Source organism: Salvia miltiorrhiza, chromosome 7, assembly GCF_028751815.1.
Source record: "Salvia miltiorrhiza cultivar Shanhuang (shh) chromosome 7, IMPLAD_Smil_shh, whole genome shotgun sequence".
NCBI classification, from domain to species: domain Eukaryota; kingdom Viridiplantae; phylum Streptophyta; class Magnoliopsida; order Lamiales; family Lamiaceae; genus Salvia; species Salvia miltiorrhiza.
In genome coordinates this window covers 8990179-9133426 of record NC_080393.1, presented here as the reverse complement: position 1 = coordinate 9133426, position 143248 = coordinate 8990179, and the positions used below count along the sequence as shown (strand labels likewise).

The following is a 143248-nucleotide window of genomic DNA, read 5'->3' as shown; positions in this document are numbered from 1 at the left end:
TCCAGTTTGATGTCTCACGTCTTGAGCGTAGCTTGTTCTCTTTTTGGCTTTGGCGATGTTTTGCCACTTTGCGTTGTTGGCTGGCCATTCAGGAATTCGGGGTGGCTTGGGGGCGATGGTGAGGCCGGAGCTCCCGAAGCCCTCCCATTTCTGGATGGTCGTTTTGGTGTTCTGTTCTTTTCTTTGTGTTGTTTTTTCTTAGACGAGTACTATTTTTCCCCTTTACGGTTTTTCTCTTTGGATTTTCTGTAAAGGGGTTTTAATGAGGCTCGGCCCTTAGTCCGCGTCTTTGTGCTGTCAAGGATTTTCTAGGTTTTCTTTTTCTTTTTTTTGGTTCTAATATAATCTGCATTTTAATAATGTTTGAGAAACGTTGCAAAAGTGCTCATATTATTTAGGATAAACTGTACCACTAAAATTTGGTAGCACATATGAGATTTGTAATATAGGATTGGGAACTTGGGATCAGTAATAGAGGGTTGATCTGCGTTGGGATCAGGTGAAAATATTTATTTTTTGTGAGAAATGAAAATAACGATTAAATTAATATAAATTTATGAATAAGTTTTATGTAATGTACAAATAGCCGTATCAAATTAATGTGGTGAAATTTTCAATTCCTCCAAAATTTGAACCAATTTTCTCCCTTTAGGTAAATATGAGATATAAGATTTGAATATTTCACGTTCTAAATTCATTCTCTTTTCACAGTGAGAATGCTATATATCTTTCATGACAATACGAATTAACAACTAATAGCTCAATAAAATTTATGAATAAATCAATATAACACACGAATAGTCATTCTCATGTAGGTTCGAATTCTAGAAGGGGCGAGATTTTCACTACATTAACTGGATATGACTATTCGTGCGTTACATTGATTTATTTGTAGATTATATTGATTTATTCGTTGTTCTCATTTTTCACGAAATATAACATTCTCATGAATGTGTGTATGTGTATGTGTGTGTGTGTATAGAGAGAGAGAAAATGGATACTTATTTTCAACCCTTCTATCATCAAAATTTACGTGCATCATCTCGCTGGATGAATACATCATTTGGGTTCAAATCTTAGAGAGGGCGAAAATTCTAATTTTTATTAGTGCATTAATTGTAACAGTGTCACTACAACAAAAATGCTAATAGACACTGATTTTTAACTAGAGTAGTAGCCTAAAAATAAGTGATTTCATAGTTTGTTGTATTATAGGGGTCCCAAAAAATATTCTAATAGATACCGGTTCGTAGTCTACGAAACTAATTTTTAGTTGGTGTCTATTAGCGTATTTTTCAAGCGGTGTTGTAGATACCTATTTTTGTTTTTTTAATTTTTTTTAAATTTAACTATATCATCGGTTTTAAATTTACCTATATATAGGAGGGGGCGAAAATAAAAACACATTTTAAAATATAAAATAAAAATTACTTTAAGTCCTTAGATCATCAAGATTTACGGTTGATTAATCACCTTGTTGGATGGATTCATGGTCATGAGTTCGTCTCATAGGTGAGTTCGTCTCATAGGTAGCAAAAAGTTTAATTTTCAAAATTCGTACATTTATACAATGAATTTATATGTGTTCTACATAAAATTTAAAGTATAATTCATAGGTAAATATAGGAGAAAAATGTATTATATCATGGTCAAAAAGTTAAATAGGATTTTTTTTTATGAAAAAAAAGGTAAATGAGATTTTTTTTTTGTTATGAACGGATGAAATGTATAATAGGGCTGTGATATGTTTTGCATATTGCATATGCCGTCTGTGTCTTGTATATTTGGTTAACAATCTGTTTTGCATATTGCATATGCCTTCTGTGACTTGTATATTTGGTTAACAATCTTAATCTCTGATTAACAAATGATAATTTTTACTAAAAAACAAAAGATTATTACAAAACACATCCGCAACACTATTGAAATTAAATTGTAACTAACTTTGAAGCTCCAAATAATTACATGTATTAAGCATGCCCGGGCGGACACATGATCTAGCCACTCACCGGTCATATATATGCTTGACTGATAGCTATCAAATCGTTGACTTTTATGACTGATAGCTGTCAAGTCGGTCAAATGTGTAAGACTTTCACAGAAAACCAAGCAATACCCATCAAATCAAAGTGTATTTAAAGAACAGGGCATAGAATACTTATGTTTATAAAATAGGGCATTTTTACTGTAGAACTTAAGGAATAGGGCATTTTAAATTTTCACTCTATAATTTTTATGTCTATTATGTTATTAATTTTACTTTATTATGTTGCTAATTTTACTTTAATGTGTTTTTGAAGGCTCGAGAGAGCAATATCCCTCTTGACGCGGCGACTTGGGCTACTTTTCCTCGTATCCATTATAAGAATGAAGCATATACCGCTAGACGACCTGCGCATCACGGGGTATGATGTTAATTTACTATATTTAATTTGTTTTGTTTGAATAATATATTTTACAATTATTCTAACTTTTTTGGTATTGTAGTTGGAGGTCGAGAGGCGATTGGCAGAGCTGCGTGAGATACAGGGGGAGGTCACGCCCGAGGATGTGGATCGTGTCTTTCGAGAGGTCGTCACTCCTAATTCGAGGGGGCGCGTCATGGGATTAAGTATGAGGATGTCGAAGGTCATTACTTCGTCCCATGACACCGGCTCGAGCACGCAGTCCACTAGCACCTCCCAGTTTCCCCTCGGTGTTGCTTCTCAGGCTGAACTCTCTACATTGAGGGATGAGTTAGAGCAGAGCAGACGAAATGATGAGGCTCAGAATGAGGTTATCGCGCAGATGCAGGCACAGATCGCGATGCTCATGGGATCATATCGACGATCGGATAGCTCTGATGCCTCGGATGCGACTCACTCGGACCTTTGATTATCTAGACTCTCTTTTGATGTAGACTTTATTTCATGACTTGTCACTATGAATACTGAATTTCTAAACTTACGGACTTAGTTTGATGACTTTCTAGTTAATACTATTTGATGGCTATTTTTGATTAGTTTGATTTATATTGTTATATAATTGGAAAACAGAAAATATAAAAACTAAAGGAAAAAAAAAGAAATTAATTAATTAATTAATTAAAAAAACAACGACCGAAAAAACGGTTGTTAGAGGTATAACGGTGTCTAAAGACCATTTTTTCGGTCGTTAACTCTAGTGGTCGTCAACCGTTAAAACTGATATCAACGACCGTTTTTTCGGTCGTTAACTAATGACCAAATAAAAACGGTCGTTACACCTCCGACGAAGTCAACGACCATTGTTCGCTAATTATTTTCACCACGCCGCAAGTATACGGTGTAGTTGCAATATAAGGGAAGCAAGGTCGTATTCCACAAGGATTGGTGAATTTAAACTTCTAAATATTATTAATAAGTTGTTTTCAATCTATTTAGACAACCAAAGTTCAAGAGGTGTTGATAACTAAAACAAAGCTAAATAAAGCAAGTAAAGTAAATAACAATAACATAAACTTAGTGAATAAATTGGGGAATGACTTGAATGAAAGTTATCCTAGGGACTAGATTTCGATGGATCGTAATGAACTTCAATCTAAATCAATATAAATCTTGATATGGCCTATTTATCTAGGGCGATCTCCCCACTAGTTTTAGCCCCCTCCCGGACGACTAAAACAGTAGATTACGGATCATAATTGCTGTCCCCGGTCAATTTCTAACCTATAACTCCCAATAGCACAAAAGATCAATAAGCCCTCACCCAACTCTCAACCTCCCGGTTTATTGAGATGATATGTATCAAACTCCTAATCTATTGTAATTATCCTCTCCCGATTCAAATCACAAATTAGAAATGCACAAAAGGTGGCCAACCAATCATACAAGAGATAAATCTAGGACTTGAAAAGATAACAATAAGCACAATCAAGATATATATTGAACAAAGAAATCAATCCATTACAAATTCATCTAATCTAATCCCTAAGATAAGAGATTTTAGCCAAGCATATTCATAATAAAAGCAAATCTCAAGTCATAAGAAAACATAAATAAAGATATAGAGAGATAGAGATTCATAGACAAATCCTATAATCTTGATCTTCAATCATGTAGTCTTGATGAGCTCCTTTCCAAGTCTTCCCCTTCTTTCTTTGATTTTGGTGTTGTTCTAATGTGTGGAAGAGAGAAAAAATGGTAGAGAATGGAGGCTAGGGTTTGGAATTGGAGAGTTGGGGAAGATGGAGTGGGTGTGTGTGATGTTTGATATGAGAAAAGAGGGGAAAAATGGAGTTTTTGGGCTAAAAATCACGTCTGGGCCCACCAAAAGGCGGATCCCCGCCTTTTCCCCGTGGTCACGGCATGAACCGTGGTTGAAAACGCGGCTGGAAGCAGGGGAGGCCGCGGTCATGGGCCGCGGCCGCGGCTCGGACCGCGGGTGACTGTAAAAAACGTTCTGGACTGCTCTGGAGCAGAGGCCCGCAGTCGGGCCCTTGGACGCGGCCCGGACCGCGGGTTACTGGGCAATTTTGGAGCAGAGGACCGCGGTCGGGCCCGTGGCCGCGGCCCGGACCGCGGGTTCCTGGGCTTTATGCGCAGTCCGCTTGTTCGGCTCCGTTCTCCCTCGTCCGGACTCGGATTTGGTCGCCGTTTGCGCTCACGAATTCCTATCGAGATGTACTTCGATCTCATGTCTTCAAAATCCTCCAATTAATTCTTGATTTTCCCTGAAATCACTCCAAAACTACACCAAGGAATCAAAACTCAACAAAACTCAAAATTGGGATACAAACACATATTAGCAATCAATTCATGAGGGGGAAAAATGACAACAATTCATGCGATATTGAGGTACGAAAACCATGTTTGTTAACCATCACCATTCGGTCGTGAGTTAATGACCGAAAAAACGATCATTAACCTTCCCGCGGTGTCGCCGTTTGACGATGGTCCGGAGCTATTAAAGACTGAAAAAACGGTCGTTAATTTTAACGACCAAAATAAACGGTCGTTATAGAGCCGGAGGACGATTGAAACAGCGACCACCAATAACGATCGTTAACCAATTTAACGACCGTTTTTTTGGTCGTTACGACCGCTTTTTCTTGTAGTGATTTCTATTTTCGCACAATACCTCACCGCAATAATTCATTTACTTTTTATCTCTATTTTTAATAAAGTGAGACCCTTTTCACTCACAATACACTTTTATCTAATATTTCTTAAAACTCATGCCACTTACAAATGTTCATGTTTTTGTGAGACGGAGGGAGTATGAATCAGACGTGATCAGAATGATAGTTGACCTTTTTATTTAGATTGTAAATGATTGAAGTTTACTATAAATTCGACGTGGGAATAAGAATTTGACATAGATAAAAATGAAGGATATAAAAAAATGCATATGGAATTATGGTTTTTCAATACACATGATTTCCACATAAAATTTATACTAAATTTCAATCATTTACAAATCTAAATAAAATAATCATGTTTCATTCTCATATCTAATTTATATTAAATTTCAACAATTTATAACTTAAATAAATAGTTCAACATTATTTTCATTTTATATAACACTTCAGAATATAGTTAAAAAAAATGGACGATTCTGTTATGTGAACCGTCGGTTCGGAAAAATTGGAATGAGAACCTAATCGTCCGAAAACAATTACGATTTCAGTTTGAAATTGTTGACCACAATTTTGGTTTCAAAACTATTGACCATCCGTGATTCAGATTCCAGTTCGGATCCACGATTCCGATTCAAATGGAGCCTCTATCCATATCTATACACATAGTACGTGTGGATGTGTTCTATTTTCGAAAATTATTGCATTAAATTTTGGGCACCAAACTGTAATTAACGTAGTACTTATTAGTTCTCAAGAAAGTTTGATTTTTTTGAAAAAATAAATTAATTAAAGAGGTGGTTTTGGGTACACCCGAGTGTACCGTATAATCGGGTTATATCTTCACTTAGTTTTTGACCTACACCCTAATTTGAACCCATATTTTGATTCAACCCATATAAATAATACTATTCTGAATACAAGTCAATCCAATTATACGATACACTCATATGTACCCAAGATTTTGTGTTGATTAAATAGCCCATTTAGAGAAAGACTGATTTGGATATCCCTTCAAAATACGTCATAACTTTTCATTAAACATGGCCACCGAACTTAATAAATTTCGTAATTGAGTTTTCTTTGATTAATTCGACAAGATAAGAATAAATAAAAAACAAGAAAATATCGAAATGCACAGACAGATGGATCAGAAAAGTAAAAAAATATCCAGCAGTCGGCAATTCAAGAACTTTCCCACACATGAAATAAAAACGAAGCAACCTTCTTTAATCATTTCGTAACAAACGAGTTTCAAAAGTTGAGCGCATTATTATAAATTTAATTTTTTTAAAAAATATAATATACTTGTATTTTCTCATTCCATAAAAATATATATTTTTTTTGTCATTTTAATACGTTCCACAATAGTGTGCATTTTCCTTTTCTGAACCCCTTTTTACACTAATAAAAGTGAGTCCCTTCTTCCACTAGTAACACACTCACGTAATGTTTAGTATTAAAACTCATGTCATGCCACCAATAATCACGCACACATTTTCATGGGACGGGGGAGGGGGGGGGGTTATTATAACTTTTTTGCTTCTTTTCTGATCAAATTATCAAGCACCATGTTATTTTAGTTTTTTTTTTTTTGATAAATTACACAAGTAAATAAAGAAATTTAAAAATCGCACGACAGTGAATTCAAACTCAAAATCTCAAGCTGTGAGCATTAATCACTTATCACTAAATCAACACATGCATCCAAGGATAGATTTTAATTAACTCAATGTGGTTGTACTTGTACCATATTTTTTGGGTATGCCGACGGTAAACATGAAGTAGTTGGATGCTAAATAAGTGAGATGATCAATCAGAAATTACTCAACAATGAGTAATAATAAGTTTTAAGACTACTAATTTACTAGTCAAGCACTATGAGATTATATATAGATCTTGAGACAATGGTTGGACTTCGACCTAAGTTTCCTTTTCAAATTGTGGTCATAATTAGATGCAATTCCTGTCCATTACCGCTATATTGTCTCTGCAAGTTTTATATGTATACCAATTTCAACCAAATAGAGAAAATGGTCAAAATTACATCCAAATGGGTCAAATTAAATTATGTAATGTGAGAATATATATATATATATATATATATATATATATATATATATATATGGAGAGGATCATGTGCGAACTGATGAACAACGATGTTCATGTGCGAACCAATAAACAAATACATAATATACATGAACAAAAACGCATGAACAACGATGTTCATATGGAGAACCATGAACAAATACATAAAATACATGAACATAAGCACATGAACAACGATGTTCATGACAGTAAGTCATGAACACCGTTGTTAATGTGACGCATGAACAGCGATGTTCATGACTTAATGTTGAACAATCGTTGTTCATGTCCAAATAAAGGGCTGTGATTGGTTCCCCATTCTCACAAAAAGATGTAATTCTCACTTGATCTCATCCCTATATATATATATATATATATATATATATATATATATATATATAACACCTCTTAAAATGTAAAATATGAACCATTTTCATCCCTTAAATCATCAAGATCTACGATCAATTCATCGCTTTGTTGGATGAATTCATGATCCTGAGTTCGAATCTCATAGATAGTAAAAAATTTATTTTACGCAATTCATACTTTTATACAGCGAATTCATACATGTTCTATATAAAATTTATACATTTTTACTAATTCGTAATTTTCATTTTAAGAGCTATTTTTACCGTAGCCTATATATATATATATATATATATATATAGGGGAGGGCTAGAATAAAAACACTCTTAAGAGTATAAAATATAAATGATTTTCAGCCCTTAGATCATCAAGATCTACGGTTGATTTGTAACCCTTTTGGATGAATTCGTGGTCCTGGGTTCGAATCTCAAAGGTAGCAAAAATATATTTTTCACAATTCGTAACCATGTTGGATGAATTCGTAACCCTGTTGGATAAAATTCGTACATTAAAAAACGTTTATATTTATATTTAAAGAAGTGTTTTTACTGTAGCCCTCCCCTATATATATATATATATCGAAATAGCAAACGTCAAAGAGGTGGACTCCAATGTCGACAGATCTGGGTTATCACTTTCGTGAGATGGTACAAGTATAATTATCTTGTTTAATATATTCAAGATATATAATTATATTTTTATTTGTTCATACGGTATATTTGCCATTTTCTTTCAATGATTCATCCACAAAAATGTGTCGTAATTTCTGTTTTGAGTCGTTTACCAAAAAATTATTACGTTCATTTATAGTAATAAGATCCACATAATTTATCATTTTATTAATATTCTATTCTCCACTTAGTTCACTCACAATATTATTCACTATTTTGTTTAAATTTGTGTCTTTTACAATATGACATCTTTTTGTGAACCAAGGGTTTGTATAGCAAAACTTAGATGACCACAACTTTGAGATTTAATACTTTATATGTACAAGGGGGTTCATCATTTGATATTAAGAATATGCATTTATCGTCAATGAGACCTAATTCAAGTGACAAAGCTGAGACACACAAAAATGTTTTGTAAGAGGTCTTGGTTCAATTTCCACTTGCGTTGAAATAATTTTATCATCTTTGTGTTAATAGTGGTTCTGCCTGCGTGCGGATAATTTTTTCACCTTTGAGTGGTGTAGAGGTCCCGCCTGCATGCGAGTTGCTTATTTGATTATATGATTGTTACCTCTTGTATTTAAAAAAAAAGAATATTCATTTATTATTAGGCCATTTTAAGAGATCATGTTGAGTGATTTTATTATTAAAGATTTAATATTACTGCACGGCTTTTAGCGGTTAATTAAAAGGAAATAAATAAATGATATTAAATGACTCTAAATCTAATCACAGAAACTGAAGAAGGTAATTTAACTGGAGTGATATAGAAACCAATGATTTGCATGATTAAATTGGAGTTTGGTATTGTTCTCCACATCAGTAGCAAAGTAATAGATAAGTCAAACGTTTGTGTAATTGTAATATTTGGTTAATACTTGTTTAATGATTACTTTATATATATCTAGCTCTCACCTCTTTTGTGGGTTTTGCCGACAACCATTGACCTGTCCTACTTATACATCCAATCGAAAAAATTTATAGCAACTATATACCATAATTTTATAAAAAGGTCAATTATACGTAAATTATTAAACTTTCAAATAATCGTCATTTTTATATTAATTTTAAAATATATACCTTACCTAAGTATTAATTTCTTCTCATTTTACTATCTCACCTATTTTCAGATCAAATTTAATGCTGAAGTGATCGTCTAAAACTCTACATATCCAAATGCGCCAATTACTAAAACAATGTCAGTTTGAAAAGATAATAAAATGAGCAAGATATAATATTAAATTTGGCCGAAAAATGAGCGAGATAACAAATTGGAAAGAAATTAATAGTTACATAATTTAGATATAAATTTTAAAGTTAGTGTGCAAAATAAAAATTATTTTAAAATTCAGTAATTTATATGTAATTAACTATTAATTTATATTAAAAAACTAGAAAAAACCCAAATCTAATTACTTGTCAAGGACGATTTTTAGTCATATTTACTTTAGCTATAATATTCTTGTCAAATCTATATTCTTTTTTAGATAAGATATATATTTTTGAGGCACTCTCCCGTGCAACTGGTTTCTGAATGACACTACTTCAACATACAAATGACACTTGATCAAGATCTTCAAGTATTATTGTATGTTGAAGTAGTGTCATTCGAAAATGTTCAAGTGTCATTTCCCGAATGAAGTAGTGTCATTCTGAAAATCAGTTGTACGGTGCAACCGGTTGCACATGAATATTTGTGTATATCGTTCTGATTTTGGTGGTAATGTAGTTTGACATTGGTTTATAGCAATAACTGTTACAACATCCAAGAATCATAAAAAATAGCCACATTGATGTAGTTTAATTAGTTTGACATTAGCACAATAATTTATGTAATTAACTTTTTAAGAACTGTTATGACATTAGTTTAAACTCAAGCTAGCATCATTAATTGATAACCAAAAAGTTGAAAGTCTTCTAGAAATTAAAGAGCCAGTTTACATATCTTTAATTGGTCTCTCCAACTGAAGTTGCGATTTTCTTTTTATCCATTATTTAATATTTACTTCACCAATGACGTCTATTTCCACCAATGACATAGTAATTTATTTATACGTTACACATAACTTAATTAAAATCCCAAAATATTTACAAATTAATCGAACACGGGTCTAATTTTCTTTTCTTCCATGTCTCTGTTTGTCATCTTAATTCCTTCATTCTCACTGGATGTGACGTAATTATATCTTCTTGTTCACACAATGGGGTTCCACTTTGAGACACAAAATTGATTGGCATAAGGATAAGGGGTTATTTATTTTTTTAGGCCTTAAAATCATCATAACAACTAAATGCAGCTCATTAGTAACATGTTTTACTGCGAGATTGTATTAGAGTAGTGCTATTTGAATAAAATTTGTTCGATAAAAAAAGTTAAATATTTTATAAAATAAATTCATTTAAAATTTTTATTCAACTTTAAAAGTATTTAGTTAGTTTTATTATTTTCACCACATTGTATTATTTTTAATTCTTAACAATTTTTTAATTTTTATTATTTTTGGTAGTTTTTGTACTTTGAAAAATAAAAAAAATTAGAAAAGTTATTAAAAAATTTAAAAAAACTACAATATGGAGAAAACAATAAAACTAACTAAATACTTTTTTTATTTTGAACTAATTTTTTTAAATATATTCATTCTTTAAAATATTTAATTATTTTTTATCTTGTCATATTTTATCCAAATAGCATTATTGATTGCATTATTGTTGTTATTATTGTTATGGTTTTTGTTGGCACTATTTAGCACCACTATATTAACAATCATCATCTTTTTGATAAATGAAAAAGTTGAAAGTAGTGAAAATTTTGGACTTTAATTAGAAATATCTCTTGGGCCCTTTCCATGCTCAACCTGAAATAACCGACAAATTATGGCAAGATATATACATATCGGGGGTAATTGGAGTGACTATATTTTATACGTTTCTATAACCATTTTTTAAAATAACTATAACCTTTTTTTATATATAAAAATAGTTAGGATTTATGTTAATTGCCTTCCAAAATAGGGATTACAATTATCCTATAAGTTTCCCTTATTAATTAAAAGGATAAAATACGAATTAGAAGCCGCTGTGAAAAATGATGTATTCATATTAATCGCACTCACGCCTTCCATGGGGCTTTGAACCTATAACCACAATATCAGATATAACATTCCGAGTAATGATAAATTTGGTGCGAAAAATGATGAACCTATAATACGTTGAAAATAAAAAAAAATAAAATCCAAACCCTTTGTTCAAAAAAATAAATAAAAAATCCAACCCTTAAATCTTCACAATTTAAAGATTAAAAATAATATAGGTTAAAAATAATTTTTATTTGAATTATATATATATATATATATATATATATATATATATATAGGGAGAGGTTCAAATAAGAATCACTAATAAAATAAGAACAGAGAACCATTTTAAGCTATTCGATCATCAAGATCTACGGTGGATGCATCATCTTGGTGGATGGATGCAGATGCTGGGTTCGAATCCTGAAGGGAGCAAAAAAATTATTTTTTTTGGATGCATTAATTTGTATAGCAGATGCAGTAATTTTATTGGTTCTTATGTTCTCACGATTATTGTGGTTCTCACTATAACCGCACCCTATATATATATATATATAGGGGGCCGCTCCAATGAGACCCCCTAATTTTAGTGAAATCTAAGGCACGATCTGGTGCGTTTATTTTATCAATCCTATGGCTGATATTGTATCTGGAAGAATAATTTTTTTCGCAGGGTTCGAATCTGGTGCGTTTAAATTTTATTATTCATCAGTATGTACTACATTGTTTATCAGTATATACTGCCTTGTTCATCAGTATATATGTCTTATTCATTATCAATTTTTAAAATTTTATTTTTCATCAATATATACATCTTGTTCGTTAGATATACGTCTTGTTCATTAGTATTATATGTCTTATTCATTGGAGTCAGAGGGTTTTTTAGGACAGTAATTTAGGTTGATTTGGAAATTAGGACAATAACTTTCAAACTTGTAAAAATAGGATACTAATTAATAAGTGTTGCACTTGCAGGACATTTCTCGGCCAATTATCGAATTTTCGGACTTTCTCACATGGACCAAGCACATGACATCCTATCTGGAGCTGTAAAAATGACGTGCTTGCCACATAATCAACCCCTCCGTGTAGGTTGTCATGTGCTTGGTCCGTGCAAAAAAGTCCCAAAATTCAATAATTGACCCATAAATGTCCTGCGGGTGCAACGCTTATTAATTAGTGTCTTATTTTTACAAGTCCGAAAGTTATTGTCCTAATTTCTAAATCAACCTAAGTTATTGTCCTAAAAAACCCTCCGACTCTATTCATTGTCCTCAGTGTTTCACGAAAAATAGGGGGTCTCATTGGAGCGCGCCTCTATATATATATATATATATATATATATATATATATATGTGTGTGTGTGTGTGTGTGTGTGTGTGTTAATAGGCAAAAATGCCGACTTCCTTAAGTTTTTTTGTAAAAATGCCCTAAGTTACCATACAAAGCATTCTACACCCTAATTATGTGAAGCACCTATTTTACCCTTTGATGTTGATGGGTTTGCTTGGTTTTTTGTGAAAGCCTTACACATTAGAACTTAAGGAATATATATATGGAAGGGGCTACCGTGAGAGCACCTCTTAAAATAAGAAATAAGAATTAGGAAAAATGTATGAATTTTATGTAAAACACGTATGAATTCGCTGTATAAAGGTATGAATTGCGAAAAATAAATTTTTGCTACATTTGGGATTCAAACTCAGGACTATGAATTCATCCAACAAGATGATGAGTCAACCGTAGATCTTGATGATCTAAGGGCTGAAAATGATTCTTATTTTATATCTTAAGAAGTGTACTTATTTTAGCCCTCTCATATATATATATATATATATATATATATATATAGGGTGTGGTTCTAGAGAGAACTACATTATTTGTGAGAACGTGAAAACCATCAAATCTAATGCATTCACTGTAAAAATTAATGCATTCGCTGTTAAAATTAATGCACTCAAAAAAATAAAAAAAATTGCTCTCTTCAGGATTCGAACCCAGGATCTGCATTCATCCAACAAGATGATGCATCCACCGTAGATCTTGATGATCGAATGGCTGAAAATGGTTCTCCGGTCTTCTTTTATTTATGGTTCTTTCTTGAACCTCTCCATATATATATATAGGGTTAGGTTCAATGAAAAAAGTCTAAATGTAAGAAAGAAGAGAGAAGTAATCTCATATGTTGATCTGATCTATTCTAACGGACATGAATAAATATCAAATTCAAAAAATAAATCTCTAGAATCCAATCCAAGCATGATATGCATAAATTAATTATGTATTCACTTTTTCAAAACGTCTTAATTAATTCTAAAGCTTACATCCAGGGGGCAATGACCCCCTACCCCACCCATAGCTCTGCCCTTGCATATATATATATATATATATATATATATATATATATATATGTAAGAAAGAAGAGAGAAGTAATCTCATCTGTTGATCTTATCTAATCTAACGGACATGATTTATTCACGCTATGTTCAACGGATTTTTTCGTTGAACATATGGGGGGTCGAAACCCAGAACCCCTAAAAATATTGTATATGTTCAAGAATGTTCAACGAAAAAATCCGTTGAATATGTCGTGAATAAATCTACTTTACCTTACAAAATTTTATGGGATTTTGGCAAACAAAATCACAAGCTATTTCAAATTTGTAATTTTAACGTAACTTTGACTATGGCGAAATGAATCACTATTTTTTTCAGTTTTTACAATTCCATCCCCTAATTTTTTTTTCGATCGCCAGAGTGTTGAATTGGAGCTTACGTGGATTAGCAAAGAAGACGCCGTTTTTGTGAGGTCTAAATGGTGTCGTTTCGTACAATTTCAATTAATTTTTTTAAATTTAATTATTAATTTATTTTTTAAAAAAAATTGGACCCCCCCGAATCGAAAGTCTGGCTCCACCCTGTGTATATGGGGTGGTCTTGGGTACAATCGGGTGTACCGTACAATCAGGTTGCACCCGCACCCAGACCCCCAAACCGTATAAACAACACGAATCATTAATTAGGTCGATGATTCGAGTCATCACAGGAGAAAATAGAGAACCATTATTAATCTTTTTAAACAAAACTAAGTTACTTAAGCAAGACAACTCGATTATCAAGCTAGTCCAGTTGAGCTTGGGCTATTTTTGATTGAGGTTAATCAGGCTGAATTTTATTTTTTTGGCTAGCTAGTATTTTTTGTCCATAACCTTAATTTTCTATATCATTTGGGCAATCACTGATTCCAGATTAAATTAATATCCGTATTTGCGAAAATTGAATGAAAGCGGTAGCAAAATAAGAAGAAGCATAAGATTTGATTTAGGAGGATACCCATAAACAGATGAAGCCAAAATCATGCGTAAACATACCATATCAATAAAACATAGTCATCCTAAGGATATCCATAAATCGAAAATACTTGGGCGATCACATCAAGCAAAATCATATCATTAGATATATGAAAAAAAATAAATCTATGAGGTGAAGCATGTTAGTCTCACGTGATGGGCATATGCATGCAGAATGATAAATATGCATGTGTATGTGTCCTTTGGAGCACATGCGAATGTATGCTAATGCCAAAATATGACATGGGTTCTTTTGTTCCTATCTGTTATGGTCACCATATAACCACCACATAAACAAACAAAAAGCGAATTTTGTGATGGATTTTAGTTTAATTCTTTTATATATCTAGAAAAAAGAAAAAGAAAAGAAGAATAAAAGATTATCTCTAGCTTTTGTATGTGGAGATAACTAGAAGAGGCAAGCGGTAGTGGCAGTGGATTCCTATTTTTCCAAATCCAAGATTTAAATGAGGACCCAAATATGTGATGGGTGTTAGCCTGTTAGGATTAATCAATTTGATGATTAGGGTTCCCACTTGGTCTATAGGGACAAAACCCACAGATCTAACCATAGAAACCTAAAGTGCCTTTGCTATTTATCACATATATAGACCCTTTTCTTTTCCATTATATACAAATTAAGAAAATGTAAATGAAAATACACCAATATTGATAAAGTATGCCTTCATGCCGTGTTTAAGGACAACTATGCCCTCCCCCACGGACATACTACTATAGGGTTGGGCAGCCTAGGATTTAATTTGGTGAAAAATATTCATCATATTATACATGTAGCTACAAATCAATTCTGATATATTTATAAATTTTAACTAATGGATGATGCTTAGGATTGAGTTCTAAATGAAATTATGTTTTTACGCATTCAACGGTGTTTTTATCTAATGATGTTTTTTATGTAGAGAATAGTGCTTTTTTTTTTAGTTTATGCTTTTTATATATTACAATTGTGCATTAAATAGAATAATGACGGCTCTTGATCATTTGATCATTCATGTCTACAGCTGAGTTATGTGTAAACTGTGAACAAAGTGTGATTGTAGACGTAGAAACATTATCACAGAAATTAAGAATATTATTATATATAAGAAAGAAATATTATTGTATTCGTTAAGAAGAAGCAGACTGCTTAAGTTCTAATTGTGGATGTTGGCATGCACGTAAAACACCAAAGTTTGTGTCACATGAGAAATGTAATTAACAAACGTACAAATGAAGTGATTAGAAGAAAATATATATATATTTTGGTACTGACACATTTTATATTTATAATCGCAGTATTGGTGCCTAGAAATTAAAAAGGTTGTTAGTAGTGTGGTTACGAGATTCTAGAGTGAGGAGAAGTTTCATGATGAAGAGTGAAACGGTAGGGGCAAGATTGTATTTCCAAGCATAAATGAATGGCTGTTGTCTCTTAGTAAAGGAGGATTAGCACCAAGTAGGGAAGAGCTCAAACAAAATGTTTTTCTACTTCAAGACAAACAAGGCCACATGGAGAGAGAAGGTCACCCGGCCCTTTTTATTACATCAAAAATATATTTAGTGCACATCAAAGATGGGATACCCATCCATAATATTATATATATACATTTCAAAATTTTTTACGATATTAATACTACGTGCAGGAGGATTTTATAGAAGATGATAATTGTGTGATATATATTACAAAAAACTTTCACTTCTTAATGCATCACCCCCCCTCCTCCTCCCCATATGCCCTCCCACTAAAATCAACTCCACTAAAGCCCAAAGCAACACCAATCAAATATATGCACACACATACACACTCACTAAATAAACTCAAAATCTACATCACAATGAGTAGTCACCATCCCCTCCTCGTCTATATATACACAACACACACATCTCCCTTCTCCCTACATCACATTTTCTTCCCACTACAAAACCCAGCCCTACACCTCCTCCTAGCTACGAACATACACACAAACTGGCCTCTATATAAATTATCGTCAAACAGAAAGAAAGAAAGAAAAAAAAAAAAAAAAAAAAGAGAAGCCAAAGCATGCCTTCAATAACACTCTCCGATGCCCACAAATTTCTTGACCTCAACTCTTTCAAGGAGCTCCCGGACACCCATGCATGGACGTCGCAGCTCGACGACGGCAGCGGCAGCTGCGACGGCGCGGATCCCGATGCTGTCCCCATCATCGATCTGAGTGACGGCGGCGCCAAGGAGCTGATAGGCCATGCATGCAAGACCTGGGGCGTGTTCCAAGTCATCAACCACGACGTTCCCAAATTCCTGCTCGACGAGATCGAGCTGGCGGGGAAGGGCCTCTTCTCCCTCCCCATGCACCAGAAGCTGAAGGCGGCGCGTGGGGCCGACGGCGTCTCCGGCTACGGTGTGGCGCGTATCTCCTCCTTCTTCCCCAAGCTCATGTGGTCCGAAGGGTTCACCATTGCCGGCTCCCCGGCCGACCATGCCCGTCAGCTCTGGCCCCACGATCATCATAAATTTTGGTATGTCCATCTTTCTTATTAAAAAATTACAAAAACAGCGAGATTGAGATGACGTGTGTAGAAACATAAAATATGTATTGGTATAATAGTAGAAAGTTGAATAATTTAAAGTAAAAGGCTCTCCTGTTTGACTTCAGTGATACGGTGGAGGAATACCAAAAGGCGATGAAGAAGCTAGCAGGAAGGGTGATGTGGCTGATCCTGGGCTCATTGGGCGTGTCAGAAGACGACGTCAAGTGGGCCAGCCCAAAGAAAGACGGTTTCCAAGGAGGCTGTGCAGCCCTACAGCTGAACTCGTACCCAGCCTGCCCGGACCCGGACCGGGCCATGGGCCTGGCTGCGCACACCGACTCAACCATCCTCACGATCCTCCACCAGAGCAACACCAAGGGGCTGCAGGTGCTCCGGGAGGGCGGGAAGCGGTGGACAACGGTGCCGCCGCAGCCGGGAGCCCTGGTGGTCCACGTAGGAGACCTAATGCACATATTGTCAAACGGGTTGTACCCGAGCGTGCTCCATCGGGCCGTGGTGAACCGGACCCGACACCGTTTCTCGGTGGCGTACCTGTATGGGCCTCCCTCAAACGTCAAAATCAGCCCGCTTTCGAAACTGGTAGATCATTATCATCCCCCTCTCTATAGGTCCATTACTTGGACTGAATATCTGGGGACTAAGGCTAAGCATTTCGACAAGGCGCTCACGTCAGTGCGCCTTTGCGCGCCCAGAACCGGATTCGTCGATACCAATGATCATAATAGTGTAAGAGTTGGATAGATTTTAATTCACTCTCTATTGTACATCATCACACTACTTTATTTAACCAATTCTTCTATCGTCCTTTTTCATTTGCGTGCTTACATCAAATTTTGGTTTTGCACATAAACTAAAAGTCACGTCTACATACGATTTTTTTATTTATTTTGAGGTGGAGACATGAAATGTTTACATATATATGAGCTTAAATGATCCACTTGAGCTAGTCGTGATGGCATTAATATATTGAAATGGATAGTTATGTGAAAAATCAGCGCAAAATGTTCATGTATTTAAGCGCAATTATACCTTGATCTGTTTGAAGGTTTATAGGGAGGCCTTTAAGTAGAAGATGGAACAAATTACGTTGTACTTATTGTTAAATGAAAGTTCAAAAGGAACAAAGTGGCGTTGATAGGTGTTTGTCGTGATCTACAGAGAGAAAAATGAAGGAATATGAGATTTTGGAGTTTTTTGAACGTAAATTCTAGATCTGCGAACAAACGACACAAAAACCGACATCTTTAATCATACCCCAAATATAATGGAATTATATTATTTCTTTCGCAACAATATGACAGCAATGACTATATATATGATGAAATTGGTTTGAATTATTGAATCATATGGAAATGGAGAAATTAATATACCGGGGACAAAACCCTGTGTGTGAATAAATAAACGCGTCATGATAGGTTTGCTCAATGATGAGCAGTAAAACAACAAGTTGTACGTACCACATAAATTTCTACGACAAGTTGGGCAAGATTAATTATGTGTATAATTTTGTCCATTTTCTCTTCCACCTCTTTATCCCCTATCTCTCTCTCTCTACAATTTTTGGTATTATTGTATAGATTGAGTGACAGTACTTCTTGTATGGTTGTGCAGATTACTTTGAGTTGAGATGTATCAGTCTCTGAGACCATGTGCTCTTTTACAAAGGGTGAATAATCATAGTAGAAACAACAATGCATATGGTGGTTTTATTATGTTGTCCTTTTTTTTACCACTTCCTACCAAACTCCTCCAAAATATTCCTACCACCAACAAGATCGATCCATCATTCAACTCGTGTGTTTGGTCATGTGCTTAAATAAAGTGTAGTGTAATTACATATATGTATACAAGACTACCAAAAAACACGCGAAATATATAGCGACGGATTCATGTCCGTCGTAATTTAGTAACAGATTGATGACGAGCTATGCCCCTATACCAACGGAGTAGCGAACTATATGTATGTATATATATATATATATATTATTAATGTGTGGAATAATCCTTGACTACAATGCAAGAAAGATAGGGTACAAAGCTGCCGCTTTTCTTCCTCGTTGAATTTTCGTCGGCCTAATAAAGGGTGTCTTCACTATTGTCTTAGTCTATAAATGTTATTGGTTTTTGGCCTTCTTGCACGTTTAGGAACAATTTTGTCTAGTCTTCATACATTTTGTGAAAAGCTTATGTGTCTTTTAAGATAAAGTGTTGCTGTCACATTTCATAATCACTCAATAATGCTATCAAGTCTACGAGGAAAAATAAAATTTAGAGATAGAAAGAGTAGCCTGCCTATTTCCTTGTTTCATCTTCTTTGGCACTTTCAACTTTTTATTTTGTTATCTATTAATGCTAGTGTTTTTGCAAAATCAAACCGCTTCAAAGTGTCGATGCTGGCCCAGCTCTAATTAAGATTTTCGGAGATGATCCAAATTAATGAAAAATTAATTCAATTCGCAGGAGAGAGTGAATATCTTCAATAATTAATTAAGACACCAACTTTTTCATCAAGACTTACAATTTTTCTGCGAGCTACTGAAAATCATCTAATTAAAAAGCTCATGAATAATTTAGAGGTTTATGGATTGTAAGGATTTTGCATCTAATCATTCACATCAGGCTTATCGATATATAGCTAGGTCTATTGATTTATATGTGTGTGTGTGGACATATACAGCTCGTTAAATACTCATTCCATCACAGAATGAAAAAGAGTATATATCCACCCACCCATGATGATCAGCCAATTTGCAAGGAGGAGAAATTTCACCTTTTTCCAAATATATATTCCACCATTCATATATATATATATATATATATATATACCAGAAATTTCTAAGTGAAAGGCTATGTTTTGTCGCAATCTGAACAGTGTTTCAAACAATACTCTCACTTTGGATACAACAGGAATTGATCAAAGATAATCTATTATATTTGTGGCTAGCTTCCTCCACTTTGAGGGAAAAGATAGGAAAGAAAATATTCCCATAACTTTTTTCCTTCCTTTTTTACAAAAAAATGTTGGGAGCTTATGTGTATTTTACAAGCATGTATTCTATTCCATTCCTTATCATATTAATTAATCATTCATTCTTCAAAATATCAGATGAGAAGCGCTAATTTGTAGATTTAAAATTGATGGGCATGCAGTCAAAGTCAAACAGAAATTTACATATAAGCCCAAAATGAATAAGTTGTCGGGTAAAGATCCACATTTTTCTAATCAATTAATGAAGCTCTGACACGATCGAACCCAATAATAAATATGTTGGAACTAATATAATAGAACCTCGTTGTTGCTCATAACATCTCACTATCACAAAATTTACTTTATATATCTGTACTGTACATAGTGTTCGAAAATATCATTAAAAATCATTTTTGAGATGCTGTGTACATAGTGATTAAAAATCATTGTTCCCTTATTTATTTTCAAATAATTTTTGAGATGCTGTGTACATAGTGAGTAAAAATCATTGTTCCCTTATTTATTTTCAAATAATTTTTGAGATGTTGTGTACATAACATAGTGATTAAAAATCATTGTTCCCTTATTTTTAGAGATGTTGTGTAAGTGTACGATTGCAATTGAGTATAATAGCAGATAAGATAGTACTTCATCCGTACCACGAATCTTGGCACGTATTTTTTTTGGACCATCCCATGAATCTTGACACATTTCCAAATAAGATAATAATTATTACATTTTCTCTCCTACTTTATCACTTTTATACTTTATTAACTACACACTTAAAACACAAATCTACAACTCCTTAATTCTCGTGCCGAAACTAAACGTGTTAAGATTCGTGGGACGGAGGAAGTATTTCACGGAGATTAATAAACCATTCTCTTGAACTATAATCAAGATATATCTACCTTGATAAAGAAAATTTGGAGTTGGTTTTAAGTCTAACAACATGCTAACAAAATAAATAAACATTGACAAAAGTTAATTTGAATATAAAGAAAGATATCTTAGAATTTCGATTTCAACAAATTCAAGAGATCACACAAATTTAGATGATTAATTATTCACGGACTCGATTTTTCTTAGAACAATCAGAATTGAAGTCTAAACCTACCCCTATAGCGAATAAACCATAGATTGCCTGCAAGATTACTGTCTACATCGTACTTAAACATGCAACTCCCAACAAATCCTAAGATTATAAATTTATAATCGATCACACAATTTTTAAGCCCTCCAAGTTAATATTGAAAAATATGTTATGCAACTCAGAGACGCAGATAGGGGGGTGGCTGGTAGTGGCCACCGCCCCCCTCAAAATTTTAAAATTTTCTTTGTATATATATGCATAAATATATAAATCTATATAAATGTTATTTAAATATATATGTGTATACAATTTTTTAGTGGCTCATTCTATGATCGAGCCCAATATAATTTCTACTTGAAATCCAATTTAATAAGTTGAACTAAACAAAATTCATTTAATAAAATATAGTGAAACTTGGTTATACAAAAGTTGATTTGATGCAACTCCCAACAACTCATAAGATTATAAATTTATAATCCTCACACAAATTTTAAGTCCTCCGAGCTAACATGGAAAAATATGTTCCATGTTCTTATTCAAGCATTAATAATCATCTCGTTGTAACACCTCAAATATATTTAGATTTATTATATAAGTTGAATTTCTAGTAATTTCTTTAATAGCTTATTTTTCGATAATTACATGATACATATAAATATGCACCATTATTTTTTTAGGCTACTATTATTATTATTATTATTATTATTATTATTATTATTATTATTATTATTATTATTATTATAAATTCGATTCCTATTAAAATTAGAACTCTTTTACCATATTCTTTATTCTTTATCATATTAGGAGATATACATAAAATACAAATTTCATTCTTAATTAACAAACTCTTTTAAAGACTAATATAAATAGAGACATATTTTTTTTACCCTAAGAAACACACACGCAGAATCGAAGCAAGCATTAAGAATTTGGTAAGTTTTAGTTTGATAAGTTTCAGTTTTAACTTTCTGTAACACATGAGTCTGTCGTTTCTTTTCCATTATGTTAGTTTCCTTTGGTAAAATATTTTTTTATTACATATACAAAGACAATTGAATTATAATAGCTTTGATTCTTTTCTTAATTCCGTAAAATTTTTCATGAGAAGACAAATGAAATCCCATTATATCTTTTAGTCTAGTTTGTGCGGTTACTTTTAGTTTTTATTTAATTACTATAATTTTTTTTTTGGTTAAGAATGAGATTATGGGTGGTCTGCCAATTTTTATACCTTTGATTAAAGTTTCAAATTTTTATATGAGTTGTGATTAAAGGGTATAATTCTAAAATTATTATATTAATTTTCTTCAATCGAAAGATGATTAATTCTTAAAGTTTTCATACTATTAACTTGTCTTCGGAACATTTGTTTTTCTCTATATCTATATACGGATAGTTATGTTATATATACACACACACACAATTATAGGATTGTAGTTTAAGTTTTTTTTATTGAAGCATTGCATTTATTGAATTATGTGCGGCGTTATTAAGACCCTCTTTCTGGTTTTAATATTTATTAGCCTCGACTTTAAGGTGAGGGATTATATGCCTGTGGTTATATTCATGTATGTTTTTATATGCTCTTATTTCATGTTTGATTATACTTGCTCAGCCATGTAGAAATACATGTTCAGAATATTAGCCATGTAGAAATACATGTTCAGAAAATCAGCCATGTTGAAATACATGTTCAACCATGTAAAAATACATGTTCAAAAAATTAGCCATGTTGAAATACATGTTCAGCCATGTAGAAATACATGTTCAGAATTTTAGCCATGTTGAAATACATGTTCAGGGGCTTTCAGTTCGCCCATCAGACTTTCAGTTTATGTGTATGACAATGTGAATTATTTGCATGTTTAAACGTATGTGAATATTTGCATGGTTTCTCACTGAGTCTATTTTCAATATGTTCACCCCTTATCTTTTCAGTTTTGCAGTTCCAGAGTTGAAGTGGAGAATGACTAGGGATAAGGGATTTACATTGAACATTTTAGTTGAATTTGTTAAGTTTTAGTATATCGTTTTATTTTTATTTTTATTTTTATTTTTATTTTATGTTACTACCTTAGTTTTGACAAGTTGATTTTAAATTATTTTAAACTATTGATAGTCAAGAAATTTTATTTTAACTATTAGTTCTTCAAAGTTTTTAGATTGAAAATTTTATGAAAATTGTGGTGTTATACTTAATATCAAATCAATACAATTAATTATGTAAAATTAGTGATCAACATTCAATTTAAGTAAACAATAAATCCAAGAATATAATAATTAAAAATAGGTCTTGATCAATCAGAATAAATCTAGAAATTCATAACTTATTACCTCCCTAACTAGGATAAAAGATTAGTAACCGCATATCAACATGTAACTAGTAAATCATAAACAAAGGTAGATAAAATTATTCAACAACAAAAAAAAAATCGTAAAATAATTGTAGAATCTCGCTATTGATTGCTTCAACTCCACAAATCTTCTCTCTCTCTAGTTCCACAATATAAATTAAAATAATGTAAAAGTGTTTTCTTCAAACTTTCCAAAAGGTATATATGTGCCAAGATTTGTGGGACACTAACGAATTCAAGTAAATTACAAAATTAGGCAAAAAGTCGTGTCAAACCCCGTTAAACAGGCGGTCCAGAGCGAGAGTTATACGGCCACACGTCTCAATCGCGTGGTAGTACTGAAATTTCTTAAATGGCACGTGGCTCACACTCACGGTCGGGCACCTGGGCCACGCGCTCTCCTTCACGTGTCTCGTTGCATGCGGTTGTGTGTCGTGTGACATGTGAACTTCCTATCGTCCGTTTTTAACCGTCCGATATCCGATTTCTACTTTATTTGTGTACATATATTCATAACTCAACGAATTATTTAAATCTTTCAGCAATCATAATTCAAACGAGTCCATTTTTCTACAAAACGAACACCAATAAATAGTCTATTCGAGAATTTAACTCAAATTAAGCTCAAACTGCTAATCACACTCCTAATTTCTGACCAAATAATCAATATAAAAGTCTAAATAAGTAGGAAAAAAGTAGGTTTATCAATCATACATTATAATAATTGACAAATATTCCACCACTTCCATTAGTTTCATTCTATCATAGTAATAACGATGTTATATATAGGTAACTAAACAACAAATTAAAAGCATCATTTACTATAGCTAGCTATTTTTCAATTAATTTATTTTTATAATTCTTTTTATTGAGAGGGCCATCCTAAAATTTTAATGTGTGAATCTGCTGTCATCTGCACCCACTCATTTTATAATCTCAGCACTCAACAAAAATATTAAAATATTACAAAAATAGAAATATCGTCTGCAAACTAAATTTTTAGCCAAAAAAGAACCATAGCTTTCAGTGGTGCGCTTATGATCAAATACTCACTCAATCAAAGTCTAAATCTTTTTTTTTTTTTCCAATAATTATTCCACATTATATAATATCGATCATTCCAATTTCCTTCACGCTCCTATGCAAGATGACAAAATGTACCCACTTCTTAGTGAAAACGAAGAAACACAAAAAAGAAATGGTCTGCATTCCCTTATCAAATTTTTTTGTCAACTACTATTGAAGTTCTGATATTTAAACTAATAAAAATACATCACATATATAGGAAGTACCGACGACGCAAAAGTGAAAAGCAAACGCAGGAATTTTGAAGAAAGTTTCACTTTTATCAAATTCAAAAATTAATAATGATCACTGCATATTAAAAGAGTGTGAATTGAAGTAAGTCCAAATACACTTGTGTGCCACTCTCCATCAACTTGCACCGTATCTTCCTTTTTCTGTCGATAAAATCTATTGGAATCTTTCATATGTTGGGAAAATAAATATACAACAATATGATATTTGCAAGATTTGTTTCAATAATGAGCATGCCAAAAATTTGTAGCCCGAAACAAAAACAAAAAATTGTATCAAACTAGATATAACCCGAATTGAATAGGATTATCGATAATCAACTGAATTGGCCTAATTAATTGATACTATGTTGAATCTTTGCGGAGTTCAAAAGGAGTTGGCTTTGATCTGGAAAGCACAAGTTCCTGCTAAGGTTATAGCCACAGCTTGGAAGGTCCTTAAAGGAAGAATCGCAACGGTGGACAATCTTCGGAGAAGACAAGCTGTGATGCACTCGGCGACTGATTTGTGTGCCTTTTGTCAGCTGAAAGAAGAATCCATTGAGCATCTCTTCTTTCTTTGCCAAAAAACTGATGAAATCTGGAAAGAAATCTTGAGTTGGACAGGTAAGCAAGCTGTTCTTCATTTTCAAACCAAAGCCCATTTCAATGCTTTTGTGAATTTGGGGAGCAATAAAGATGTGGATTTCTTCCTTGCTGTCTGGTTGTGTGTGATTTGGAGCATTTGGAAGACTCGAAACAATTGTATTTTCAATCAAGGAAGTTGGAACAAGGCAAGAATGATGGCAGAGATTAAGGCGAGATTGTGGGGATGGCGTTCGATCTCGGTTCAACCAATGCAGGAGCAAGATTTTCGAAGTTGGTTTACTGCAACAAGAGGTCTTGACACCTAAAGCTTGCGTTTCAACTGACGTTCCTATTCAACCCCTTCTTTTGATCTTTCGCTGCATTGGTCTGTTGTGGATTGGAGACTGAGATGTCCGAGTTTCTAGGTGTATTTCGTGAGGCTGTTTTGGTTGGGTTATTTTCAGTTGCCCTTGTTTTTTCATTCGGTTTTTGTACACTTGGTACCTCTGGTACCTTGTGATCCGGTTGGTTGGTTGTTAATGAAATCCCAATTTTTCTGATCAAAAAAAAAAAAAAAATTTTGATACTATGTTACTTATTTGATTGTGGAATTTTCTTACTTTGCTTTCGATTTTGATGATGAGGTTTTTATTTTCTCATATGCTCAATAAAAAAATTGGTGACATGAAAATTAGAGAAAGATAATTTTAGTTAAATGTTCGTCTAATCTTTATTCATCAAGTAGTACTTCTTAATAATTATATATGTGGAATTTGAAATTACACTCATTTTCGTATCTAATACAAGATCAAGTGTCTTGATTTAGGAAATTTAATACTCCATCCGTCCCATTACAAATGTCACATTATTTTGGGCACGGAGATTAAGAAATGTATAGAATTAAAGTAGATAAAGTGGGTTGATGAAAATTATTTAAATATTAGGTATAGAGAGAGAATATATTGTCAAAAAAGGAATAAGACATTTGTAATGAGACATCCCATTATGGAAAGTGTAATATTTGTAATGGGACGGATGAAGTACATAATAACTTATTTTCTAAACTTTTCTGGGAGAACTACACTTATCAATTTAATTTAAATATTTTTGAAGCAGTCAATTAAATATATACAACAACATATTTCGATAACTTATTTGATCTAAGACCTTTTCAAAAAAAAAAATATTTGATCTAAGACAGGTCTTTGACGACTAACTATTTAACATAACCGAATTATTTACATACTTCCAATGTTTAGCTACATCTTCTAATAATGAAAATAAAAATATATCAATGGATGTATACAATAATTTTGAATTTTATAGATTATAATATGATGAATGTATAATAAATACGTAATAAGCCCATAAACTAACCCAAACTCACTTTCGTTTCATAAATAAAACGTAAAGCAAAGGCCCATTTCTTTCAAACAAGGCCCAAAACCCAGTGCCATACTTAACGTGGACCCCATATTTGTTGAAAAAAGATAAAAGTCTCCTATTGTGAAAGAAATGTAGACCATTTATAATACGGGCTTTTCTTGAACAACTCTTTTGGATTGGCTTATAACACAAATAACATTATTTTACACAGCATACATAGTAAATTAATTTATAGTTTAGGGTCCACAATAATCCTTGAGAGGGTTTAATGAAGTCATAGTGCCAGCGCTCGCCTTTGCGGAGTAAAAATTAATATAGTTATTATAATCATAGGGCTTATAGAGTAAGAGGGTGTTCGGCTAAGCTTATTTTGAATTTATAAGCTCTTGAAGCTTATAAGATATTTCAACAAATTAAAAGTAGTACTAGTTTGATAAGAGCTTATAAATTGTCACAGTGTTTGGATAATTGAGCTTATAAGCTAGAGAGAGAATTTTTGTTAGAAAGATAAAATCGAATAGAGATGAAATTAGAATGATATATAATGAAAATAAAAAATTATTGTTGAGTTAATTTTGTAAAATGAGTGTTGCTTATAAGATAATGAGAAAATAAGTTAGGGTAGATGAACTTAATTTTTAGGAGCTTATAAACTCTAAGAGCTCAATTTTACAGTTTAGAAGCTCTTTATCAACTTATTTTTCCAAACAATTTGAAAGAATTTATAAGCTCCTAAACAACTTATAAGGCATTTTAAAGAGCTTATAAGCTCAACCAAACACCCTCTTAGGAGTGGTCTTCATCCACCATCTCCTCTGGGGCCTCGTCTTGATTATGCTCAGCTCCCTGCTTTCACATTCGAAAATAATCCAATTGTGTATCGACCTTCGTCTCCGTTCATCATCCCTCTGTGACCGGCACAATGTAGATGGCCATTTGTCCATGCCTACTTTTCAAAGTCATTTCATTACATATACATAACCAATCGAGATCTCATATGCAGTTGTGAATATATATATATACTCTCTCTATCCCATTAAAGCGTGCATCATTTTTTGTGACACGAGTTTCAATAAATCTTAATAAAGAATTTGGAGCTTCGGATCAGCCTTGCACCCCCAGCACTAAAACAAATTTGGTGCCTCTCCTATGAAAATATAATTGTATATATTATTTTCTTCACATAATTAATGAACATGTCTATACCAAATTAATCAAATCTAAAGTACATGTAAAATATATATAGCTAGCCTTGAATTGATAAGTAAGTATAGCCTATATATAGGCTCATCTTGGCAGCTGGGATGGAGTCGAGATATCTTATAAGCAGCACACACACAAGTTGATAAATTATGCATAAACAAGACAAGAGTCCGTTGATGGAGTTTAGGCTCCACAATATTCCATGAGAGCATTCGGCGAAGTCCTGCCAACATCTGTATAGAAAAATTCGACGAAGTTGATGTAATCAAAGGGCTTGTACAGCAAAGGATGATCTTCATCCACCATCTCTTCCGGAGCCTTAATCACGCACCCTGCTTTTGGATTCGAAAACAATCCGATCGAGTATCGAGCTTCGTCCCCGCTCACCATCACCCTATGATAAGGCGCATGCAGTCGCCCGTTTGTCCATGCCTAAATTATGCATTCATATTAGAGAAATTAAGGAAAATCGAAACCAAAGCCAGCTTAAAATTGGAATGAACATCGTACATGGAAAGAGGTTCCGATCATGACGACGAAAGAATTGAGAGACGTTGGATCTGCAGCGATCCAATTTTTGCCATCTTTGGTAAGAATTTGCAGACCTCTAACATGATTGAGCTGATGCAAAATGGTGACGATGTTCTTGTCGGTATGGGGAATTAATCCGAGGGTTGTGTGAGGGGTTCGAGGCGCCTCGTATTTCTGGACTCGACACACGTAATCCGTCGACTTCATGTGCTCGTCGCCGTACTTTTCCAGTCCAAGGCTCTCCACCACCGCTCGCCTCACAAACTTGTCCAATTCAGACAATTTCTCACAGTATAACTGTATATTCTTGCTGTACCAGCAATTATTGCCAAACTCAATTACCAACAGTTTGATCATGAATGAATTCTTAGAGCATCTCTAATAGTAGTAATTAATTTACTCGGAAATAGAGAATGCATGATGAGCTCTTCATCCGTACTGCACTATTTAATTTAAACTATAGTCATTTTCTTTTTGATGATGTTATTTTTTATTCTAATTTCTTAAAAATTATCATCGAAATAATATTATTTCCAAAGTAAAATAAATCAAAGCTCAATTTATTCTTTTATTAATAATCTCTTTGAAGTTAAAGTAATGAATAAATAAATCGAGATTTGGCGTTTATGTAATTTGTAAATTTGATCATCTCAATAACAATCCCTAGGGTTTTAGAATAAAATATAGTTTTGGATGATGAATTCGAACCTGAAAGTGGGATTGCCTTGGGACCAAATGAGGTTGGTGAATGTGTCGACAGTTTGAGGCGAGAGAGCGCCGTCGATGCCCATACTTTCGAAGAGTGGAACGAAAGGGCTTTGTCCAACGTAGCCATGGTATGGTTTGTCTGATTTGTTACGCATTTTGATGGGCAAAGGGAGATCGAAAAGTTGTTGAATCCCCTCAACAACTGACTTCCTCAACTCAACAGGAATCTCATCGAATGTTGCTTCGAAGCACCCATATTCTTGCAGGGCTTCTCGGATTTCGATTTTGGCTGATTCCCATCTTGTAGAATCATCTTCTCCTAGCTTGCTCAAATCTATCAAAGGGAGCTTCATGCTTTTTCTTTGATTAGCTCTCTCCTTGTTGAAAAACTAACTAAGAACTAAATGGTTGGTAATTGTGTTTCTAGTTTCCATGTTGGAGTGGTATTTATAGGTACTAACTATATTCAGATAAATATCTTACTTCTTCCGTGTAGTAGCTAGTGTAGTACCTAAGCATTTATATGTACACGTTTGAACTAACTAAATAATTCCAACGTTTCATGTTATAATCATGTAAAATACTCCATCCGTCCCACTAAAAGTGACCTATATTCCATTTTGGACCGTCTTATTATAAGTGGCTTGTTTCCATAAATGAAAAAAAATTAATCCTTAAAAAAAATATAGGTCCTACCACTTTTAATCAATTTACACCTCCTTAATTCTCGTGCTGAAAAGTTTTGAGTCATTTATATTGGGACAAAGGGAGTAATTCAGTTAGCTAATATAATATTGGTAAAGAGTTAATAGATCAATCTATACATTCTCATTTAGTGAAAGAAAATATTATCCATAAATATAGAAAATTAAAATTTAATCTTTTTGATACAAATGTATATGTAGGGTAGGGTTAATATAAAAACCCCTCTTAAGATGAAAACTAGGAACCAATTTAAAACCATTGATTTAAATAAAATAGAGGGCTGAGATTAAACTACAGATGCACAATTTCGATTGCATAGATGCACAATTTCAATTGCATAGATGCACAATTTCGATTTGCTTGAGTATTTTGCATTGTTGGTTTCAATTGCATAAATTTGCATATTTTTTAATTGCACAGTAAAATATAATAGATGCACAGGTTCTTTTGTTGAGTACTAAATCCTAACCATTGGATCTAATATTTAAAAGGTCAAGATTAGGTTCCTAGTTCTCAGTTTAATAGAGGTTTTTATTAGAACCTCTTCCTGTATATATATATATATATATATATATATATATATATATATAGAAAAAACCTTCTCCAAACCAGCGGCTCCCTCTCCCTCCAAACCCTAAATCCCCCTTCCCCTCCACCCGGACTACCGTGGCGCCACGTCTATCAGATACCATCGCTACTGCTAACACATCTAGGTTTTCTTCTTTTTCTTCGTCTTCTTCTTCTTCTTCTTCTTCTCTCAATATATATATATATATATATATATATATATATATATATATATATATAGGGGGCCGCTCCAATGAGACCCTCTAATTTTAGTGAGATCTAGGGCACGATCTGGTGCGTTTATTTTATCAATCATATGGCTGATATTGTATCTGGAGGGTGATTTTTTTTCGCAGGGTTCGAATCCTGGAGGGAGCATAATATTTAAAATTTTGTTATTCATCAGTATATACTGCATTGTTCATCAGTATATAGGCCCTGTTCATCAGTATATATGTCTTATTCATTACGAATTTTTAAATTTTATTTTTCATCAGTATATACATCTTGTTCATTAGATATACGTTTTGTTCATTAGTATTATATGTCTTATTCATTGTACTCATGTTACACGAAAAATAGGGGGTCTCTCTGGAGCGCGCCCCTATATATATATATATATATATACTCCATCCGTCCACAAAATAATATCCTAATTAGGGAAGGAGGCACGAGTTTTAAGAAAATTTATATTGTTTATTTAGTTAGTGGAGAAAGGGGCCCACAAATAAAGAAAAATGAAAAAAGTAATTAAGTTACTGAGTGAATAATGAGGCCCACATATTAGTGAGTGTAGAAAGGGACACACAGATTTACTAAAAATATATTAGGACAATTTTTTGTAGACAAACAAAAATGACAAATTAGGACAACATTTCATGGACGGAGGGAGTATCTGTTAATGGACAGCCACCGCTTGTTTCCCTTACGTGGCGCCATCGCCAACTCCTCTCTACGTTGCCGCCGCCCAACCGATACCATCGTCGACGCTTGCAACGCCTCTATCCAAGGGCGGATCTTCATTGGGGCTGCACTGGGAAGCCAGTGCAACCCCAAAATTTTGTCCTATATGTATTCAATATATTTAGACTAATATCTACCTAATTATGCTCGCAGTAAAGTCCAATTTTTAGAAAAAGAAAAAACCTTTGAAAATAATAACAAATATAATATATTATTCTTGTAGAATATAGATTAGTTTTTTTTTTAAAAAAATATATAGAGGTTGTTTTTTAGTGTGTTTTTTTTTATGTATTTGTTATTGAATCAATAGAAAGCGAAACAATTATTTATTGTAGTCGGTGATCGAATTCTAATCCTTATTGCATTAAGATTCTCATTGAACTTAAAAATCAACTGTATAGACAATCCGAAAATTTTGGCTCGGGGGCTACCGCTCCCGAATCCCCGTGCAATACTTTCAAGTTCAACCCCTCCAATCGGCAAGTCCCGGATCCGCCCCTATCTCTATCTTTGTCTCTCTTTCTCTCTCTCTCCATCTTCTCGCCCACCTCTTTTCTCTCCCTCTTCTCGTGATTCTCTGCCCTTCTCCCTCGTTTGTCGCCTTATCTGCTGCTGTCTATCACCACCATATCCCTCGTTTTCCACTGTGAATAGCACTGTTGCTGCTTCCGAACACCGCATTCAAAATTGCAATTATTATATAATTTTGCAAAAAAAAAAAAATGTGTAATAATAGTATAAGTGTGTAACAGTTTAAAATATATTGTTACACATTTTTTGCAATCATTACACAATTTTGTAAAATCATGTAAATTGAAAAAAAAAATGTATAAAAATGTATTTTTTTACCGTTACATACTACAAGAATATTTTGGTCAGAACTATTTCTATAATTTTATTCATATAAATAAAATTTTATTTTATCGTATGATTTTAGCTAAAATAGATTACTGCCACTATTGGTAAATACGCACGACACAACTTACCTTACAATTAACACTATTATTAAAGATAAAATTACTCAATTATGCATTTTATCAATCATATAAAGTAAACGATCCTTATTTAATTATCTAGCTACCTCTATGTATGGGTGCGCACACACAATCCCAAAAAAATTTAAGAAATCTTCAGGAAGATATTTATTCATACCATAAATCTTATTCATCCGGACCCAAAAAATATGTAAATTTCAGACGCAATTTACCATTGACTTCCCAGAACACGTTGTAAACATAAGCATCATGAAACCCATTGTTATTAGAAAATAGGAGCGTATGATAATAAATAAAGGTTAGTATAGAAATAGTTCAAAGGATTGGTAAATTAATAGATTATATAAAATGAGATAATATAACATCATAACTTGATTTCAATTTACTTGTGCTTGTTACAAGCCTACTTACAATGCAAATGTCGAGTTACGTACCCGCTATCACTTCCAACCGTCCGCATTCATTAATAATTACACTCTACTTAAATTCGTATTAATTACTGATCTTGATTATAATTTTTAGAGTGGTTATTGAGACGAAAGATTAATTATACTCTCTACTAGAGGGTCTATGGTACTAATTATATACCTTGTTTTCTTAAAAAAAAAAGTAATATTTTTTCATTCATTATATCTTTATTGGGTTAAGGTACAAATGCACCCCTAAACAAGACACCCCTAGATCATATCTCTCCCCATTCTCGACGTTGGCCCAAATAAACCCCCAGAGTCCCTAAAAAGGGTACATTTAAATCCAGCAGTAATTTTTTTTTTTTTTTTTGAGTGGGACACCCCTTCCCTTCACCCTCTCCGCAAAATCCTCTGGCACCGTCACCGCCGCCCCTCCTTGTCCCAGCCACCGGCGGCCTGAACTTCCTCAAACCCCACATCGAGCTCGTCAAGCCCCGAGCGGAGCTCGTACAAAGCCGCGTGCCGCGCCGATCAACTCCATCGCCGTGGGAATCAGGAGGTCGTTAGAATCATCCTTGAAGTAACGGATCTGCTCGAGATAAATCAAGAGGTCGTCAGAAGCACTTCTTTTCGATCTGTTTCGCCGATTTCTTCACATCGGAGCCTTCTAGAATTTGGAAGAGGATCTTGAGGAGATCCTTGAAGTAGCCGAAGCCAGCAAAGGCGACGAAGTTGTTGGCAAGGATTTTGGGGTAGTGCCGGTGTAGCCACAGCGCGGCGGCGTAGAAGCCTTCCCTGTCGGATTTATCGGTGCCTTTGACGAAGCGGAGGTTGCACACGAGCTTCTGCCGCTTCGGTTGTTGGTAGATTTTCGGTGGTTTGACGAGATCGGCGGCGACGACCATGATTGTGAGAGGAGGGCCCCATTCCATAATTTTTTTTTAAAAAAAGGTTAACGGCGAGAAAACGGCATAATTTGAATAAGATATATGTTTAGGGTGTGTGATTAACTAAAAAACAGGATAAAGGATTCTCCTTTATTTTATAATTTTAGAGTTGATTTTATTCAACAATTGACCAAAATATTGAAAAATAATAAATTGCCTGAACTTAGATCAATAAAATAATCTTTTTCTATGCACTAATTCTCGCTAATCAATTTAATTTGCCCATTTAGATTGTATTCCGCTGGAATAATGATAAACAAAACGGGATTCCTAAAAAAACGGATTGATTCCCAAATCCGATTGAATCTAATGGTTTACGTTATGGAAGAAAGACATGTATATGTGATATTAGATATTTCTAGTTGTATATGAACTAAAGAAAAATTTCATTTGCCCCACCACTGCGTGTGGGGTTCCAATAAAAGTCATTTCATATCGTTGTGGCTGTAAATTGGCTGATGAAATCAAGAAAAGACGTAAGAATTGAAATAACAGGTCGAGTAATGGAAGAACTAAAGGTCTATGGATTCACAAAAACTTTGTGAATAGAAATCGAAAAAGAGATATCGAAGTAGTTCTGATGATTCAATAATATTCTTACTTAAATTCGAAGTTCTTAGATTACTTCGACTGGGTGAATCCTATCGATGGAATAATTAGGTCCTAATTTAATTCATTGGTTGATTGTATCATTAACCATTTCTTTTTGTTGGTACGAGGAATTTATCATGAATCCACTGATTTCTGCTGCTTCCGTTATTGCTGCTGGATTGGCTGTAGGGCTTGCTTCTATTGGACCTGGAGTTGGTCAAGGGACTGCTGCGGGCCAAGCCGTAGAGGGTATAGCGAGACAGCCCGAGGCAGAGGGAAAAATACGAGGTACTCTATTGCTTAGTTTAGCTTTTATGGAAGCTTTAACGATTTATGGATTGGTTGTAGCACTAGCACTTTTATTTGCGAATCCTTTTGTTTAATCTTATCGGTATTGATTGAGAAAATAACTTACGGGAAGGGCTGATTTGTAGATGAGGAATTAGTATACCGACTCGCTTTCATCCTTCCCGTTCGTAGTCGAAGGGAAATTATTTTATTATTTTTATGAGGTGTTGCAACAATCAAGCGGGAGTTCATACTTTATAACTCGAAGATTTTTTGACTCGAATTTCAAAAAAGACTAAAAAGGGGGGGCAAAGCGATAGAAAAAGAACTCTTGTCAATCTTTTAGTCTATCTATAAGAGGAGATTATATGAAAAATGTAACCGATTCTTTCGTTTCTTTGGGCTACTGGCCATCTGCCGGGAGTTTCGGATTTAATACTGATATTTTAGCAACAAATCCAATAAATCTAAGTGTAGTGATTGGTGTATTGATCTTTTTTGGAAAGGGAGTGTGTGTGAGTTGTTTATTTCAAGAATCGGCTGGATCCAATCAGCTGTACCTTTTTCCATTATAACTAGGAAAGAAAGGTGCATGATCTCGCGAATTACTTTTCTTAAGAAATTATATGCAAGAACCACAGCATTTCGTGATTAATTGGCAAATCCATTTGATTCTCTAGCAACCAATAATGTGGGGCTGTTAAGATGGTTAAAGCAAACCGTTTGAAGTCTAGACGCAGCATGGTACCCTTTCTACCACTATGTTAATATAGAGATGGGTTTAAAATGAATATTTTATCGATATAGAGCACTCATCCCGATAAAATGATTTGAACCACTTATTATTAAAGGGTATTTTCTATCTTTTATCCAATGCGGAATCGGCGACCTATGCCTTATGTATAAGTAAAAAGTATTTTTGGATTTGAACTGAAGAAAAAAAAGAAACAACTTTGCTGACAATTACATATTTTTTTTTTATTTTGTCAGAAGAGTCCTCTAAGTATTTTGGTTTTGCATTCGATTCGTTTTTTTTTTCATTTTCTGGACTATGAAGAGGATAGGCTCATTTTTCTCGCTGGGTTTAAATATACCCTTTTTCAGGACTTTAGGGGTTTATTTGGGCCAACGTCGAGAATGGGGAGGGATACGCTCTATGGGTGTCTTGTTTAGGGGTGCATTTTGATCACTATTTTTTTAGCAATAAAAATACCGCAACTAACACGATGTAATCATATATAGCATAAATAGTAAGTCAAGTATCATATCCTCAGAAACTGATAATCGAAATACTCTAAGTACTTCCAAATTAAACTTTCACAGTATTCAGGCAACAGAATAATGATTGATGAATTGAAATTTAAAATAACACAAAGCAATTAAAAATAGAGAACAAATCAAATAATAGACAACTCTGACCTTAAGGATATACTATCTATCGTTAATTAAACACATGCATTCAATCTATTGATTCAATTATCAATTTAATCCAGCCCTAATGAAAGATCACAATACTATTCATAAGCTTCTCTAACGAACACCTACGAACATAGATTAATAAATCTCTTATCACATTCAAGACTCAAATGGATAAATTAACTCCCAACAACACACAAAGAATAGCTTCTATAGCTTCACCTGTCGCATTCAAGACTCAAGGCTAACCCCATATCATGCATTCCTGAATCGGCTGAACAATTATCGCATTCAAGACTCAAATTGAACAGCTAGACATGTAAACTATTGATAAGATAATTTACAAGATAATAAGCACCAGGAATCATGAATCACAAGCTGGAGAGGGCAAAATGATATCAATAAATCAAACACACATATTTAATCAATTATGTACAAACCTTATGTTCAGATTAAGAAAACTAGCCAGACATAGCAAAATAAAACATAAACATAATTAAAAAGAACGCAATTGTAAAAATTGTATTAAATAAAACTTTGAATAAAACTGATGAACAACCTTGAATCTTCAATCATTGTAGAAATCCGATCCAAGTTCTAAAAACTAGAAAGCAATGAAAAATAAAAGCTATTAAACTAAGAAATAAAGTTGGGAATCCTAAATAGGTCAAAAGAAGACCTATATATAGGCACATGAGATAAATACAGTGTAGAACTCGAAAATACTGATAAAATCCGAAAATCCCGAAAAATCCCGAAAATTCGAAAATTCCCGTCGGGCACTATTCCCTGCTGCGCGCGACTTTCTTGTTTTGATCATATCTTTCTCGTCCGAACGCCGATTTGTGAACCGTTTGCGCCTACGAACTCGTATCGAGACGAACTACAACTTTCATTAAGACCACCGGTCCAAATTCAGACTATATATTTCTATAAAATTCATCAAAATACGAACAAGTAACATATTTTACAAGATAAAATAATTTAAATATGCACAAAATAATCATCTAACACTCAATTTCCTATGAAATTAACATCTTATGAACACTAAAAACCATGGAAACATGAGTGTTATCACATTTGTACCTTAACCCATCTTTATTTTATTATTCGATTGACTCCAACTAATTCATTATTAAAAATATGGATATATTTCCTCCGTTCCCGAATAAATACTCCTATTTATTTTTTACTGGTTTATCCCACAAATGAATGCTCATTCTCTTTTTTGGTAAGTGTACCACACACGCCTCAGTCACAACAAAGTAAGATCTTTATTCCACTTACACACTCTCAATCAATTTTTTAAAAATCGTGTCATTCTCAAATGAGTAAATGAAAGACGAAGAGAGTATTATAAAGTTTACTTGTATATTTTAATTTTCAATTATTTTCTCATCCTTATGTAAATTTCAATCATCCCACATAAATGAGACATAGAAAATACTTCATCTGTCCACGAAAGAACTTTTTACTTTTTCTTTTTGGGATGTCCACAATTAAAAGAACTTCTTAACTATTTTTGGACTATACCCCACCACTTATAAATATCTCATTTACCCTTACTTTTCACTTTATCATCACTCCTCACTTCGAATATATACTAAATAAAATACATCTTCACCATTCCCAATACACTCAACTTTTTTCTTAAACCCCGTATTACTCCCTTTTAAAAAGTTTTTCAATTATTCTATTTGGACAAAATATGATTAAATACTTAAAAAATAAATTTATTTAAAATTTTTGGTTAATAATAAAAAATAATTTAGTTAGATTTATTATTTTCTCCACATTGTAATTTTTTTTGTAATTTTTCAATAACTATTTTAATTTTTATTAATTTTAAATAAAAAAACTACAAAAAAAAATTAAAATTAATAAAATTGTTAAAAAATTATAATTTGGAGAAAACAATAAAAGTAACTAAATTCTTTTTAAATTTGAACCAAAATTTTTAAATAAATCGATTTTTTAAAATATTTAACCTTTTTTTGTCCAAATAACACTACTTAAAGTTAATTTTTTTTTCGTAAATGGGGGAATATTAAAAAAGAGAACACTTTGATATAATCGGATACACTATGCATACTCTTGTGAAACGAATGAAAAATGAAAGTGAGCATACCGATGTTATGAACGGGGTATTTACATTTTCTTTTTCCTTTTGTTGAGGAAGAATAATGATGAATTTTGATCCTTAATTAGACCTTACCCTTAAATTACATACTAGTTAATAAACTACCCAATTATCTCAGAAAAGATACATAGTTTGCCATTACATTATAAGAAAAACTCATCGTTTTAAACTTTTAGTGGAAGACTCATCGTTTTAGGCCGCATAAGAAAAACTCATCGTTTTAATGATATATTGACCAAGTTTTATTGAAACTAGAAGCCTAGAATAACAATTGAATAAAAACATGATATATATTTCTTTAGCTAGAAGCCTAGACTAACAATTGAATAAAAACACGATTAGGAAAATATCACAAAATACAAACTTTCTAGAAGACTCAACTTTAAACCACTAAAATTGTGTTTCAAAATTCTTATTATATACAGATGATATAAGATGAGGAAATTTAAAAAAGATATAGTTAAAAACTTTTTGGTGTTTGACAATTGAGATAGTTACATAATGGGCTAGTTTTTGGTAGGTAATATTAAACATTAGATAAAACGCAAAAAGACACAAATCATGTCCCTTTAAAAAATTTAGTATATAATTAAATTAAATCATAATAAGAGAGAATCGCTCAGTTCAGCGGGTTAATCGACATGCAAGTAACAATCTCTGAATAGAGAGGGACCTGCAAATCTGCAATCCGGTCTATTGAGCTTGAATTTTCCGAGTCGTCACAGCGATTTCGATTTTGTAATTTATTTCTTTACTCTAATCCAACTCAAAGAGAAAAAAAATTGTGAACACGACGATATATTTTAGGAAGAGATCAATTCCAGCCAAAATATATATAAAACACAATAAAATGGAGACTGCAATGGAAGATAAATAGTGTGGAGAAAGAGAGAGAAGAAGAAGCAGCAGCGGCGCTCGCAAATATTAGGGTTCGTGACCTTTTATTTATTTCATGTTGCATTGTTCAATTCACATTTTATTAATTTTCAAAACCCATGCTATTACTTTTGCAGATGTGGGCTATATTATTATTTCTTAATTTTAGAATCCCCAAAAACGAAAATTGGACCCCACCATTCAACACTAGCAAAGGTATCGGGGGGATGTCTTACACGGATGAAACAGTGTTTTATCTCAGAGCCCGCGCTTATGACCGAGCCATACGGCATGCGTGGCTAACATACCAAACATAGTATTAATCCAGTTTATATTAGATAATATGGCGTTATATGGAGCTAACAAGTATTGATTTATTTTTTTATATATCTAGAACTTTAAGAAATTGCTTGATTATAGTCATAATTATGCCAACTTTGTGGCAATATCTATTATTTGATTAAATTATACCTAAAATAGTGATCAATCTTGATAAAATCAGAGCCTAATGTATTTTACAATACTAAAGAGAATTTTTGGTAGGCCATTGTCACTGGATCATCAGTGGTCGGAATCGCGCCTAAAAATTAGTGCATCGACGCCAACTTTCAAGCAGGATTTCAACCATGCTAAGTGGTTTGAGGATGACGATGTGGACGATGTGCTACCTATCGCTGGAAATCTCCTTTAACATAGAATATATTATACTATGATTTAATAGCAATTAATCATCGTTTAAGTATAATTTTGGTAAAAAAACAACTACTGCCACAAATTTGGCATACTTGTGATTATAATTAAACAATTTCTTAATGTTCATGCACATAAATATACTCAAATTAAGTACATAAAAAATTCTCAAATTGCAGGAGATATTTAATCAAAGTACCTATATAAACTGAAATTTCAACAATCATAATTAATTAACCTTTTATAAAATCTAGTTTAGTACAAAATAATTTTAATAAAAATTCAAGGTATGTCCAGATGAAGAATATAATAAAGATAATATAAAATTATGGAGAAAATAGAATTCTGTATATGTTCTAAAAAAATATTTAAATACTATTGTGGAAATATCTATTTGATTAATTAATCTTAAATAAACCATTGCGTAGGGGATACTTTTAATTTGTCATTACGTGATTACGTCAAAATACAAAACATCAATCATTTAACATATGAGATAGGCTATTTTAGAAACATTGTGAAACAAACTAGGCTAGGACAGACCAAGAAAAAAAGAACCAAAAAAAAATGAAAAATCAAAAGAATAAAAGAAAATAAGTTAGGACAGACCAATTCCGCATAATTAGTAGTTTCACCCTAACCTACCTACCGTCTAACACTCCATGCTACTCTAAAAAAAAGTCCTTTTCTTTAATGAGAACATGGAGTTGGTTAGATATATTAGTTTTTGTAAACTTAAAACTAAAGTTTTTTGCGTTGGCAGAAATCCGCTCCTCCAAATAAATGTTGAGGTGTGTTTTTTCCGTCAACGTTCATTAAATTTTGTAGTATTACATGAAACTTCACTCATTTAAAAAACTAATATACTACAATTTTTAATTTATAATGTTGAGATAGTTTCATCACTTTTCAATTTATTCAACATTAACAGTCCTAAAGTTTTCCCATCACCAAAAAGTTGATTCATGACCCGCCTCATTTGCATCACCAACACTCGATAGGTCAATTCCTGGGTGAGTGAACAATTAGGGCTGTTAATTTAAGACAAACTAAAAAGTGATAACATTAGTGCAATATTTCAAAAATCGTGTTGAAGTTGCAAATTTGGTGAAGATTAGTGAAATAAATGGCAATTAACTTTTTATATGGTGAGGCTGAGACTGGGAGCATGGGGTGGTAAATAAATCAACCAACTGATAAGCTGGGCTAAGGGTTCCAGCGTATTACTTAGAGCACCTCCAATGCTTTCCACAAAATTCACATTTCTACACTTTAATCATATTTCTATACTTCTATTTTAAAATTAAATATTTTATTAATATTAAAAATTCAATATTATATTAGTTAAAATAAAATATAAGATTTTAAAATTAAAAATATTGCAATAATTAAAAATTAAGTGAAAATGAAAAAAAACTAAAAAATTACTAGGATTTAAAAAAAAGAACAAATATTTAAATAAAAATTAAAATTAGAAAAAAAAATTTAAACCCTACCCACCCCACCCCACCCACCGCTTTTTTTCTTCCTTCTTCCCCACCCAGTCGCTTTTTTTTTCTTATTTCTCCCCCATCCTCTCTGCAACTTGCTTCTCTATTTCTCCCCCATCTCACAGTCACAACATTTTTTTTTCTTTTTTAATCGCGCGTGGTACGCACGATTATCCCAATCTCCCCCCAAGCACCGGTGCTAAGCTTCGCCACGGCTTTGACCCAGCCGAGGTCTCCAACGCGGCAGCCTCTCCAGCGACGCGGATCGACGCCTCCTTCGCCTCGCGCGCTGCAGGTGCTCTTAATTGATATAGATATGATATTTATTCTTGATCTATTCATTTCTTTCAAAGACGAAGTTTGAGTGTGAAATGTTGTAGAGATATTTTGGATCTTTCAAAAATGACAAGGGTTAACATATAATCTTATCTTTTTATAATTTTATAGGCAAGAATTAATTTACAAAAATAACCCTATTATATTTTATTGTTTTGTTTCATACCCTTCACACTTGATGATTCTTGATTCTCTCTTCCTAGTTACGGTTAAGCTTTATTATCCAAACATTCTAATTACATATATACGTACCCTTGAAATAATAATTTTAATAAAATTTTGAAACTTTATGATCGAGGACCATTTGTATGAAATGAAATTCAGATTATTAATTTCGGAAACATTGTTTTAGTTTGCGGAAGAAATAGGAGCAAGCAAACAATCTTTATTATACATAGAAAGTGATGGAATACACACAAACTTGGATGAAATGAGCAGACAATTTTGAGAGTTTAGTGTCCACAATATTCTTTGAGAGCAGCTGGGGATTTCTGGCCAGCTTCGGTATAGTAGAATTGAAGAAAGCGATGATGATCATAGGGGTTGAAGAGTAGAGGATGTTCTTCATCCACCATCTCTTCGGGAGCCTTTATCATGTAACCCGGTTTAGGAACCGAAAACAATCCAATTGAGTATCGAGCTTCGTCTCCGCTCATCATCACCTTGTGGTAAGGAGCGTGCAGCCTCCCGTTTGTCCATGCCTGCACCCAATTCATAAGCTTAACTGTATACTTTTTTAGGGTACCGTACCATGCGAGTTGATTAAGAAAACTTACAGAAAAGGATTCTCCAATCATGACGACGAAAGAGTTAGGTGATGGTTGAGAAGTAAACCAGTGTCCATCTTTGGTGAGGACTTCCAATCCGTTGATCTCATTCTGGTACAAGATTGTTACGATGTTCTTGTCGGTGTGGGATGATAATCCTAGCTCAGTCTCGTGGCTTCGAGGCCTATCGTATTTCTGGAGTCGAATGAGGTAGTTGGTGGAATCCATGTGCTCATCCATGTACTTTTCTAGTCCAAGGCTCTCCACAACCATTTTCCGAACTATCTTGTCCAATTCCGACAATTTCTCCGAAAAAGACTCCACACTCTTGCTAGTAACAAATACTTATGTTTACAACTATGTTTTCTGTGAGAATAATGCATTTTGAAATATGTGCGTACCTGAAGGAGGGATTGCCTTGGGCCCACATGAGGGCGGCGAAGGCTTCGATTTCGCCCGGGGAGAGGGCGTCGGCGATCCCGAGGCTCTCGTAGAGTGGGACCATGGAGTACTGACCGACGTAGCCATGGTAGGGTTTGTTGGACCTGTTGCGTAGTTTGATGGGTAAAGGGAGATCGAAGAGTTGTTTGGTTTCATGAATAACTGATTTGAGGAGATGAGGAGGAATGTGATCGAATGTGGCTTCGAAGCAGCCGTATTCTTCTAAGGCTTGCCGGACTTGGGCTTTCGTTGATTCCCAGGTTTCACGTTGGTTTTTGAGGTTGGAGAAATCTATGATCGGTAGCTTCATCGTTACAGAACCCATTTTCCTTGGCTGCTTTCCCTTTTCTTTTTGTGCTTCATGATTAATTGTCCAATTTGTAGAGGCATTTATAGCACAAGGTGGAAATTGAATCCCAAGCTATCACTTTTAACACAAAAACTTGGGTACTATTGGGTGTATTGTGTACAGCATATCCAAATCATTGACATGGTATATTATACTTTTCTATTTGTGATAATTAGTCTAGTTCAATTCTAACTTGATTGTTGATTTGAGTATGGTTTAATTTGTGTGTATTTGATTGATTACATAATTGTAATATATTAAATTTTAGGATATGATTGATATATATATATCATTATCATGTATCTAATTTTTTTTTGGAAAAGTAGAGGTAGAAAGAGATTCGAAAGTCAATTATTGGCTCCACCTTCTTTTAATAGGAAAATCGAGGTATAGCATAATTAATTTGTGTAACATATTCTAGTCGAATTGATTAATTATATAAAAGTTTATTTTTATTTACTTATTTCAATATAATATTAAAATTTGCTAATTATATGCTTAGTGTGGATAATAATTAAAAGTTGTGTAACATAGTTAGCTGAATTAAAAATTTATAAGATAAAGAGAAAAAAAATACTCCAGTTATTAGATGTTATAGTAGGAAAGTGGTAGTAAAGTGGTTGTGGTTGTGGAAAGTGGTAGTCTATTGGAGTGGGACATCCCAAAAAGGAAAATGAGCCTATTGGAGTGGGATGGAGGGAGTAGTATTTAACTAATAATTGAATAGATATGATATTTTTTTTCTTCTATTCAATTCTTTCAAAGACAAAGTTTGAGTGTGAAATGTTGTAGGGATATTTTGGATCTTTCAAAAATGACAAGGGTTAAAATAACATTGTATATATCATGACAAAGGACAATAATTTTGAGCTTAGTTATGATAATAGCGATGGGCACCCTAATCATAGAGATAGGCATCAAGTATGTGAGAAACTGAATAATATCGTGTTTATCACTTCATTTTTTAGATAGTGTTTATTCTGCTACAGATTAAAAAGTGTGGACAATATTAAAACAGTTTAAAGTTGGGATTAAGATTGCAAATTAGGATTCGTGCATTAATTAATTAGTTAACAATTAGTCTTTTATATAAACGAATTTATCAGATTAATCAGCAATTTACACTGTATGAATTATTTCAAATCCTCTCTCAACTTCCAATTTCATTTTTTATTTACTCGTGATTCATTTGAGAAATTAAACTTTTTATTAAGTATTGATCTTTGCCATATATGTAGTGCATGCACCTAGTTTTCCCCAAATTTTCTCGCATCACCGTCCTGTACTTAAAGCGGAAAGGATAAGTAACGATGTACATAAGAAAACACACACACTACACACCGTTTTTTATGACCGAAATTTCAGTCGTTAGGGGAGGAGGGGCGTAACGATCGTATTTTTACTTATATTACATCCAATTTATTTATTTAATTTTTGAATTTAACTCTAAAGTTCGAAAAAACGGTCATAAGAATTTTTATTTTTAAAATAATTAATATTTATTTCCGATTGTTAGATTTTATATATGTTATATATATATAACCCTATATATATATATATAATATTAATGACCTAGAAATGGTCGTAAGATTTTATTTTTTATAAAAAAATTAATAACTATTTTTGTAATTGTTAACGATCGTTCTTAAAAATAAGTAGCGATTGTTAGTATTTTTTTATTTTTAGTAACTAACGGTTATTTTTTTAGTCGTTGGAACATTAAGGGTAAATATCACTTTAAACCTCAAACTATTTTCGCACTATCAATTATATCTTGAACTATCGAAAATAATTTTTTAAACCTTGAACTATCATTTTGTATCAATTGTACCATTCGTTCTTTTTTTTAGCTTCACAAATTTGACGTGGCTTATCAGATACCACAATGTATTTGGAATCATTCTTTTTTTGGCCTATATTATATAAAACGACGTGATTATATGCATTACTCAATTAAAATTCAAAAGATGAAAACTGGATAAATGGTATAATTGATATAAAATTGATAGTTTAAGGTTTAAAAAATTATTTTCAATAGTTCAGGGTATTTGATAGTGCAAAAATAGTTTGGGGTTTAAAGTGATATTTACCCGAACATTAAATAAACAGTCGTTATTTTTGGATATTTACTTTACTTTTTACAGAACACACACAATTACAGAACACACACACACACACACACACGGGGAACCCTAGCCACCCACCCTGCCCCTGCCCCCGCATCGACGAAAGCCACTGCCCAACAGTGTTGCAGCCCCCCTCGCATGTCCGCCTACTGTTCCCACCGTGCTCGCCCTGCCCTCGCCGACTTGGCTTCTGCTGCCGTCGCCTTTCGCTTCTAGGTTAATTAGATTCGATTAATTAAGTTATGTTAAATTTAGTTCAATTTTAGGATAATTTTCAATTAGTTTGTATATGTTATTTGATGTGTGTATATATGTGTAATGCTATATGCTAGTTTATCTATTAGGTTAATTTTATACTCCCTCCATGCTAACTAGCTTGATCACTTTCTTTTCGCCACGGATTTAAAGGAACTAGTGTTAAGTGTGATATGTGAAAATGTGAAAATGTGAATATAGGAAAAAACTTTTGCCATATAAGAAAATTGATCAAGTTAATTGGGACAACTCGAAAAGGAATATTGATAAAGTTAATTGGGACAGAGGGAGTATATGTTAGTATAGATGTTAATTAGTTAGAGTTTCAATTAACATATAGATGTTAAGTTTATATGTCAGTTTAAAATTTAGCTTAATTTTAGGTTAATTTTCGATTAGTTTGTATATGTTATTAATTTGATATGTGTAAATATAATTTTATATGTAGTTCATATATTAGGTTAATTTGATATTGTTTACATTATGAATTGGTGTTTCACTACTTTATAACGTACATATTCACTACTTTAATTACATATATATTGGTTTAATTTGTTTATGAATTTGGTACATTTGGTTTGTTCGAAAACCGGTTGATATTTTAAAAAAATATTAATGGTCGAAAAACGATCGTTAAAGTTTTAAAAAAAATATCAATAAAAATTATAATAAAAAATAATGTAACGTCCAAAAATGGTCATTAATTCTGAAAAATCAAACAATTATAAAGACCGAAAAATGGTCGTAAAATTTCAAAAAAACGGTTCGTTGTGTTTGAACGAAGCCTGGAAACGGTCGTTAACCTATTTAACGACCGTTTTGTCAAGAATTGTGATCGTTTTTCGATCGTTAGGGTTAAATTAAACGATCGCTTTTTCTAAGTTTAAGAAAACTAATATATGTAGTTTCCAAGGATAATGTGCAGATGTTTCCTAGCTAGTTAGGGTTAAACGATGCCACACTAAGATGTTAATTAACTAACAAAGAAGTGTTAAAATTCAAACATTTCTAGGGCAAAGATTAATTTAACCATGCATTTTCAATCCAATATATTGAAACACCATTAATAGTCAGCGTGTTAACTCATTTATTACTAGGCCAAGATGCCAGCAAAATCAAACTTCATCCGAAAAATACAAACATTTCAACATGATAATATATGTATCAAATTCCACAATATGTCTGAATGGCTCCCCTCATCTTGGGCCCTGTTTCCTTGCAGAATTCAAGAAAATCTAAATGGTTGAAAGGTTTGAATTTAAGTGGGTTTTCATCATTCACCAACTCTTGAGGTACTTCCACTACTCCACCAACAAAAGAAAACACTACAAAAAAGCGCCGATTTACCGGCAGGATTTACCGGCGGCCGCTATGCCGCCGGCGATCACCGGCGGCTTTCCGACGGCGGTGCTGCCGACCCGTATTTTTTGAATATATGGCGTTGATACCGGCGGCAACGTCACCGCCGGTGATCACCGGCGGCATAGCGGCCGGTAAATATTCAGGCCGCCGGAAATTTTATTTTTTAATTTTATTTTTTAATTAACGGCGGCATCTGCCGCCGGTGATTAGCGGCGGTAAGTTGCCGCCGGTAAAAAGAGTGCGGGTCGGGCTTTAGCGGCGGTAATGGGCCGCCGCTAATTTTAAAGCCCAAAATCAGGTGCCCTAACCCTCTCTCCTCCAGAACAGATCCCCCCCCCCTCGCGCCTCCAGCCCCCCTGCCCCCCCCTGCCCTGCCGCTGCCCTGCTGCTGCTGCCGCCGCCTGTCGCCGTCGCCGGTCGCCGCCGTCGCCTCCGTCAAGGTAAGCCCCTCCTTTCCTTCTCTCTCTCTGTCTCTCTCTCTCTCTCACCCTCTCATCCTCTCTTCATCTTTCTCCTCCTAATTGCAGGCCAATCCTGCCGTCTCACCGCTCCTGCCACCGCACGGTTCCACCGTCAACTCCTACGGTACACTTTCGTTTTTAATAGACTTTTATTTATTTGTTTATTTATTTATTATTTATTTGTTTGATTAAAATTAACATAATTCTAATTACTTTATAGGATGTTTAAAGTATGATTAATTGAAATTAATTTGGTAATTAGATACTTTATAGGATGTTTAAAGTATGATTAATTGAAATTAATTTGGTAATTAGATTAATTATGAATTGATTTAACTATAGTTACTTTATAGGATGTTTAAAGTATGATTAATTGAAATTAATTTGTTAATTAGATTAATTTTAAATTGATTTTCTGTTTTGGATGAAATGATATGTTATTATATATTGTGGGATAGATTTAATCAATTTCTTAAGGATCTTCTCCCTTTGGGATAGAAATTGATTATTTCTTAAGGATCTTCTCCCAACAAATGATTGTGTTTGCTTTTATTACTTTATTTTTTTTATTGTTTTATATGTTATTTTATTATTGGTTCGACATTGGGGGGCCGGGTAGACCTAGTATAGGTTTAGTAAATTAGGACCACTATGGTCACTATAGTTGCTGGTAGAGTCGAGCACTTGGTAGTTAGGATAGTGGGGTTATGCTGTCGAAATTTTCTTAGATTCAAGTAATTTATTGTATTTGATTTATTTTTATTCTCAATTAGAATTTGCAAGAATGAGTGATAATCGATCGTGGATGTACGCGAGATACAATGATCGTGCTGCATTTGAAACGGGACTTGAGAGTTTCCTCGAGTTTGCGATAAATCAAACAACGTATACAGATGGAATTGGTAACATTAGGTGCCTGACTCATCCAAAAACACTTAACGGATGGACTCGAATTTATACGAGGTCGTCCTAGGGTGGTAAGGTGACTCAAGTCGTCTCACAAGGAAGACTTAGCAGGGCTCTAATCGTATTGCTCACAAGAAACTTAAAAGAAATCTAAACACTCTAATCGGGTAATTGGGTCTGACACTTTCTCTCCGATTAACTAATGCGTAATTAAAATAAAGCATATAAAGTTAACTAGGCAAAAGATAGGAAGCCAATAAGAACGCAAGAAGGAAAAACAAAGCTAAGGTTCTAAACTAGCAATCTAGAAAGCAATCATCAATTCAACACCATAAACAACGATTATCTAGGCGAAATAACATATTAACATTTAATCAAATGAATGTTAAGCAAACACACATGGACAAACTAATTAGAACATGGCATTTGAACATTAACGAAATCAACTAGAGTTTCAAACTCAAACACTAAACCAAACGATCATAAACTCGTAAACATCTAAGATTAATAACTACCTAGGCAAGAAACTCAATCAAGCATAAGATTCGAATGCAAGAAAATCTTAATCTCCATAAAAGAAATCTCTAAATATTCATCAACAAGAAAGGAAAAGGGTAAACAATAGCAACAAACTACGAATCACGTAGATTATCTAAACTCAACAACAATTATCTCCAATCATCATATTAATCAAAACACAAAATAAAGATTCAAATAAACCAAAGGATTAGAAAACCAAGAGAATCTAGAATCAACAACAATGAACTTCAATCTTCACATTCATTAAATACATAAAACACAAAACTCAATTAACCAAAAGATTCATAAAACCAAGAGAATATAGAATCAACAACAATAATCTTCAATCATCATATTCATTAAAGACAAGAAACAAAGACTTAAATAACCAAGGGATTCATAAACAAAGAGAATCAAAGGGAGTTCTTACAAAACATAGCAATCCAAGGAAAACCAATCCGATGAAGTGTTAATTGACATCCAAAGCAATCCAATGAATCCAAGATTGAAAGTAAGTGTTGTGGAACTCTAAAAACCTTAAGAAAGAGGTGAAAATCGCCTATGGAGGCTGCTGGAGACGAGAATATAAAGTGAAACCCTAGAGATGGGTTTTAAACTAAAAAATTCGTAACTGCCAGATCACGCAGTAGGCGGCCGCCTAGAGAAGGCGGTGGCCTAGAAGTAGGCGGTGGCCTAGAGAAGGCGGTGGCCTAGAAGTAGGCGGTGGCCTAGAGAAGTAGGCGGCCGCCTACTACCCCTTTCGTAAATCCAAAGTAGGCGAGCGGCGAGGCTAGGCGGGCGCCGTGCGCGCGGCGTTTTTGTTTTGGTCCGTTCTCCCTCGTTTCAAGTCGGATTTTAGATCCGTTTTCGCCTACGAACTCGTATCGAGACGAACTTTGATTCTTCATCAGACCATTCAACTAAATTCTGACTTTAATTTTGTTCACATATCAATCAATGTGAGCACAAAATCCTGAGACAACAAAATTAGCACAAAAGCTCAAATCATTCAACTCTTAAGTGAAAGAGACCAAAATAAAAGTCAATATAACACGTAAACACCCAGCGATTTATCACAAAATAGGGCTAAACAACCCCCCCACACTTGATCCTTTGCTTGTCCTCAAGCAAAGTCACGACACCAAAAGATAGTTCACAAGAAAACTTCATCACCATTCACATCTCCAACCAATCTAAGTCTCTTAGCTATTCACATTCCTCACGAGATGTTCATTGTTAAGATTTTAAGAAGCAACAACCACATGATACAATTCAATCCGATCAGACCCAATTCTCCGCTAGAGGTGAATTCCCTAATGTGATTGCCTTTATAATCAAATCCCATTTTCCTTGAAGATGATAAACAATCAAACCAAAAAAAAAAAAAAAAAAAATTATACATCTTTCTTTTAAAGGTGATGTTATTCCATTCTCAATAGATGGGCCAACTTTCGTGAGATCAACACTTTTGGAGGTAATCCAAAATGTTCTCACGTGGTTTTCCATGCTCATAACACTACCGTCAGAGGAGCAGAGACCCAGAGCTATAGAAAACTTCACAACAAACCAACATTCAAACTCAAGGGATAAGATCGTAGGCTATCACAATGAAAACACTCCCTCTAGCATCTACCGGACAAATCACGTCAAGAATAGCTCATAAGGGTGTTGCATCCAAAACATTAAACAACTTACATCAAGAGAGGAATATGCATAGCCTGAGAGACAAAGATAGCAACCAAGCAAGCCAACACAAAGCATGAAATTTACTTGTGAACAAATCATCAAAGTGTGCATTATTACTTGAAGCCAAACAACAATCAAGATAAAGGAGACCATTTTCCCCACACAAGAAAACCCAAAAACACAACAAAAAGGCACTCATAGGATCAACAAACACCCCCCCACACTTAAAATCTAGCACTGTCCTCAGTGCTCGCAAAAATAGGGGTGAAAGAGAAAAACATCCCTGAATATCGATCCAAGTGATGAGCCGTAGTTTCCCACGATGTCTGCCTATCTCTCATCCAAAGAACAAACAATCTCCAACGCATCAACCTGCACCAAACAACAGAAGCAACAAAACACAAACACAAACAAAACGAAAGAAAAAGGAAAACAAGAAAAAGCAAGAAAACATGGGTTGCCTCCCATGCAGCGCTAGTTTTTAAGTCGCCAGCCCGACTAAGAGGATCCCTTAACCAAATTCCAATTGAAGCGTCAGCTGCTTTAACGCCCTTGTAAACACATCTTCTTGAATTGCAGCTGCGGGTCCTCCAAATGAGTCCTCCATGCTCATAACCTGGGATGGCCCTCTATCCACACATCCAACGAGATTGCGTAACCCAACCTCATCAAACTTCTCTTCCAATAGCAAAGCACACAGAAGGCCTTGCTCTTTATCAACTTCCTCTGGCAGCTTTTCCAGAAATTCCTGCTCAATGTCAGCCTCATCCTGCAAGTTAGCAAGGAATTTCTCCACGATCTCGTCCTCCTCCTGCAGCTTATTCAAGGGTTCCTGCACAATACAGTTCTCCTCCAAAGCATCAATAGTTTCAACATAAGAGCAGCTTTGAATTAAGGAAGTGGAGGGAGTAGGTTTTTCATCAAAGGTTGAGAATGTTATCGCTCTACCTGCCCCTGCCATACTCACAGTCCCCGTACTCACATCGATGCGAGTCTGGGTGGTGGCCATAAAGGGTCGGCCAAGTAGCACGAGATGCCCATTCTCGCCTCTAATCCCTTTTCCCACATCAAGAACAACAAAGTCAGCTAAAACACTAATCCCCCTCAGGACCACCTCAACATCCTCGACAAGGCCTCGTGGGCTGCTAATGGAGCCGTCAGCTAGCTCTATCTTAATATTCGTGCATTTCAGCTCTTTATTTCCCAACTTCTCAAAAATATCAAGCGGCATCAAATTGACTGCCGCGCCCAAATCAAGCATTCCTAAAGCCTTTTCAACCCCACCTAAGCTAATATCAAAAATAAAGTTACCTGGATCTCCTTGCTTGGATGGTGGTTGTTCTGGTGCAACGGTGACAGGTGGCAGTGGCTCACTGGGGGATTGGGAAGCCTTGATTGCTTGCACGGTTTTGCTTCTCCACTTCCCCGTGGTTATTGGGGTAGTTTCCTTGATTACCGCCACGGCATGAGCTTGACGCGGCTGTTTGTCCTGGTTTAGGAACTTCCCAGTTGGCTGTTCTTGCTGCAGCTGATTCAGGGCTCCTGTAAGTTGCCCAACTGTAGTCTCGAGGCGCTTGATGGTAGCACTCTGAGACTCCATGTTGTGTTTGGTCATCTCCATGAAGGACTGCATGGTGTCCTCGAGAGACGGCTTCTGCGGTTGAGCTTGCTTCTGAAACTGTTGGGGGGCATTCTGGTATTGCTGCTGCTGCTGAAAATTCCCTTGTTGCATAGGGAACTGTTGATACTGCTGATACTGCGGGGGCTGCTGTTGCTGATAAGCTTGAGTGTAGTTCTGCTGCTGAGCTCTCCAACCCGAATTGGAGCTTTGTTGCCCTTGATTAAAGATGGGCCTCTGTTCAAATTGAGGCCTCCCCGGATAGCCCTGAGCAGCATATACCTCTGCTCCTTCTTCCGGTGTGAATTCCCCCATTCGATGGCATGCGTTGGTTCCATGACCAAAATCGCCACATATGCCACATCCTTCTGCTGGTGGCGCGTGAACTGGTGGGGCCTCTGCTTGGTTCATTCTGAGGTTTTGTACTTGCCTCATCAAGTCCGCTACTTGCTTCTGAAGTTCATTGTTGGGAGCTACTGCATTGGCTTCAACCCTCCTTCCTCTAACTGATTTCTGTTGAGAACTCGCGGCGAGTGTTTCGAAGATCTCCTTGAGCTCATCAGCTGTCTTTCGGGCAATGTTGCCCCCTGCTGTACTGTCCACCATAAACTGTGCCGTCTGAATCAACCCGTCATAGAAGAACTGCATCAACATGACGGGTGCTAACTGGTGCTGTGGGCACTGGCGGAGGAGCTCTTGGAATCTCTCCCAAGCCTCGTGGAGAGGCTCGTCAGTTCCTTGCATGAAGTTCATTATCTGGCTCCTAATCTCCTGTGTCTTGTGATTAGGGTAGTACTTGAGCATGAACTTCTCACACGCCTCTCCCCATGAAGTGATGGAGTTCGGCGACAAGGACAATAACCACGTTCTCGCCCGGTCCTTGAGTGCATAAGGTAAGCACTTGAGTCTCAACTGATCCTCGGTGAGCTCCAGCAGTGGGAAGGTCTGCACTTGGGTGCAGAAATCACGGATGAACTGCAAGGCGTCCTCACTGGGCATCCCGTGAAAGAGCGGCAGCAGGTTTGAGTCGTTGGGCTTCAAATTATAATTCCGGACCGCCGTGGGAAGCACTATCGCAGAAGTGCTAGTGGTCCCAATAACTGGCCTGGAAAAATCTCCCATGTACTGGACATTCTGCTCCGCCATTGCTTCTTGGTCAGGATTGGGCCGAGCTTCTTCTTCTTCTTCAGAATGCACGGAAAGTGTCTCCTCAACGGCTTCCAGAATGGGATTGGAAGCAATTCTCTCTTCACAGTTTTCCTCACTAAACTGTGATTCCACAAGGCTTCTCGAACTGGACTCGGACTCCTTCTCCAGGCTTGAAAGGACCTCACGAGGTCGATGAATGATGTCGTAGTAAGGTGCAAGCTTTCTCTTCAAGCTTTTGCGTCCTTGCATACACAACACGAACAAACAAATCAAACGCACCGGAGGGAGAAAATAACCGAGTTAAAAGAAATAAACAAAAATAAACACGGAAAACAATGCAACACAATCAAATGCCTAAAGCCTTCCCCGGCAACGGCGCCAAAATTTGACTCATCCAAAAACACCTAACGGATGGACTCGAATTTATACGAGGTCGTCCTAGGGTGGTAAGGTGACTCAAGTCGTCTCACAAGGAAGACTTAGCAGGGCTCTAATCGTATTGCTCACAAGAAACTTAAAAGAAATCTAAACACTCTAATCGGGTAATTGGGTCTGACACTTTCTCTCCGATTAACTAATGCGTAATTAAAATAAAGCATATAAAGTTAACTAGGCAAAAGATAGGAAGCCAATAAGAACGCAAGAAGGAAAAACAAAGCTAAGGTTCTAAACTAGCAATCTAGAAAGCAATCATCAATTCAACACCATAAACAACGATTATCTAGGCGAAATAACATATTAACATTTAATCAAATGAATGTTAAGCAAACACACATGGACAAACTAATTAGAACATGGCATTTGAACATTAACGAAATCAACTAGAGTTTCAAACTCAAACACTAAACCAAACGATCATAAACTCGTAAACATCTAAGATTAATAACTACCTAGGCAAGAAACTCAATCAAGCATAAGATTCGAATGCAAGAAAATCTTAATCTCCATAAAAGAAATCTCTAAATATTCATCAACAAGAAAGGAAAAGGGTAAACAATAGCAACAAACTACGAATCACGTAGATTATCTAAACTCAACAACAATTATCTCCAATCATCATATTAATCAAAACACAAAATAAAGATTCAAATAAACCAAAGGATTAGAAAACCAAGAGAATCTAGAATCAACAACAATGAACTTCAATCTTCACATTCATTAAATACATAAAACACAAAACTCAATTAACCAAAAGATTCATAAAACCAAGAGAATATAGAATCAACAACAATAATCTTCAATCATCATATTCATTAAAGACAAGAAACAAAGACTTAAATAACCAAGGGATTCATAAACAAAGAGAATCAAAGGGAGTTCTTACAAAACATAGCAATCCAAGGAAAACCAATCCGATGAAGTGTTAATTGACATCCAAAGCAATCCAATGAATCCAAGATTGAAAGTAAGTGTTGTGGAACTCTAAAAACCTTAAGAAAGAGGTGAAAATCGCCTATGGAGGCTGCTGGAGACGAGAATATAAAGTGAAACCCTAGAGATGGGTTTTAAACTAAAAAATTCGTAACTGCCAGATCACGCAGTAGGCGGCCGCCTAGAGAAGGCGGTGGCCTAGAAGTAGGCGGTGGCCTAGAGAAGGCGGTGGCCTAGAAGTAGGCGGTGGCCTAGAGAAGTAGGCGGCCGCCTACTACCCCTTTCGTAAATCCAAAGTAGGCGAGCGGCGAGGCTAGGCGGGCGCCGTGCGCGCGGCGTTTTTGTTTTGGTCCGTTCTCCCTCGTTTCAAGTCGGATTTTAGATCCGTTTTCGCCTACGAACTCGTATCGAGACGAACTTTGATTCTTCATCAGACCATTCAACTAAATTCTGACTTTAATTTTGTTCACATATCAATCAATGTGAGCACAAAATCCTGAGACAACAAAATTAGCACAAAAGCTCAAATCATTCAACTCTTAAGTGAAAGAGACCAAAATAAAAGTCAATATAACACGTAAACACCCAGCGATTTATCACAAAATAGGGCTAAACAGTGCCCGTGTAGGAAGTGTAAGAATAAAGTCTTTGCATCTGTACCTACAGTCAGAGAACATGTTACTAGGCGTGGATTTGTCCACAATTACACGAACTGGTGTTATCAAGGGGAAGCACCAGTGTATATGCCAGCAGAACATACTATAATGGATGAGGATGATGGGTCATACAATAATTACCAAAGGATGGTGCATGATCATGCTGGACCTAGTAATTATCAAGATCCTCCAAATCTTGAGGAGCCGCCTAATCCTGACGCTCAACAAATTTATGACATGTTGAACGCAGCCGATAGTCCTCTATACCCAGACTGTGATACTTACTCACAGTTATCCTGGATGACACAGATGATGAGCATAAAGGTTGAAAATCACATGTCAGAGAGATGTTTTAATCAGATATCTGAGATGGTTCAAAAGGCTTTACCGAAGGATAACAACTGCCCTGACAGCTTTTACAGTACGAAGAGAAATCTGCGCGGGTTGGGTTTGCCAGTAGAGAAGATTGATTGTTGCGTTAATAACTGCATGTTGTATTGGGGGGACGACAGTGAGCTAGAGAGTTGTAATTTTTGTGGTGCATCACGATATAAGGAGAACTTGCGTGCATCTGGAAGCCGCCGAAAGAAACGTGTGGCCGCCAAACAGATGCACTATTTTCCTTTGACGCCCCGACTGCAAAGGTTGTTTGCATCTGCGGCAACAGCCGAAAATATGCGATGGCATGCGACTTCAATAGAAGATGGGATCATGCGCCACCCAGCAGACTCTCCGGCATGGAAACACTTGAATTCAGTATATCCTGGATTCGCCGAGGAGATAAGAAATGTGAGATTAGGCCTCTCTACAGATGGTTTTGCCCCATTTGCACAATCAGGGCGTCAATATTCTTCTTGGCCGGTCATTGTCACACCGTATAACTTGCCTCCGTGGTTGTGCATGAAAGAACAATTCATGTTCCTCACTGTCCTCGTGCCTGGGCCATCTAACCCAAAGATGAAGTTGGACGTTTTCTTACAGCCACTGATACAGGAGTTGAAATATTTGTGGGAGGTTGGTGTGAACACTTATGACATATCGTTGCAGCAAAATTTTCAGATGCGGGCAGCTCTAATATGGACTATTAGTGATTTTCCAGCGTACGCTATGTTGTCTGGGTGGGGTACAGCTGGGAAATTGGCATGTCCACACTGTATGGAGAATACAGACGCATTTACACTAACGAAGAGTGGTAAACAATCGTGGTTTGACAATCATCGGAAGTTCTTACCTCGTGACCATGTGTTTAGGAGAAATAAGACTTCATTCTTGAAGAATAAAACATGCAATGTGGGTCCACCAGAACGCAGATCCGGAATAGAAATCTTGAATCAAATTGAGGGGTTGGGCTTCGTGAAGGTTACCGAAGACTTCGATAACAGGAACGCAAAAGGTACAGTGACAACATGAGCGAGTATAAGAGACTACTCAAGCAGAAGACCGAGGCAGGGGAGATGATGGAGACACCGCTGGGCATGTCCGACACCTTTTGGACGGGACTCAAGGCATACTGGGATCAAGATGAGGTTAAGGCCGTTTCTAGGCGCGCACGTGAGAACCGATACTCTGAGCCAGATGGAGTTGGTACAGGGATCAGTCGGCACGTTGGAGGGTCTCAGTCGAGTCGTATTCTGCAGCAGAGTCTGGTTAGTAATTATCGATTAAGTATTTATCTAATAAATATAAATATATATATATATATATATATATATATTACCTTATTTTTCTTATATAAATGCATGAACAGCTCGTGGATGGTGAAGTCCCCCCAACTGCATCTAACTACAGCACTTTCCTCCGCCTACACATGTACGCAGATGGAACTTTTGTGTCAGAAAAGGATGCCAACCTTGATGTAAATGTTTAAGTTTGAACAAATATTAGTAATACATAGTAAAATGTATTTATTTTATAATAATTGTGTATTGTTATGTATGAATTAGGCGGAGATTCATCGTGTTGCTGCTGAGACAGGACGAGAGGACCGACTCGATGAGGTCTACTTGGAGCTCGTACGTCCCGGTAGGTCACGACTGTACGGCACTGGAAGTGCTGGTGTGAGCCAGTTCAGTAGGGGGTCTACCAACAGTACATGCTCTTCCCAGATGTCTCAGCGAATGTATGAGACTCGGATCTCCACACTGGAGGAGCGTCTCCAAAAGGCTGAGGAGGATAGGGCGGCCCAAGAAGCAGCACGTGAGGCCGAACAAGCAGCACGTGAGGCCCTTGAGCAGCGGATGAGTCAGTTCGAGGAGATACTGAGGCGGTCGGGTCAGCTACCTTGAGCATCACTTCTATGTATCTATATCATGTTGAACTTTTTTTTTATGTTATGTTTCTGAACAAACACAATTACACTTGAACTTTGTTTAACATTTGTGTTTTGTTGAACAATTTAATTGTTTTATGTTTTCAAATCGTTCTATTTATTGTGAGTGAATTCAAGGTATGCAAATGAATTCAAAATACATTATAATTACAAAATGAAAATACTTATATTCTATAACGTAGATTGATAAAAAAAAAAATTAATAACATATTGATTAATAAATAGATATATTGTTTCGACATAAAAATAAAGACATATATGCAAATGAATTCAAAAATACATTAAAACTATCAAATTAAAATACTTAACGTAGATTGATAAAAAAAAATTAATAACATATTGATTAATAAATAGATATATTGTTTCGACATAAAAATAAAGACATATATGCAAATGAATTCAAAAATACATTAAAACTATCAAATTAAAATACTTATGATTAATAAACTATATTGATAAAAAAAATTAAAAAAAAATTAAAAAAAATTAAAAAAAATAAAAAAAAATAAAAAAAATTAAAAAATAAATATTTATTTGCCATAAAAATACGGGCAGCACGAGACTGGCCCGTAATTAACATTACTTGGATATAATCTCCTCATATTCAAATGTTATGAATATATGATATATATTGTATATTGAAATAGCATTTAAATGATTTAATAGGCAATAGATATATCAATTATACGAGTGTTCTCTACTGGGGACAATTCAAAAGGAACTTCAAGGTTAAGCGTGCTTGACTTAGAGCACAACTAAGATGGGTGACCCACTGGGAAGTTCGGAAGTTCGCCTAAGGTTTGAAATATTGTATAAATACGAAAATATTAGTGGAGATAAATAAAACAAATAAAATAAATAAAATAAATAAAATAAATAATTTAAATAAATAAATACCGCAAATCTCCGGCGGCTGAGGTTCGCCGCCGGGATTCACATCTCCGACGAGATGAATACCGGCGGTAAAGTGCCGCCGGTAATGCCGCCGGTAATTGAATCGCCGGCGGCCGTCCCTTTTTTACCGGCGGGAAATGCCGCCGGTAATCACTTATTTTTTTGTAGTGAAATATACCAATAGAATATTTTTCTTTTGTTCCTGTCGCCACCACTTTGTGAAGGGGGCAATATAGCCTACCATTGCTCCATGCCTGCAATCAACATTTTCACATTTCATTTTCCAATTCTTTAGTGCAAAATTTGCATCACAAAATAAAAGGTATCTTAAAAATTACCCAAAGTGAATTTAATAATTAGACTTTAATTGAATTAAGGAGCTGAGTTCTGACCATGAGAGCTTCACCAACAATGACGATGAATTTAGTGGGAGCAGGCTCAAAATCGATCCAATCTCCATCACGAGTTTGAATCTGCAAACCTTGTACCTGGTTGGTTCCAATTATAGACAAGAAATTCTTGTCTCTGTGAGGTAAGATGCCGACGCTAGTGTTGCCTTCGCCTGGCGCTTCGTATCTCATCACTCTTGCCATATAAAACGACGACGTCGCAAGACCATCGTAATATCTTTCCAAACCGTAGCTGCTTGTCACCATCTTCATTACCGTCCGATCCAATTCCCACAGCACATTGCAGTATGAGTGTCACTTTCCATGAATAACCCAAGTTGAGAAGAACATGAATTAATTTTGGGATATCATAAGCTACTTACCTCAAAAAAAAAAAGAGATATCATACTACCTTGATAATTTCTATAATTATTTTGGTCAACTTGCTTGATTCATATATATTTAATATTAGAAGATAAAAATATTCAATCATGTATATTAATTGTCGATCCTAGATATATATACTAAACGCTCTTAATAATACTTTCTCTGTCTTATTTGAATAGGTCATTTCTAAAAATTAAAAATATATCTATACATAACAAATACTCTCATGTAACTAATATTTACACTAAAATGGTATAATTAGTTCATAAATAACTTTCAACTAACATTTCTTAAAACTTGTGCCACTCCCAATTGTTCATGTTTTTACGAGAGAGTGGTTTTTAACATTTTTATCCAAATGAGACGGATATAATTAGGGCTGTAAACAAACCAAGCCGCTCGCGAACTATTCGGAGCTCGGCTCGAAAAAAGCTCGTTCAAGTTCGTTTAGAGAAGCTCGTAAAATAAACAAACCAAACTTGAGCTTAGTAGTATTCGGCTCGTTAGCTCGTGAACATGTTCGTCAAGTGATTCAGCTTGAAAAATATAAATTATTAGTAGACATAACTTATATCTATCCGCTAAAATTAATAATAATTGTATTAAATCTCTAATTAAATTTGTTTGTTACAAGAAAATAATTAATATATTTATTATTTTAAATAAAATAATTTATTTTTAAAATAAAATAATCAATATTTTGAATAAAAATATAAATTTATAAAGTTCGTATAGGCTCGATTAGGTTCGTGAGCCTCAAAGTATTCGGTAAGTAAAGTTCGGGATTCGATTCGATACTTAACAAACCAAACTTGAGCACACCACTATTCGGTTCGGCTCGGTTCGATTACACCCCTAGATATAATTATTAGATTAAAAAATTGCTACACTAATTTAATTAGCATGCATCTTCAAAGAAAGAAGGATGGTTACCAAAAGTGATGGTTGCCGTTGGGCCACATTAGGGTGGCGAAGTTTGTGGTTGGGTGAAGATGAGTTGCATCATGTTCGATACCGAAATATTCAATTGCAGGCATCCCCTCAAAATTTCTGCCATACCCAAAACCTGCAAGTTGAGAAGTGTGCTTGGTTTTAGTTTCGATGGGGAGAGCAAACAGCTCTTCCGACAGCCTGAAGACGACGTCGTCCAGCCCCGAACTCATCTCCTCGTACTCGATTACAGCGCATCCGTACGACTCCAGAGCCCACTTCAACGAATCTGCGCTTCCATTCTCCTTTAATTTTATTGTGGGGAGCTTGGGTTCTGCCATCTCTTCACTCATTCTATTTTTCAAAATAAATATGGATCGACTCTCATGCTTCATAGTATTATATTACATATATATATAGCTACATGTGAACAAGACTCTCGATTAATTTTAATTAATTAGTTTCATGAATTTTTACTTATTTTTTTGCTAATTTTAATTATACGTACTAGTTAGGGATTAATAAAGTATAATTGGAGGGTAATAAATTCTAGTGAAAGATTAACAGACCCTAATAATTGCGGGTTAATATAATTTTTAAACACAATTAATTTTAATAAAAATTGATATTAAAAAAATCCTAATTAATTAGGATTAAACATTAATCGAGCTTATGCCTAATTAATATTTAATTACTTATAGTTCAATTCCACATAGTGCAAATGGCCACGCACAAGTATTTGTATTATTAACTGGTGCATCACGAATGCATGATAAATATTTTTAAATTATATATATATAATTAATATTAATTTAATTATTATATTTATAAATATAATAAAAAAGTGTATTTTTACTAGATATATTTAACTGATCAATATAGAAAATAATTTTCAAAAAAATAAAAAAGAATTCACACTAATTAAAGTTGATATTACGGAAAGTCAGAAAAGAATTAAATTAAGAAATAGATTTATCTAGAAAAAAGATGAGAGAGGAAAGAATTTTTTTTAAGTTTTAATGTTTAAATAACTATAACTAGCTTTTACATTTTAAATTCAATATTTACATAAAATATATAAAATTAAAGCTCTTGTTGTGATCTTTAATATATTATAATTAGTTGCATTTCACGATTTAAAAAATAAATAAACCAAAAAGTAAGGTCTTAATTTCCTTTATCATTTAGAAGATAAAGAAAAAAAATAAACCTTCAATTTTATTATAATCATAAAATTATTACTCATTTTTAAATTTGATTTTTTATTTCAAACTGAAAGTTGTTATTTTAATGTATTATAAATTGGATTATTAATTTGACATCTCTAGCTACTAGGGGTGTGCGTTGGTTTAAAATCGAACAGATCAACTCAAATTTAAGTAAATCAAAATATAATTAAATTAAAGGAACAAATATCTAAACTGAACTAACTGAGTAAAATTGAGAAATCGATTAGAATTGAACCGGCAAAAACCGATCGATTTCAGTTGATTTTTCAAACCGGTCGACCATTTTTTTATCTGTTGTTTGTTTTGACAAAAAATCGATTTCAACCCTAAATTGTCACTACAAAATTCGCGCAAAATAGCTACGGAAATTTCCGTAGCTAAAAACACTAATTCCGTAGCGCTAAACAGTTTTACCTACGGATCGGAAACGGATGTCGTCCGTAGGTATATCGCTCGTCGCTAAATTTTTAGCTACGAAAATCCGATCCCTCGCTAATGTTAGCTACGGATTTAGCTACGGAAATATCCCTCGCCGGAGTCTCTCGCCGTAATCGTCGTCTAACAGTCACCAACGGACTTAGCTACGGAAAAATCCGTAGCTAAATGGCTACGGAAACATCCGTAGCTAGTCCGAATCCGGCGACAGGAGTTTCTTCACCAGCTATTTGGATTTAGCTACGGAAAAATCCGTAGCTAAGTTGCTAAAATTTTGTAATTTTTATTTTAATTTTTGTTTACCTAGATACAACGTGTTATATACTCGATTTCTAACAGAACTAACAACAATTAATATTATTTCAATATCCAACACACATAATCATTATCCCAAAATAGTCAATATCAAAGTCATAAACCAAAATAGTCATAAATCAAGATAGTTTAGAAATCACGTATCTAACAAGTATTTCAAAACCAAACACCTACAAATAGTAGTCACAAACCAAAATAGTTTAAAAATCACATATCTAACAAGTATTTCAAAACCAAGCACCTAGAGATAGTCGATATCAAAATCAAAACACATGTGATGGTGAATTTGGATGGCTAGTGGCGCTGCTTGATTGCCCTTGCAACTGCTTGATAATCTCCATTGCAACTTTAACTTGTTCTTCTAATCGAGATGTCCTTTCTCGCTCCGCTTGAAGCTGCTCCTCTACATCTCCTAGGCGAGTGGCATACTGCTCTTTGTCAATGTCGGACATAGCTGAAGTACTACTCTCTCCCGATATATTGGTCTTCAAGGTCGATGCGAGACTACGTGTGCCGAACAATCTTTGCTTTTTATCTAAAAAGCCTCCCAAGACATCTAGATAAATCTTTTCACTACTACAAAAGTTTACATACATAACAGTGCATAGATAACGGTTTTTTTCAAAAACCGTTATGTATGAGCGCACTTTTAGGAATAGATAACAGTTTTGCAAAAATCCGTTATCTATGTAGTGTTGTCTATATGCATAGATAACGGTTTCAATTAATTCGTTATGTTTTTGCGTTATCTATTAGTTACATACATAACGGTATTACAAACCGTTAAGCCGACCGTTATTTATGTGCGTATTTTTGAACTCATAGATAACGATTATTGAAACCGTTAACTAAAAGTGTTATGTATGCTATTATTTCATTTAATTTTTTATTTTCATAATTAATTTATTAATTAAATAATTTAAAAATATTGTATAATTCTATCTCTCATCTCTTCCCCAAATCTCTCTCTCTCTCTTCGCGATCTCTCCCTCTTTGAGAGATAGTCGCCGCCGCTGCCGAGGCAAGTTCCGGCGAATGGTAGCTATTCGCGCTCTTCCGGCGACATCGGTCGCCGCGACCTCGCCTCTCCATTTTCCTCTAACATATAGCTAGGGCAAAGGTTGAGCCCTAGTTCTTCTCGCTCCCACCCACCCTGCATCGCGTCGCCTCTGACGCCGCTCTTCTCGCAGCAGCAGATCGGGCGGCGGAGCACCCTTCTCCCCTCCACCGAGCACGAGCAGACCACCCCTCTCCTCCACCGACGCCGCTCTTTTTGCAGCAGCAGCAGCAGCAGCAGATCGGGCTTTTTGCTTCTCCGTCTGCCACCTACCGCACCCGTCTCTCTTTATCCGTCCGTTAGCCCTAGCAGCTACCGCCGGTCGAGCTCTCAATCGCAGACCCTAGGAGCCGCCGCTGTCGCCGCCGCCTTCTACAATAGCCACCACCAAGGTAGAATCCCTAATTATACATCCCTTACGCAAATCTCATTCCAAATCCCTAATTTTTGAACTTTGTTGGTAACAATATGATTTAGATTAGGGCTTTTGCTCGAATTTTTTAAATTATCTGAAGCTATTTTGCTCAAGTTTTTGAATTATCTCTCTGTTATTGGATTATCCTCAATTGTAAGAATGCTTGATATTTAACTATCAGTTCAGTAAGAGTGTACTTCCAGTCCTGCTGTAGAGATGAATTGCCAAATGATGGATCTCACTGAAGACCCTGATCTTAGAAGTCCATATCTGTAAGTTGATTACTCATATTGTATGAAATCAGTATACTGCATTCTTATTTCTTACACACAGGAAATTTCATTGACCTTGTGTAATACCGTAAATCCTCTTTATTATTGGGCAGCTAGAATCTTCGCTGATGGTGTGAGATTCTAGATGTGGTTCTCACCACACAGTCTGGTGTTTTGTGGCTCACATACTTCTTTCTTGATTTTGTTTTTCTCAATTCCATCTGTTACCAAGTCTGAAATTCAACAGTTGGGCTGAAGGTTAACTGCTGGAGTAGTTGTTTTCTCAATTCCATCTGTTCGCTATTATTTTCACCACGCCGCAAGTATACGGTGTAGTTGCAATAAGTGGAAGCAAGGTCGTATTCCACAAGGATTGGTGAATTTAAACTTCTAAATATTATTAATAAGTTGTTTTCAATCTATTTAGACAACCAAATTAAGTTCAAGAGGTATTGAAAACTAAAACAAAGCTAAATTAAAGCAAGCAAAGTAAATAACAATAACATAAACTTAGTGAATAAATTGGGGAATGACTTGAATGAAAGTTATCCTAGGGACTAGATTTCGATGGATCGTAATGAACTTCAATCTAAATCAATATAAATCTTGATATGGCCTACTTATCTAGGGCGATCTCCCCACTAGTTTTAGCCCCCTCCCGGACGACTAAAACAGTAGATTACGGGTCATAATTGCCGTCCCCGGTCAATTTCTAACCTATAACTCCCAAGAGCACAAAAGATCAACAAGCCCTCACCCACCTCTCAACCTCCCGGTTTATTGAGATGATATGTATCAAACTCCTAATCTATTGTAATTATCCTCTCCCTATTCAAATCACAAATTAAAAATGCACAAAAGGTGGCCAACCAATCATACAAGAGATAAATCTAGGACTTGAAAAGATAACAATAAGCACAATCAAGATATATATTGAACAAAGAAATCAATCCATTACAAATCCATCTAATCTAATCCCTAAGATAAGAGATTTTAGCCAAGCATATTCATAATAAAAGCAAATCTCAAGTCATAAGAAAACATAAATAAAGATATAGAGAGATAGAGATTCATAGACAAATCCTATAATCTTGATCTTCAATCATGTAGTCTTGATGAGCTCCTTTCCAAGTCTTCCCCTTCTTTATTTGATTTTGGTGTTGTTTTTGTGTGTGGAAGAGAGAAAAAATGGTAGAGAATGGAGGCTAGGGTTTGGGATTGGAGAGTTGGGGAAGATGAAGTGGGTGTGTGTGGTGAATCATTGGGGAAAAGAAGAGAAAAATGGAGTTTTGAGGCTAAAATCGCGTTTGGGGTCCATTTGGGGGAGCCCCGCCCTTTTCCCGCGGTCACGGCCCGCGTCCGCGGCCTTCAAACGTGGGGGATGCTCAGGGGACCCGCGGTCCCGCCCCGCGGCCGCGGGTGGTGACCGCGGGTGTCTCCTGAGTCGGGAACAGCTGACCCGCGGTCTTACCCCGCGGCCGCGGGTGGTGACCGCGGGCTACTGGGCGTTATGCGCAGTCCGCTCGTTTTGCTCCGTTCTCCCTCGTCCGGACTCGGATTTGATCGCCGTTTGCGCTCACGGATTCCTCTCGAGACGTACTTCAATATAATATCTTCAAAATCCTCCAATTAATCCTTGATTTTTCCTGAAATTACTCCAAAACTACACCAAGACATCAAATCTTCATAAAACTCAATATTATGGTACAAACACGCATTGGCAAGCAAAATATGAAGGGAAATGACAACAAATCATGTGGAATTGAGGTACGAAAACCATGTTTGTCAACCCCCCCAAACTTAAAGCGTTGTTTGTCCCTAAACAACAAAGAGAAGAGAAATAAAAGATAACAAACATGTGAGAATGAATTGGTGTCATTTCAAGGGCTTCAATTTTTTCAAAATATTTCACTAGTGTATCACAAGTAGATATGCATTTCAAGAAGTCACAAGTGATAGTAAGTTCAACATTATAGCCTCCAAGCTTGAATCCTCACAAGGTGAATGTTTCAATGATGCACTCGACTCTCAAGTGTTTAGAATGGACGTGTTTACACTCAATTCGAAACAATGCATGCAATCTACCATAGGCTTGCCATTTGTCCTAACTCTCTATGCTTCAATGTGTTATAAATAGAGATCAAAAAGGGCTTTCATTGGATTGTAATGAGGGCTCTTTGGTAAGGTGAGTAGTTTTTTTAGGCAAAGTGACTCATCCCACAATCCATCAATCACAATGAACAAATCAACTTCACCATTTCTCTTATCAATCAAAAACCAAAATCCCTACATTTCATCTTTTCATCCTTAGTGATATCTATCATGGCTATGATTCGAAAGGCAAATCACTCCCCTTTATGCTCTTTTATTCACATTCATTTTCATTTCTTTTTCTTTTTGAGCTCATAGGGGATTAGTGATTTTCACACAATCAAAGCTTGATAAGCAATTTCAATCATTTCCCAAACTTTTTTCTTCATCAAAGCAACCACTAACACTCTAAGTTCTACCCCTTTATCATTGGTTCATTCAAAGAAAGGCTACAAGGCACAAAAGGGGTAAACTAGGATCATATGAGAATTTGGCACAATTGGGGTCAAGTGGCTAACAAAGATGGCCTTAAATCACTTCAATATTAACAACACATCTACTTTTATTTTCAAGAGAGGACTCATGGCAAGTTCTAGAGACCAACATACATGCTCAATCGATTTACACTCAAGAACAAAATGAGATTGTGATAATATGACAATCAATGGCTCAAATCTTACAAGCTCATTATCAAGTTCTTGGAGGCAAAACATTTAACTCACTTGTCACAAGTTCAAACTTTTCATGCATAATCCACAAGTGATACACACAATTTCTTTTCAAAAGCAACATTCATATCATAAGCCCAACACACATTTCATCCAACTCATGTTTTTCAACAATCAAGCTCAAAAACAAAAGACAAGGAAAAGCTAAAAAAACATAGACAAAACTAATTATTGTAACATAACTAAACTAACTAAATAAATAAACAACGGATAAATGAGATAAGTAACCCATCTTCACCCTCCCCCCAAACTTATTTCACACAAAGGAGAAATAAGTTTGGATGAAGGAGAAAATGGTTACTTGTCTCGTACTCACAAACGAGGTGGAGGCTTAGGCGGTGGCCATTTCTCATCAAATTTGCATGCTCCATCCACCGCGACCCAAAAATATGGTGGCTTTGCAATTCTTGAGACATCACGGGCGTCATGATAATCTCGTTCACCATCTAGAGTACCACCACACTCAAACAATTCCTTATTAGACAAATCAAAGTGAAAATCAAAAGATGAAGATAAATAAAAGTGAAAGAAGCAAGCCTTCATAGAATCGCCCATGTCGAGGTAAGGATCGACAAAAATTTTGACTTTGCATTCTTTAAAGCTTGTGAAGTCTTCATCTTTTTGGAATTGTAGAGGTTGCATTGGAAAAGTTGGGCTCTCGACTTCAAGGGATTTGGAGAATTGATCCTCATCTTCTTCAACTTCTTGAGGCTCTTCACTTAGCATTGGCATTGGTTCCTCATACAAGGTTCCATTTTGTAGGCTAATGGTCATGCACACATCATCAATTCGCTTTTGATTTTCCATAGTGGTAGCCAAAGACCTCCTTTGCTCATCTAGCATAACCTCCGATTTTGCTAGACTTTTTTCTATCCAAGCTTGTGTAGCTATGAAGCATTGAAGGAGATCGTCTTTTGAATTTGATTTCTCCTCTTGATAGTATCGATTTCCCCCTTGGAAGCCTTCTTGAGTGGAATAAGAAATTTCATAATTCCAACTATTGAAATGGTCCTCATACTCCAATGGTGATTGCCACTCCATGGCATTGCACCCCATGTCATAAAAGTCACCATAGGAAGGTGTTGGTTGGAAGGCTTTTTGGATCATTGGTTGCCTACAATTTCTTTTGGCTTCCAAAACACGCAACTTAAGTTGCATCAACGCCAATTGTAGTTGGAGTTGCTCAACCAACTCATTCCTTCCATCATCCATTTTTGGTGCCGCTTTTACGGTTGTGGAGCAATTTTCTCTAACAAAAACAAATAAACATATAAATAAACAAACATAAAAACAATATCTAAATTAGATAAAAACAACTTTTCACAATATCAAAAGTAAAAACTCAACCAATCCCCGGCAACGGCGCCAAAAACTTGTTCGCTATTATTTTCACCACGCCGCAAGTATACGGTGTAGTTGCAATAAGTGGAAGCAAGGTCGTATTCCACAAGGATTGGTGAATTTAAACTTCTAAATATTATTAATAAGTTGTTTTCAATCTATTTAGACAACCAAATTAAGTTCAAGAGGTATTGAAAACTAAAACAAAGCTAAATTAAAGCAAGCAAAGTAAATAACAATAACATAAACTTAGTGAATAAATTGGGGAATGACTTGAATGAAAGTTATCCTAGGGACTAGATTTCGATGGATCGTAATGAACTTCAATCTAAATCAATATAAATCTTGATATGGCCTACTTATCTAGGGCGATCTCCCCACTAGTTTTAGCCCCCTCCCGGACGACTAAAACAGTAGATTACGGGTCATAATTGCCGTCCCCGGTCAATTTCTAACCTATAACTCCCAAGAGCACAAAAGATCAACAAGCCCTCACCCACCTCTCAACCTCCCGGTTTATTGAGATGATATGTATCAAACTCCTAATCTATTGTAATTATCCTCTCCCGATTCAAATCACAAATTAAAAATGCACAAAAGGTGGCCAACCAATCATACAAGAGATAAATCTAGGACTTGAAAAGATAACAATAAGCACAATCAAGATATATATTGAACAAAGAAATCAATCCATTACAAATCCATCTAATCTAATCCCTAAGATAAGAGATTTTAGCCAAGCATATTCATAATAAAAGCAAATCTCAAGTCATAAGAAAACATAAATAAAGATATAGAGAGATAGAGATTCATAGACAAATCCTATAATCTTGATCTTCAATCATGTAGTCTTGATGAGCTCCTTTCCAAGTCTTCCCCTTCTTTATTTGATTTTGGTGTTGTTTTTGTGTGTGGAAGAGAGAAAAAATGGTAGAGAATGGAGGCTAGGGTTTGGGATTGGAGAGTTGGGGAAGATGAAGTGGGTGTGTGTGGTGAATCATTGGGGAAAAGAAGAGAAAAATGGAGTTTTGAGGCTAAAATCGCGTTTGGGGTCCATTTGGGGGAGCCCCGCCCTTTTCCCGCGGTCACGGCCCGCGTCCGCGGCCTTCAAACGTGGGGGATGCTCAGGGGACCCGCGGTCCCGCCCCGCGGCCGCGGGTGGTGACCGCGGGTGTCTCCTGAGTCGGGAACAGCTGACCCGCGGTCTTACCCCGCGGCCGCGGGTGGTGACCGCGGGCTACTGGGCGTTATGCGCAGTCCGCTCGTTTTGCTCCGTTCTCCCTCGTCCGGACTCGGATTTGATCGCCGTTTGCGCTCACGGATTCCTCTCGAGACGTACTTCAATATAATATCTTCAAAATCCTCCAATTAATCCTTGATTTTTCCTGAAATTACTCCAAAACTACACCAAGACATCAAATCTTCATAAAACTCAATATTATGGTACAAACACGCATTGGCAAGCAAAATATGAAGGGAAATGACAACAAATCATGTGGAATTGAGGTACGAAAACCATGTTTGTCAATCGAGCAACGGAGTTACTTAGCTCCATTCACATGTAAGTGCTACTGTCTCTTTTCGTATTTATTCTCCTCCGTTTCCAGTATGCATGCAATAACAAATACTTATCTTTCTTTCTGCTTTCTCTTGCATTAGACTGTCCTTTTTTGTTTTGCTTTGGAGGTTTTTAAGGGCACATTAGTGTCAAATTACTTTTGATTTCGCCTACATGCGTTAAGGCAGTGCCTTATCCAGGTTTAAATATCTGTGACAACTAGCACTGTCTTTGCAGGAAATATGCAGGGACTGCATAATCTTCATGGAAACTTTAATGTTCCAAACATGCCAGGTGCACTTGGATCGAGAAGTACAACTATGAATAACATTGCTTCAAGTGGGTTGCAACAAGCTTCTGGCAACCTTTCTACCGGACGTTTTGCATCCAACAACCTTCCAGTTGCTCTTTCTCAGGTGCAATTTTCTGCTGTAATTATTCATTATGGGGAGATCCTTGTTTACATTTTGAAATCTTATAAGTATAAAGAAACTCTGAAGTGCTTTGGTGTGTTGAACCTTCTACAATGTGTATGCATTGGTGCTCTGGGTCAGCTGAACTGCCTGCTACTTATTTCTTTGGATTTGCAGATATCTCACAGCAATACACATGTTCATTCAGGGATGGCAAGTAGGGGTGGTATGAATGTCATAGGAAACCAAGGGTATAGTAGCAGCACTAATGGAGTTGGTGGTACTATCCCAGGGATCCTACCAACATCTGCTGCAATTGGCAATCGGACGTCTGTTCCCGGTCTTGGTGTGTCTCCGGTCTTAGGAAATGCAGGGCAACGGATTACAAGTTCAATGGGTAGTATGGTTGGTGGGGGCAACATTGGCCGAAATATTAGCTCAGGTGGAAGCATTACACACTTTCAAGACTTTGTGGTAACATACCAACTTCTTATTTGCACTACTCTTAACTTGTTTTCCAAATTCAGACACCATATATTATTAAGATATGAGATGAGTTGGTAGTATGACACTGTTGCAGTAATTGCCACGATTTAATTAGCCTAGTTTGTAAATTTGTGACTTAATAGAAAATTAATGCACTTTTAGAAGTGAGCTTTAATTGGTTATTGCTATGTAGTTGTGAGAAAGTCTTATGTCTCTACTTCATTTGTATGATCTCTTATTCCTTTTTATGCTAACTGGATGGATCTTTCTAATGCCCTTTTTTTGGGTGAAATAAATGCTATCACTCATTCCAGAGTGTACTAGCTTGGCCACTTTCTTGAAGGCTTTTTCTTCTTACTTTCTTTAAATCATAAGTCTTTGTTGCTATTCATGTTGTACTCAAATACTGTCCATCTTCTGATGTCAGGTCTGGAATTATACCCCCCCTCCATCAATCAACAATAGCATCAAGGTATTCTCATATGTTATGAGTTGTACATAAGTCTGAAGTTTATTGTTGTGCGACTTTGTGCATGGAAACACCAAGAAGGGTGTTTGTAATGCAGTTTCCATATAATATCAGATATGTGATACAGATATTGAGTGTAAATTGCTTATTATCCCACTCATTCTTCACAAGAGTATGCCTATAATCTTTTTCTTCCTTTTTCTATTTGAACTTGTAGATGGAAGTTGGAATTGAGGACTGCCTTCATATCGAGTTTGAGTACAATAAGGGCAAGTATGCAATGCTAACTCTCAACTCGGTTTTACCAGTCCATTTGAGATAGAACTGAATTTCAATTCTTGGTGCTGCTTAGGTCATGTAGGTGAAGTATTATATGATTATGTGATTGGGGATCATTTAAAAGACCTCGATTAATTGAGATAATGAATTGTTCAATTTTTGTTTATATCTATAGGAATACTGTGTACTTTACATATAGGTTGCTGAGAAAGAATGCATATTGCTGCTTCATAGCTGGTTTTTATGTGAATAGTTATAACTTACAACAACTAGTGCCCTTCATGAAGAACTGACAGTAGGTTATATAGAATGAGAGTGCTCTAATTAAATTTTTTCAACTACCTTGCATCATTGGTTTTCTGAATGGTAGTCGGAGGCAAAGGTGTTCTTTTTTCTTGTCAGAATATTATGTGTTGATTATATATTTTCATAATAATGTAACACGGGAGGAGCAAAAGATATGGAATAACATTAATGAAAATAAGGCTTTGCAAAATATTGTAGTTTCTTTATAGCTGCAACTTCCCGTTAGTTACTATATTTCTCTTGAACTTTTTCAGTTTCCTTAATAAATTGAGGAATGCATAAGCAGAGGTAATGCCTCTCACGAAGTGTTGAATCAGTGAACACATCAGTTTCTAATTTTGCTGCAAGATTTATTTGCTGGCTGCTTCTCTGTCATTTGTGACAAAACACTACAAGAAAAATGCTGATAGAAACCAGTTTTTAACCGGTTTCTATTAGCACAAACTACCGGTTTCGTAGCTAGCGGTTTCGTAGGGGTAGAAATAATGGCGCTGATAGAAACCGGTTAATAACCGGTTTCGTAGGTATGTAAGACACCGGTTATTAACCGGTTTCTATTAGCGCATTTTTTAGCGGTGTGTTTTGCATTGATAGACACCACTACATAATAGGATAATAGAAACCGGTTTTTAACCGGTTTTGTAGGTTATTTGTGGGGAAAAAAAATTATTTTGTAGCCACTATAAAAAGGGCTTTTAATAAAATAAAATAAAATTTATAACAAAAATAATAAACAACAAATAATTAGTTCCTACAGCTTCCTATCATTTTCAACGGTGTCTATTATCTTCTCCGGATTGCTCTCTTTCTCGATCTCGTCTACCAGTTGTTGCAGCTTTCTATCAATCTCCTCAGATGCCTTGTTTCTTCTGTCTTGCTTTACGACTGGGCTTCTTCTTCTGAGCTTTTAGTTGCTCGAATTCCACTATCTTTTCGGGGCAAGCTCTGCAAGATCACACTCCACAATATGACATTTTTAGAATCTTGAAATGGAAAAGAAAGTATTCACATCATACCTCTCCACAAGATCAGCCGGTACAATCGATGCCTCGACTCCGTCCATGTCTTCCCATGAAACCTTAAAATAGTCCCTTCCCTGGATTTTTCGTTGATACAGGACATTTCATTGGCATCTACACTCACAACCAAAACTAATTGAATATACAGCCATGTAGTCTTAACCAAACGGACTGCTCCCACATACCTCATTAATTGGCAAACGGAGTTCTAATTCCGATGAAGTCGAACGAAGGTTAGCAAATTGCCTCAAGTTTCTTTCTGCAATCTTTGGAAGGATGTACTCATCTTGCAATCTTTGGAAGGATGTACTCATCTAAACCAAGAAAAATAAAACCTTTAGCAATGCACAAAGACAACGCACAATAGATTTTTCATTCTAGATAGCTGTTGGAAGACAAGTAATCCAATTCCTTCACAATAAAAACGAGCACAATAGATTTTTCATTCTAAGAGTAGAAGGGGAGAACATAATTCAAGAAACATTCACAGACATGCTTTTGCTTTCGAGATAACATTCCTCTTTTGCTTTTATAAGAATATGGCAGCAACAACAAATGAAGCAGATTTTGCTAATATGAAGCAGCAACAACATATTTAATTATCAAAATAGCATGAAAAGTTGTCAGCAAAATTTTAGTCGTTTAGCATGCATGAATAAGGTAGCTCTCAAATTTTTAGTTGTAAGAACTTTGAACTATATCAGTATCTTTTAGCTCACATCATCTATCCACACATAGGCCCCCCCAACATATAGTGTAGAATTATAAAACTAGAAAGCCAATTGAAATAGCATATTGCAAGGCAACAAAAACACATGGAAGAATTAGATCGACCTTTTTTGGCCCAGATTGACGAATTTGATCCAGTATTGGAGCAAGAGGTGGTAAGGTATTGTATTCATCACCAAATACAACCCTAGTACCCACATGTCTGTGCACATTCATCTTCAACACACAGTTCACCATATGATTAAACCTTTGAAGTAGAAGTAATGAAATTCAAACATGTGAATATAATTTAAAATAATGATGATAACTTACATATCATCTCTAGTATCAATTTCATTTTCTTCTCCCAAAGGTTGGGCTTTCTTTTCTAAAAGAAAACCCTCTTCCCTTTCTCAGGCCTCATCGTAGTTCCTCTTAAGAGTTCAGAAGGATTCACATCAGAATGGCTTTCTGGCACCAAGCAAGATCTTCAGAAACCTTTTTACCCTTAACTTTTTTTGTTTCGAAAATCGAACTCTGGAAGTCAGGGGAAGACCTTTTGATGCAAAATATCCATCTGTGACATCAAAAAATGTTTTATCGCGCTGTTTAGTGACAACCAAACTCAAGAAACTCAAAAGAAGATATAAACACCTGAGAAAGAATGCGGAAGAGAGAGAGGAGGGTGTGAAGGCAGAGTAGAGCGTCCTAGAAGAAATCTGCCCCTAGGTTTTCCTTCAGTGAAAGAGACGCCAAATTTTTCCCTGAAAGTTCACGGCAGGAGGCCAAATACGCCGGTGAAACTCACAAAATCTGACTTCAGTGATGAGGAATTGACGATTTAGTGAGGGATGGAGGCGAGGCCAGGACGTGTAGCGTCGGCTAGATATGGTGGCGCGGGGAGATGGAGGCGGAGAACATCAGTTGTGCGGCAGATGAGATGAATTTCAAGTAGGGTTTTAGATTTGGGGGCAGGCGACAGAGATGATATTTTGTGGTTGCGTCGGCCGTTGAGATAGCCGGGGTGAGATATGGAGGCGGCGCAGGGGACGTGTGGCGTCGGTCGGGGTGGGGCGGCGCCGGAGAGGTCGACTGAAAGGGGGAGCTCGACTGAAACTTCGAGAAGAACATAGTGGGCGGCTGTTGGTGCTGAATGTGTGTTTCAAAGTTTGATTGTCTATTTTTATTTTTTTTAATCTTGAAAAGTTCTTTAAAACCGGTTTTAAACCGGTATAATATGATTTAATTAAAACCGATTTCATAACATACCTACGATACCGCATAAAAGAAACCGGTACTTAAAAACCGGTTTCTATCAGCGCTTTTTTTTAAAATAGAAACCGGTTATATCTACGAAACCGGTTTTTGAAGCTATGAAACCGGTTTTAAGTAAAAACCGGTTTCTTTTAAGTGGTTTCTATTACAGTTTTTGTTGTAGTGAAAGTGTTTTGGTGTAACTGTAGGTTCTTGAAAAGGGCAGCGCTGAAGAGTCTAGAAGAGTTTGGAACAGAAGGTTCCATGATAAGTCCATGGAAAAGATGCTGCTATTCTTGTCCATGGTGATGTAGTTTGTATAAAATTGGGAAGAAGCTGGTGCTTGTATGGTGGGAGAATTGTTAGACAAAAATGTATGTGATATTTACTACATGCGCATGTAGTAAAACATGTATTACCAGGCAACTTGTGTAGCTCGAATTGTTGGATGCTAGGTTATATATGCTAATATTATCTTGTCAATGTTATTTTATTATTTGAATTTTTTTTATTGATTTTTAGATATAAAAAAAGGAAAAATGAGAATAAATAAAAATATGCGGAAAACTGTTATCTAATAGATGCAAAACCGTTATCTATGTCTTACAAAGATAACGGTTTAAACCGTTATAAAAAGTATAAAAAACTGTTAACTATAGTATAGGAAAAAGAAATATTATATAATACATAAAGGATAAATTCTAATACATAACAGTGGAAAACCGTTATCTTTGTCTTACAAAGATAACGGTTTAAACCGTTATAAAAAGTATAAAAAATTGTTAACTATAATATGAAAAAAAAAATTATAGAATACATAACGGATAAATTATAATACATAACAGTAGAAAACCGTTATGTATAATCAATATAGATAACGGTTTCATAACCGTGATGTATGTGCGGTTGTACTGTTATCTTTTCCCTTCATAGATAACGGTTTTTAAACCGTTATGTATGACATATATCATAGATAACACCACTATACACAACGGTTTTTTTGCTCATAGATAACGGAAAAAATCCGTTATCTATGAGCGTTTTTCTAGTAGTGTTTTCATATCCACGGGCGTATCAGGATTAGATTGGCCCATCTCTGCAGCAATTTCTTGTACCTCCACCTAATTGATATAAAATGTTATATAAAACATATTAAAGTATACACTATTAAAGACATATACTTGTTTCAACCAAACTACAACCAACAAATTCCATAAGCTACTTTAACTAATATAGATATTACAATTTCATTTATTCTTGTATAGTGGACTGAAACAACAATCCTCATAGTCGAGAAAAAACAGATATCAGCAACCAACCATCCTACTTTAACTAATATAGATATAAATCACATCATATGCATAATCTTTAACAATACTAATTTAACATTCACAGCATGTTCTCATATATATGCAGAATAACAATTTCACCAATACAGTAATTGTCTTAATGGAGAATTTAAATATAACAATACACTTAAACACATTAATGTTGTGATATATATATAATTGTCATATTTTTTACATGGTCATCTACTGTTTTTTTCTTTTTTCAGGAAACATACCTTTTAGATTCCTCGTTTGCCACAAAAACTGCAGATGTTCGTATCAATAAATGAAAACCTCGACTGTTTCAACCCCTTGAAAGAAAAATAAGAACAGAATCCATATGTCATATCCTCATAATGATCAGTTCTTGGGATAATTATGAGTTAATCCACAACAAATCTTGGTAACTTATTCTTTAGCAGTTGGACAAATTGGTCACCAGCACGCATTTGTACTCCTAATTTGATCATAATATACATTGTATAAGGCATGCTCTGATTCCTAATTAATATACTCAAACACGATGGATAGCAATATCACAAGATCAACAAAAACATCATAAATCACAAGCAGAGTATGCAAGAAAATTACAGAACTAGGCTACGAAAAATACGGTGTCCTGAAACAATATCGAGGTTACCTGAGTCCCCAACAAACAAAAGGAATTTCAATTATCCTTCTAAAGGGGGATCAGAGTGATTAATAAATGGCAAGGAAAGGAAATGGGGGGAAGAGGTTGAATGGTCTGCTATGGTGAGAGCTCGAGTGAGCGTCCGAGCAATGAGACATCAGAAATGGAGTGTGCAAGAAAAGGTTAATTGATACCTGTCTAGTTCCTTGGCACAGCTAAATTCATAAATGTGAAATGCTGTTAATGTCTCTTTGTGTGTTTGTTACCTAAGAAATGAGCTGCTTCATGTCTAGCAATCCTCTCCTTGTAATCTGGGAAGAATGAAGAAAATCCTCCGATTGCAGCCTGAAGCAGCCTACATACATTTTGTTATAGGTAAGTAAGTAAATTCAAGTATCTCTAGAACACGAAGAAGATGAAAGTTTAGACGAGCAAAACTTCTAGCAAGCTTCTTCACTTCACAGTTATATAATTAATGATCTCTAGATTCCTGTGAAATGGCAAGATGTTCGACTACTTACCCCGGGGAGATGCTCCCTATAGCGAGAACTAGCAAGGAAATGCTCCCGACCAAGTATGGCACAAAGAAGCCCCAATCCTAGGAAACAAGGGAGTTGGTTACATATAAAAAATATCAACAACCTCAAGTTATGATTCAAAGATTTATCATGTGAGCAACAAAATGGATATGATTAGCAGATCGTGTCACACGCGAGAAACAAAAACAAACAAACAAATGAACTAAGTTATCATTTGTATATTTAGGAAGGTTAGCAGAAGCTACCCCATGAAGCTGGCCAGCAAGAATACCCAAAAATCCAGTTGAGCCAACCACAGTAAAGAGAAAAGCTGCCTGCATCACTGAACAAAATCAACTCAACATACAAATAAAAAGTTCATTCCAAGCTTTGAGACAGAAACCAAATAAAATGGTCATACTGCAAGAAACAGAACAAGACACCAAGTTCCATTGAGCTTACGTCGTTTCTGGTGCTAGGTATAACAAGCTCCTCCGCGTTCTTCAGACCTAAAGTTGTCAGCTCTCGGAGAGATGTCTGTAACGGAAATGTTTAGTCGCTAGCATTATATATAAACTCTTGTCAATGATGTGCATATTAGCAATACTGAGAGTGGTTTTAGAAACTCACTGTACGACGAGATATATATGGTTGAGAACTCCATTTTTTGGCCCAACCAATTTCCCTCAACTGATCAAGTGCCTCTCTCACTCCATCACTATCTTTCTGCAGTGTACCACACCATTATACTAAGAAATATTCAAGAAACCATATATGTATACTCTCACACATATATACAAACACAAATTGATCTTTCAAGTCTTGCAATCTTGTTCTGTAACTGTAAGGAAGAGTATCACAGACCACATTCCTTAATCCTTGAAATATGCCTTTACAATCTAATAGGAAACTATTAGAATAAAATTCTGTAAGACTATTTATTTACAGATTTTGATTTCATCTTTTAATTATCATTTTAGATAAGGTACTCAATGAGGTCCATATTCTTTTTATCAGTTTTTTTAATTATTAATTTTGATCTAATTAGGTTTGAATTCCGTTAATGTTAACACTCATCACTTAAACTTAACTGTAAAGGCAATGCTTGTTTGGATTCAAGGAATAGCAATCAATTTAACAAAGAATAAATCAAGGCATTTCAAATTGGAGAGTCCAACAATTAACAAGCTCGTGAACATTCTAAAAGGACGGCTGCGACGGTTGAAGCATTAAACAAAATTGAACCAAAAATTAACTTTAATTTTTTCAAATCGAACCGGACCGAACTTGTTTGGTTTGGTCGATTTTTTCAATCCTACACAGTACACACATCTCTAATCTCTATAACAATTTGACATTGATAAGCGGGGTTCGGTTATTTTTGGCATTGACCTCTCTATCATAAAATATATTGCATGCAGCATGCTTGAGCGATAACCAAGAAATAAGAATAATTAGTAGTTAAGAGCGGTCCAGAAAGAGTTGTTAAAGCCTAAGGTAGCTTTCAACCAAAGCTCTCATTTATATATTTTTGTGGTAGGCAGTGGTTACGTCATTTTTAGAGCATATATCTTCCTGTCTACCCACCGTATCCAAATATTCACATTCATCTTCTATATATTTTCGACGAACTGAAATTAAAATGTTTTATTTCTATTCACCAATCAGAATGGTACCTTTCAATCAACATAATTAGTCACGTAACCACACGATTAATATTTGTAATAAATTAAAAATGCTCACTCATTGGTGTCTCAGTCTGCGCAAGCCTCCATCGATCTGAAAGCGACGAGTGAAAATGTTATTTTATTTGAGATATATATAATGATATTTTCAAACAATTCATAGTCCAACTAATAGTAGATTTCTATTCGGTTTTAAAATATTAGATTTCTCTTCCCGACAGACCAGATATCAGTGATGCCAATGATATAAACTACTATATCATTTCGCCTTCTTGAAACTAATTTGATAAAAATTGTGAGCCATCTGCACGTACATATGTATATATAAATGGTCTATGTAGAACACAATCTCAATGTCGAGTAGCGGTTATGCAAGATTCCTTCATTATATATTGATTGATTAATTAATCGTATTGATAGGTTTGTTGGTCCCCATATGATTAATTAATCATTACTTAGTTCTAAAAGTTATTTAGTTTTTCAACTTCATTACTTTACTTCTAAAAGTTAATATAATAAGATTTTTCCTCCAAAGGTTTGTGGAATGTATTTTGATTCAATATTTGAAGGATATACTTATCATTTGAATTCACTGTGTTTTTAGTATAATACTTAACATATATTTAGATGTAAGAGTTAAAAAATGATATTCATTTAAGAAAAATGTGTGCATTCATATCGCTATAAGAGTTGCATATTAGTTATTATGTAAATTGATCGGTGTTGAAATGTCACCTATTTATAAGTACATTTGTTTGTTATAACAAATATAAATTATCAAGAGACATATTTTAATTAATTATGGTTGAACGTGAAAAAATACCAATTGATCGTGAATAATTACGATTCCCGTGAATTGTTATTTAATTAAGATTTGAAAATAAATACATGATGCATGAGTTCTTAACTCTTATGATGAGTTCTTTTAACTCTTACAAATATTTGAAATTCTGAGCTTAATTAAGTATCAATATATATAGTAGAATATACATTTATGAGGACAGCATCCGATCCCAATCAGGTTCCCCAATTGAAGTGACGCAAAATTACTTTATCGATCCGAATCATGCAATCGATCGCAATATATCAAAACGAAGGTGAGGCAAATAACTAATTACAAACTCCACAACATAATTTTCATAACTTATTCAAGCACACAAATATAGTAAGAGTAGTACTACATATATATAGAAATGCAGGTGAACTCTCAAACTCCACAAAAAGCCCTGATTGGAGACTCTGAGCTCTTGCTCTCCTCGGTGTAAATAAAATGGATAAATTTGTAGTGGTCAAAAGGCTTAAACTGCAAAGGATGATCTTCATCAACTAGCTCTTCAGGCACTTGTATTTTCACATCCCTAATAAATGTAAACAGCCCAAGCGAATACCTTTCTTCACTCCCATCAATTATCACTCTATGTTTTGAAGGCTCTATTCTTCCATTGGTAAATGCCTAGAATAGAAGTAGGAAATCGTGAATTAAAATTTCATAATTAGATTTAATTAAAAGAAAAAAGGAAAGAGATATAGACCATGCAAGCGTCGCCGGCCATGAAAACGAAGGCAGAGGGCGAGGGGTCGACGCCGATCCAATCACCGGCTTTGGTCATAATCTGGAGGCCCTTTACTAGGCGTTGGTGAAGAATGGAGGTGAAGCTCTTGTCAGTGTGAGGGACAATCCCTAAACCAGCTTCATCTTTCGCCGGTGGTCGATACTTTATCAATTTGAGAAGGTACGACGTCGTTTCGACCAAGGATTCGTATGCGCTCCTTATCCCATAAACCTCCGCCACCATCCTCATCACCACCTTGTCCAGCTCCGCCACAACCTTGGAGTACTCCAACGCTGTCTCACTGCGCGCACGCACAAACATAATTATAATTAATAAAAACTTTTAACTTATGAAACCCTAAAATAAAATTAATTACCGGAAAGTTTCATTTCCTGAAGGCCATAAGAGATGGGTGAATTTGGTGACGCCATCTTGGGTGGTGGCGTTTTCGATTCCTAGACCTTCGTAGAGAGGTATGGCCGCTATTTGACCCACGTAGCCATGAGTAGGTGTGTCGGAAGTGTTGAGCATTTTGACATGAGTTGGAAGATCGAAGAGTTCCTCGGAAGCTCCGAAGATTGCGTGGTGCAATTGGGGGGAGAAATTGCTGTAGGTAGCGTTGAAACAACCGAATTCTTCGAGTGCAGCAACCACATCTTTGCTGGTGGACAACCAAGAAGACGATCCTACCTCTAGATTTTGCTCCGAAAAGCTTATTGTGGGAAGTACTGTTTGATTTGCCAAACAACCCATGATATCAAACTATTTTGGTTTTCAAATATTTTTGGTTTAATCAATTTGTACGTGGTTGAAGATAAAGGATGAGAGGGCTAGTAGTTGCAGTTTTGGAGTCTTCTTGCTTAAGGTTTGAAAAAGTATCACAAGGCACAATTATTATTTTGATCATGGGGTTGCATGATTAATGGAATAAATATATTAATCTGTACTCTTCTCTTTCTTGTTCCATTTACAACCTATCATATTTGAATATTCTATCAAATCTTTAATTTGATTTCCCGTTTGGAATCTGATCCGAAATTACTAATTTAACAAATACTTCATTCTTCTCGTTACAAATATTTTATTATTTTTGAACATAAAAATTAACAAATATATAATTAATAAATAAAGTGGATAAAATTAATTAATAAATAAAGTGGATAAGTAGAATTTTTTTAAATATTAAGTACAGAGAGAAAATATATTACCAAAAAAAGAATAAGACATTTGTAATGAAATATCTCATTATAATAATGAGACATTTGTAATGAAATGAAAGGGAGTAATATTCCTTTGGGGTGCTTCCACATAAATGAGCGCAGCATGCGCTTTTTTCACCCTCTATTACCTATTTTTCTGGTTGTCTTCATCATTGTTTTTTAATTTATTTTATATTAAAATATTATTAGAAAAAAGTATTAGTCTTATATATAAATGAAACTTTTGCTCTCATTAAATGATATTTTTATTTACAGTAAATAATACTTAATATAATATTAATTTATTTTTTAATTTAATTAACAATAAATATATTTTTATATATTATAAATGACACTTGAAATGCTCGCAAATGACATTTTTAATTCATGCAAATGACACTTTCGAATGAAACAATAAATGATGTTTTGCAAATGACACTTTTAATAACAGAAAATGATACTTATATTGTATGTAAATAATATTACTTCAAAAGTGATTTTTTTAATAAATGATATATTAAAAATGACACTTTTAATGCCCGTAAATGACACTTTTATTCATAGTAAATGATGTTTTTTTTACGGTAAAAGGTTATTCAATATAATTTTGCGTATTTCTTAATTTAATTAAATGATACTCCTATTTTTTTTTTATGTAAATCATACTCCATCCGTCCCCAAAAAGTTTGCCCCAATTTCCTTTTTAGGGTGTCATAATCTTCTTACTTTCTATTTTTGGACATGACCTCACCATTAACTTTATAATTACAACCCTTTAAATATTATTTTTTACATGACCCCATCATCAAATAACTTTTTCCCAACTTTTATTAAAACATGAGTTGTTTCCTTAGGGGCAAACTTTTGAAGGACGGAGAGAGTACTATATTTACTTTAATTCTCGTAAAATGTACATAATTTGTCATTTTCGTCTCTCCATATAAGATGTATCCAGTTTATTTTTTATAAGGTTTTTACTCGCAATAAAGTGAGACTCTTACTCAACTCACAACATATCCAATTATTTTATTAAAACTCGTGTTATTTAGAAGGTGATACTTTTTATTAGGACGAATGGAGTAATACTTTTTTATATATGTAAATAACACTTACAAGAGTACTATTTTTATGTAAAAAAAATACATTAAATGACTTCGTAAATGATATTTTTTATATATGCATTTGACACTTTGAAAATATGTAAATGATATTATTTAATTATGTATTATAAATGATAGTTTTAATAAAATAAAATGATACTGTATATAAAATTAAGTAAATGAATTGAAACTCTAACTTGCTAATTCTTGGTTGAGTGCAGTACCCCTAATTAATTTATACAAAATGTTAGATTGATTCAAAATCTAACTAGTTGAGTTTAAATAACAAGTCCGAGTCAATCAGGCTTAATTATAACATAACATTATTGATGATCGGACTGATGCTCAATCATGATTGAAAGTGATCATTATTAATCCATATTGATATCTAACAACTTAATATTGTCCTTATTTGTAATACCCTATTCATGATTGATCAATTTAATTTTAGTACAAGTTCCTTAAAAATAATATTGCAATCAGTACAATATTTTGGGAGATTTAAATTTGTGTCGATGATCTAGCATAATAATTATGCTAAATTAATAGAGATAATTTTCTTTAACAGTTTTGGTCCCCCCCCCCCCCCCCCCCGCGCTTCAACCACGTACAATTTTTTTTATTTTTGATCCCGGCATCACCCTCATTAATAATTTATACCAAATAATTTGTGTTTGTAGTCATGTTTTCTTGTTGCATCAATATTATAAGGACTCGGTTGGTATGAATAATTAAATTTTATAATATATATACATATATATATATATATATATGTATGTATGTGTGTGTTAGTGTGTGTAGGGGTGGGCTACCATGAGAGTATATTAAAATAAGAAATAAGAGCAATTATATATATATATATATTATATTTATATAGGGTCAGGTTCTACAAAGAACATGAGTTTATTCAAGAAATAAAGAAACATTGAATATATCAGTAATGCGGTCGAACATACAAATAATTTTATTGAACGTTTGGGGTTTTTGGAGTTCGAAACCTGACGATATCTTTAATTTGATGTAAAAATTATAAAAACTAAAATTTAAAACCAATAAGTTATTATAGTTTAAAGTCACCAAATTATTTTTTTCTCTCTCCTCTCTCTTCTCTCCTCTATCATCTCCTCTCTCATTTCTCATTTTTTTTTAAAATTCACGGTTCTTTCATTCCTTTTTCCATATTTTTATATTTTATTTTTTATGTTTTTACTATATATAGTATTTTTTATATTTTACTATTTATATTTTTATTATATCAGTTTAATGCAATTACAATGATGAAACTTATATTTGTTCATTTTAGAAATCTTTAGCTTAAAAATATTTTTTTAAAGGTCAACTTTATATTAATATAAATTTGTAGATAAATAACTAATATATAGTATATCTTAAAAATCGAATTTTTAAGCTTCAAAATTACTCATTGGAAAATCAGTAATTAGAGAACCATTATCGATTTTCTTTAAAAATAAAAAATAAAAGTAAATTGAAGAGTTTAATTTTTTAGTAGCACATTTATTTAAATTTAGGGTTAAATGCATGTAATATTGTATACATTTTAAATTTAGTAAATTGTATACATTTTATTTTGGAAAATGAACGACACATATCTCGTGTTAAACCCTTTATTTTTTCACTTTCCAATTGAAAAAAAAATGTATACATTGTAACATTATTTTAAAATTTGAGCATAAACAAAATGACCTCATAAATATGATTTAAATATGCATTCGAAAACTATATTGAACTATAGTTATACTATATGTAAATAAATAGTTTTGTACATCTTAAAATATTATATGATCCATAATGATACTCATTATCATCTATACTTGCTTTTGATATTTCATAATTTATTTATTTATAAATTTATACACATTATCAATTAAATCAATTAATTGCTATTTCAATAATTGAAAATTCGAATGTTTTCAGATTGATATTTTTATTGAGATTATATTGTGAATAATTTATTTTTTATTGAGATCATTTATGTTTATATTTACTTATATATATATATATATATATATTATGTTTAACATTTTTATTTATTTATTTAAATTATCGTTCAATTTCGATGATGGTCGTGCATCGCACGAGCGGGCACATACTAGTTTTGAAATTAAGCAAAACATTTAACATAATATGATGGGTGGTTGATTGATCGTCAATCAAAAGACTAGTACTGTCACGACCGATCTTAACTAAGGATAGGTAAGCCGGGAAACCGTGACTAGGGAAGGGAAATTAGGAGAGGGGACAGAAAAGGGGTGATAAATAATAAAGGAATTGAACTAAGATTGAGACATCATATGAGAAAAAAAACACACATAAATAGATAAGAGCGAGTAATCGGTCAAGAGTATCCGATTTAAGTGTTTATACAATAACTTGATTTGACAATCCAACATAATAGGATAATATGCATCATAACTGAGTGTTCGCAGCGGAAATAGAACGTGATACATGTATGAAGACATGTATCGCCAAGAGTTTATTTAGTAAATATGACAAAGCTCCGCACGACACCCCATCATCACTCATCACTGCTCAACCTGCACATTTAGAAATACATGCAGGGCTGAGTACAAAGTACTCAGTAGACATATGCCGAAAATCATATACATACATAATAAATGTAAATTGTCATGCCATTTCAATAGTATAACCAAGGGTTTTTTACTTAAAAAGGCCCTAAGCATACTAAATTCATTTGTGATTCTAAAGTTCGTCTGATCAGACTAAGTTCTTTTGTAATCTATCATATCTGAATCTGTGTGCCGGAGAGGTGGCCACCTCTCACGGTCACTTGACCGGCCAACCCGCTAGATGACTCACGGTCACTGGTGTACACTAGCCAAGGCAGGATAGCTATCAACTGCTCAAGACCCGAATTCGATTACATGATAACTGGCAAAGCCATATCAGATAGATATCATACTGAAATTAAAACATTTTATGGCAAGACAATACTTGAAATAACTTCAACTCAAAGATTTTGTCATGAAATAACTTGCTTGAACGTAACATTTAAGCTCATTTGGTATATACGAAAGTAATGCCTACCTGATTGCAGTGTTTTGCTACTTAAGACAATGATTCTCTTTCCTTAGCGCGATAGGTTACTCAGGCGCTTTTGTTTATTTGCACCTTTGATAACACGAAACATGTGTTCGAGTGAATAATAGAAAAGATAACAACAAATGCAGTGAATCACTATTCACTCATTTCTCTAACTACCCATATTTCCTTAAACGACTGTATCTAACTCATATACAATCGTTCTTCTTTTATCGAAATACTTCATGTACCTTTGAGGATGTAGGAAAGCCCATTTTATATTATTCCTTTATTTATCCATTATAAATAAAGAATAATTTATAAAATATTTTCCTTTTCCCCATTTAATAATGCCAATCAATATATATATATATTGCTACTATTAAAAGAACTAATAAGTCATTAATAAATTCTAAACATTAATTCCTGATGAAAATTTCATTGTGAGATTTTAGGAACATTTGTAAAAATATTTTAAAATAATAAAAGGAGTTAACTATAAAAAGAAATTTTCGAGAAGATCTAATAATTTTAATATTTTAACCATTTAATTAATAAATCTTTGATATTTCATTTATCAACTATTCCATCTAATATAATTTTACCAACAAGTTCTCATGAAATCTTTCTCAGAATATTTATATATCTCAATAGCTCATTTATAAACTAAAAGTGATATTTTATCAACAATAAAACTTTAAAATCCTTAATAAGAATTATTTTGAATCATTTCCATCTCAACAAAACTGTATATATTCAACTTCAACTAATAAACTGCTTTTACTCCGAACTCGTATGGAGTCTAATTTTATATCAATAGAAACCTCTTTGAGTCTAGTTTAATTAAAAAAAAAGTATGTTGAAAAACTCCAAGTAGTTTAAGAGATATAGCGATTTTCCCATCGCCTACCAGATTCGGCAGTTTCTGCCAACTGAAAGTCCAGATTTTTGAAAAATAGCAAACGTTACCTGAATGAGCTCAAATTTTATATGTAGATAGCTAACACATATATCTTCATAGAATAAAAATTTGAGAGCTAAATATCAACATATGGTTACTGAAATAATTAACCTAATCATCTGCCTCACGACAGTTTTAGCAGATACGGGCAGTAGACTTCTCGAATTTTAAAAGGGTAGTAAACGAAGTTCAAATGATATGAAACTTTGTACGAATATTTACCACACTCCCATCTATACCCCAGAAATTTCTCATAATATAATAGAAACGGGAAGGCATCGAAATAAGGGCGTCAACTTACCCTTGTCCAAGTGAGCACTAATGGAAGTTGTTCGCCGGGGTTTTTTTCTGGTCGTCGTTCCGCGATGGGGTTTAGCCGCGAAGGTCTACGACTTAGTTTTCCTCGTGCGAGATAGATCAGGCTACACAACGGTGGTTTCTCGATCCTTTTCCGTCGTAAGGATAGTGAGAAACGAAGGCCGTAAGTTGGCCGGTGGCTAAGTCGGGAATTCGACGTTGGCCTCCGAAGGATATTGTGGCCTTTGGTCGGGAAAATATAGAGAAGGTTTCGGCCTTTCGATTGTTGGGTTTGGTAGCCTAAAGATGGAGGAACGAGTACACGTTCTCGGTTCAGAGCCTAGTGGCCGGTCGACGAAGAAATGGTCCGGCGAAGGGAGCTCACTTGAGCTCTTGCAAGTAAAAAAAACAAATCTCCTAAACTCTCTCTTGCCTCACACCTCTCGCTGCATTCTTCCTTCTGCAGAACTCTCCTCAATTTATAGAGGAGTTTCTGCAGACAACAGAATCAAAATGGTGGAAATTTTGGTACCTGGAGTTGCAACTTTTGAAGATTTGATCGTTGAAATTTACATCCTTTGACAATTGTGATCTTGCCGTGAAATTTCTTTCTCGGCGTGCTGAAGCTTTTGAAAATTGTGGATATTGGCGTGATTTTCTTCTCCTACAGGAGACTTTGGGGTGTGATGGAGTTCAGATATGCTACAGGAAGAAATCTGCAATCTTTAGAAAAACTTCTGCAGTAATGGTGTATTGGAGGGGAAGGTGAATAGTATAGGGAATAGTGTAGGGAATAGTGTAGGAAATAGTGTAGGAATTGATGTGTTGGATGAAAAATCGAGACATACGTGTAGTGTCGTGATCTAGTTTCTCCTAGTTCCTGTAATAATTCTCCAATTCTCGTTTAATAAATACTCCTCGTATTTACATAAATTAAATCCTCAATCTTGAGATTTAATACGTGAAAGTCGGAATTAATTCGTGACTTAATACCTTAACTCATATAATGCGAAATAATAAAATTATTATGCATATGATCTCAAGTTATAATTCTAGCAATTTGATTTAAATAACACGATTTATAAAATCGGTTATAAATCTAAATTTTCTAATAATATTGATTAAATCAATAAACTGGTAAAACAAAGTCTCAAACGTATAGTTAAACCAATAAATTTAATTATTGGTTTCATTCATGACTGAATATTAAATCGCAGCTCTGTATCTCTTATACAGACTTTTGCTGAAATAATATTATCTGAACAAAATAATCACCATAAATAATTAAAAGAATTTTATAACTAATGCACATATTTAATCTAATATGTATTTAAAAGAGCGGGGCATCACAAGTACTCCCTCCGTCCCAAACAAAATGTCCTGTTTTCCTTTTTGGGCTGTCCCAAACGAAATGTCCTGTTTCCTTTTTTGGCAATACACTCTCCCTCTATACTTAATATTTAAATAATTTCCACCAACCCACTTTATCTACTTTATACACATTTTTTAATATCCGTGCCGAAAAGAAATAGGACATTTCGTTTGGGACGGAGGGAGTATTAAATTGGAGGAAACAGCTGCCATGCACTTGCTCCTATATATTATTTGTTCGTGTCGCGTGGCTCGGCTTAAACTCTATCTGGACCTACTCTAGATTCAAATCTTCATCCATGATCTATTATATAAAAATAACAATTAGTATTAAAATAACCTTATATTTCAAATAAAAGTAATATTCTTATACTTAAAATCACGGTTATAAAAGTGACATTAATATATGAGTGACAATTCCTACCAATAAAAGCAAATAAAATTGATAATTTTTATAATTAAAAGTCATAGTTTTTCCTAATAAAAGTAACAATTCATATATAAAAATTAAATGAATCAAATTCGATTAGAATTTGGTGTTGAATCGAACTCAAATTCAAACTGGTTCCAACCAGCGCACGTAGTGCGCCTCTAAATTTTGGAAGTGGGTGATTGAGAGGTGTATTCAATTCAGAATTTAAAATATTTTGATAGATTTTTTATAATATGTGAATTCTGTCAAATTTTATAAATTGTTTAATTCTATTAATTAGATTTTAGAAGATTCTATTAGATTGATTTATTTATGTTCTCTAGACTTTATAAGTCCATAGATTGTCAGGAATATCAAACTTATAAATCTTTTTATGCATTTTAGATTTTCGACAGGTTTAGAAAATCAATAAAGTGTGAGTTTTAGTTTTTGTGTGGCTATTATGCCTAACTAAAAAGGTTGTGTTCAAATACTGTCAAGATTTTTTGATTCGAAATCAACAAATAATCTTTTTTTTTTTTTTTGTTTTTTTGAAAGGAAGATTAACAAACAAAACTAGTGTGGTATAATTTATATTCTAATATTTGAAATAAGAGGATCATTGCACATAAACCAAATTTTGCTTGAGCTACCCATGTATAGTTGCTATTAATTTCTTAATTCAAAAATAAAATCCTCAACAGTCCAATTTTTTTTTTTTTTTTGAGTTTTTAGAATTCTCCAGAACTCGTCAAATAACTATCAAACGTTTCATCAAGCTTATAAATTATGTAATTAGCAAAAAGATTGTGTAATTTGAAGGAAGAACAACGTGTGAAAATAATTTATTCTCAACTTTCAATATATTCCTTTATCTCCACAGATATGAGATAATGATAAAATATGCATTGAATCATCTGAAATTTCATAAATCGAACTCCCATCAAAATTAAAAATAAAAGATAAAACAAATAGTTGATAAATAACGAAACATACGCCACAAGTATGAAATAGTTGGAACTGCATATTATATATGTCTTCTTGTCCAGGTGAGTCCCGTCTTCTTTTGTTGTTGATATTTTATATGCGGGTGAAAAGAGACAAAATATGTCAAAATCTCTTATGGAGAGTCCATGGCATATTATAATCCTACAAATTTTCAATATCACCATATTTTGATGGATACTCCCTCCGTCCCATAAGCTTAAGCTTGTTTTCCTTTTTTGAATGTCCCATTTATATAGGCCTGTTTCCATAAAAGGTAGTAATATTTTTTTACTCATTTACTATTGTATCCCTATTTAATTCTTTAATTTACTCCCACTTTAATACATCATTAAATAATAAAATATTTTCATTTCCAATGATTTTTCTTAATCTTTGTGAAAATCTCAATCAGCCTAAGCTTATGGGATGGAGGGAGTATTTTAGAGTCATAATTGAATACCAACAGATTTTTAAAGATTTTTTAAAATCTAAATTAAATACCTATGGACTTTTAAAATACAAGAAAATCTTTTAAATTCTTAATTGAATACACCCTTGAATCTCAATTATGCTGATTTCAGCTTGTGACCAAGTACATGAAGCGTCGTTTAGCTTCCGTTAATTGAATTTAGTGAAGAAAAAAAAAAAATATATATATATATATATATATATATATATATATATATATATATAAATCAATATTCTACGTTTATCAAAACAATATTCTAGTACTATAAAAGTTGGAGACCTGACTGACGTATATATACACAAATTGATTATATTCAATAATGCAGATTTATTATTACTATATACATGTGTTTTTTTTTTTTAAATAATTGATACTATATCGAAAAGTACATTAGTTGTTATGTTTTGATTTTATCGAAAAAATATGGAGATATTGACTTGTAAATACACAATTTTTTTAGTCAATTTATAAATGACACATAAACTTTAATTTTGGTATAGCTTATAATTTTTAATTTAGCATGATTTTACCACAAAACTAAAATCCTCAACCAAAAAGTGAGAATCCAATAAGTGAGAGAGAGAGATGAGGGATGGTTGGATATAGGTGTAAGAGAGGCGGGGGGATGAGATCTAGTGTCCCACAATTTTATGTGTGCCACTGTGTCCCATTCTTATATCTATTATTTTAAAAATATTTTTTATAAAAATAAAATTTATTATGATACTATGAATTATATTTAATTTTTATTTTAAAAAATTAAATTTTTTTAAAGTATATACCATGACTTTGAATATATTAACCTATTATTAACTAATAAAACTGAAATTAAATGATAAAAAATAATTATATACCCTAGATTGATGGAATAAACCCTAGTTAATAATCACAAAATTAAACTAAATCATATAATATTGAAATTGAAGAAAAAATATATAAGAAAATAAATAAAATTAAAAGTGGGACACAAAGTGTGGTACACTGAATCTCATTTCAGAGAGGCGAGGCATAACGAAGGAGGCGGAGGCGCAGGTTTGGGAGTGAGAGAGAGATGAGTTGCTGCTGAAAGGCATTACTAATTACTATAGTTGAGCAATAGACCACTAATGTCAATAACTATTTTTGTTGAAATTAATTAATTCACTAATTAATCAATAACTATACACTATGTAAATTTAGAAAATTCAAATTTTATTGGGTAAAATAGCATACAAGCAAACACACATGCAATATTTAACATATTGTTACAGAGGACTTACACACCATTCCAACTGGGCTTAAAGAGACAATTAATGTAAATTATTGCAGTTGAATCACCATGCATATATATAAGTTGAAAATAATTCAAACACCACAGAAATCTTGGAGTATATTCTGGGATCGGCGGCCTTGTTCTGTGTCGTAAAACTTCAACAGATCGAGGTGGGCGAAGGGCTTGAACTTCAAAGGATTTTGATCATCATCAATCAACTCCTCAGGAACTTCCACAGTCTTGCTGAGGAAAGAAAATAGCCCCATTGTGTACCTCGTTTCCTTTCCTTTAATGTCCATCGTAACTTTGTGGCTCGGAGAAAGCACCCTATCATTACTCCATGCCTATTATCATTACCAAATTAATTCAAACAATTAATATATATTCTTAATTAACAATCATTAATCTCTCTAAACTTGTCGTTACTACTTAAACATTAAAATGCCCAGGCCTTATACTAATAACTTTGCTTCATCACTATCTAGGGCTGGCTTTTCCATGATGAATTACGTAATTATTATAACTGAAATAATAATGATGATATGATTCTGTGTCAAGATATATAGGGCCATGCATGCATGCAGGGGCGGATCCAGGATTTGAGGTTAGGGGGGGTTGAATTTATTGATCTACGACGTATGTAGACATTTACACGGGGGTTCGGGGGCGGGAGCCCCCGAAGCAAATTTTTTTGAACATTCCGTACACTTTATTTTCATGCATTTTTTTAACAATCACTTAATATAATAGATATATGTTTGCAATTCAATTAATTCAACATCAAGTAGATTGAAAGTATACAAAACAATACTTTTATGCATTCTTTTAAAAAAATATATTTCATTTTCTAAACAAATAAACTAACTTTCATTGTTAATAATTAGTTATTTTACTTTTAACTTTAGAATGGACTCAAATTCAACATTAAAAATTAATTAAGAAAAAAAAAATAGGATAAAAATAACATAAATGTAACAAATCAATGTACAATTTCAAAGAATTAATATGGATAGTTGGATATACTAGAAATAATGTATTATATTTTTTCTTCTATTTCTTATTTATATACACATATACATATATATTGATATATTAAGTGAAATAAATTTCTATACTTAAAAAAAAAAAAAAAAAAAATTGGGAGGGGGCTTCAGCCCCCCCCCCCCCCCTGAATCCGCCACTGCATGCATGCAAGACGAGCGCGATTTCCACTTTTAATCTAAAGAAGGACTAATTAAATTAATTACGTACCGATAATCAATCAATAATTTGTAAGCTTTAATTTGATTTAACCAATAACCACTTACATTATTAATTCTCTATTTATATTCATACTTTCCAATTACCATAGATTGATCGATCATGTAAAAGAAAGAAGGCCAAAACTTGTGTGCATCCATCCTAATAAAATTTAACTTGAATTTATGAATTACTGACCTTGCAAGCATCTCCGGCCATGACAACGAACGAGGAAGGCGGGAAGTTGACGTCGATCCATTGGCCGTCTCTAGCCCTAGTTTGGAGGCCGGAGATGTGATTCTGATAGAGTATGGTGACGAAGCTCTTGTCGGTGTGCGGCGGAAAAGCCATGGTAGTCTCTCCCTCAGTAGGTGCTCGATACCTCAAGAATTTCAGAAGATAAGTGGTTGCATCCACATGTGACTCCACGTGCTTCTCCACACCGTAGCTCTCAAACAACATCCTCACCACCATTTTCTCTAGCTCCGCAACCGCCTTCGCAAACCCCATCGACCTCTCACTAACAAAATACACCCAATTAAAATTATCAATTGATCTACAAAAATTAAATGGTTAAACGTACGTACCAGAAGGATTGATTTCCCTGAGGCCACATGAGATTAGTGAAGCTCTGAGCTCCTTCAAGGGTGTTGGCGTAGTCGATGCCTAGGCCTTCGTGGAGGGGCACAATGGGCATTTGACCCACATAGCCATGATAGGGCTTCTCGTTTATGTTTTGGATTTTGGTGTGAATGGGAAGATCAAATAAGTCATGAGCTGCTTTGAAGATGGAGTTGTGGAGTTGGGGTGAAATCTTGTCGTATAATGCCACGAAACAACCATGGGTTTCAAAGGCTTTTCTTATGTCTTTGCACGCAGATGACCAGCCTGCCTTCATCTCTGGATTGTTCAAGTCTACTACCAGAAGCTCAGGGCTAGTTTCGGAACCCATGATATTTCCTTCCTTCACTTTTTCGAGACTAATTAGTAGTATTAATGAGTTAAGATTGGTTTGAGAAAGTTAATTACCGACTTACATATGTGGTGTTTAATTATTTTATATAGGATGAGATTATTGAGGTGTTCTTTATTTCTAATTATCAGTATGAAAAGACCCCTTTGAATTATTGGGATTTTTTAATTTGTACGTAGTGAAGGTGTAAGTCACTCCCAATTTTTTACTAGCTAGCTAGCTAGCATTATTAGTTCTCATGCTTATTACTACCGTATCATATTTGATTCTAAAATCGAATTGACAAGCACAAGATATCAGTTTGATAATAAAATTAAAGATAATCTCTCAAAAAAAAAGACAAAAGTGAAGGGCCCGGATAAAACAAATTAAATAGCTTAATTTGTCCATGTATGAGTAAATTAGTAATGCAATTATGCAACAGATCTTCAAATCAAATTAATTGAAATTTAATGACACGAGGCGCTAGCTGCTCATCTTATGCTAATTAAGATGAGTAAGATATGCCGCCGGCAAATACACGTTTTTTTGTAGTGTTCTGTCTCGTAAAACTTCAACAAATCAACGTGAACGAAGGGCTTGAATTTCACAGTTTTTCTATGTTCTGTCTCGTAAAACTTCAACAAATCAACGTGAACGAAGGGCTTGAATTTCACAGTCTTTCTAAGTTATAAATATGAGTTGTTACAATCATATCCGAGTACTTTATGATAAATTTTTTATCATTACAAAACAAACATTTATAATAGTAATATATTAGAAATATACTTGATTATAGTGAAGATGCAACGTTGCCAAAAGAAGACGAAGATAAAAGGACATATGGTCCCAATTTTTTTTAATACCATTATTAATTCATATTCTAACCACCATATATAGCTAGTATGAGTAATATATTAGAAATATACCCTTTAATTTGATTATTGAGATGTTATCTTGCATGAATGCAACGTTGCTAGAAGAAGCCGAAGATAAAGGACATACGATCCCAATTTTTTTAATACCCCATTATTAACTCTTAGTCTAACCATCATGCATCTATTAATTTATAGAGTTATTAGCATGTAAATACACAAATTTTATTTATTATTTAAAATTTAACATGAGTTTTATTTAATTTTCTGCCCATAAATACATGAACTTATTAAGAATATATTAAGTGATTTTAATTCTCATTATATATCGTCTTAAACTCATATAGTAATACCAATTAACTGCATGAATTCCTCTAAATTTATAAATATGACTTGTTAATCATATCCGAGTACTTTTTAATAAATTTGAATATTACAAAGTAAATATTTAGAATAGTCATTAATATATTAGAAATATACCCTTTGATTATTGAGATGTTCTCTAGTAATTGTAATGAAGATGCAACATTGCCAGAAGAAGACGAAGATAAAAGGACATATATATATATGGGTCCCAATACTTTTAATAGCATTATTAATTCTTATTCTAACTGCCATGCATATATCTATTAATTTGTTCTAAAATCGAGTTGATAGCACAAGATTATTTGGACAACAATAAAACAAAATAGCTTTGTCCATGTATGCGTAAATTAATTGCAACGGATCTTCTTGAAATCAATTTAATTGAAATTTAATGAGAAAGACTTGCTAGGAGAAAAGTACTTATCAAGAAAAATGTAATTACTATCTTTGCATATTATTTTTAAAGTAAAAAATACTCATACGTACTTTGGATGCCAGTTATAATCCAGGGATGAATACTTTAATTTTTCATGTTTTTGGGTATATTTTTCATGCTTATATAAGCGCTATTGGAGCTGCTTATTCTTTAACGCGTGTGTCAATAAAGTCCGTTTGAAAATCTTATTTATCGAACTGGCTAAAGGCTATTGTTGATTCAAATGCTTAATTGATAAAATTCTTTCCTTTCAAAAAAATAAAAAATGAATACTTTTATAGAAAATTTGATATTTTACCAAGAAAGTAACAATTTATGAGAAAATCTAATTTTTTATAAAATAAAAGTTAAGTATGATTTATATATATTTTTATATAAAAAATATTATTAATTACTTATATATTAAAAGTTAACTATACATTGTAATTAAAGCTCACCACTTCTCAACTGGGCCTCATCTGACGACCTGAGTAAGCCTTATCTCAAGTAAGCAAAGATGGATCTGTCATTAACCATGTGGAGTTAACGACATATTCGATTTTTTTTTAAAATCATTTTTTCGTTGTCAATTGCTAATTTTATTTTTATTATTTTCATCATTAATCCGTCATTAATTAATATTTTAATATAAAATTTATTTTATTTTTGTTATTTTCATCGTTATTTATTTTTAATATTTTTAAAATTTTAAAATTAGATTTATTTTTATATTTAATATTAAAAAATTATTTTTATTATTTAATTGCCGTCGTTAAATAATATCTTTAATTTTTTTAATTTTTTAATTTTAAATTAATTTTATTTTTATATTAAATATTAAAAAAATATTTTTTTATTTCATTGTTAATTAATATTTTTATATTTTATTAATTTTTAAAAATTAATTTTATTTTTATATTTAATTTAAAAAGTTAATTTTTAAAATTGTTTCATTCAACTTTATTTTCTATTGGGAGATTGAAAGTGAAATGAAAAGGGCAAATTTGGCATCAAATAGGATGGTTTTGATGTACATAGATAACTGAACATCGAACCACAATCAATAATCAATAACTCTTATAAAAAGTGAAAATCAGAGTGCTTTGAGAAAGCCATGTGCTGTTAACAATACCTTTTGCTTTGGACGCTAAACAAAAATAAAAAAATAAGGAAAGGGTAAAATAAAAAATAGCTAGCTTCATTTCAAATCAATTTAACTGAAATTAATTAGGGTATGTTTTCTTGGATTGATCAATGTATGATGGGAAAATGAAGAATAACAAATATTTTTTCCCTTTAAATATCTCTTTTCTTTTCTCTCATCTATATATAAAAGAAGAGTTTTTCCCTCCATTTTTTCCCTCCCTTTTTCTCTTTCTTTCCACCAATTTTTTTGTTTTTATTTTATATTTTAATTATATTCTAAACATCAATAAATTTGATTTATGAAAAAATATTCAATATGCACCTTAAATTTAAAGGGTTCGAATTTTTAAATATCACCTTTTAAAAGTAGAGTGTTTAATAGCCCCTCTTTAAAACTAACTCTTTTGTATACCAAAATGAATTAAAAGACTAAAATACCCTTACAGTTCCCACCACTTTAACTCCCACGCAACATGACACGTGCCCACAATCGTGGACACGATAGTGGACACGATCGTGCCCATCGTATCCACGATCGTGGGGACCGTAAAGGGTATTTTAGTCCTTTCGTAGAATTTGGTATACATAAGAGTTAGTTTTAAAGATGGGCTAAAAAACACTATACTTTTAAAAGGTGGCATTTTTTTGTAGGTTCCCACTAAATTTAATATAGTATAAAAATCATCAAAAATGAACTTAAAATGAATAAGTTATGAAATTTTTAAAATTTATACTAATATTTTATTTTCTACCTATTCATTAAATTTTAAAACTTTATTTATGTTTGTGTATGCAAAATATTTATTTATTTATTATGACTCATAATACTCTATAATAATAATATGTATTGCTAATTTTCATTATCGAATTTTAAATTTATTTAATAACTATAATCGATTGACTTAAGACCTCTCTCAAGACCTTGTCTGTAGGCAAAGAATGATCGTGCTATACGTCTTTTCCAACATCTCTCTTCTTTGGAGATCTACCTTCTCATCAGGATCCTTCTTCTCCGATTCTGTGCGTTGAGTGCGCTGGCCAAACCTTGCTGGATTAGCATCGCTTTCATCTTGATGCGCCAGAGACCAAAGTCATTTTTACCGGAAAATTTCTCCACATCAAATCGCGCGGCCATTGCAAGATTTCTTTAGCTCTAGTTCGATCCAAATGGTTCCCACGGCGCCAATTTGTGAACTAAAGAAATTAACTTTGCAAAACGGAAACAGAAATGCAGCAAATCCAATAGGAAATGGAAAGAAGAAAACACAAGAGATTTAACATGGTTCGATCAGTAGATCTATTCCAAGGGAGGGTCGACACGATGATCTTTATTGATTGAACAAATGAGAAGAAGTTTGGCTACAATACACCGCAAATCCGATCGGAAGAAGGTCTAAAAAACTCACAGCTAGAACACTCTTACAGATCACTCGAGTAGTTCACTTTTCTCTCTTCTTGCTCAAAAAATAACAACAGTAACTGACAAAGAAAATACACTAATATATACACTAAACTAGAGACTAAAGAATAAGCTTGAAAACTGCTCTCATAAATATCTGAAAATGGCCAAGAAATCAGCTCAAAGTTGGCTGTAGATGACCGTTTCCAGGAACAAACTCTTGAATGTAATTTCCACTCCAATCCCTCTATTCATGAAATATTGCATAATGATCCTTCAGTAAACTTTGCATGCATGACCAACATTAACAAGATGTTTTCCTTGTGTATTGAAGTTGCAACGTTGAATCACTTTACTAGAAGAAGACGAAGATATAAAAGGGACATACTATATCCCACCCGAAAAAATACTTATAATTTGTCAATTTTATGATTTATAATATAACTTTATAATTTGACAAAAAAAATACATTAATTTTTAATTTATTCGCAATTATAACATAACCTTATTGTTTGACCAAAAAATACACCAAGCTTTAATTTTAAAAAACATAAAGAAATAAATTTAATATAAATACGTTATGGTAATTTAATTAATGTTTTAATTTTTTTTCTTTCCTCTGTACTCTCTTTAATTAGTGGTTTTTTCTCCTTAATGAAATATTTACTTTTTTTTACTAAATTATATTTAAATACATACTAATTAGATATGAAAAACAAATTAATTAAGCAACTCAGCTCGGTCGATTTTCTGAGTCAACCCTGTCGGGCTCCAATTTATTTTAATCTGAGGATGAATTCTGGATCTCCTTTTCGATTTTCCCGTCTATTTGATTAACCATACTTTCCGAAATCCTCAGCCGTAATTTTCCGATGTCTTTGCAAAGTAAGTTTCTTATCCTTACTTCCGATTCTCTTCTTCACTAATTATACATCTCAAGTTGCCTAGCATACTGCATACCAGATTGAAAAAAGTGTTTCCCTGGCCTTCAACATATAGAAAATGTACACTTCTTGTGTTGGAGTATGAGTGAGGAATACAATGCCTAGAAAACAAATACTCAGATCCTCTCTAATCCTATTCCAAACATTAAAAGGAATCAATCCTTCATCTTCATCTGCACAAGTTGTGTGCGCCAAAAGTGTCGAAGCTGCCCAACTGCGGATTCAGTGTCATGCTCGCTTCCCACCAACTGTTGCCCACATCGCCACACTCATCATATAAACCCCACTGCGAATCACACGCGTTTTGCTGCTGCACCGACTCCGCCATCTGAAAATCTTGTGCCATCTCCCAAAACATGCTCTGCACTTCACTCATGCTGTAATTATTTTCCTGTTTTTGATGGTGGGACAAGAATCAAAAAGTTAGAAATGGATAGGAATTTTCTATCAGATAGCATACAAAGATTTTCAGCACAATCATCAAACTAATTGTGCATATATCAAGTAAGTGAATCATTCACTTTACTATTGGGAAGCTTGAAACAAAAATTCTCACCTCTTCCCTCACATCTTTCATGAGAGACACCATTTCACCAAGAAAATCATCGAATCCCTACAAGAAAAGTAAACAAAATCCACACAACAATAAGAAACAAAAGATGACAAGTGATATAGATATATACATGATTTCTTCTAGTAACAACAACTATAACACCTACCTCCACCTCATCCTCATCTTCACAGCTGTACAGCCCTGCATCATATAGCATCCTCTTACTTCTATCTGATAACACTGTTTCATCACAAGAAATTGCAACTCAGCTCTGCAATTACTATTCCACCCTCAACAATCAAGAATTATATAAAGGGGGACATCATGTATATACTACCTGAATAAGCTTCTTGGATTTGCTGAAATCTGTGTTTGGCCTCACCAAGAAGAGAAGGGGTTCTGGTCCATTTATCGGGATGCCATTGCTGAATCGAGTACAATAACTTTGATCAAAAATCAAGAAACCAAAAAATACTACTCCCAGAAAAGATTCAGTTTATCAAGACCAGATTTGGCTCACACAAACATACCATAGCAAGCTTACGATAAGCTCGTCGGATTTCGTGGTCGGAAGCGTCCGAAGTGACGCCAAGAAGGCTGTAATACAGCGGAACTCCACCGCATTCCATCTCCAGAAACATGGTGCAAATGCAAGATTTCTTGGACGTGTAAAACAATTGGATAGCGATGGGAGAAAAGGAAAGTATATATAGAGCTAGGAGCTAACTGTGAGTAAGATGGAAAATGGTCATGAGTTTCTGGGGTCTCGAACATTCTAGCATTTAATATTCCTTCCATTACGTGGAAATATCTACGGACGCAGGAGATTCGCCGTCTCGAACATTCTCCATCCATTACGTGGAACTGTCTCCGGGACAATAATTATCACGCTCTCGAACATTCTAGCGTTTGTTTTTCCTTCTATTTCTTGGAAATATATATATATACTGCCGTTGGAGACTTTTTTTTTCCATTTCTTCTTCTGCGTGTGTTTACGTTCTATCCTGTTCAACATATTTTCGGTAACTCTTTTCTAGTTTATTTTGTTTTTTGAAAGGTTTCCTCTTCTAAATTCTAAATTAATCTTAGATTATTGAATGTAACAAAAATAATTAAATGATTATTTAGCTGCAGTTAATTATGCTAATCTTTTAGTCAGTAAGTTAACAGCTTGCGTTGCAAGTTTATTGTATAAAAGGCTGAATAACATATCAAGAAATTGAGTTTTCATTTCTCTGCACATATATATGCTATCTTTGACATGGTATCGAACTCCTAGTTTTCATCTTAGGATTGGGATAAACTGATTCCGAAGTAAACAAACCAGTAAGCTAGAATTGCAACAAAAACAAGGGAAATATGAATGGAAACTCAAACTAGTAAACACGAAAGTAAAAGAAAGTATACGAATAAGTCAGATTAGCCTACTCTTTTGTAAAGCAATCTGTTACTCAAAAGAAAGAAATAGTTGCTTTTCGTTCTCTTCCTATGCTATTTATGAGCTAAGAGTTTGGCAGCTATTTGAGCTAGGAGTTCCTGCCGCTCATGTATGAACGAAAAAGGAGTCCATTGGTTTCCTATTTGTTACCATATGTAGAGCTACACCTATTATCAAGGTTTAGCTTCTTTAACAAAGAGTAGGTTCCATAAGTTCGGTGAAACCGTTAGTACCATATAACGGTAACCATGCACCAAAACACACATCATTAATTTAACATTTATACAAAGCACTTGCCCACCATTAACTAGGCTTATAACAAAGAATTCAAACTTATTGCAGTTCAATCGCCACACACATATATAAATCAACAAGTGAAGTTGATAAAAATAATTCAAACACCACAAAAATCTGTTAAGTTTTTCCACCTCATGTGAAAGCCCACAACTTTTGACAAAAGTTGCGGATGAATAATTTGAAAGTTTGAAGCAGCAAAAGTTTGACAGATTTTTTCAGCAATTAGAAGTCAACAATTGCGGCCATAAAGTTCAACAAACAGCAGCTCAATTCCTCTATAAATTGAGCTCATTCTGCAGAAGGAAAGGTGTGCAGAGTGAAGAGAAAAGTGAGGCAACAAGAGAGAGTTTGGTGAGTGCTTTTTTTAGAGAAGAAAATTGTGAGGAAAAATCATAGGATTTTTTCATCTCTCTTAAAATAGTAGCTCAGTCCTCTTGTGTTTTCCAAGTTATTAAACTTGAGATTTGTGTTTCCCCTATTTTGTGTAGGGAGAATTTTGTAAGCCTACTATATACATAGTGGAAGATTTCTAGACTACGGTCTCGTGGTTTTTCCCAATTTGGGTTTTCCACGTAAAAATTCTTGTCTCATATTTTCTTATATTTTGCACCAAATATTTTTTCTTGGTTTGGATCCCATTTTGTAATCCAGCAAGAGGGAAAAGAATTATCCTGGTTCCGCTGTGCAAGTGTCATTTATTTTTGACACTCGTGAATATTTATTCACCACTTTTCCCAACAAGTGGTATCAGAGCCACCCCTTTGGTTCTGAGGCGGATTAAAAATGGAGGAATCGTCGTCGCTTGGTGGTATGTTCAAATTGAACGGATCAAATTACTCAATTTGGAAGCCAAGCATGTTGGATCTTCTCTATTGTAAGGATCTCTATTTGCCCTTACATGGAGATGATGCCAAACCAAAGGATATGAGTGATGATGAATGGCTCATCATGCACAGAAAAACAGTTGGTTACGTCCGGCGCTTCATTGAACACAGTATTTTTCATCATTTTGCTAATGAGGAAAAAGCTGACGTTCTTTGGAAGAAAATGGAAGCTATGTTTGAAAGGAAAAATGCTTTAAACAAAGCCTCCATCATCAGAAAAATCGTTCGCTTGCGATATGCGGAGGGTGCCAACATGACGGAGCACCTCAATGCATATCAGGGTCTTATCAACCAATCCACCAACATGAAGATTTCTCTTGATGATGAAGTCGTAGCTTTATTGCTACTCAGTTCGTTGCCGGACAGTTGGGACACTCTTGTAGTGTCAATCAGCAACTCGGCTCCAGGTGGAGCACTGACCTTACAGATGGTCAAAGATTGTCTTCTTAATGAAGAATCCAGAAGAAAAGATCAAGAACGTTCTTCTGAGACAAAGGCGATGATTGCTGAAAACGGAGATCGAGGGAGAAGTAAAAATAAAGGCTCTCAATACTCGAGAGATAAATCCAGGGAGAAGTCTAAACCCAGAAAAGACTTCAAATGCCATTATTGCGGTGGTCCAAACCACTATGAGAGAGACTGCAGAAAGAAGAAAAGAGATCAAGCGCGTGGAAATAATGAAAAAGCTGAGAAAGACACAACAGCAGTTGCAACTGATGGCGATGTTGTCATAGTTTGCGATGATGCTCTTGTGAGTTCGTCATGCCAACAAACAGACTGGATCGTTGATTCGGGTGCATCATATCACATTTCACCACATCGTGATATGTTTGCATCCTACACCGGTGGCAGCTTTGGCAAAGTCAGAATGGCCAATCATGGTGTGACAGAAGTTGCTGGTATAGGAGACATTGTCCTGCTTACTGACACTGGATGTAAGCTTATCTTAAAAGATGTCCGACATGTTCCTGATATCAGACTCAATATTATTTCCACTGGCAAGCTCGACGATGATGGCTACATCAACCATTTCGGCGGAGGAAAGTGGAAGCTAATCAAAGGCTCTCTAATTGCAGCAAAGGGTAGAAAGCAAAATTCTCTCTACATGATGCATGCAACGTTGTCCAATGGAGAGGTGAATGCAGTCGTCAAAAATTCCTCCATTGAGATATGGCATAAGAGGCTTGGGCATCTGAGCCAGAAAGGTCTGGAGATCTTGGCTAGAAGAAGCCTCATCCCTGAGGTTAAAGGAATGCACTTGGAAACCTGTGTTGATTGTTTGGCCGGAAAACAACACAGAGTTGCATTCAAAAGCTTCTCTCCCTCAAGAAGAGCTCAACCTCTTGATTTGGTGCACACAGATTTGTGCTACATGAAAGACAGAACTCTTGGTGGCGCACTATATTTCGTCACTTTCATTGATGATTTTTCGAGGAAAGTCTGGTGTTTTGCTTTGAAAACTAAAGACCAAACGTTGGAGGTCTTTAAAAATTTTCAAACAAAAGTCGAGAGACAAACGGGAAGGAAACTGAAGTGCGTTCGTGCAGACAACGGCGGTGAGTACCAAGGCCCGTTTGAGCAACACTGCAGGAACCATGGTATCAAGCTTGAGAAAAGCATCCCAAAGACCCCTCAACACAATGGCGTGGCAGAAAGGATGAACAGAACAATTTGTGAAAGAATCAAATGCATGCTGTCGCACTCCAAACTACCAAAATCCTTTTGGGGTGAAGCTATGAGGACCGCAGTTGACTTGATCAACCTTTCTCCATCAACTCCTCTGGGTGGTGACATTCCAGATAGAGTTTGGTCCGGGAAAGACGTGTCTTACAAACACTTGAGAGTGTTTGGCTGCAGGGCTTTTGTTCACATTCCAAAAGATGAGAGATCCAAGCTTGATGATAAAACCAAACCATGTATCTTCTTGGGATACGCTCATGAAGAGTTTGGTTATAGATTATGGGACCCAGTTAACAGGAAAGTCATCAGAAGCAGGGATGTTGTATTCCTTGAAGATCAAGTTCCTGATGATGCAAAGGAAAAGCCTGAATCTAATTCAGAAGTTCCTGTCAACTTAGATCCAGTTCCTTCACCGACACTCCAGAATTACGGGGGAGATACCCAATCGGAGCATGGTGATCCGGTTGATGATGAAGCAGGTGACGATCAGACTCCACCTGTACAAGATGATGTCCCTCCAGTCAGAAGGTCTACCAGAGAAAGACAACCTTCTACCAGATATAGCCCACATGAGTATGTAATGCTCACTGATGGAGGAGAGCCACAGAGTTTTGTAGAAGCCATGGCGCATGACCAAAAGGAGAAGTGGTTAGAAGCCATGAAGGAGGAGATGAACTCCTTAGTTGAAAATCACACCTATGACTTAGTGAAGTTGCCAGCCGGCAAGAGATCACTGAAAAACAAGTGGGTCTACAGATTAAAGGCTGAGGAGAATAGCTCACAACCAAGGTACAAGGCGAGACTGGTTGTGAAGGGTTTCAGTCAGAAAAAGGGTGTTGATTTTGAAGAGATTTTCTCACCAGTGGTGAAGATGTCTTCAATCAGAGTGGTGCTCGCGATTGCTGCCAGTTTGGACCTGGAGATCGAGCAACTTGATGTGAAGACTGCATTTCTGCATGGAGATTTAGACAAAGAAATCTACATGGACCAGCCTGAAGGTTTCAAAGTCAAAGGAAAAGAGAACCTTGTATGCAGGTTGAAGAAGAGCTTGTACGGCCTGAAACCAGCTCCCAGACTATGGTACATGAAGTTTGAGTCCTTCATGTCAACCCATGGCTACAACAAGACCACCTCAGATCACTGTGTTTTCTTCAAGAAGTTCACAGGAGGTGATTTTATCATATTGTCAGTTTACGTTGACGATATGTTAATTGTAGGCCATGATGCCAGCAAGATTGATAAGCTGAAGAAAGAGCTAAGCAAGTCTTTTGCGATGAAAGACTTAGGCGCAGCTAAGCAGATCCTTGGAATGAAGATCTTCAGGGACAGGAAGAGCAAGAAGCTCTGGTTATCTCAAGAACAATATATTGAGAAAGTTCTTGAAAGATTTAGAATGAGCAAGTCAAAGCCAGTCGCCACTCCACTTGCGGGTCATATGAAGCTAAGCTCAGCACAATGCCCGACAAGTGAGACAGAAAAGAAAGAACTGCAAAAGATTCCATATGCTTCTGCGGTGGGGAGTCTAATGTATGCTATGATATGCACTAGACCTGACGTCGCTCACGCAGTTGGTGTGGTAAGTCGATTTCTCTCAAACCCAGGAAAAGAGCATTGGACAGCAGTGAAATGGATATTTCGGTACCTGAGAGGTACTTCTAAACTTTGTCTGAAGTTTGGTGATAACCATATTCTACTTGAAGGATGTGTGGATGCAGACATGGCTGGTGACATAGATTCCAGGAAATCCACATCTGGATACCTGATGAGACTTGCAGGGGGAGCTATCTCGTGGCAATCGAAACTTCAAAAATGCGTGGCATTATCCACAACGGAAGCTGAGTACATTGTTGTGACGGAAGCTTGCAAAGAGGTATTGTGGTTGAAGAAGTTTCTACAAGAGTTGGGCTTGAAGCAAGAGAAGTATGTGCTTTACTGCGATAGTCAAAGCGCAATTCACTTGAGTAAGAATTCGAGTTTTCACTCAAGATCGAAACATATTGATGTGAGATATCACTGGATTCGAGATGCACTTGAAAGAAAACTAATACAGCTCGAGAAGATCCACACCGATGAGAATGGTGCAGATATGTTTACCAAGTCCTTACCCCGAGATAAGTTTGAGATCTGCAAACATGAAGCAGGTCTAGTTGAATCCCCACATGACGTGGAGGGGGAGAATTGTTAAGTTTTTCCACCTCATGTGAAAGCCCACAACTTTTGACAAAAGTTGCGGATGAATAATTTGAAAGTTTGAAGCAGTAAAAGTTTGACAGATTTTTTCAGCAATTAGAAGTCAACAATTGCGGCCATAAAGTTCAACAAACAGCAGCTCAATTCCTCTATAAATTGAGCTCATTCTGCAGAAGGAAAGGTGTGCAGAGTGAAGAGAAAAGTGAGGCAACAAGAGAGAGTTTGGTGAGTGCTTTTTTGAGAGAAGAAAATTGTGAGGAAAAATCATAGGATTTTTTCATCTCTCTTAAAATAGTAGCTCAGTCCTCTTGTGTTTTCCAAGTTATTAAACTTGAGATTTGTGTTTCCCCTATTTTGTGTAGGGAGAATTTTGTAAGCCTACTATATACATAGTGGAAGATTTCTAGACTACGGTCTCGTGGTTTTTCCCAATTTGGGTTTTCCACGTAAAAATTCTTGTCTCATATTTTCTTATATTTTGCACCAAATATTTTTTCTTGGTTTGGATCCCATTTTGTAATCCAGCAAGAGGGAAAAGAATTATCCTGGTTCCGCTGTGCAAGTGTCATTTATTTTTGACACTCGTGAATATTTATTCACCACTTTTCCCAACAAAATCTTCAAGTAAATTCTGGGATCGTCGGCCTTGTTCTGTCGCAAAAAACTTCAACAAATCAATATGAGCCAAGGGCTTGAATTTCAAAGGGTGTTCGTCGTCAACCAACTCCACTGGAACTTCCAAAGTCTTACTGAGAAAAGAAAACAATCCAGTTGAGTATCTGGTTTCCTTTCTTTCGGTATCCATGATAACTTTGTGGGTGGCAGAAAACACTCGATCATTACTCCATGCCTATTTCATTAACAAATGAAAAAAGTATAAGTAATTTATATTTTGTTAACCGTTGTCAATCATGCAATGATGATATTGACCTTGCAAGCATCTCCGGCCATGACAAGGAAAGAGGCGGCCGGGAACTGGACATTAATCCATTGGCCGTCTCTAGACCTAGTTTGGAGGCCGGAGATGTGATTCTGATAAAGTACGGTGATGAAGCTCTTGTCTGTGTGGGGCGGAAGACCCAACGTGGTCTCTCCCTCGCTAGGGGGGTCGTACTTCATCAATCGGAGAAAATAAGTGGTTGCGTTACTATGTGCCTCCGCATACTTGTCCACGCCGTAGCTCTCAAAGAACATCATCACCACCATTTTCTCTATCTCTGCAACCGCCTTCGCAAAGCTCATCGTGGTCTCACTAACAACCATAAAAACACAATTTATAAGTGTTTCAGAGAGAAAATTAAAGAAAATAGTAATGAACTCGTACCAGAAAAATTGGTTTCCTTGAGGCCACATGAGTGTGGTGAAACTGTGAGCTCCATGGAGAGTGTTGGCGTAGTCGATGCCTGTGGCTTCGTGGAGGGGCGCAATGGGGATTTGACCCGTATATCCGTGATAGGGTTTTTCGGTAATGTTTTTGAGTTTGGTTTGAATGGGAAGATCAAGTACCTCTTGGGTTGCTTTGAAGATGGAGTCGTGGAGTTGGGGTGAAATGTTGTCGTATAATGCAACAAAACAACCATGGGTTTCAAAGGCTTTTCTTATGTCTTTGCAGGCAGATGACCAACAATTTGAACCTGCATTCATCTTTGGATTGTTGAAGTCTACTACTAGAAGCTCAGGGCTAGTTTCGGAACCCATGATATTTTCTTTGCTTCTAATCTTGTGTTTTTGGAGATGATGAGGAACTATACGTCTTGTTTAGTATTTAATGTGGTTTATTATATAGAATGAGATTATATATTGAGGTGTTCTGAATTTCTTATCATATGCTTAGCTAGTTTATTTGTTTGTGGACCATTCTATGTCACCACCGACGATGTGTTTTGGACAAATTAATTTTAGATTAATACAATAGCATGCAGGATGTGCAACGAAAAACAAAAGGACATATATATATATATGATCGATCCAGCAATTTTATAAATAGCATCAAATATATCCATTTAAATTATTGAGATACTTTCGTGTAATGAAGGACATATATGATCCCGCAATTTTTTTAATAGCGCATTATTAGTTCTTATTCTGACAACCATATCTTCAATTTGATTCTAAAATCGTGTCAATATATAAGCACAAGATATCAGATGATCAGATGGATAATTCAATATATATAAGTGTAACGACCCGACTTTTCCACGGCAAGAAGAAATAGGAAAATAATTGAAGAACTTAATTGAGCTGAATAAACTAGCCAATTTACCCATTAAATCGGGTATGCATATCTAAAGAGATAAGATGAAAGGAGATAAAATGAAAGGCATTAAGAGATGCTAATCAAATGACAATATTCGAACTCAGGATCGCATAAGTTTAGTTTCGTGACTCTGATCATAATCAGTGATGGCTTCATTAAAAGAAATATGGGTTAAGAGTCTAAGCCCAACAAGATAATATTATACCACACAATAGAAATTCTCAATTTAAGGGATGGAGGATGAGGTGACAAGATAGTTATTAGCGGAAGCAAAAGACATCGTGGAACCTTAGCCTCAGCTCAGCCTCATCTGCACCAACTGATCAACCTGAAAACATTTGAAAATAATTTGGGCTGAGTACTAATGTACTCAGTGGGCACAAGTTTTCGAAATATTTTATGAAATGTTAAAGCAGTTTATCCAATATCGAAATCATGACTTAGAAGGTTTTAAAACGAAATCCCACTTCTAAGCATGACAAAAATATTTTCTTGTCGAGGGCGCCCATGTACGTTCGATTGTTACTCACTTTCTCCCTACATTCACTGATCTCGGGACGCACCCAGTCAGATCCAAAATCTGTTATTGATCTCGGGACGCACCCGGTCGGAATCAATAACCTTAACTGTGCTCCGGATAACCTCCTGTTAAGCACCGTGCTCCGGATAACCTCCTGTCAAGCACCCACCCTTATAACGTTCTAAATCTGTTAGTGCACGATGGTGATCAACCCATCGAGCCACTAACCCTGTGTACACAATCCTCATTTAGCGTGTTAGGCCAAATGAGAATCTCGATCGATACTTAAGTGAGCCTTAAACAATTACAGAACGCACATAAAAACATTTATATTGGATAAACAGATAATTTTCATGAAATATCAGAGCTTATGTAACTCAAGATACATTGTATATAAAATAAAACCCACCTGAATAGGCAAAGCCTGTAGTTTAATCGTAAACCCGTCACGGAAACGCAGTGCTAATCCTCCTGATCCTCAAGCCTACAAGAAATCTATTCTTAATAGGTCTCTTGGTGCTATTCTAACTTCTAAACAAATATGGGGATTGCTAACTATTGATACACTTTGCCCGAATAAGAATTTGTATAATATCTTTAAGTGAATCCATAAACTTTTAATACATAATTAATAACTTAATAGATATAATTAATACTAAATCTAAAAATTATTAGTCCATTAAAGAAAATATAAAATCTTATTCATCAAAGAAAAAATAATAAATTTATTAAAACATTTACAGGCCCAAAGTAACAACTAAAGCCCAAAGAAAATAATTTAAAGACTTGTTATTGAAAATGCAGCCCAAGTATTGTGTTAAGAATGTAGCACCCATTTAAAATTAATAAAATCAGCCCATCAGCTCAATAAAATCGGCCCATAGAGAAAAAGAAGAGAAAAGAAAAGAAAAGAAAAGAAAAGAAAAGCCCAAGATGACTTAAGCCCAAATTTTAAAGGAAAATAAGCCCTAAAAATAAAGAAATGATAAAACAAGATTTCTCTCTCTCTTCAAACCCAAGCTTTCGTCCCCTCTCTCCAGAATCCTTCGCCGTTTCTTTCTCAAGTTCTGCCGCCGCCGCCCGCTCCATCCCCGACGAGGATCGCCGGTTCTGAAGCCTCCCTCACTCACCACCGTCTCCTCCTCCGTCTCCTCCGCTCACCAGGCGGCCGAAGAGCGCCGCCGCCGCCTGCTCCATTTCTGCCGCGTCAGCGGCGCTCGGCCTTAGGCCGCGCCGCCCTGGCCTCGCCGTCAGCCATCAATGGCCAGCCACCTCGCGCCCCTCACCCTCTTCTCCCTTGCGTCGTCTGCAGCGGACGGCCGAGGATGGTCGCCGCCGCCGCTGCTGTTTCCGCAGCGGGCAGCGCGCGCCGCCTCCGGCTGCGCCACCGCCATCCTCCAGTGCTCCCTCTCACGGCCCAGCCCCCTCCGTCGTCTCTCCCTCTGCATGTGGTGGTCAGCCACCTAGGCGACGTTTCTACCACAGCAGCGCTACCGCCCAGCCTGCTCTTCCTCCTTCCTCACGGCCTGGTCGAGCAATCGGCGGCTTGGAAGCCGCCGTGCCGCCGCCGTCCTCACACCGGGCAGAAGACTCTCCTCCTCTCCTTTTCTCTCCGGCCATTACCAAAGGAAAACAGAAATTCCCTTCCCCCCCCTTTTTCGACAGTTCACAAATAGTCCAAGGAAGAAGAAAATTTTGTTCTTAAAAGGAAGATATGATCTTTGCAGAAGATTAAATTTTTGGTGCAGATTCGATTTCAGTTTCCTTTCTCTTGTATTTTTCTTATTGGTTCAAGGCAATACAGTGAGCAAGATCATGTCAAAGTTCTCGTTGTGGCCTAAGGATTTGAGTTCTAAATCCAGAAATTTATCAAGTGTAATGGTAAGAAATGTAAAGTTTGTAGAATAGAGAATGAACGAACCTGATTTTGGATTTGTTTGGTGTGATTGTGTTTTGTGGTTTTGCTTGATCAAGATGTATGGTGAACTTGAGTTCTTGAAGTAGCAATAGAATAGTGAAAGTGAGAAGTGAATGGGGGAGATGGAGTTACTGCAGATTGATGAGCCAAAGAGTGGGAATGTTCTGGTGGGAATGTTACTAAAGAAGAAGAGTGAAAAAGGTGTCAGGGAAGAGGAAGGGTTTGGGCAGATTTGCAAGAAAGGATTTCTCGGTGAGTGTAAAGACGCTGGCAGAAATCTGATCTGTGTCAGATAGAAATCATTCTTTTTTTTTTTTTTTCTCTCACGCTGAAGTATCTAGTTTGGGCTTTAATAATAATAAAAAAAAACATAAAACTTAAGCCTACAATTGTTTGGGCTTAAGGACATAAATAATTAAATCATCTAACTATATACCATATACATACATATATATATGGGCCTTAGACTTAAAATAATAATAATAGATACGCTAGGTGATGGGTAAATGATTAAATAAGATAAGGAATATTAGTAATACTATTTCTCACATAAATCGGCAACGGATTTAAATCGATTGACAATGAAATAAAAATATTATGAGTATATCTATATCAATTTCCTTGATATAATATAATCGCTAAATAATGGGCGTGTATCAATAGTATACTAATTTTCTATATTCCCTATGAAAGGGTCGGGATATCACAATAAGTGGTCAGATGGATAATTAAAAATATAGGGTTAAGTACCAAATTCTCCCGTTGTTGGCGTCGTTGGCGTCCCTATCTCTGTCTATCTCTGTCTATCTCACTCTCTATCTCTCGCTCAACCTCCCCCTCTCTCTCTGTTGTCAGTAGCCATCGCGGCCGCCGTGGCGCAGGCAGCGCCGACGGTCGCTGCTGCCAATCGCGCCTCCCATCGGGGTGGCGATGGCTAGCCATGTCAGCAGAAGGAAGAGCTAGGGCTTGGTTCTTGAACTAAGGACGGTCTTCAACGGCTCAACAATCTCTAGCCAAAGAAGACGCGATGGAGTCGAACTAGGGCGGTGACCCGCGATTTCAGATGGAGAAGCTACGGGCCCGACTTTTTTCCCTGAATTGTGTGTTTCCGTTGAGAGTCGAGGATAGAGGGGACTTAATAGGGCTCTAATCTGAGTGCAGCAATTGCTAGAGAAATTGAGAGAGCGATGGAGCCGCGGCCATCTGTCTCGCCGGATTTTGGGAGAAAGGCGGCGGGACCATGAAGGCAGCAATAATTGATCTATGTTTATGAGAATAGGAGTCAGCGAGAGACATAGAATTAGAGACAAATGTGGTGGCTCCGGTGTGAAACCACGATCTAGAGAGTGAGAGGGAAAATCGGGGGCAAGGCACGGCCACACCAGAGATGGCGGCGGCCTCACCGAGAAACTGAACTGAGGCAGCGAATTTACTCAATGAGAGAGAAAGAGAGAGAGTTGGGGCCCGCCTTAATTAAAAACAAAAAAAATCTAACGGTGTCAAGTTCTGTTAAGTGACGGGGGGCATTTGGTGCGATTTTGCCACATTGAGGTAGTAAACAGCTCTGACCTTGACTTTAGGGTTCTATAGGCGTTAGGGACACCAACGACGGGGGAAATTTGGTACTTAACCCAAAAATTAATATAAAACAGCTAAGGTTGGTACGATGAAACAAAATAGCTCTTTGTCCATGTATGAATGAATTAATTAATAATGCACATCTTCTCAAAACTTTAAAGAAAAATATAATTGCTCTTTGCTTATTGTTTTTAAAGTAGTACGGGCTCTACTGGCGCTGCTTACAATTTGCGTATTATTCATGTATTGATATAATTGTGAGACATAGTGACACACATAAAACTGCGAGACAATGAATCTCATTCCTATTTTTCGAATTGACCAAGTCTATTGTTGATTTAAATACTTCTTAGAAATCTTTCCTTTCAGAAAAAATATATTCTTTCCGTTCCATTACAAATGATTCACTTTCTGCAATGAGATGTCTTATTAAAAATATCTCATTTCTTTTCAGACAAATAATTAAAGGAATTTAATGAGCCCACCCACTATATTCTCTCTAATCTTTTCATGAACTCATTTTATCTACTAAATACACATGACTTAATCTCCGTGTTCAAAAGTAATGAGATATTTGTAATGGGACAGAGAGAGTAATAAATAAAAGGAATGTAATAGTGATGAGGAGTAAAATATGTATAAGGCGGACCAGACAGCAATGAAGATTCCAGCCCTGGAACCGAAGGAGCGATATCCTTTGTGAAAAGCACGCGTAGTGGAAGCCTCTAAGCTAAAACAAAGGAATTCTATCACAGAAGAAGCCAGAGCTGACCCAGCCAGAGGAGCACAACATGGAGTGGATGTCAGAGTTGGGACAAACAGAGAAGAGACAACTCGCCTCATCAAACGGGGCTGACGTACCCACGAAGGAAAACCCAGAGTTGAAGAGTGTCTGCACTGGATCAGGGCCGATGACGTACGAACTACTGACAACTTTAATTACCGAAGAATCTTCCCAACCAACCTAGGGCTCGTACCAAATATGAATTGACTTATTTACCCTCGTTGTAAATATCTATAAATAGGGAACACACTCTCCATTGTAACACAACGCGATCAGTAATACAACACATTTCCTTTGCTTCTTATTATCTTCACTACTTTCTCGATCACTCGCACACCACGGGTGAACCATCTCGCTTTTAATCAAAGATTGCAATAAACGAACTCATCAAATAGTTTTTGAGAAATTTTGATTTGGCTGAGCAATTTTTTGTGAAATGTTACTTTTTTGTGGAAATAAAATTTACTTCTTTTAGTTTTTTTTTTAATTTATTATTTTATTATAAAGAGGATCAATAATATTAATAGTTTCTCATTTTTCTCCACGGTGACTCGAACTCTCAACCTATTAGTTGAAGGAAAAACATCTTACCAATTGGACGACACTTCGTTGTCAATTTACTTTTCTTAGTTAAGACTTAAAATTACTAAGAAGTAAATTGACACAAAGCATCAATTGAAAAGTCTGGCTCCACCACCGACTCCATGTGAAAGGAAAAGTGTGTACTAGTGTAGTCTCAAAAAATGTGTACTAGTGTATTTTGGCTTATTACACATTTTTCGAAATTACATATTTTTACATTGTTACACACCTTTTCGCAAAAGTGTGTAATATTGTAAAATGTGTAATAATCATTGGGAGATGGTTGGGAGATCGAGGCGGCTATGATGCTGAATAATCGAGGCGACAAGGCAATGACAGAGAGAGATAGAGAGAGAATTGTGAAAAAGAAAGCGGGGAATGCAGCGATGGCAGCATAACGACGACAATGAGGTGAGAGATGCAAAGGTCAACAGAGGGGCGGGGGCAGGGAGTATAGGAGAGACAGAGGCCACGACCTTTTTTGGGGGGGGGGGAGGTTTAGGTTTAGAGGGGGGTTTGGAGGTTAGATTTTTGTTGTTTAATTATTTTTTTTATAGAAAAATAATCATTATGGGTAAATTAGTAAATTTATAATAGAAAAAGCTAACTATTTTAATTTTTTGTTTTTATAGGTAAATTTTTCTTTTATTATACGAAAAATGCTAGAGTAGTATATTAACTCTTTCTATTTCAGAGAGAGAGAGCGAGGATTGTTCACAAAACAACCAATGCATATCAAAATAATTCATTGTATATATTGTCCACATAATAACCATTGCATATCAAAAATTCAAATTAGTTTGAACTTCTGTCTGTGAACATTGAGATCTAGAATTCAAATTCCATTGCTCCCTCCTCCCTCAAGTAAAAAAAAATCAAAAATCAAAAATTTGAAATAGTTCATTGTATATATTATTCGATACACTTTCCTTCAATTTCATTTCATTTTTTTAAATTACTTTCCTTCAATTTGATGCAAATAAAAATGTCATTCACGGTGTTCCAAAACAAATAGTAGTTGAAATTATTATTCCAAACAACAATTACAAGAAGGTATAGCCCCGCACACTTACATTTTTGCAAAACAAAAAACTCTTATAATTAATTAAGTTGCAAACCAACACTGAAAACCAATACCATAGTTAGTTTCCTTGCACACAATTTATTACAGAAACAGTTGGGAAATGGCATTACTGTGAAACACCACAATAGGTTGTGATAGCACTCTCCAGCTTTCTGTTCTCTTCTTGGCTGAAAAAATCAAGAAATTTGAGGTGATCAAATGGCTTGTATTGCTGAGGATGATCTTGGTCCACGAATTCATCGGGCGTCGCCACCATATCTTTCTCCATGAATGAGAATTGGGCAATCGAGTATCTTGCTTCGTTTCCCTCCATTGTCACTCTGTGGTGGGGGGATTTTATCCTCTTATTGCTCCATGCCTATTCCAAAACAATTATAAAAAATTCAAAATAAAAACACAAATACAGAAAAATAAAACTGACCATAATTGCATCACCAGCCATGACGATGATGGAGGAGGGAGAGAGGTGATGAACTGTGAACCATTCACCATCTTTGGCTTTAATCTGGAGACCATCAACTTGATTTTGATGGATAGTTGACATAAAACTTTTGTCTGTGTGTGTCACAAATGCCATTTTGTTTTCACCAATCTTAGGCTCTCTGTACTTCATCACTCTGCACAGGTAGTTAGCAGATTCCACGTATGAGTCGTAGTATTTTCCGACACCATAGCTCTCGCACACCATTCGCACCGCTATCCTCTCCACCTCCGCCGCCAACTTTGTGTACACCACAAGATTTTCACTGAAAAACAATTAATAAGTAAACACATATATGGTACGTTTTAGAAGTGGTTAAATCGTAGAAGTTAATTACTCGAAAGCGGGGTTTCCGATATGCCACATGACGTTAGAGAAATTTTGGATTACTTGGATGGTGTAGAGAGGAAGGAAGGGGATTTGGCCGACGTAGCCGTAGAGGACTTGTTTTGGACCTCTGTTTGAGTTGGGAGATCGAATAGCTGTTGCAGTGATGAGAATGCTTGTTTGTGTATTTCATGGGTGAGTTTACAAAGCAACCATATTCTTCTAGAGCATCAACTACCTTTTTGCAAATTGCATGTCTCCCACCATGATTCTGTCTCAGGGTTTGTGTTCTTGTCTGTGAATTCTATCACACCAAGTTTGTGTACTGTCTCCGATCCCATGATTGATCGTTTGAGAGAGAGAGAGAGTTTCAATCAATTTCAAGAAATTAACAGTTGTGTTGTTTCTTATTTGACCTTCTTCGACTAATTATTTATAAATAGATCATAACTAATTTGATGGGCTGATTAATTTTATCAGAAAAATAAATTGGAAATGGCAATTTTCATAGATGTCGTTTTGATTAAAGTAGTGCTATTAGCTTGTCACCTCAGATTCAATATAATGTTACTGTCAAAGAATCAGCCCAAGAAACCGGCTGTAAACAAGCTTATATTCAAGCTTTTGAGCTTGAATGAAACAGTAAAGTAAAGAGCAGAAAAACAATAGAAGAACACAAGATTTTAAGTGGTTCGATCTTGAAAAATCTACATCCACTGCAGAGCACTCTTTTCACTAATCAACACTCAAGAAACCTAATACAAACTACAACTCAAGAACTGGAAAATCAGCAGACTTTAAGCCTTCTAAACAAGGCCCTGCACTCACACTTTTCCTCTCACTTTTGCTGTACTTTTTCCTCTCAATCACAGAGATAAACTTGAATGTTATGAAAGTAACTGTAAATACAATGTATATATATCTCAAAACAAGTAAACTAAGCTGTGGAAGATAGCCGGGGACCACTACAAAATATCTCCAAAGTTGGCAGCTGGAATTGGTTAGCAGAAACCGTTTTTCAGCTTTTAAGTTTATTTGCAACTTGATCCTTCTTCTTGCTATATTTACAGTTAGCTCCTTCCTTCAATATGATATATGCTTTCATGTAATTATCAATCACTATTCTTCACAGTTACAATTATAAATCATGGTAAAATTACAACTATATTAAAATTCATATATTTATTGACATATTTCAGAGTTTGTGCGCAAAACTAAATATCCAAAGGTTTGTATTTATGCATTAATGACCCTTTTCAATCAACGCAGAAAGATTAGGGGCTGAGACTATAAGTCATCTGCAAATTCTGTTCACATTTTACAGAAAGATATGTATGCCTCTGAAGATTGCCATTTGGGCACATCAAGTCAGCCTCTTTACAAACAAATAAGTTGGTAAAAATTCTAACAAAATTCATGGTAATCAGAGGCAAATCAAGGAGAAAAACAAAATGACTATATATATCTTGCACAAAATCCTTTAACATATCATTTTCCTTATAAAATTGGAAGCCAATCACAATATCCATCTTCAGATTTCCTACCAGAATCGTTATCAGCTTGATTCCTCAGTTCCTCAAAAGAAAAAAGAACTTTGATTTCTTAAGAGTTTATCCTAATTCTTATTCTAATAATCGATTCATATTCTTATCTGGTTCAACTCTTTGATAATCTGTGTGTGAGTGCACAATATCGAGACCATAAGACTCTCCCAAAAACATGATAGTAGATTTTATAAAGCGAAAATTAATACCCGAATTATTGACTTTTTAAGAACAGAACCCCAAAACACTATAACTCATACACAAATCTCATAAGATCATTAGCCATATTATATATAGTAGTGAGATTTTGCTTTGCTGAATCTCTACCTACCAACCCATCCAAATTCTACTAAAATGACCACCATTTCAATTTATACACAACAAAAATCAACTGCATGTTCCAGTGTGGAAGTAGGCCAACATTCAGAAGATATATATCTTATAATTCATAAAGCACATTATAAGACAAAAGGGAATGAAACTGGCCTTGCTCTTAAGCTAGAATTTTTTTTTTTGATCGGAAAAAGTTATGTTAGATGTGCTCTTAAGCTAGAATTGATTTGCATTTACATCTAAAACTCACCTTTGTCAGAGAAGTCAGATATATGAATCCTGATCATTATGTGTCACGTCCCTCCTCGCACGTCGAGTTCTTGTTAACACCAGAAGAAAGCTCAGCCTCATGAGATACAGAGGGCAATCTCTCATACACTTTGGAACCCAAAGGCAAAAACTTTGCTCTGCCCAATCGAAGCGTTTGGCTGAGCCTCTCATAATTCCATCTCTGCTGAATATAAACAGCAGCTGCTAGAAGAACCGCGATTGCCGGTATAGCAACATCACCAAACTTGGAAAAGAAATCCATCCGAGGATTCACAAATTCATACTCCTCGGAGAAGTAAGGATTCGGTATGGGCGATGTTATGTAATCATATGCGTGGGGCAGAAGCCGGACGGAAGTTATCCCGATGTAGTACAGCTCCCGCAGAGGTTTGACATTGATTCTCCACATAAAGTTAGCAATGACCTGAGGAAGGAGGAAGAAGTCCTGAACCAGGCCCAGATACTCCTCCAGCTCCGTCTTCCATTCGCGTATCACATGTGAATAACCCGTGGAATCGACAAAATGTGCCGTTTGAAGAGGTTTGTAACTTGTATTCACATAGTGCACAATGAGAGCAATGATATATCCAATAACATGTAGGCTTAAGGTTGAGAAAAGTACTTTCTTGTCACTTGGAACACGGTGAGGCTCGAGAGGGGCGCGTGTCTGCAATCTGATGCGCGATTTCCACACCTTCTGGCAGAGCCGAAGAGTTAGTGAAAATGCTACCAGTACGAGGACCTTCACAGTGTAGTCGATTACGTGCAGCCATTGGCTGTTCTGTAGGTCATCAGATTGGCTTTCACTGAACTCCGTGGATGCCTTTTTCAAGAGAGCTTCGGCGCCTGTGATTAGAGGGAAGCTGTACCCTAGAGCTTGTACTCCCAGCATCACGAGAGATACATAAGGAACGGATTCCGTGTTACCTCTAATGTAAAACAACTGGCTCAAAATGCAAGCGATTGCAACGGAGAGTGTCAAAATGCGGAGGATTCCCTCCATGCCTCTACGTGAAATAATGTCTTCGCGCTGCCTTCTATACATGATGGGAACTGTTTGGAGCTTCGCTGGAACAAAGTAGAGTGGATCATCTTCACTCCGGTGGCTAGTGATCGAGATTCTGGCAGTCGGATTGACCAACCACCGGGCTGTAGTCGGGGGATATGAAATCATCACCTCGACCAAGCAATCCAGCCCGGCTTCAAGGTCCATGCTTTCATATAAGGTCTTCCACGAGGCTCGAACATCCCTGCAACCAACTAGATACATCTTTCCAACGTGTGGATCGTAAATCCCCTCCACAAACAGTGACGAGAAGTTGGAATACCGGTTTCCAACAAGATTAAGCTGACCGGAAACATTGAGGAGGAGTTGGCTCTCGGTGTATTCGCCTTTATTGGAGTAAGGGGTCTCTTTCTGTAAGGTTGAATCATATTTTCCGGGCCAATAACGCCCGAACAAAGGGCCAAGCGATAGAATCTCCATCTCTAAGTCAGCTTTTGCTAGAGAAGATTTAGGAAACGGATCAGGTACAGCAGCTATGTGAAGGGTAAGATCTTCAGCTAAAAGAGAGAGGCTATAATGAAAATTCCCCATGTCTTCTATTTTGGGAAACTTCAAGAGTGATTTCTTAATCACAGTCCCAAAGTTAAAAGGCTCGTCTCTCTCGAGGATAGCACCAGCAGAAGCAATCTTAGAGTAGTTGTAATATGGATGAGTAGCAGTGAATTGATCCCATAACTCAGCAGGACGGACTAGCTTTTCAAATGCTAACGGGAAATATGGCGAATGAGAGGTATCAATGCTCGACATAGTACCAAGAAGTATGCTACGCTGTTTTATGGAGAAAGAAAGAGGAACATACAAGCAGATGCGAGTATCACAGCCACTCCCGTCCGAGCAACCAACCATGCAGAGCTGTCCGCTCGAAGACTTCCATATCCCTTCAGCTGAAAGAGTCATGTTACCAAGCCCGGTCCTTTGTGCTGCAGTGAAACGATTCTCGGAAGGAGGAACAGCTCTGAACACGGAAGACACCCTCGTGAACCAACCACTGTCCTTTGAAGTCATATTCTCACAGCGGACATCTTGAAGAACGAGCTTCACATTTTTGAAGCTCCCATCGGTAGCATTAATCTCCTTATCCGACGCAAACGGGCCTAACCTACTGCAGAAATCATCCGTGCCATTGCACTTCCAGTTTGGCAGAATGGTCAGGGCTTCTTGGTGAGTGAACCTCTCGAGTATGTCACAGAAGTCAAGCCCTTTATATACATCAATATCACCATTAACAAAGCTATCTTTATACGGATAAGGATCACAAGCTTTTGAGACAAGATTTTCAGAGTTGAACTGGTAATTTGCAGAAGATCTTAACCAAGAAGACATGTGGACTTCATCAAAGTACTTGAGGTTCGACTTTGGATTCAAACTTCTCATGCTTCCATGGACTGCTCTGCTTCTCAACGTCACCATCTTTGGATAACGAAGCACGAGCACAATCTGATCATCTTGTGTGAGAAGTGGCTGATTAGTATAACCAGACTCCTTCACCCACCCCCACGGATCACCAGAATCAGGCTGACGAGAAGGCAGTACTGCACTCCCCAACAAACACATCACTCTCTCCCCATCATTTCCCCCCGATTCAGTGTAGATCCCTTGAAAAAGAAGAGAAAGCTGCGAATGGCCGGGCCATATATCAAACCTAGGGCTCCCTTCAAATGGTTTTTCTGAGAGCAAACCTTCAAGAGTTACCCCCATTTGCAAAATCCCACTTACGAGTATCGAGTTCTTGGAATGAAGGCGGCGGCCAACATCGGTAACCCAAAAGGAAACCAAGTTTATAGGGGATCGGAGATCGGCAGAAGCTTCCCTATCATCAAAGGGCATCAATGGAGCACCTCCCTCATTCAATTCCTGCCACCAATTTCCGTTCAAGAAAGAGATCTCCTCTTTTATCGTATACAAACGACTATCATCAGGTTTTAAATCAGCAGCAGATTTCAAGACAAATGCACAAGCTTTATTGACCTCACCAATCCTGTCATAGTTGTAGCTCACAGAATGCTTACTTCCTCTATCTTCAAAATTCCCTTTACCCGTGTAGTATGAATTCGAAAACCCAAAACATAAAATCACCCAAAACCCGAGTAGAGTCCAAGATGCAGAAACAGAACGCATCATTTTCAAAGGTAGTATAAATCAATTAAACACCACAGAAAAAAAAGGGAAATGGTATTTCCGAGATTTTCAGTTGCCCACAATACACAATCAAATACTGAACAAAAAAAAGAGATGCTAAATTCCGAGATTGCAAGACTTACCACCAGTGCAAGCTTTTCTACACTCGTCGTCGCTACAGAAGTGAACTCATTTTATTGAAAATGAGTTCAAAATGAAAAATAAAAGAGGTTTGAAGCTGAAGATCTTTAGTTGGTGAAGATTTTTGTAAGTGAACCAAAGATTGGTTAGGATCAAGATTGAGAAAAGTGTGGAGTTCAAGTCAAGGCAACACAATTCCGACAGAAAATGCTCATTTACTAACTAAAATCAAAATAAAATATGATGAGTTAGTATTTTTTCTTTTTGGTATTTTTTTTAAGTTGTACTATTTATTTTGCCTTGTTTTTGTGCACAGCAGAGGATCCTTCCCCCACTCAGTCAACCGATTATTATTTTGAATCTTATTTTATTTTTCTTTTTTTTTTTTTCCCGTTTTCCCTCTCCAAGTCTCTCTCTGTTATTACCTTTTTCTCATTTACTAACTAAAAAATTAAACAAATAAATCCACCTGAAGCAGATTAATTAAATAAAACCGTCTATATGATTTCATAATGACATTTGGACACCAGGTGTTCCAGGACAGCTAGTAAAAATTCGATTTTTTTGATGGGTGGAGAGTGGGCCGGTTTTTAAAGGTTTAGTGTTTTTACTGTTTTATCCCTTAATTTTTTCCATGTATATATATTCAAAATTAGTTGTTATGTTTCCTTTTTTTGCGTCTATTTTGTTTCCTTATTTTTCGTGATATTGTTTCCTTATTTTTATGTTTTTATTTCAGAAAATTTTATAAATTATATATTTCGAATATTTTTTTTTCGGGTTTGTTTTTGATTTATTTATTTTTAAATTTTATTATTAATTTGTTACCAATAATTTAGTGTTTCTTGTTAAAATAATCCTAGATTTGTTTCCAGCTATTCTATTACTTACTTATTAGTGGAAAAAAAATCATAATTTTCGAAGAAATAAAAATAAAATTTCCAAGGAAACATAATACATGAGGAATCAAATCTACGATTACTTTAAATATGTGTAAACCAATGAATAAAAATATTATCAAAAAATATAAATAATAGAATTTTCGAAAAAAAAAATAATATGTGTGAAAAAAAATCTTGGATTATTTTAGCAGAATCTCCAAATTAGTGGAAACAAATCTAGGATTATTTTGTGGAGAATGAGAATATCTAAATTAGTGGAAACAAATCTGGAATTATTTTTAGAAGAATATCCAAATTTGTGGAAACAAATAAAAATAACATAATTTTTTTTTAAAAAAAAAGAAAAAATAAATCTTCAGAAAAAACTAACATAATTTTCGAATATAAAAATACAAAATTTCAGATTTTTTTTTTCGAAACAATAAAAAAATAATACGTGGAAACAAAAATATGATTATTTTTAGGAGAATCATAAAATTAGTGGAAATAAATAAATAAAACATAATTTTCGAATACAAATAAATAATTTAGTCATCAACAAAAATAAATAATATTAATTTTCAAAAAAAACTGGAAACAAATATAGGATTATTTATTTTAACAAGAAACAAATAATCAAAAGAATTTCAGAAAAATAAACCATTAATATGATTTATATAATTTTTGAAAATAAAAAACCAAAAAATAAGGAAACAAAAAAACAATAAATAAGGAAACTGAAAAACATAAATTTCGGATATCTTAAAACCGAAAAATACAAAACAATAATATGAGTATAATTAATAAATGATACTCCCTCTGTCCACCAAAAAGTGCCCCATTTGGGTGCCGGCACGGAAACTAAGAAAGCTGATAAAGTTGTTTTGAGTGGGGTAAAAATTACAATAGGGGTAGTTCTAATGACATTGATTAGTTTGTTAATATTTTCTTGTCTTTTAGTTGTTGAGAGTTTAAACAATCATATTCTTTATTGAGTTCGATTTTAATGTTAAATACTAGTATTTAAGTTTTATGCCTATTTTAATTCTTGTGTTTTTTTAACATATTCATTCTTGTTTTTTTATGCCTATTTTAATGTTAAAGACTATTTAATTTTTATTTTATTGTATAATTGTAGAGAAATCAATTGATTAGTTGGCACTAATATATAAAAATAAAATTAAATTTACTTTAATTTGTCAAAATATAAATATAAAAATTATTATCCACAAATATATTATGTGTGGTTTAAAAAAAATAATAGAGGTGCACACCAAATATAAAAATAAACTTTATTAAATAAAATAAAACTTAAAAAAGAATTACCGCCATATAATAATTGTACAAATAAATTGTCTGCTACACATTTTAAATGTCAATAATTAATTGAAAGTTTCAAATTGTTTCACCTACACATTTTTCAAAATATGTGTGGGTAATTATGTGTGGGTAAAACATCAATTAAGATTTACATAAATAATTAATTAAAGCCAAAATATAAATGTAGCTAAAAATATTTTCCCACGTTTCTTACATGTCAAGAATAAATAATGATAAAAATTCATTACCCACACATACATAAATAAAACTTAAAAATAACCGTAAAATAATAAATGTCACGAAAATATTTTTACCACACATTTTAAATGTCAATAACTAATGAAATTTTTTTGTGTGGATTACCTACACATTTTGAAATTATGTGGGGCTAAACTACCACACATTATATTATTTGTGGGTAAAAACTCAATTTCTTGTAGTGTGGAATTCACACGTGAAGTCGAGTTAATTTTCAGAACATATTTATTATTCCATTGAGCTAATCAACAAACATACATAGCCCAAAAGCAATTAAATCGGGCTGTAGATACAATTTGGAGAGTTTGTGTGTATTTCTTCCACTTGTTTGAGTTCAAAGAAAGAGTAATTTAATTTTGGGTGAAATAGGATTAATTAGGCGTGGGGGAGTTGGTTTCGTAGTTTTAATTAGTGAGTTAATTGTGTGGGTTAATTGCATAGATTAAATATAAGTGTGGATTTATTAATGGCATAAGTTGTAAATAAATTGAAAAGTAAAGGGTATGAATGTACAAAAAGGTAAACATTGCACTTTTTTGTGGAAAAAAAAAAGGGTAAGTAGGGCACTTTTTCGTGGATAGAGGGAGTAAATTAGTAAATAAACAAATCACTCTAAAAGTAGCTAATTATGGGTTAATGAGAAACCACCGGTTTTAAGTGAGTGTTCATTTATCACTACCCTTGATAATAGGTTTAAGTACCAAATTGCTCCCTATCGATGGCGTCCCTATACCTTTTAGCCCCCTAAAATCAGGGGGGAGAACTGCCCACTACCTCAACGTGGCTTTTTGTCACCAATATCCCCCTATCGATAGGGGTCCCCGTTGCGTTTAGCCCCCTAAAGTCAAGGGGGAGAGTTGCCCCCGTCAAAAGGCTGGGGAGGAAATTAGTGCCAAAAAGTCACGTTAAAGTAGTGGGCAGCTCTCCCCTGACTTTAAGGGGCTAAAAGCCATAAGGACGTCATCGATGGGGGTCAATTTGATACTTAACACCTTAATAATATAGCAAACGAAATTATTATCGATTCGATAACAATTTTTAGAATTTGGTCGGATAACCGAACCTAATTCCCAAACTCACCCTTTCCATTTGGGTTGGTCTTGGGTGAGGTTGACCTCATACCATGAGACGGGTCGGAAGCGGGTCAAATGGGTCTGGGCGTGGGTCTAGGAGTGCACTAAATAACACTGTTTCCACATATTAAAACAAAAGTGGCTTGTGCTGAGATGGGTGTGGGTTTGTGCCTTAAAATCTTTGAACTTGTGGAGGGTGTGTGTTCAAACCCCATTTGAGGCGTTTTTTTTCTGTTTGCATTTATTTGTTTTTTTTTTTTTTTTCTATTTTTCAGTTTCTTTCAATATTTTTTTATTATTTCTTTTATATATTTTTTGAATATTTTTTTTGTATTTTAATGTTTTCGTTTTTTTTATATTTTTCAGTTTCTTTCAATATTTTTTTATTATTTCTTTTATATATTTTTAATCTATTTGAATAATTACTTTTCCTTACGACAATAATTACTTGAATAATTATTTGATATTTTTTCTTTATTCTACTATTTATTTTTATGTTATTCGAAATATTTATTATTATTATAATAATAAATAAGTATTGATATGAAGAAATGTAACGTTTTTGAAATATTATTTTTCATCACATCAATAGTTACTTTTTATTACGACAATATTACTTGACCAAATATACAAAATTACAAGTGGTTTTTTTGTGTGATGCAACATTTATTTATTTTTCTTTATTTATGTTTTTTTATATTTTATTTTCTACTTTTTTATAGTGGTTTTGTGTAATGCAACATTTATTTATTTTTCATTTATTTGTGATCTTTTTTTCCATTTGAGGCGTTTTTTTTCTGTTTGCATTTTTTTGTTTTTTTTCTATTTTTCAGTTTCTTTCAATATTTTTTTATTATTTCTTTTATATATTTTTTGAATATTTTTTTTTTGTATTTTAATTATGTTTTCCTTTTTTTATATTTTCAGTTTCTTTCAATATTTTTTTATTATTTCTTTTATATATTTTTAATCTATTTGAATAATTACTTTTCCTTACGACAATAATTACTTGAATAATTATTTGATATTTTTTCTTTATTCTACTATTTATTTTTATGTTATTCGAAATATTTATTATTATTATAATAATAAATAAGTATTGATATGAATAAATGTAACGTTTTTGAAATATTACTTTTCATCACATCAATAGTTACTTTTTATTACGACAATATTACTTGACCAAATATACAAAATTACAAGTGGTTTTTTTGTGTGATGCAACATTTATTTATTTTTCTTTATTTATGTTTTTTTATATTTTATTTTCTACTTTTTTATAGTGGTTTTGTGTAATGCAACATTTATTTATTTTTCATTTATTTGTGATCTTTTTTTCCATTTGAGGCGTTTTTTTTCTGTTTGCATTTTTTTGTTTTTTTTTCTATTTTTCAGTTTCTTTCAATATTTTTTTATTATTTCTTTTATATATTTTTTGAATATTTTTTTTTGTATTTTAATTATGTTTTCGTTTTTTTATATTTTTCAGTTTCTTTCAATATTTTTTTATTATTTCTTTTATATATTTTTAATCTATTTGAATAATTACTTTTCCTTACGACAATAATTACTTGAATAATTATTTGATATTTTTTCTTTATTCTACTATTTATTTTTATGTTATTCGAAATATTTATTATTATTATAATAATAAATAAGTATTGATATGAATAAATGTAACGTTTTTGAATTACTTTTCATCACATCAATAGTTACTTTTTATTACGACAATATTACTTGACCAAATATACAAAATTACAAGTGGTTTTTTTGTGTGATGCAACATTTATTTATTTTTCTTTATTTATGTTTTTTTATATTTTATTTTCTACTTTTTTATAGTGGTTTTGTGTAATGCAACATTTATTTATTTTTCATTTATTTGTGATCTTTTTTTCCATTTGAGGCGTTTTTTTTCTGTTTGCATTTTTTTGTTTTTTTTTTCTATTTTTCAGTTTCTTTCAATATTTTTTTATTATTTCTTTTATATATTTTTTGAATATTTTTTTTTGTATTTTAATTATGTTTTCGTTTTTTTATATTTTTCAGTTTCTTTCAATATTTTTTTATTATTTCTTTTATATATTTTTAATCTATTTGAATAATTACTTTTCCTTACGACAATAATTACTTGAATAATTATTTGATATTTTTTCTTTATTCTACTATTTATTTTTATGTTATTCAAAATATTTATTATTATTATAATAATAAATAAGTATTGATATGAATAAATGTAACGTTTTGAAATATTACTTTTCATCACATCAATAGTTACTTTTTATTACGACAATATTACTTGACCAAATATACAAAATTACAAGTGGTTTTTTTGTGTGATGCAACATTTATTTATTTTTCTTTATTTATGTTTTTTTATATTTTATTTTCTACTTTTTTTATAGTGGTTTTGTGTAATGCAACATTTATTTATTTTTCATTTATTTGTGATCTTTTTTTAATTTTTTATTTCTATTTTATTTTCTACATTTTTTTGGAGTGATTTTTTTTTTTTGCATTTTATTTGTGATTTTACAATTACGATGAAAAGTAAAAAATCAATATGAAGAAAAGTAAAGTTTTAGAAATATTATATTTCTTCATATCAATAATTACATTTTCTTATAATTACATTTTCTTACGATAATAATTACTTGACCAAATAGTTAAAAATACAAGTTCTCGCGAGTAAAAATAACATTACTTTTCTTCATATCAATAATTATTTGAGCAAATAACTAAAAGTACAAATTCTCATGAATAAAAGTAACAATTATCGTGAACAAATGTAATAGTTTTGAAACATTACTTTCCATCAAATCAACAATTACATTTTCTTTAAATAATGATTACTTGACCAAATATATAAAATTACAAGTTCTAACAAGTAAAAATATCATTACTTTTATATATATCAATAGTTACTTTATTTTACAATGATAATTATTTGACCAAATAACTAAAAGTACAAATTTTAATGAATAAAAGTAACAATTATCATGAACAAATGTAGTAATTTAAAAATATTACATTTCATTGTAAAACTAGTATTTTTTATTACGACAATAATTACTTAACCAAATAGTTAAGAATAAAAATTCTAGCCAATAAAAATAATTTTACTTTTCTTTATATCAATAATTACTTTTGCTTTAAAAGATAATTCCTTGAACAAATTGATAAAAGTAAATGTTCTTATGAATAAAAATAAGCATTATTGTGAATAAATGTAATATTTTTAAAACATTACTTTTCATCATATCAATTATTACTTTTTATTATTAAAATCGAGTTTTTATTAAAAGAAAAAAGGAAAAAACCTAGAAACCCTTGAGAGCACAGAGAAGCTCACTAAGGACCGAGCCTCGTTAAAACCCCTTTAAAGAAAACCCAAAGGGAAAAACCTTAAAGGGGAAAAAGAGTACCCGTCTAAAGACAAACAAACGCGAAACCAGAGAACAAAAAAAGTCAAAAAGGAGGGAGAGACTTCGGAAACTCCGGCCTAACCATCGTCCCCAAGCCTCCCCGGACACCTTCCTGACCCTGAAGAGCAAAGCCAACAGCGAACAAACAAAGAATAAAACCAGACGCCAGCAGGAGACCCGCTTCCAAGGGCGAACCCAGCAAGAAAGCACATCACCGACCAAAGCTGCTTTCCGCGAAAGCGAGAGCCGACCATATCCCATCAACAAGGGACATGACGTACCAAAGGGATCCGACCTCCCTGACCCCAGCCTCTAGCGCACCAGAAAACTGAAAAAAGAGTCAGAGAGACACCCCTGCCCATCCACCACAGCACACCATAACCACCGCACCCAGCAGAACACGAAAAGAAAACTCTAACGAGCAAGTCTAACATGGCTATGAGTAGACATATCACGAGAAACCGCAAGCTTGATTTCATCAATAGCAAACGGCCACCAGCCCTCCTGCCTATTTCCATTAGCCATAATATCCGCAGGCTGATTGCCCTCTCTATAAATATGGGTAACCATCAGCTGGAAGTCCCGTAAAATCCGAAGAATGTGTTTCCAAGAATTCATGAAGCGCCACGGAACATTAGTTGTTCTGGATTCCAAGAGATGAATAACATACATTGAGTCCGACTCAACCCAAAGATAGTGCCAACCACGATCATGGGCAATGTTGATGGCAGTAATGACTGCGAGCAGTTTATTACTTTTTATTATGATAATGTTTACTGTGTTAATAGGCAAAAGTGCCCCATTCCTTATTCATATTTTGAAAAATGTCCACCCTTATCATGGAAAGCAATCCATGCCCTAAATTACTAATTAACCCTTCTGTGGGTCAACATCAAATGTAATCATTTCGGTCTTCTTACACAATCTTACACATTTTTGAGTTTCAATGCATTTTTGCACAATAATGACCGAAATGATTACATTGAGTGCATGCAATAATTTTTTTTACACTGTATATATATTGTTCATATCTTTAAATCGACCGGACCCTAATTAACACTTAAACAAAATATTAAATTAAATTCAGCAAAATAGTAAAAATTAATATAAAAATACCAATAGATAGAATACAAACTTTTATGTCGATATATCATCGATCCGGCCGGTAAAATGGCCAGAGAAATGTATCCGATCGGGTACATTTCAATTTTAAAATGACCCGGCCGGATACATTTTTCCTTGACAATTACCGGCCGGATCGATATTATTTAGGCATAAAATATTCTATTTTATTCAATTTCATAAAAAAAAAAAAAAATCAAGACGCTAATAATATATATCCATTCGTATCTATCTTAAATTTTTTATTTTTTTTCCCTTTAATATCTTAATTTCAATACATATATTCTTTGAAATTATTTGTATATATATACCTCTATATATATTGTGTTATTCTTGAATGTTGATATATAGTACTATATAACACTATATATATCGTGTAAATCAATTGATATCTTTAAATCTAAAATATATATATATATATATATATATATATATATATATATATATACTCAATATCCGTCCCAAATAAATGCATGCTTGTTACCCAAAAAAATCATGCATGTTACCGATACATAAAGGTAAAAATATCTTTCTTCAAAATTTGATTCCCTTTTGATAGACATAAAGCCGATTGTATCGGTCCGTTCACTTACTTTAAAATACTAGGGTTTTTGAACACTTTTTACTTCACCACACACCTCTATCGGCTTCTTCACTTTTACCCACCGAGAGAGAGAGTTCAAAAGATTGAAGCACCCTCGGACTCATCCATGGCATCTTCTTCACAGGTATTTATTTTTAATTTTCATGAAATTGAATAGAATAGAATAATGTATGCTAAAACACGATCGGTCCGGCCGGTGAAGTGGCCGGATAAATCGATCCGGCCGAGAACATTATTTAAATGAAACATACGGCCGGATCGATTTATCCGGCCACTTCACCAGCCGGACCGAGCGTGTTTTAGCATAAATTATTCCATTTTAATTAGTTGTATGTTTATATTAATCATTAGAAATTTACTGAATTTAATTTAATTATATTTGTTTAAGTAATCATTATTGAATTATTATTGCGAGTTTTGCTGGGTATTACATTGCACTGTTTGTGTGGTTTTTGTGTAATTTAATAAAATAAAGTATTTTGTGCCTATAGAGAAACTATCCGGCCGGTACTATGCCCGGAATAATGCGTCCGGCCGGAACAGTTTCAATATGAAATGTACCCGGCCGGATACATTGTACCGGACACTTCACCGGCCGGATAGTGTCTTTTTAGGCATAAAATACTTTACTAAATATATCTGTATGTTTACGTTAATTATTGAAACTGTTATTTTACTGAAACTGTTATTGTTTAATTATTGAAACTCTTATGTTTAATTATTGAAACTGTTATTAAATAATTATATTTAATTGTTTAATTATTAATTATTGAAACCGTTATTGCTTGGTTTACGAATTAAATTGCAGTTTTTTAATATTTTACTGAATTTAATTAAATTGCTTGGTATTAATTGCAGTTTAATAATTTACTGAATTTTTACTGAATTTAATATTAAATTGTTGAATTACTCGAATTTTACTGAATTTAATTTTAAATGTTTTAATATTTTATTGAATTTTACGATTTTACTTGAATTTTACTATTTTACTGAATTACTGAATTTTAATATTATTTAATTTAATTGCTTGGTATTAATTAATTTCGCCTCTTTTTTAATTATGCCTATTTGTATTATTTTTAAATATTTTACTGAATTTAATATGTTTTCATTTTGTAAATGAATAGGCGAATGTCCCATATCTTCGTCGCGACACTATATACCAGACGGAGGTTGCTATCAGCACCTACTATAGGGATTCACATTTTCCGGAGCTGGTTGAAACTTTAAATGTGGTCGGCGAACAGTGCAATTCAGATTTATTGGGAAGATTTAGAGCATCATGTTTTGGGCATTTCACTGATTGGAGGCCCGGCCCGAAGAGCAATAAAGCATTACACCAGATTGTATCGAGGCAGATTGAGTCAGAAGAAAATGAGATGTGCTTCTATTTGTGCGGAGCACGAGTTAGATTTTCCCCTGCGGACTACGCATTAGTGACTGGGCTCAATTTCGGGGGATCGAGGTTCGATGCGACGTTACAGCACGACTGCAGTCGCTTGGAGGCATACCGACAATTCTGCGGTACGCGAAGCATGACCATACAGTCGCTCATCAAACGCGTGTGCGATTTGGATCGTCGAGTGGATGATGAGGATGGGAGCCTGTACCTTCGTGCTGTCCTCGTGTGTGTGGCTCACACCCTTGTTCTTGGGTTGGATACGCGGGTACAGCCGTGGCTTTGGGTTTTGGTGGATGATCTGGCTACATTTGATAGATTCCCCTAGGGCGCGTATTCGTATAAGATGTTATGCAATTATACGCATGAGATAGGAACCGGCGAGAAGTATCACTTCTACGGTCCTTCGTGGGCTTTATATGTCTGGGCATTGGAGCGCGTCCCGGGCTTCGGACACATGGTCGCAGCATCTAGCGGTGATCCGACAGCGCACCCTCGGTGTTTGAGATGGACTTTCAGGGGTAAGCCCCGGCTTCACGGTCTGCGCGATCTATTCGAGGGACAGGTAATCAGTTATTTAAGATTTAGTGTTTCACCGTTACTGGTTTTACTTATGTTCTAATATATTATCTTTGTTGCTTTCTAGGGTGGTGTCCTGCCCCTGGAGCCCGATGGTGACGATCTGTCGAATCACTACTTCAGGGCGTTCATAGCCCTATTGAAGTCGGACTTCTCGTACGCAAATGCAGCTTGTCGATACACCTCGACCACTGCCTTACCGTAATGCTTCAGGTTATTTTGCAAATGGTAGTAGCATAGGCCGTGGGTTGCATTTGGTAACTCATTCCTGATAGCATTGGCAATGGAGATATGCTGATCAGAGACAATCAAAAGTTCATTGGCTTGGCCATAAACACGTCGAATGCGTGACATGAAATAAGTCCACGATTCATCGTTTTCTTTCGGGCCAACACCATACGCGAGTGGGAACAAACTCTCGTTGCCGTCCTTCGTCACTGCAACAAACAAAATACCCCTATTCTTGCCCTTCAAGTGTGTGCCATCGACGACAATCACTGGCCGTAAGCTGAACATGAAAGGGGTAGCCGAAGCTGCAAGAGCAACAAATAAGTGTTTGAATCGGCCATCATCGTCAACTTCCCACTCCACCATCGAACCGGGATTGGATTGTCTCAACATGTATAAGTACTTGGGCAGCATCTCGAAGGACTGATCATGTCGACCATAAACCATCTCAGTGGCTCGATTACGGGCTCGCAATGCAACATCGTACTTGATCTGTACGCCAAACTCACGTCGCAGCTCCAGCTGGATGGCCTTCGGCTTCAAGATCTCGCAATCGTCGTGTATCTTCTGTGCTAAATATGCTGCGACGACTTTTGCGGGGGCCTTTATTCGCGCTACGCGCCCTAGCTCACCGTCGCATGAGTGCTCATTGGTGAACTTATACACTCCCCAAATGGCTCCATCTTGTGACGATGCATGAAGCTTGAAGGGGCACGTATCTGAATGCTTGCATTTGAAGTAGACTCGTCTGCTGTCTGATTTGCTGACAGAAAATTCTTTGCCCTGCTTCATGTTCCACAGACCGATTGCAACGATCAGATCATCTTTGCTATTGAAATACATATTCTTTGACAACTCCCGAGGCAATAGCTGATAATCTTCAATATCCACAAGTGCCGCTGCGGCGTCCAACGGGATAACCGGAACTAACCAATTAGTTAGTTCATCTGCTCCAGGAACCTGTTCGTCATCATCCTCGTCGATCTGCAAATTCTGCCAACCTGCATATTCATTCCCCGCCCTTCTCACGTTCTCTGGCTCCGACAAGTCTTCAGAGGCGCTTGTATCAGTCTCGGCTTCAGACGATGGAACATAATCTTCATCTACATTACCAGCATCCTCCACAAACTGAGGCTCGTACGTATATTGATCATCAGCTGGACCCCAACAACGATCAGTTATTGGGCGATCGTACTGGTACGTATTTGGCTCATCCCATGAAGGCCAACCCGTTGACTGATCATTACCCCAAGTGACCGACGGTTCAACACTTTGTTGCGCCGGTGAATCTCCGGCTGATAGGTCTAAATAAGCATATCTTTGGATTGCTTCCAATCCGTCCCCACCTTCGAATGTTGCACTGGATTCACCTCCATACCCGGAAGATTGAGGGAGATCGAACGAAGGAACATACACTCCTCCACTGTAATCGTCTTCGACAACATAAATCTCAGGAAAATGTGGCTGGGACGCCAGCAACTGAAGCAAATCATTGTCATCGGCAAGAATATTTTTACTGTATACCCTGCCATTTAATCTCTTCGTCAAATAATACAAGCTGTAATTAGTGCTCAATGAATTCTCCATCATCAGGTAATTTATCATGTACACCGTACTGACCATTGTGTCTCCGAAAATATGCAAATTCTTAGAAGAGCCGCCGATGTACTCATAACCATTGAAGGCACCTCCATAATTAACCACAAAGTATCTCCCATATTCATTCATCTACAGAAAAAATAATAAATAAATAAATAAATATATGATGTAAATGGAATAAAATGTTAAAATACAACATATAACATGTTAATACACTTGAAAAACATCTATCCGCCCGGGGAAGTATCCGAGGAAATGTGTCCGACCGTGTATTACATGATACATAATTACACACGGCCGGACAAATTTTCAAGGACACTTGTCCGGGCGGATACATAATTTTCGAGCATATTAACATGAGTTATGTAGCAATATATATGTATAGAACTAAAATGCAACTAATAATTACTAATTAATACTTTAAAACATGATAGAATTTGCTCTAATTCACATGAATTTCCTTCAAACATGGCTTTAAATCATAGTATGCTATAATATGCTAATAATTCACATAAGCATATAGGATCAAACAAAACATTGAAAATAAACAATAACCAACTTAAATTACATTTCAAACGTAAAATGACATACCTTTAAACGTTCGGATGAGAGAATTCACAAATAATAGCTTCACCACTTGGAAAATATTAGAATTTCTAATGAGTTTGAGTGTTTTTTCACTTTGAGTGTTCGGATGAGAGTATGAGCGAATTCACTCATATATAAACAAAGTTTCCTTCATTTCACGTGAATTTCAATGAAATTAGAGTGTTTGACATGAATACTTTACTGACAAAGCTATTTCACATCATATTTGTCGTTTATCATCAATTTAAAAAAAAAAATTATGTCCCTTAATTGAAGACTAATTAATCGATGGAATATAAATACAAAAAATTAACACAATCCATATTAGCACTCAAAACACACATAGGAACCAAAAAAACATCTATCCGACCGGAACATGTATGTGTCCGCCCGAAAAAACTTATGTCCGGTCGGACACTTTGTTTTTCCGGTCGGACGCGTTTTTGTTTTTTTCCAATGTGTGTTTTGAGTGCTAATATCGATTGTGTTAATTTTTAGTATTTATTTTCCATTGATTAATTAGCCTACGATTTACTTGTAAAACCTTCGATTTTAATTCAAAAATAAATAAATATTATTTTCTCTGTCAGTATTTCACATGTTCCAACACTTATTTGACCGATTTCAATGTTTAAATTGATGAATTGATGTTTTTCTTACACTTTAACAACTTTTGTCATAGATGTGTAAGAACTTTTGCGGAAAACAATGCACATCCATCACATTCAAAGGGCATTTTCGGTTCTTCACTTATTTAGGGCATGTAGTGCTTTACATAGTAAGAGAGGGCATTTTTCAAATTATTCATAAGAGAAGGGACACTTTAAATTTCGCCTCATGTTTACTTGATTAAATAACTAAAATACAAATTCAAACAAATAATTACTTTTATTACTTGATTATGATAATGTTTACTTATTATTACTTTTATTTATATCAATAATTACTTTTTCTTATTACAATAATTACTTCAGCAAATAACTAATTAATCTGCAAATGCAAATAATTAATTTTATTCATACTCATTATTTCTCAAATCAAGAACTAGTTTAACTAACACCAGCAAATTACAAGCCTATCCCCCAATTTATAGCAATTTCTCAAGCAAACAAAAAAGATCCACCCAATTTAGCAGCATCATCCAATAAAATTCTTCAATTCAGGGATGAGGTCGTGCAAACAAAAGCAAGAAAAGAAAGAATAGGAGCAAAAGAACCAACAAATAAAATGGGTTATATATACTTAGGGGCCCTTCAAAACAAGAGAAGAAAAAAACAATTCAATTACACATAAATATTTACAAACAACACGAGAATATAACTGAATATATACCCCAGTTCCCAAATCGATCAACTATTGTCCATATTTTAATTTCTGGAAATGAACTCGCCGGAGATACTCCAAGCGAGGCGTAGTGTCATCAAGGGGTATCCAACATCCGAGCGAGGCGGTAGCTGCAGGTCAGACGGCGACTTGTGGCAGCAACAACGGCTCCAGGCGGCGGCAGCAGGCGGCTGCTTCAGCGGCGGTGACATCGGGCGACCGCTGTCGGAGCGACGTGGCGGGGCGGCTCTGGATCGAGAGAAGCAGCGACAGCAGCGTCGCGTATGTGTGTGTGCGCTTGATTGGAAAAAATACAAAAAATGAAGACGAACGTACCTTGATCGGAAACGAAGAACGGAATCACAGCGGGGAAGAGACAAATCGAAGAAGAACTTGAGCGAGAGCAGATTTTCAGTAGATTTGAGTGAAGAATCGAAGTAGTGGGGAGAAGAATTGAAAGAGCCGAGACCGAGAGAGTGTTGAAACCGTGGAGAGAAATTAGGGCAAAAAAATGAGAGGAAATGAAAAATAATTAGAAAAAAGCTTTTATATTTTGTACTACGGGTCGGGCCGGGTGTGAATTCGGGTCGGGCAAACCCGCCTCATGCGGTGAGGTTGACCTCACGCAAGAATTTGCGTTTCCGTTTTGACACTACTAAATAAAAGAGATATTGTATTGACTAATTTATTCATCCTTTCTCAGGAAACACCAGCAGCCGCGGCCTCCGTCTCCTTTTGCCGCCTCGCCGTTTCACAGCCTATAAGTCCGGCACCCCGCCGCCACCGCTGTATCGTCATCCATTCCACCACCAACCGCCCTCTCCCCTGCCCTCGGTGAAACCTTGAATAACTGGAAGGTTCGCGAACCTCGCATATTCGTTTCTTTACACAAGAAAGCGAACGGCCACTGTTCAAGCTTCCGTACGGTAATAATCGAGTCCCGGACTCCTATATATTGCTTCGGTTTTTCGAAATAAATAAATAAAAATCATTGCGTATAGGATGTAATTGGCGATCAAATGGTAAACCCTAATTATTCAATGTTTTGATTGTTTTAGAATTATTTTCGTAGTTTGCTTCTTTATATTGTTTTCATGATGACTAGAGACTTTAGTTAAGCCTAAACTGTTGTAAGGAATCAACATGTGTAATCGAACATGGTGATTAATTTTTCGATTGAATGATGCAGTTAAAAACAGATTTTATTGGGAGAATTTGTATCCTGTTCAAGGTTTATGTTAGGTCTACTGTTTATTCCTTACCTAATTTAACTGTGATTCAGGTTAGCAATATGGTCTCCGGATTAATAAATGCAAACCCTGTTGTGTATGAAAAAAAGGAACGTCGAACGCGAAGTGCACCGGGTGATGTGGATGAATATACAATTGAGACGATTGACCAGCTTGAAATTTTTGATATCCTTTGGCATGTGTCAGATCAGTTTTTTTCATGGTAAAATGCTTTCTGTTGTTTTTTCAACCATCATGGTCTTTTCCATTGCATATTCATATGGATGGTGGCAAAAGCTTTGCTTAGACTTCTGTGTGCTGCCTGTTTAATATCTCTCCATTTGCATTCCATATTCATATGGGTGGTGACAAGGTTATTGCTTTGATAGACAATGATTTAATTATTTTTCTTTATTAAGTTTTTCTTGTTGAATGGGAAAAGCTGTATCCAATGAGAAGATGATGTGTTGGTTGATACTTATTAGTTATGTTTAAAACAAAAAAAATACTATAAATTAGATGGGGAACTGACACCACATGTATAAATTTACAATAATCTCTTTCCTTTCTTATGCCAGATATTCTATCCCTTGGTGGGGGTATGTTGATGAGAGCCGTAACCTTCATTTATCAATTCCCGACATAGGCTAAATTTACTCCATTACCATGTGTATTTCTGTTTCATTTTTGGTTTTGGTAGTGTCATCTGCCAATAAGCTATGTATGAAGCAAAAAAATGTGCTCTAAGGAGTGAGGGCAAATCACTAAAAGGGTTTTCCTGTATTTGGATGTTTTCAAATATGTGAGAAGTATCTATTGAGTAGTCTTAGTTATGAAAATCCTTATTATGTTTTACACAACAATAAATGGGTTTTTTAGGAACCCTTTTGGTTTTTGTATCCTTAATGTTATTACAGCATATCAGAGATGTAAAAGATCCAGAGCATCCTTATTCGTTGGAAGAGTTGAAAGTCATAACGGAAGATGCAATTGAGGTCGATGACAAGCGTAGCTACGTAAGGTATAAAAATAAAAAGTTGTAATTGGATCGATTCGTAAGAAGAAAATTGGATTTGTAAAAAGTCAGTACATTTCTTATGTTCAATAGGTATTATATTGGATTTGAAACAGATTTCAGATCAATCTGTCTTTGATTGACTGCCTCTATTCATGCATAAATTGGAGTAGGATAATTCTATGATAATTCCTTATTGACAATGAATCTAAATAATAGATATCTGTATTTATGTTATGGGGTTTACATATTCTCATATGTCTTATTATTTAAATTGAGAAATCTTTTTTAATTGAAAAATCAATTGTTTAGTTCTGCTTCAAGTTGTATGTTGACATTAGGAAAACACAATTTAAAATTCAAATTGCAGAATCGTTCATGAATCCCAAGTAAGGAGTCTATAGTCTATGGTTCAAATTTCTAGTCTGAAAAATTCCAACAAGTCCAACCTTGATTCTCTCCGATGTGTCAATTGGGCAAATACGACCATAATGACTAGAATGGATATCATGTATCTGAAAACTAGCAGTTCGCCCTGTGTGTGTATTCATTCAGTTGACTATGTATAGTTTATGTCAACTTACTAGAAATGATCTGCTTCAGGGTCACATTTACTCCGACTGTAGAGCATTGCAGCATGGCGACAGTAATTGGCCTATGCTTGCGGGTCAAACTCATGCGCTCTTTGCCACTACGTTACAAGGTGAGTATCCCAAAAATCACCTGGTGAAGCCTATTTTGGAATCTAAACTGATGAAATTTCTATTCAGAGTATGCCTGTTATTTCATATTGGTAGTTCTGAAAATAAAGGGATAGAGTTTCATTTACTGAATGATGCTCTTGTTCTACTTATTGTAATTTCAGCTTCTAGAACTTTGATGTTTAGTTATGATTTGCTAATCAACATCATGATTTCGGGCCAGTCTATCCATGCAATTATAGTGTTTCAATTTTCATGTTTCCAGGTGGATATTAGAGTAGCACCTGGTTCTCATGCCTCTGAAGCTGCAGGTTCTCTCTCTCTCTCTCTCTCTCTCTCTCTCTCTCTCTCTCTCTCTCACACACACACACACACACACACGCGCGCGCGCGCGCGCGCACACACATCTTGGTACTGTTGGTACACTCTGATTTGATCGTGCTAAGCTGTTTCTAGAACTAATTTAAAAGTGAAAATGATAAGATGTACTATTACTTTTCTCTCCAAGGAGGACAAACTGCAATTCTGATATCCTTTTGAGTCTTTGACTAATCTTACTTTTGTGCCATTTACTCAGTTGTTGACATTCAAAACTAGTTTACTGTGAACTGTAATTAGACCTTGTTATTTGTTCAAAATTGTTTTAATCTAAATATCATTTACTCGTCTGCAGTAAACAAACAGCTGAATGACAAAGAACGAGTGGCAGCAGCATTGGAAAATCCCAACCTCGTTGATATGGTCGATGAATGCCTTGCACCCTCATATGGATAAAGAGTCAATGAATGCCTTGCACCCCCCCATATGGATGAAGAGACAGGCCACGTATAAACTTGTAATCCTCTCAGTATAGTAACTTTTGCAATACTTAATTTGTATTTGGGAGATTCAGTCATTTTTTTTCTTCTGTACATGTCAAATGTATTGATTTAATAACATGAATTAGACCCTTTTGTAGTTGGGGGGTTGGATTCAGTTTTGACAGTATTTGCATGAGGCTGGCGTTTTATGCCTTGATAGATAGTTTCAAAAATTGTGGTTTCTGATATTGAATTGCCTTCCATTTCTATTTACTCGGTTTCTTTCATGATAATCAGTGATAGCAACAAACGGTTGGGGCTCAACCAAATCAAACATATAGTATTACAAATAACATTGTTATACATGTTTAAAAACTCAATCTCTACACATTTGTCAAATACAAATAATATAAGCTTGATCTTTACATATTATAAAAATATGGGATTTAGCAAGGCCTATCCATGTCCATTCATCCATGGTTGAGGCAAAAGTAAGTAATTATCTCTTTTGGAAATTGAATGTCTTGATAGCAAAAGCAAAAGTAACAGCAAACACAAGCCCAAAGGCAGCAACAACAACTGCCGCAACACCGATGAAATCATGCCTGAATCCGAAGTAACTCCTCACCGATTCTCTAACGGACTGTCCCGTGGCGAACTGATCAGTTACATCTCCGAACTGAGACGTAACTAGACCATACAGGGTCCAAGCTACGGGGTTCGCCCAGTGGTACCATCTCCACCAAATCGGCGTCAGCTGTCGTTAAACAAAACCCACATATTTCATTTGTGTCTTTAACCAAGTCATCGTTATCAGATTGTAGCGTGATCACTTACCGGTCTAGATACTACAAAGCCGGAGAAGACGTTCCAGAATCCGTAGAAGGTGTAGGATACAATGTTGGCGATGTGATGGTTAGGAGTCATGGCGACGGCCATCATGCCGTAGAAGACAAAGTATAGCAGGGTGAAGAACATGAAGTATATGAACCACAAGAACTTAGCTACTGTCCACTCGAAACCGACCATTGCGTACACAATCACTCCATATATGGCAGCTTGCCCAAAACAGTACGGAATCTCCAGGACCATCTACAAAATTGAAAACACACATATACATAGTGTTCCAAATAAGTATACAAATCAAGACTAAATCACCTGTCCGAACGCATATGGTAAGGCGGAATACAAGCCGGCGGCCCTCTCGCGGTAGAAGACTGTTCGTTCTACAACCACCACAGGCTGCACAGAAGTAGCAATCTGAACCCCTAGAAAGAAAACAGAACTATACATGGACCCCGTAGCGTTTAAAACATCTTGGAAGGAATCCCTGATGATTCATGGTAATTCACTACATTAAAACAAAACTCATCACCAAGTAATCCATAAAAGGTCTCTTCTCTGCTTGCTTACCGTTTGGAGCCGAGGTTCCAGAAGAGTGAGCCGAACATGAGGGCTAGGAAGGTAGTGTACACCATTCTTACAGCTGAGTAAATAGGGTTCCGCCAGTACGACCAATGTTGCTTCCATAAGCACGCCATGCACTGAGTCAAGAAAGGCTGAGAATACTTAGTCTGGAAATACAGGTCCATGGTTCCAAGGCGGGGAGTGCTTAGCTCCTTCACGAGTGCTTTATTGCACCTATACAGTTCTGAGTTTTTGTAAAGCTCAGAAAAATCGATCCCCAAAATCTGCTCTTGCGCTGAAGATGATACTTCCAACATCCAAGTTGCTGGATTATGGCCATCCTTGATCTTTTTAGTTCCTTGTATTCCCTGCTTTCTTACAATTTAAATTTAGTACTAACATGAATTTCATGGTAAGAATATGTACAAATTAAGCTGGCTCACCTCAAAGTAGCGGATCAAATTGCAAGAACGTCGGCCCACTGGCCCTACATATATCTCCTGCCCCCCCTCGCTTCATTAAAAATAGCTGCACAAGGAAGAATGAGCCAACAAACCATAAATAGAAATGCAGAAATGACAATTATCTTGCCTCATCAAAAGCTTCAAAGATGTCGATACTAGGCTGATGGATGGTGCAAACAACAGTCCTCCCAGTTTCTACGGTGTTCCTCACTGTTCTCATCACAATGGCAGCTGCTCTCGCATCCAACCCTGAAGTCGGCTCGTCCATGAATATGATAGAAGGATTTGCCACCAGCTCAACCGCTATGGTTAGCCTCTTGCGCTGCTCGGTTGACAGGCCGCTCACTCCAGGTAACCCGACTAGTCCATCTCTTATCGGAGTCAGTTCCACGAGCTCCATCACATTTTCCACAAACAGCTTAAACACAAGCAAAAGAAAGAGTTGGATGTCAACTTAAGTGGAAAATAAAAATGTCATGTAATTGACATACCTTTCTGGTTGTAGAATTAACTTGAGGGGGCAAACGCAGCCAAGCCGAGAAAAGAAGGGACTCATACACTGTGACACACGGGGAATGGATGTCGTTTTGTTCACAGTATCCTGAAATCCGAGCAAAGGTTTCTTGCTTCTTTGGATAGCCAGAGACAGTAATATTTCCTTGGATATATCCACCTGTTTTCCGACCAGCCAGAACATCCATAAGCGTAGTTTTTCCAGCCCCGCTAACCCCCATTAGGGCAGTGAGGACACCCGGCCTAAACACTCCGCTTACACCCTTCAGGAGCACCAATCTGTCTTCGTTTGCACCTTGATGTTTCATTTCCTGCAAGTCATTTGAATATGATTATTTATTTCATCATTAAGAAATTGTATCAAGTGTGTGTTTCATGTCTGTAAAGCTAAATTTGTGCACTTTCTCAAGATCTCCGGTATTGAGATTTCAGTTACTTGTGGCATGTCAACTGAGTACTTCACATCATCAAATGCTATGGAGTGGGGTTCAAAGGGTAAAACCACTTCTCTCTTCTTTCTTTCTTCTTTTCTCTCCGCAGAAACTTCAAGATTTCATTTCACACGTAAGAAAAGAGTGTCAAAGATTTAGTAGTCAAGATCAAACTTCACAATAATCTTCTTTAAACCATCACTCACCACTTAAAACACCATTCTCATCTTCAGGTCTTATGGCTTGAGGCCTTCCCATAGCTGCAAAAACATGACACCATATTTATTGCTTGTGGGATCATTCTACAAACGCACAAAAGTTTATAGCACTCACGATTAAGATAAGTCAGAGCTAGAATGTAACAAGAGTTGAATAGAATGGCCATCCCTATCAATGCCCCTACTCCTATCCAATACCAATACGAGCCGGGGAAGAAACCTTGAGACTTCAAAACCTCAATTCCAAGCGATACGTTTGTGCCCAGGGGGACCTTTGAGATGCAATAGGAACCTGATTCAGCTTTGACATACAACCAATATCATAGCAATGGATATTTAAACTTACATGTCTCCAACTATGACTTGTGAATTCATTCACCATGATTGCATTTTCTGCATACATCAATGGTGAAATATAATAGCCCCATATCCACCAATTCTTGATGTTCCCTGCAAATTAAGAATTTGTGAAAGTTCCAAGGTAAGAAAAGAGTAACAGCTTGAGAATTAGTATAAATGAGGAAGACTCTTTAACACATTCAATACCTCGAGGCAGGACAAAGCCACACAGCGATAAAACCAGAAGTAATATGAAGTAACCATATAGAAAAGCAACGATCATGTCCCTACCAACCGCTCCAATCAAGCGAAACAATGAAGTGGCGGCTTGCATTAGAATCAAAAGCAGCAAGTAATACTTGATAAATCTGAGGCAAAAATGTCCTTCATTAGTACTCATATGTTAAACTGTTATGGCCAAGAGAAACAGATTAGTACTTTTACCTTCCAAAATTTGGATCAAATCCGATTTCATAGTATGTGAGAAGAGTAAACACAGCTATTTCAACAACATTAACAGGAATAGAGAATATCCACTGAGGTAGAGCATATGCCCACGCAGGATAAAAGAATGAATTCCTTTGCCTGTAGAAGACTGGCAGCCTCAGAATTCCCATCACCAACTCAGCCAGTCCACCAAACATGATATTAGAGAGAAGAAAGAATAATGCGCTAGAATATTTCCTCCCATCTATGAGGTTGTCCCGGTTCATTTTTGTACGAAAGAAGAGCGTCATTGTCACAACAGCCATGAAACTAAGCTGAAGCCCCGTTCAAGAGATCATCAATACATGACTGAGTACCCAAAAAAAAAAAAAAACAACATATGCAAACACTGACCT

General features: G+C 35.1%; 15 protein-coding genes, 1 long non-coding RNA gene, 1 other non-coding gene and 1 pseudogene across 21 annotated transcripts; 5 read left to right on the top strand and 13 right to left on the bottom strand.

Moving 5' to 3' along the window:
• The first annotated feature begins 16476 nt into the window (after positions 1-16476).
• On the top strand, positions 16477-17988 carry LOC130992375 (gibberellin 3-beta-dioxygenase 1). The gene is made up of 2 exons (XM_057916975.1): positions 16477-17143; positions 17281-17988. Exons 1-2 carry the CDS (start codon positions 16686-16688, stop codon positions 17915-17917), a joined length of 1095 nt encoding a protein of 364 aa, XP_057772958.1. The 5' UTR covers positions 16477-16685; the 3' UTR covers positions 17918-17988.
• Positions 17989-25254: 7266 nt separating this feature from the next.
• On the top strand, positions 25255-25800 carry LOC130993785 (uncharacterized). The gene has a single exon (XM_057918823.1). It carries the CDS (start codon positions 25255-25257, stop codon positions 25798-25800), a length of 546 nt encoding a protein of 181 aa, XP_057774806.1.
• Positions 25801-28008: 2208 nt separating this feature from the next.
• On the bottom strand, positions 28009-29724 carry LOC130992374 (2-oxoglutarate-dependent dioxygenase AOP2-like). Its single transcript, XM_057916974.1, has 3 exons — positions 29303-29724; positions 28574-28904; positions 28009-28495 (listed from the first exon to the last, which is right to left on the bottom strand). Exons 1-3 carry the CDS (start codon positions 29653-29655, stop codon positions 28247-28249), a joined length of 933 nt encoding a protein of 310 aa, XP_057772957.1. The 5' UTR covers positions 29656-29724; the 3' UTR covers positions 28009-28246.
• A 9213-nt stretch (positions 29725-38937) lies between these two features.
• Positions 38938-39054, bottom strand: LOC130996372 (small nucleolar RNA Z107/R87). Its single transcript, XR_009092554.1, has one exon. It is a non-coding gene; the product is annotated as a small nucleolar RNA Z107/R87 (small nucleolar RNA).
• Positions 39055-42081: 3027 nt separating this feature from the next.
• Positions 42082-43501, bottom strand: LOC130992373 (probable 2-oxoglutarate-dependent dioxygenase AOP1). Of its 2 annotated transcripts, XM_057916973.1 has the most exons (3): positions 42885-43501; positions 42493-42814; positions 42082-42417 (listed from the first exon to the last, which is right to left on the bottom strand). In XM_057916973.1, exons 1-3 carry the CDS (start codon positions 43247-43249, stop codon positions 42169-42171), a joined length of 936 nt encoding a protein of 311 aa, XP_057772956.1. In that variant the 5' UTR covers positions 43250-43501; the 3' UTR covers positions 42082-42168. The 2 variants fall into 2 exon arrangements, with proteins under 2 accessions (XP_057772956.1, XP_057772955.1); XM_057916972.1 differs by having other exon boundaries at positions 42082-42814; positions 42885-43449.
• A 13273-nt stretch (positions 43502-56774) lies between these two features.
• LOC130992372 (uncharacterized) lies at positions 56775-57799 on the top strand. The gene is made up of 3 exons (XM_057916971.1): positions 56775-57028; positions 57130-57237; positions 57326-57799. Exons 1-3 carry the CDS (start codon positions 56789-56791, stop codon positions 57665-57667), a joined length of 690 nt encoding a protein of 229 aa, XP_057772954.1. The 5' UTR covers positions 56775-56788; the 3' UTR covers positions 57668-57799.
• Positions 57800-60310: 2511 nt separating this feature from the next.
• Positions 60311-60652, bottom strand: LOC130993784 (2-oxoglutarate-dependent dioxygenase AOP3-like). Its single transcript, XM_057918822.1, has one exon. It carries the CDS (start codon positions 60650-60652, stop codon positions 60311-60313), a length of 342 nt encoding a protein of 113 aa, XP_057774805.1.
• A 1728-nt stretch (positions 60653-62380) lies between these two features.
• On the bottom strand, positions 62381-78379 carry LOC130992371 (uncharacterized). The gene is made up of 8 exons (XM_057916970.1): positions 78342-78379; positions 77794-77889; positions 77626-77700; positions 77430-77498; positions 77167-77243; positions 76912-77000; positions 75744-75807; positions 62381-62861 (listed from the first exon to the last, which is right to left on the bottom strand). Exons 1-7 carry the CDS (start codon positions 78360-78362, stop codon positions 75767-75769), a joined length of 468 nt encoding a protein of 155 aa, XP_057772953.1. The 5' UTR covers positions 78363-78379; the 3' UTR covers positions 62381-62861; positions 75744-75766.
• On the top strand, positions 69995-71635 carry LOC130992370 (probable NOT transcription complex subunit VIP2). The gene is made up of 4 exons (XM_057916969.1): positions 69995-70168; positions 70343-70639; positions 71079-71123; positions 71338-71635. The coding sequence occupies exons 1-4, from the start codon at positions 69995-69997 to the stop codon at positions 71440-71442; spliced, it is 621 nt and encodes a 206-aa protein (XP_057772952.1). The 3' UTR covers positions 71443-71635.
• Positions 78380-79959: 1580 nt separating the features above from the next.
• Positions 79960-81414, bottom strand: LOC130992369 (probable 2-oxoglutarate-dependent dioxygenase AOP1). The gene is made up of 3 exons (XM_057916967.1): positions 80778-81414; positions 80381-80702; positions 79960-80301 (listed from the first exon to the last, which is right to left on the bottom strand). The coding sequence occupies exons 1-3, from the start codon at positions 81152-81154 to the stop codon at positions 80056-80058; spliced, it is 945 nt and encodes a 314-aa protein (XP_057772950.1). The 5' UTR covers positions 81155-81414; the 3' UTR covers positions 79960-80055.
• A 10013-nt stretch (positions 81415-91427) lies between these two features.
• On the bottom strand, positions 91428-93991 carry LOC130992368 (2-oxoglutarate-dependent dioxygenase AOP2-like). Its single transcript, XM_057916966.1, has 3 exons — positions 93336-93991; positions 92947-93268; positions 91428-91853 (listed from the first exon to the last, which is right to left on the bottom strand). The coding sequence occupies exons 1-3, from the start codon at positions 93698-93700 to the stop codon at positions 91602-91604; spliced, it is 939 nt and encodes a 312-aa protein (XP_057772949.1). The 5' UTR covers positions 93701-93991; the 3' UTR covers positions 91428-91601.
• Positions 93992-98865: 4874 nt separating this feature from the next.
• LOC130992365 (diphthamide biosynthesis protein 4-like) lies at positions 98866-100309 on the bottom strand. The gene is made up of 5 exons (XM_057916965.1): positions 99929-100309; positions 99736-99823; positions 99565-99638; positions 99402-99458; positions 98866-99236 (listed from the first exon to the last, which is right to left on the bottom strand). The coding sequence occupies exons 1-5, from the start codon at positions 100037-100039 to the stop codon at positions 99015-99017; spliced, it is 552 nt and encodes a 183-aa protein (XP_057772948.1). The 5' UTR covers positions 100040-100309; the 3' UTR covers positions 98866-99014.
• A 5765-nt stretch (positions 100310-106074) lies between these two features.
• LOC130992364 (probable 2-oxoglutarate-dependent dioxygenase AOP1) lies at positions 106075-107655 on the bottom strand. The gene is made up of 3 exons (XM_057916964.1): positions 107212-107655; positions 106818-107139; positions 106075-106737 (listed from the first exon to the last, which is right to left on the bottom strand). Exons 1-3 carry the CDS (start codon positions 107583-107585, stop codon positions 106480-106482), a joined length of 954 nt encoding a protein of 317 aa, XP_057772947.1. The 5' UTR covers positions 107586-107655; the 3' UTR covers positions 106075-106479.
• Positions 107656-108192: 537 nt separating this feature from the next.
• LOC130992367 (uncharacterized) lies at positions 108193-111185 on the bottom strand. Its single transcript, XR_009091281.1, has 2 exons — positions 109074-111185; positions 108193-108472 (listed from the first exon to the last, which is right to left on the bottom strand). It is a non-coding gene; the product is annotated as an uncharacterized LOC130992367 (long non-coding RNA).
• Positions 111186-114543: 3358 nt separating this feature from the next.
• LOC130993783 (deoxypodophyllotoxin synthase-like) lies at positions 114544-115759 on the bottom strand. Its single transcript, XM_057918821.1, has 5 exons — positions 115657-115759; positions 115429-115573; positions 115227-115356; positions 115046-115165; positions 114544-114968 (listed from the first exon to the last, which is right to left on the bottom strand). The coding sequence occupies exons 1-5, from the start codon at positions 115757-115759 to the stop codon at positions 114717-114719; spliced, it is 750 nt and encodes a 249-aa protein (XP_057774804.1). The 3' UTR covers positions 114544-114716.
• Positions 115338-121124, bottom strand: LOC130992363 (uncharacterized). 3 transcript variants are annotated; one of them, XM_057916963.1, is made up of 3 exons: positions 120893-121123; positions 117546-120485; positions 116085-116499 (listed from the first exon to the last, which is right to left on the bottom strand). In XM_057916963.1, the coding sequence occupies exon 2, from the start codon at positions 120456-120458 to the stop codon at positions 117582-117584; it is 2877 nt and encodes a 958-aa protein (XP_057772946.1). In that variant the 5' UTR covers positions 120459-120485; positions 120893-121123; the 3' UTR covers positions 116085-116499; positions 117546-117581. The 3 variants fall into 3 exon arrangements, with proteins under 3 accessions (XP_057772944.1, XP_057772946.1, XP_057772945.1); XM_057916961.1 differs by lacking the exon at positions 116085-116499 and adding an exon at positions 115338-115356 and having other exon boundaries at positions 117546-121123; XM_057916962.1 differs by having other exon boundaries at positions 117546-121124.
• A 13839-nt stretch (positions 121125-134963) lies between these two features.
• Positions 134964-139307, top strand: LOC130992362 (protein AE7-like). Of its 2 annotated transcripts, none has more exons than XM_057916960.1 (7): positions 134964-135898; positions 135993-136215; positions 136572-136705; positions 137435-137539; positions 138137-138236; positions 138500-138545; positions 138908-139307. In XM_057916960.1, exons 3-7 carry the CDS (start codon positions 136581-136583, stop codon positions 139006-139008), a joined length of 477 nt encoding a protein of 158 aa, XP_057772943.1. In that variant the 5' UTR covers positions 134964-135898; positions 135993-136215; positions 136572-136580; the 3' UTR covers positions 139009-139307. The 2 variants fall into 2 exon arrangements, with proteins under 2 accessions (XP_057772943.1, XP_057772942.1); XM_057916959.1 differs by having other exon boundaries at positions 134964-135903.
• A 40-nt stretch (positions 139308-139347) lies between these two features.
• LOC130992361 (pleiotropic drug resistance protein 1-like) overlaps positions 139348-143248 on the bottom strand; it is a 6986-nt pseudogene continuing 3085 nt past the window's right edge.

Bases quoted from the DNA above. Each gene is read 5' to 3' on its own strand.
- LOC130992364 (XM_057916964.1), bottom strand. From the start codon at position 107,585: ATGGGTTCCGAAACTAGCCCTGAGCTTCTAGTAGTAGACTTCAACAAT. The intron at 107,140-107,211 runs GTACGAGTTCAT...TATGGTTGTTAG, and splicing joins CAAGGAAACCAATTTTTCTG to TGAGACCACGATGAGCTTTG. The intron at 106,738-106,817 runs GTCAATATCATC...TTAATGAAATAG, and splicing joins TGGCCGGAGATGCTTGCAAG to GCATGGAGTAATGATCGAGT.
- LOC130992370 (XM_057916969.1), top strand. From the start codon at position 69,995: ATGCAGGGACTGCATAATCTTCATGGAAACTTTAATGTTCCAAACATG. The intron at 70,169-70,342 runs GTGCAATTTTCT...TTGGATTTGCAG, and splicing joins TTCCAGTTGCTCTTTCTCAG to ATATCTCACAGCAATACACA. The intron at 71,124-71,337 runs GTATTCTCATAT...TTGAACTTGTAG, and splicing joins CAATCAACAATAGCATCAAG to ATGGAAGTTGGAATTGAGGA.
- LOC130993784 (XM_057918822.1), bottom strand. From the start codon at position 60,652: ATGGCAGAACCCAAGCTCCCCACAATAAAATTAAAGGAGAATGGAAGC.
- LOC130992362 (XM_057916960.1), top strand. From the start codon at position 136,581: ATGGTCTCCGGATTAATAAATGCAAACCCTGTTGTGTATGAAAAAAAG. The intron at 137,540-138,136 runs GTATAAAAATAA...GATCTGCTTCAG, and splicing joins GACAAGCGTAGCTACGTAAG to GGTCACATTTACTCCGACTG. The intron at 138,237-138,499 runs GTGAGTATCCCA...TCATGTTTCCAG, and splicing joins CTTTGCCACTACGTTACAAG to GTGGATATTAGAGTAGCACC.
- LOC130992373 (XM_057916972.1), bottom strand. From the start codon at position 43,249: ATGGGTTCTGTAACGATGAAGCTACCGATCATAGATTTCTCCAACCTC. The intron at 42,815-42,884 runs GTACGCACATAT...ATTTGTTACTAG, and splicing joins CAAGGCAATCCCTCCTTCAG to CAAGAGTGTGGAGTCTTTTT.
- LOC130992368 (XM_057916966.1), bottom strand. From the start codon at position 93,700: ATGGGTTCCGAAACTAGCCCTGAGCTTCTGGTAGTAGACTTGAACAAT. The intron at 93,269-93,335 runs GTACGTACGTTT...GTATTTTGTTAG, and splicing joins CAGGGAAATCAATCCTTCTG to TGAGAGGTCGATGGGGTTTG. The intron at 91,854-92,946 runs GTCAGTAATTCA...TAATGATAATAG, and splicing joins TGGCCGGAGATGCTTGCAAG to GCATGGAGTAATGATAGGGT.
- LOC130992371 (XM_057916970.1), bottom strand. From the start codon at position 78,362: ATGTTCACGAGCTTGTTAATT. The intron at 77,890-78,341 runs GTTGGACTCTCC...GGTACACTGCAG, and splicing joins TGTTCACGAGCTTGTTAATT to AAAGATAGTGATGGAGTGAG. The intron at 75,808-76,911 runs GTAACAAACACA...TATATCAATTAG, and splicing joins TGAAGCAGCTCATTTCTTAG to GTGGAGGTACAAGAAATTGC.
- LOC130992374 (XM_057916974.1), bottom strand. From the start codon at position 29,655: ATGAAGCTCCCTTTGATAGATTTGAGCAAGCTAGGAGAAGATGATTCT. The intron at 28,905-29,302 runs GTTCGAATTCAT...TTGCTGGTACAG, and splicing joins CAAGGCAATCCCACTTTCAG to CAAGAATATACAGTTATACT. The intron at 28,496-28,573 runs GTACGATGTTCA...TGCATAATTTAG, and splicing joins TGATCGGAACCTCTTTCCAT to GCATGGACAAACGGGCGACT.
- LOC130993783 (XM_057918821.1), bottom strand. From the start codon at position 115,759: ATGGGATCGGAGACAGTACACAAACTTGGTGTGATAGAATTCACAGAC. The intron at 115,574-115,656 runs GTAGTTGATGCT...TCACTGCAACAG, and splicing joins GACATGCAATTTGCAAAAAG to CTATTCGATCTCCCAACTCA. The intron at 115,357-115,428 runs GTAATTAACTTC...ATTGTTTTTCAG, and splicing joins ATCGGAAACCCCGCTTTCGA to TGAAAATCTTGTGGTGTACA.
- LOC130992369 (XM_057916967.1), bottom strand. From the start codon at position 81,154: ATGGGTTGTTTGGCAAATCAAACAGTACTTCCCACAATAAGCTTTTCG. The intron at 80,703-80,777 runs GTAATTAATTTT...GCGTGCGCGCAG, and splicing joins TCAGGAAATGAAACTTTCCG to TGAGACAGCGTTGGAGTACT. The intron at 80,302-80,380 runs GTCTATATCTCT...CTTCTATTCTAG, and splicing joins TGGCCGGCGACGCTTGCATG to GCATTTACCAATGGAAGAAT.
- LOC130992372 (XM_057916971.1), top strand. From the start codon at position 56,789: ATGAGCGAGTATAAGAGACTACTCAAGCAGAAGACCGAGGCAGGGGAG. The intron at 57,029-57,129 runs GTTAGTAATTAT...ATGCATGAACAG, and splicing joins GTATTCTGCAGCAGAGTCTG to CTCGTGGATGGTGAAGTCCC. The intron at 57,238-57,325 runs GTAAATGTTTAA...TGTATGAATTAG, and splicing joins AAAAGGATGCCAACCTTGAT to GCGGAGATTCATCGTGTTGC.
- LOC130993785 (XM_057918823.1), top strand. From the start codon at position 25,255: ATGTTGAATCTTTGCGGAGTTCAAAAGGAGTTGGCTTTGATCTGGAAA.
- LOC130992365 (XM_057916965.1), bottom strand. From the start codon at position 100,039: ATGTTTCTGGAGATGGAATGCGGTGGAGTTCCGCTGTATTACAGCCTT. The intron at 99,639-99,735 runs GTAGTATATACA...GTGATGAAACAG, and splicing joins AATCCAAGAAGCTTATTCAG to TGTTATCAGATAGAAGTAAG. The intron at 99,237-99,401 runs GTGAGAATTTTT...CATCAAAAACAG, and splicing joins TGAAAGATGTGAGGGAAGAG to GAAAATAATTACAGCATGAG.
- LOC130992375 (XM_057916975.1), top strand. From the start codon at position 16,686: ATGCCTTCAATAACACTCTCCGATGCCCACAAATTTCTTGACCTCAAC. The intron at 17,144-17,280 runs GTATGTCCATCT...GTTTGACTTCAG, and splicing joins CACGATCATCATAAATTTTG to TGATACGGTGGAGGAATACC.
- LOC130992363 (XM_057916962.1), bottom strand. From the start codon at position 120,752: ATGATGCGTTCTGTTTCTGCATCTTGGACTCTACTCGGGTTTTGGGTG.